This window comes from Siphateles boraxobius, unplaced genomic scaffold, assembly GCF_051911475.1.
Source record: "Siphateles boraxobius isolate OS27281-9 unplaced genomic scaffold, OSU_SipBor_1 57, whole genome shotgun sequence".
In the NCBI taxonomy this organism is placed as follows: Eukaryota; Metazoa; Chordata; class Actinopteri; order Cypriniformes; family Leuciscidae; genus Siphateles; species Siphateles boraxobius.
In genome coordinates, this window is record NW_027509183.1 from 807,915 (window position 1) to 951,506 (window position 143,592).

The window sequence follows — 143,592 nt, forward strand, 5'->3', positions numbered from 1 at the left end:
ATTCATAGCCTATTTTTTTTCTCGCAATTGTGAGTTTCTGACTTATCTTTTCAAAACTGGGGGGAGAAAAGTCTGAATTGTAAAACATCACAATTGCCTTTTTTGGCTATTTATTTTTCCTTACGTGTCCGAAATTATCCTATAATTTTAAAGTCCCCTGGTAGTCAATAATTTGATCCCTTAAAACTCATCTTAGAACACTAAAATTAAATTTTTAAAAGTTTTTTTCCAGTGTAAACAAATTCTTCATGCCTTAAGATATCTTGAATGTAACTCTACACCCTTGCCCCCCATTTAGTATGCCTGAACCATGAATATGCTAATTAGCTCCACCAGCAAGTTGATCTGATTGGTTACAAGGTAGTTTGTGACGTCAGAAACACCAGCGATTTCAAACCTTGTTTTTGGTTCACTGTAGTTTTAAGGAGAAAATACTCAGCAATGCTGTCGTCTTATGAATTTGCACATGGTTTGTCTTAACGCATATTAAAAACACATAGACATATAAACAACATTAAAAGCCAGATTTTCACCACAGGGGACTTTAACTGTTTTTTGAGCATCTAAAGGCATTAGTACAATATCCTACATTGAGTTGCATTATGTTAATGACACATGTCCTCTGTTGTACCCGCAGGATCATGTGCGCTTCGGCCGTTCAGGACGAGTACTGGTGTTCAGATGGCTCCAGAAGACAATGTTTGGTGTGTGATCTGCTGTAAGCTGACCGTCAGGAGAAAGAACTGACCCGCCGAGGAAGACACAGCCCTGTAAAACATCCTCAGATGGGACTAAATGTGTTACATAACTCACTTTTTCATCAATTTCAAATGCATATTCATGGAAATTGAATTTGTTTAGTGTGGAGTGAGTAGCCGACACATTTCTTTAGTAAGCCTTTTATTCTGCAAGGATGCATTAAATTGATCAAAAATGAGAATACTGAATCCTGAAAACTAAAATATAAAGCAGCACAACTGTTTTCAGCATTGATAATAATCATAAATGTTTCTTGAGCTGCAAATCATCATATTATACTGATTTCTGAAGGATCATGTGACACTGAAGACTGGAGTAATGATGCTGAAAATTCAGATTTAATCACAGGATATAAATTTAGTTTGACTATTTATTCAGATAGAAGACTATTATTTTAAATTGTGATAATATTTCACAATATTTCAGTGTTTTTGATCAAATAAACTCAGCCTTGGTGAGCACAAGAGACTTCTTTTTAAAAATATTTAACCCCAAACTTTTAAATGGTAATGTAAATCAACTCGTTACACAATATTTAATAACCAAAAGGACTTTTTTTTTTACCTTTTAGAGAGACCTTCTGTTAATCAGACTCTGCTAATTAGTGAAAATATGGAAGATTAATATATCGCATCCATAATGACATGACAACAAAACAGAATGGGTGAAAGAGTTTCTTAAAATTTATTGATTAAAATCACATTTGAGATTCACAAAAATAGTGCGCTACATATAGAACTACAAGTGAATTTCATTGAAATTACAGACATTTATTAAGTTATAGGTCTATTTTATTTTATTAATATAGCATTAAAACGTTAGCTTATTTGCAAGAGATATGAAGGGCTTGTGCATTTTGTGCTCTCTAACCTGCTTAACAGTTACAGAACATGTAAAGATCTCAGCGTTTGGTGCTGAACGGATGAACGTCATTCTGCTTGGAAGATCCAAAGTTGAACCTGCATATTATTTAGTGCTTGTGATCGTGCTTTACCAGGCCAGCATGCTGAAGCGCTATCATTTATGTGAGTGTATTCTCATTAGAATAAACGAGAACGGTTTAAAAGCTTAAAAAAACAATAAAAAAAATAACCCATGTGCTTCGAATTCAGGTTTCGACAAGCACTCAGTTCATACGAGCAGCACCGAAAGAGTCGATCAGTTGATCAAGTGCACTAGAGAAACACAAAACACACTTAGTCTTCAATAAAAGCATCTGTCTTACTGCAAAACTCCGGCACAATTTGTCTCGAGGGATTTTTAGTGAAGGAAAATAACCAGCCAGCTGGTCCTGTACTGGGAAAATGAGTCCGTGAGCTCAGTTTAATGATTTCAAGAGCAGATGAAACTCACTTTAATAGTGACAGTAAAGACAAACTACTGTACATGAACCAGCAGTGACGGATGATTATGATATTGTGAATATCAAACAGCCACTGACTGCATTGAGAGTGATACTAAACATTAATATCAGAACACATTGAGACTTCCAGTAAACATGCTCTTACTGAAGTTGTACACTGCAAAAACTGACTTTCTTACTCAGTATTTGTGCATTTTTTCCAGCACAAATATCTTAACATTCTTAAATCAAGATGCATTTACTGGAGAAGCTTAAAATATTAAGTCTTGTTTACTGAGAAATGTGTCAAAATGAAGTGAGTTTGTGCTTAAAACAAGAACAAATATGTGCCAGTCGGGTCAGAGAAATAAACTTAATTCAAAGTGATAAGATAATATTTCAGATTTTTTTTCTCATTGTAAGCATAAACTAATTTCATTTTGATACATATTTCATTAATCAAGACTTATTATTCTAAGTTATTTAGCTTTTCCAGTAAATGTATCTTGATTTAAGAATGTTTAGATATTTGTGCTGGAAAACAAGACAAAAAAAAAACCTGAGTATAAAAGTCATTTCTTGCAGTGTATTTAGAAATATTATGTATTTTGTAATTAGTTGTAATCAGTTTGGGGGTATTTGGGCGTACAAGCGAATGTCATGAAGTCTTTCACGAAACGTCATATTTCATCCCAGAATCTGAAAAAAAGACTATAATTAGTACCATTAAGACTTTATTCTTTATGATTAAGCAGATTACCTCAAATATCTTGTAATGCAATATATATATATCAAATGTATTAGTACATCAAGGTAGAATTTGTTGTACTGCCTATGCATTCAACCTAACTGAAAATATATATTGCAATACAATGAAAAACAGTTAAAAAAATTACAAAAATGCTCAATTATCATTGAGATTACCATCCAAAAATATCTTAATGATCCTAAAATAGTAATTTTCTTTGTGGAAAATACAATTTCTTGTCCTTTTGATTTTGAGGTACTACGTGACCTGGACATGTTTTCATGAGATTGTCCTGTAAAGTGCATTAAACTGGTTTTTATAACACTAGAATCTGTAGGGAGGGAGTTTTGTGCTGCACAGCAACACAGAAAGACAAGAGACGAGACGAGACGAGACGAGACGAGACATCCAGTGGGTCAGAGAGCATCTCTGTTCCTTTCATAGCATTCAGACCCGCTGATACTCCAGGAAAAGCCCACGTCACGCATCACAGGCCTTAAAGAGCCCGTTCATGTCAAAACTTAGTGTTCGGTGCAAATTATAAACGTGTCATCAGACTCTCAAACATAAACGCACACTTACAGATGTGTAAACTCAAGACAAAGACACAGACCAGACAAATCACATGTAAAAGCAGCTGTAAGTACACAACACACATGCAGTCGGTGAAAAACCTTGTAATGTGTCCAGTGCAGTGGTTTGGATCTGGCATCTGCAGTGGTTTGGCACTTTTTATTTTTTAAGAAAATGAAAATGCAGGAGGTGATTTGAATAGATCAAGAGAGTTTGTGTGATTTTTCCAGTGCCAAAACAGGACACACACTGGGAATAAATCTAATGGCTTTCAATGACGACTGGCTCATACACACCGGCAGAGACCCTGCGAACACAATACAGAGTTTGATCAGTATGTTTTGTGTTTTTGCTGCAGCAGAACGAACCCAGTTCCGGTGTGTTTGTGTTGAATCACCTGTTTGCCAGCTGGATCCCGCTCAGCGCTGTGGTTCCGTCTCGGCTCACAAACAGCCTCAGGTTACTGTCTGAACACAGAACAGAGGAGTGAGTGTGTGACGACAACACACTGCTGTTCACACCTGGAGCTAACACACGTCTCACACGCATCTGCTGCCAGCGCTTGTAAATGGATTTTGTCGACATTTTATTACATTAAAAATAAATAACATGCGCATAAATGCAATAAAAATGTACATACAATAATGGAACTAATTTTTTCAAATCTACAAAAAACTATTTTATATATTGATTGCAGATTTGCATTGAGTTTTATTTGCATTTTATTTACAGTTTTGATGCAGGTAAATGAATAATAAATTCTAATATGTTAATATATAATTAAGATTATAATTTATTTAACACACACACACACACACACACCCTCACTCACTAATTAACGTGCACACACACTTACACACTCACTCACAAATATATATATATATATATATATATATATATATATATATATATATATATATATAAATACAGTATATACAGATTTGTATATTATATACCTGCATCAAAACTGAAGAATACAAGTCAAGAATACAAGAAAAACTCAATGCAAATCAACAATAAATCATTTTATATATTTATTACATATTTGTATTGACTTCTGTTTTTTATGGTCAAGTTTTGATGTAGATAAATAAATAAATAATAGATTAATGAATAAATTCTAATAATATGTTAATATATAATTATGACTTGTATATTATTATCAGACTTGTATATTATGATTTATTTACCTCCATCAAAAGTGAAGGATCAGTTTTTAAATAAAGAATAATATAAGATGGAAACAAAGAAATGAAAACCGATCCAAATATGCAATGGTAATCATTTTATTAAATCACATTTATTTATAAAAAATTGAACAGGTAGTTTCCTTTTAAAGTCGGACTTAGCTGGCAAAATGCAACGCCTTTGTTTTTATTGGTGCTGAGCAGCCATGAGTGTTTCTACTACAATTGTAAAATACATCCCTGATCAGCCGAGACGAAGGCATCTGAAACTCTCACCTTCATTGTTACTGCTGTCAGAGAAGTTCTGGCTCTGGACGATCTTCTCCACGATGTCGTCTGCGTCTATGCGCGTGTCGTTGACCCAGGTCGGGTGATCCTCCACCGAATCTTGTTTCCTCCTGGAATAAACAGATGGAAATACTAGTTACATTTACTGCCGGACTTTCAAGTGGAGTACATACATCAGTGTGTCGCTGCAGGTTTATATATGCAGGTAAATAATTATTAAATAATATTAAATATTTTCAATATTTGATTATACATAACAATATCATATTATTTAATAATAATAAAAAAATTTTTATTTTAAATTTTCCACTATATATATTATTTTATATATAATTATTATATTTATTATTTATAATTATTTATATATATATATAGATATATATAGAAATATATGAATGCCAGACATTTATGTTTACATTTAAAAATACATTTAATCATTTAGCAGACGCTTGTATCCAAAGCGACTTACAAAAGACGAGAACAATAGAAGCAATTAAACTAGAAATAGGATAACTATATGCAAGTGCTGTGACCCTTCCCAGTTTAGTTTAACACAGTGTAAGAATGCATATCCCACTTCAGGCCCAGCTGGCGTGGGCGTACCGTGGAGGTCTGTTGGAGGGTAAGATGGGCCGCGGGGGTCGTGGAGGCCGGTCGGGACGGGTGTCGCTCTCAGAAGGGACGTCTGTGCTCACGCTGCTGCCGGTAGATGCGTTTCTGCGATGGGTCAAATCAGACAGACTGGAGGAGCAGGAGTGTTCGGTGCTGTAGCCTGCGCACACACACACACACACACACATTTACATTTAGCCGACGCGTTTATCCAAAGCGACCTACAAATGAGGAGAGCAGTTAGAAGTAATCAAACTAACAATAGGACAACACAAACACACACACACACACACACACATCATGCACCACTTCAACCTCCATATGAAAAGTTAAAAAAGTTACTGTGAATAGTAAACCATGAAAACATGCATTTGAGCTTCTAACAGAATAAAGTTCGGCCAATGGCTTTTTTGTGGATTCAAAGTCGTAGTCGAGTGCAAGTTTGTTTGATGATGCTTTAGGAGAGTCAGGAAATGTTTAACTTCACCTTGTTTTAAATGATAAATGTTGACAATTACAAGTTACAGAGAAAGAATATCAATCAGATGACAGCAAATAAACAATGAGAAAGTGATAACACAATAACAATGTACAATACAATAAGGTTTCATTTGTTAACAAGAAATAATTCTAAAGTATTTATTAATTTTAGTTCATGTTACTTTCAACATTTACTAATATGTTATTAAATCCAAAAGAGTATCTATTAATGTTATTAATGAACCTGAGCTGGCATGAAACAACTGTAACAAAACAAATGTATTGCTCATTATTAGTTCATGTTAGTTGATGCATTAATCTTATTGTAAAGCATTACAGAGAAAGTACTAAAAACAAATCCGTGAAACAATATGATAAAATATGCATGAAAAGAAATTATCTCTTTGACAATGTTGTTTCTGGAAGGACATCATCATCCTCATCACTCAAAATCATGTCTGAAAATAAACTTAAATGCAAAGCTGGTCCTGTTGTAGCAAACACAGACATTGCAGCAATAATTATCTTCAGGAGAACACAAACACACTGACGCTGATGAGATTCATGAGTGTGTTTTTGCACTCCTGAAGAGTCGGTGGGAGTATGTTAGAAAAACATTCCCACACAATAGCAGCGTGTGGGAAGAGCAGGGACCTAAAGCATGGAAAAAAAGACAGGATGCTGTAGGCACACTTCCTGAATCAGCAACAGAAAAAGAAAACGTGCAGAGTTCACTGACACACACACACACACACCTGATAGTTTGCTTTGCTGACTGGCATAACTTGAGTTGCGCGAATGACCTGTGTGAAACGATTCATCAGGACTCTGACTCCGATCCACCTCATCAGGAAGAGCTGAAGAAAACAAAAAAGACAAGGCAAAATTAAGTCAAGTCACATTTATTTCTATAGCGCTTTATACAATACTGATTGTTTTAAAGGAGCTTCACAGTAATTAACAAGAAAATAACGATGTTAATGTTGCAAAAAAGCGTCATTAGTTCAACAATAATAACAGTGTGAATGTTGATTAGTTATGAAAAGAACTCAGTTCAACAGAAGATAATAATGTCATCGAGACGTCAGTCAGTGTTGATTCAGATTAGTTCAATAGTGCAGATTTCATCAAATGAAATGAAAAAAAGCTTAATTAGGCATAATAGGACCCCATTAATCATCTTTTAAACCCACAATAAACTACTGAAAATTAACAATAATACCACAAACAAAAGAGTATAAACATGAGAACATGATGATAAATCATCTTAGAGTACCAAATAAATATGTAATTTCACTTTTAACTGAACTGCTTATTTATTAATCATATTGCTCCTGACAAATAAATCACTCTCATATCATTTCTGTTGTGAAATACACCTTTAATAACGTGACTTTTACCAGATCCGAGGATAGAGGGCCTGTGTTTACTGAGCAGAACGTCAGTGGTTCCTTCTCCTTTACAGTCCAGCTGCAGGGAAGAGTCTCGACCCGACACAGATATACATTTGGCTGAGCTCGGTGCTCTGATTATACAAAAACAAATTTCAGACACTCACTAAATCAGTCGAACTCATTATTACTTGTTGTATGGTCATCTATAAGCCTGAAGGGGGCGACAGAGCCCACATTACAGTGAAAAGTGACACTCACGTTTTAAAACACGGATCTCCAGATAAGAGGGTCATTCCAATGGTCACCTTCATTTGGACAGGAAATAACATATTTGATTTTTACAGATCAATTTAACATTAAGGAATATGCTTGCTCAGGTAGGTAACTTTTGTAAACAAATATTTGTTAAAACTGTCATTATGTCCTGACAGTAGAATATGAGACAGATAATCTGAAAATATCAAGCTCCTCTGGCTCCTCCCTGTGGTTCTATTGCCATTTGCAGAAATACACCGCTCCGGGTCAGAAACAACCAATCAGAGCCAGGAGGAATGTCTTAGCAGTGTCAATCACACTCGTGTACGCATTGATCACCCCTCTCTTGCACAGCGCGAGCGCATACCGTCGTTCGTGACTCTCCTGTTCGAACTCGTTCATCCAAATGAATGTATTTTTTTTGAGTCATTTTGTTCATTCAACAAACGAAATGACTCGAAAAAAGATTTGTTCATTTTGCATTACAGAACAGAGCAAGGCGAGCATTTGTGCTTATGAAACTTAAAGTTTTTTATTTATTTTTGAAATGACCGATCGTTTCGCTAGACAAGACCCTTATTCATCGTCTGGTACCGTTTAAAGCCCTTTGAAGCTGCACTGAAACTATTTGGTCCTTGAAACGTTTGTGTCCCATTGAAGTCCATTATATGGAGAGAAAAGAAAGAAAGACATGGACATCTTGGATGACATGGGGGAGGAGCTGTGGAGGGAGGAGCTGTGGAGGGAGGAGCTGTGGAGGGAGGAGCTGTGGGGGAGGAGCTGTGGGGGAGGAGCTGTGGAGGGAGGAGCTGTGGGGGAGGAGCTGTGGAGGGAGGAGCTGTGGGGGAGGAGCTGTGGAGGGAGGAGCTGTGGGGGAGGAGCTGTGGAGGGAGGAGCTGTGGGGGAGGAGCTGTGGGGGAGGAGCTGTGGAGGGAGGAGCTGTGGGGGAGGAGCTGTGGAGGGAGGAGCTGTGGGGCAGGAGCTGTGGAGGGAGGAGCTGTGGAGGGAGGAGCTGTGGGGGAGGAGCTGTGGGGGAGGAGCTGTGGAGGGAGGAGCTGTGGAGGGAGGAGCTGTGGGGGAGGAGCTGTGGGGGAGGAGCTGTGGAGGGAGGAGCTGTGGAGGGAGGAGCTGTGGGGGAGGAGCTGTGGAGGGAGGAGCTGTGGGGGAGGAGCTGTGGAGGGAGAAGCTGTGGGGGAGGAGCTGTGGAGGGAGGAGCTGTGGAGGGAGGAGCTGTGGGGGAGGAGCTGTGGGGGAGGAGCTGTGGAGGGAGGAGCTGTGGGGGAGGAGCTGTGGAGGGAGGAGCTGTGGAGGGAGGAGCTGTGGGGGAGGAGCTGTGGGGGAGGAGCTGTGGGGGAGGAGCTGTGGAGGGAGGAGATGTGGGGGAGGAGCTGTGGGGGAGGAGCTGTGGAGGGAGGAGCTGTGGGGGAAGGAGCTATGGAGGGAGGAGCTGTGGGGGAGGAGCTGTTGAGGGAGGAGCTGTGGGGGAGGAGCTGTGGAGGGAGGAGCTGTGGGGGAGGAGCTGTGGAGGGAGGGCTGAAGCGCAGCAGAGAGCAAGGGGGTTGGACCTGCAAGTTGTGCTTGTTCAAATTTTCAGGCTAAGTCAACATTTTCTCAAAACTCCCTACTGCAGCTTTAACTTGCAACTTTGGCTTCAATTCAATATTTGTGGAGCAAGATGGAGTTCGGTTTCAGGAATATTGCATAACCACGAGTCACGGCTAATAAATCTTATAGGAGAGAGCAGAAATGTGCAAGCAATCACAAAACATGTTTACAAACACAGTGTTATCGATTTCTCTTCTGTGCTTAATTTTAAAAGTGTTTAGTTAGCCTTCTCTCTTATTTATTTATTTTACTTCAATTTCTTACATTTCTGTCTACTGTCCCTTGTATTTGCACCCCTGTTGGCTTGATTTAAAAATGTTGTTTTTTGATTTAAAGGTCCCATATTGTCAAAACTGAAATTTCCTGGCTGTGTTAGTGATAACAGAGGTCTCGGCTCTATGAAACTACCATATAAGTTTCAAAACAGTCGATCCCCAGACAAATACACACAGCCTGCATAAAGTAGCTTTGCCTTTTCACAAGCTGTTGTGACTTCCGTATATTTGTGATGTCAGAACCACTCAGTCACCAATGGTGGGTCACTCAGAAAACAACAGGCCAATCAGAAGAGAGGCTCTTGAATATTAAGTAGACAGGCCAAAATCGACCTGTTCTCGGCAGAGCTCCTGAGAAAGGAGCAGTAAAAATATATATATATATGGTTTTTGGTACTTATACCGCAAAAATATATTCCTAAGGACATCAAAACATAAATTAAAACTTCAGAAAGTTGTACAATATGGGACCTTTAATTAAATAATTAATTTATGTATTTGTTATCCTTGTTGCAATTATTGACACTTGTAATTTGATCTCTTTGTGTATACCTGTTAGAAAATATTGTTTCTAATAAGGAAGAATTAAAAAAAAAGAATGATGCAGTCCGCCGGCCCCAGTTTGACCTCTGACCTTCAGGATGGAGTTGTCCTGGCGTGTGTTCTTGGTGTCATATCCCTCCAGAAGACAGCAGCGGGCGGTGGAGCCTGAACCAGCAAACTCTGCCATGTTCAGATCAGCAAAGCCCAGCTGTGAAGATCACACACACACACACACACACACACACACAGACACGGTTGACATTCGCTTTTGTTTATAAGCACAGGATTCCCATCATGTCACGGCACATGATTATAGTTTGGCAGTGGTATAGAGCATATGGTGCACTTCAGCCTTGTTCTGCTGTGAACTCCCTCCTGCTCTTTCTCAGCCAAACAGTTTGTTGAACATTTGCCTTTTCATAACTAATATGATTATAAGATTGAACTGTGAAACAGGAGAATACCGAATCCGTCCATACTGGAATATCACAGTGATGACTAAATGAATCATGTGTTTTCCAGATAATGTGACAGAAAACACAAAATATTCTACTTCCTCTGTAAGATTTTTTTGTTTTTGAAAGATGTCTCTTCTGCTCACCAAGGCTGCATTTATTTGATCAAAAATACAGTAAAAATAGAAATAATGTGAAATATTATTTCAATTTAAAACAGCTGTTTTCTATGTGAATACATAGTAAAATGTCATTTATTCCTGTGATCAAAGCTGAACTTTCAACATCATTACTGATCATGTGACAGTCTTCAGTGTCACATGATCCTTCAGAAATGAATCTAATATGCTGATTTGCTGCTTAAGAAACATTTATTGATTATTATCAATGTTGAAAACAGTTAATATGTTTGTGGAAACCTTGAACCATTTATTTCAGGATTCTTCAACGAATAGAACCACAATCATTTGTGACATTATAAATGTCTTTACTGTGACTTCTTTATCAAATTAATGCATCCTTGCTTGATAAAGGTATTAACTTTTTTCCTTTTTTTTTTAATCTGTAGGATTGTTTCCATTTTCTGTATTATTGTGCAACTGTTAAAAGTCTCATGCGAGTCTAAACTTATAAATGCCTGGTTCAATTAACATACACTTTCTCAACTAGAGCAACTTACAGCACATTCATTAAGTTGATACTTTGACACCAATGAAATGGCACTGAGCTTTAAGTGAATGTTTAGAAGAGGGCTGATGATTAAACATCCTGTTGACTTATTGTCAGGTCTCTGGATCCCCCAGGGTTCATTTCCCTGAACACCTACTGCTACCAGATGCATGTATTTAAAGAGCCCTTCACGAGTATTTTTAGATCAGGGAAATCCAAACTTAGCCCTTCTGCAGGGAAAACACAAGGAAAGGTCGATTAACTGCTGAAGAATGAAACGTTCCCCACCTCTGTGTGCTATCTAGAGCACGTTTATGAGTAACGCAGGTCCGGCCACGACTTTGAATGGTCTTTTATGTGAGCAGTAATTAGCAATGCTCATGTAAGATAAGCGTCACATGCCTGAAGACTGCGGTCAAATGATCATGGCATCATAATGAGCGTGTAAATCTTGTGACAAACCAGACAAATGTGTTTACAGCATGGTGAGGTTAGTGACTCCTGTACACAATAATGCTGTAAAATGCTGTGATATGATGATGTAAGACTCCAACTACACCTTGTAAAGGTCCTTTCATATTGGACAGCATGAAAAATATCAACTAGATTTATTTGAGATTTGAATGGGGATAATGAGGACAAAACTGAGCATATTTCAACTCAAGGGTCCAATGACCAATGAAAATAGAAGAAAGGCATTTCCAGTATTTCGTCAATTTGATTTGACATTTTACTGCTTGATTTCAAATTGACACAGCACTTTATAGACCCTTTATTAAAATAATTTTTATTATTTTTTATTTCATTCATTTTTGGAGCATTTTAATGAGTACGAGTACACAAGTGCATAATGAGGCCTGATACCGACACTGGTATTAGTGCATCCCAAATATAAACTACTGTGTTGGTATGATTTTTTAATGTTTTAAGGAAGTTTCTTCTGCTTACCAAGGCTACACTGATTTGATTAAAAGTACAGGAAAAACAGTAAAATTGTGAAATATTATTACAATTTAAAGAAAGGTTTTCAACGTTCATATATGTTAAAATTTTAATTTATTCCTGTGATGAAAGCTGAATTTTCAGCATCATTACTCCAGTCTTCAGTGTCACATGATCCTTCAGAAATCATTCTAATATGATGATTTGCTGCTCAAGAAACATTTCTGATTATTATCAATGTTGAAAACAGTTGTGCTGTTTCATGATTTTGTGGAAATTTTATAACATTATAAATGTCTTTACTGTCACTTTTGATCCATTTAATGCATCCTTGCTGAATAAAAGTATTCATTTCTTTCTTTCAAAAAAGTAGTGTACCCACAGCAAAGTCTTTATCTCATGTGAGTGAACGTCATTTTAAAGAGATTTCACAAAAGTACTATTCATTCTTCAAGAACAAATTGTTTTTGTGAACCTTTGAATGTTAAATCGCACAGTCTTAGTTCTATATATAAATGTAGAGAAAGGAAAGATGTGGATGCTTTCACTCACTCACCTTTGAATATGCTTTTCCTCCTTTGAGTTCCTGTAATGAAAACAGGAAGAGTGTGAAGTTCAGTGACGGGACAGTCAGACGCACTGAACGCCATCGATGTTTATCCCGACATACCTAAACACAACCTCACCCAAACACACTCTTCATAAGCAACACTTCAAGCTGACAACATGTGATCGCCTTTAATTTTAGTTCCAACTCAAACTCTGCATGCTTTCCGGCCAAAAGTCATGCGGGAGTTAAGACCTCAGATTTAACGAGACCGATCCTTGACCAATTCATCCTACCTTCCTCACAGAGACGCGACACACACAGGGGTCCAGAACGCCCGTATTGGGGTTGGCGCTCATTTTGCATACAAAGGAGAACCTCTTCCTCCACCGAACGGCGTTCTCGTGGACTTCTTCCCTGTGGGCGAGAGAACAAAGATTCAGGACTGTTATTTCAGACACACACTCAAGTCGGATCCAGACCGAACGGTGATGATATGTTGATGTTGGTTGTGACATCGACTCTCTGCTAATGTTTCAAGCTGTGGGTCTGTTTGTAATGGCTGGTCTTGTGGTAAAGGGTTCGAGGCCGCTCGCAACTGAAAACGATCCAGAGCTTCAAAGGCAAGGAATTGGGATCAATCAAACCTCACAGTCCTAAACTACACCGAAGGGAATAGTTTCGATATAAAAGCGGCAAGCCTTTCTGAATTGTTTAGCTATAATGTGAAGGATATTCACATGATATTATATTACATGTGGTCAATGATTGACACAACGCTGCCAGTTTCATTCATCGAAATAATTCTTTACTGAAACTATTTTAGTTTTCATTTAGCCAAAAAATTAAACCGTTTACTTAATAACACATTTATCAAATTGATTTAATAATTAACATTCAAATAAAAGCCGAGTTACATGTAGACATTTACAATGTACATAACGCAGTTTTTAAATCAACTATTTAAGTAAATATGATTCTACTCCAATTCGTTGTTGAAATATAAACATTTAAACGGTGGCTGTAATAAAAACTTGTTTTACATTATCCATTAAATACATATACATAAAATAATGAAGGCATCAATAACATATGCATTTATTTATTAAGTAAATTTTTTAGCTAGCTTTTTAACGAGTTTATGGTCTAATAAATGTCTTTTCTGAGGTAAATGTAACGTTAGGTGACATGTTGCTTGTTTTACTGGATTGGTTAAAGACTCTCAGACTTGAATAAGGTGGACTCGAACCCAACATACCCAACAATATACACACAAACTCATGATTGTCTTTGTTGAGAATGTAAAGAGAACCATGAACAAACAGTACCGAATATTCATGAGCTTCTGACCATCTGCTATGCAAATATATGTCTAAAAATATGATTCAGAAAACCGCAAAGGCAGGCTATCAGATGGCTTTGAATTAGAAATGTTACATTAATGTTAACAGTATGCAAATGCCCAGCAACTGCATAGCAACGTGTTCACACTAGAAACAATGCCATCTAAATCCAAGTTTGAGTGGATTTGCTAGCAGCTGGACAAAATAAACCTGCTGAATGATATTAAAACTGTATGTCATCATGGATTCGGTGAATATAATAATCACACATCTGAGTTTCAGGACAGAACCAGAGCAGACATCTCCCTCTACGAAACGTTCAATGTGGCTTACCGCCAACGCCAGCATCTGTTCCTAATCCTTCTTCACACTCACACACACACACACACACACACACACACACACACACACACACACACACACACACACACACACACACACACACACACACACACACACACACACACACACACACACACACACACACACACACACACACACACTTCATACCGCACTAAGGAGTGGCATTAGTGTGTAACTAATGTTCATGTTTCATGGTCTGGGACTAAAACAAACTGCATACATGTTTGCTTACACTCACATACGTTTGTCTAATCAGGCACACCACAAACTTTAAAGCAAATTAAATAGACTAACCCAAACCATAACCCAGTGTTTGTGTCTCAGAGAGCCTTTGGCATTTAATACCTCAAACATACTTAAAAGCATTTTTAAAACGTGTTTGTGCTGAAGAAACTTTACGTGTGTGTGTGTGTGTGTGTGTGTGTGTGTGTGTGTGTGTGTGTGTGTGTGTGTGTGTGTGTGTGTGTGTGTGCGTGTGCGTGTGCGTGTGCGTGTGTGTGCGTGTGCGTGTGTGTGTGTGAGTGTGTAAAAAAAGGTAATATTTGTAAATTTTTTGTAGTATTATTTTTCATACTAGTGTTCAAAAGTTTTGCAAATCTATAAGATTTTTTTTAGGGCTGCACGATATGGGGAAAATGTCATATTGCGATTATTGAGGTCTATATTGCGTTTGCGATATAATAAACAAATGGTTTCAGAGTCAACTTGTTTGGTTCTCAAGGAAAATGCACACACAGATTAGTGATAATGCTGAAATGTGTATTTCTCAACTCAAACTAGCAACAACAACATCTACTTATTATTTATGAAGCACTATTGAAACAGGCAATAAACGCGTTCAGGGTCATCAGAGGGTTTAGTATTGTCCGGTTCTTCTGTTATCAGAGCCGGTGGGGTTTATTCTCCCCCTCCTAACCCAACACATTCTTCCACAGCATTCCTGGGACCGTGGCACTTTGTTCAATCACTCTAGTAACTACAATTACATCGTCTCAACATTAGCAGTGACGGAACAGAGGAGGAAGGAGAAGAGTTTATAAGAGAAAGTAAGCAACCACCCACAACATATTGAGCAACAAGTTTTGCATGCACAATCACCACTTCTTAACGAATTACTGCTCTAAATTCTGATCATCAATGCAACCAAAAGCTGCACATCACATCTTCAAAGCAACAATCTTATAATAAATAGTCTCACAAACAACAACACAACAGGCTTTGTGCGTCCTTGCGTTTTCTCCTTTCACGCCCTCGGCTCGACTCTCTCCCACGCCGGCCAAAGGCAAACCCAATCAAGCGCTCCTGAATGGACCAATTGTTGGGAGACTCGGGACAATTTAGAGCGTACAAAAGATCCATGAGCGAGATTCATGTGGAATAAATATGCATTAGATGCTCGCCAGGAAGACTGGCAGGAGAGAAGAATTACAGCCAGGTGTAAGATTCACAAAGACACATTTACTGAATCAGTAAATTATCAATGGCAAATAAAGACAAGATTAAAAAAAAGAATACAAATATTTTAAACATAAAGCCACAACATTTGTACAATGTTTGTCATTTTTGCAATGTATTTTTTTATATTTTTTTTATTGATCCTTATATATATATATATATATATATATATATATATATATATATATATATATATTTCTGAATACACACAAGCTTTTTTTATGTATATTTTTTCATCATAAATATTTTTTTTTTACAAATATCATCAATGCATGAAATCATAAATATCATGAAGTTTGGGGTCGATAAGACTTTTAATGTTCTTTATAGAAGTCTGTTCTGCTTATCAAGGCTGCATTTATTTGATCAAAAATACAGTAAAATAACTGTTAACTAAGTGAATATATGTTAAAATGTAATTTATTCCTGTGATCAAATCTGAATTTTCAGTCTTCAGTGTCACATGATCCTTCAGAAATCACTATAATATGCTGATTTGCTGCTCAAGAAACATTTATGATTATTATCAATGTTGAAAACAGTTCATATGTTTGTAGAAACTGATACATTTTATTTTTCAGGATTCTTTGATGAATGGAAAGTTCAAAAGAACAGCATTTATTTGAAATAGAGTATTTTGTAACATTATAAATATTTTTACAGTCACTTTTAACCAATTTAATGCATCTTTGCTGAAAAGTATTAATTTCAACAAAAAAAACCCCCAAACTTTTGAATAGTGTATATAAAAGTGTGATCATCAAGGTGCATTCAAATATGAAAAGTATTTTTTGTATTAAAGCATAGATCATAAAACAAAAGTGTTAGATCACTAAATCATGAAGCCTCAGGGCAGGTAACACAGCAAAAGCACTGAATATTCATCTATGCAAGACACAGTAACCCTGATTGTGCGTGGTTTCTTTTCAGATGTAGCGTGCTGCACACTCTGGGGGGGGGATCAGAATAGAAAACAAAAGAGAGAGGCTTCATTAAAGAGAGGAAACCCTGAGAGAAGACAGATCCTCCCCCTGACCCAAAGCACACGGCCTCTCAGCCGCACCAACACAATGCTCACAATGACCTACTCGAGTCCACTAACCCAAACCCACTGTACACTCACTGTACGACTGACATCATCCACCTCATCCAGACCACAGCTTAACATGCGCTTTAAACAGAAACCAACACTGATGACTGCTTTAATACTGAGATTCACATAAACAGCTCTTGAGTGTGTTGAATAGCACACTAACATACTAATAATATGCATACCACTCTTATAAAGATATGGCAGAAATATGGCCAGTCTGGATTAAAAATGCAAAGCAAAAAAAACCAATACTCGACAGTTTGAGGTCAGCAAGATTTTTTGTTTTCGAAAGAAAACAGTACAAAATGTGAAATATTATTACAATTTCAAACAACTGTTTTCTTCTTTTTCTTTTTTTTACTATTTTTATTGATGATTTTTCAAGGATTCAACAAGGAAGAAGAGAGAAAGAAAAGAAAAAAGAAGCAAACAATAGAACAGAGGGTATACATTCTGTTCTGGAGCAAGTATAGTTTTACATATAATCACTGATTGTTTACATTACAGTACACAATCTATTTCTTCCAGTATTTTAGAAATAAGTCCTTTTTAAGTCTCAAAATAAGTCAATTCTTCCATATTATATACAAACAACTGTTTTCTATTTGAATGGGCTATATTGTGAAGTGCAATTTATTCCCTTGATGCAAAGCCGATTTTCAGCATCATTATTCCAGTCTTCAGTCACATGATCCTTCAGAAATCATTCTAATATGTTTTATATTTTTGTGCAAACATTATAGATTTTTTTTCAGGATTCTTTGATGAATATAAAGTTCAACGTTATTTGAAATAGAAGTTGCTTTTTTTTTTTTTACTTTGATAAATGTAATGCATCCTTGAAGTATAAAACTATTTATTTTTAAAAAAATCATAGTGACCCCAAACTTTTCTGACAGTGAGCAATAAAGATTTCAGATAATACAGTATATATACAGCAGTACACTTGTATTGTGAACGCAGGCCATGTTATCAGATTCCATACTTAGCAAAAAAAGAGAGAAATATATGTTAAACATTACCAACAGCACTGAACCTCTCTGGATATTGATAATTGGTTATTGCAACCTAAAGCTAAAACCACAGCCGTTTTATGAATATTCATTGATTCAGTGTGCTTGTTTTGCTAAACTTGTGACGTTACACAAACATAGAGAAGCCTATTGAACAGCAATTTCAAAAGAAAATTAACCAAATCAGACTTTAAATCTAACAAAAATCAGAATTGCGTATCAAAACCTCCAGTTTAAATGTGGCCTTCGAGAAGCAATTGTTGCCCCCAACAATCTGGAAGAGTTAAAAGGCCATTTCCATCTGATCTGAAAAGCATTATTCTACAGTGAGGAAGTGCATTATCAGACTGAATGCTCCGCCGTCCTGAAAGCCTCTTCACAGTCCGTGTACCCCTGTTTTTACAGATGATTCAGTCGAGCAGAAATGTGCTGCGCTGAAACCGGATTCTTATCTCCCATCCTGTAGCTCGGGCCGTGTGAGACCCTGACAGCGCTTGCACAAACATCCCAGAGCGGATCGCTCCAGTCCTACGGCCTGACGTCAGCGCAGACCTTCCTATGCAATCTCCTGGCGGACACAGAGACGCTCGATGACAGGATAAGAGGAGGTGAAACGTACGGAGGGTTCGGCTCACGCAGCAGAGAAGCTGTTGTTTAATACTTCGGGGAAGGGGTTTGATCAAAAAATAAATTCAAAATCAAAACAATAAAGCATCCAGCAGTAACTACCAAGGAAAAAAGTAGGATTAAAATCAATGTATCAATGTCCTTTTATTGTTTATTATCCTTATATTGTAATCATTATGAGCACAAGTTGTAATTGCTGCCTATCATGTTCGATGCGTCTGCGTAACTGAACACCTGGCATTAACTAAGCATATAACATTATATATTACAGCTGTATATCACTGCTTTATGGATATTACTTTGACACACTCATCTGATACAGAATACTTGCTAAATTGTAACACTGAAACAAGCATTTTCTGTAAAGCTGCTTTGAGACGATATGTATTGTTTAAAGTGCTATACAAATATAAAACATTAAGCGCATGGGTTTACATCAAGTTCAGACTTTTTTTATTATTATTTAATGCTTTTTATGTGTAAGAAGGAATGTAATTAGACAATACTACTCACTACATAACCAAACCAGAACAGACTGGATTTACAGTGCTTATATGATTATAAATAAATAAATAAATAGATTAAAAAAACATTAAATAATAATATTAGTATTAAATATAAAAAGTTTTATATAGCCTAAATAATAAAATATATGAGTATCATAATGAATAATTGTAAAAAATAACAATAATTTAACAGATAAATCTATATGCAGCAATCACAAATTCACTCACCGCTGGACAATAGACACACACATTTACATGTGCAAGAATAAAATATCCCCAGCTTGTGAAGAGCTTTGTGATGATTCTGATTACAAATTTATCTAATTTCATTTTCAAGAAGGCAGGAAGCGATAGCCGATCAAAACAGGAAGTGATAGCCGGCGTGTCCAATAAATAAAGCGATCTTTCTCGCTCTGCCAGCCTGAACCCTCTCGCCTCCGGATCGGATGAGGAGGACCAGCTGTGTTCACACATCCGACCGGACCCAGACACAGTCACAGGGCCAAATCACATTCTGGAGAGGAAGTTAGTTTAATAAACTTCACATCAATCCCATCAGGATCCAAACACTGTTTACACCTGGTGTTAAGATGCGGTTTGGTCGATCGGATCACGAGTAGACGAGGAAGACACATACACGTTTACACCTGGTGTTTTAATCCGTCTCTTCTGTCCACTTTCAGTCACTTCTGTCCTGATTTCTTCGAGGGGAGGGTCTATGAGCGGGGAAATGTATGGGCTTTTTCAGATCTTTCAATCTAATGGAGGAATTATTCTCACGCAATTTATATATTAACATTTTCAAGCTCTATTTTGTGTATGGTTTCACTAATGATGAACATACATTTGCATAACGCATCCATATTTGTCCATGTCCATGTTGATTAGAGAATTAAAAAGTATTATTTAATACGGATTTAGAACAGATAAAAATGCGCGAATAAGTTGCAATTAATCACGAGTTAACTTAATCGTGATTTTAATCGATTGACAGCCCTACAATTTAATAATGATAAATAAAAAAATAGTCTGTTCTGGGTGGTTTTTTGAGGAGAGATTAAAATTGTAAAAAAGTATTTTCTCTGAACAAATTATTATATTTTATTTTTGCAAATAAAAATCATTATACAACAAAAATAAGAAATTCTAAACATTTTCTACTATTTTTCTTCATGTACTTTAACTAAACCCATTTCTGCAATGTGGAATTTGAGCCACAAGTCCTGCAGGAAAAAAAGTTAAATTCAATTTCAAGTCACATATTATGTAGACTAGAGACTTTTAATTTTTGCATAAAATTTGGTCCCCATTTAGTCAGGTTTATGGCTATAAATATAAAAAATATCTGATCAAAATATCTACTAGATGATCCATAAATGCAGATTGTTAGAAAATACAATTTATTAATCCAGCTTATTCTGCTTATGAACTGCCCAATTAAAAATGAAGACACAATCTAACAAAAATGTAAACATTTTCAGATGTTTAGGGGTGGGTAAATCAAATTTAAATTTGTAAAACACAAAAACAGAATATATAGTTCTGTTGAGCACATCTTGATTGATTTCCACTAAGCAAGTCAAACAAAACAAATATCTTTTAAAGATTAAATTTCATGAACCAGTCAAACTTACAGTGACTATCTCTTCCTCGGAAGAGTCATTTTTTAGCTTGGTTAACATGAGTTTTCCAGCGGACTGACATGACCCTGCACAACACTTTTGATTTCAGAAAAACGCTTGCTATTTTTGTGTACAATACACATCAAACTATCCATGCGCAATCGCTGAGGTTAACGTTATCCATAAACGTTTCACTCTGAATTAAATCAATATATTGAATTAAATCAATCATCCTCACACATGACTAACTGACTGTTCTGAACTCTCTCTGTGTCAGTCAATGAAGATCACATGAGACTTTTAACAAGCTGAGGTCAAAAGGTCACAGCACAACTATGAACAGGCGGCTGACCTTGCATGATTTACAAACCCAGTTGCATAACCGCAAAACTGGACAGAGAGAAAGTCCAAGGCTGTATGTCACTGTTTCCAAAGAGCCCTTGTTCTGAGCAATCAGGATTTATATCTATCGGACATCGGGGAGTGAAACCTCCAAAACGCGAACGATAAATCCAAATGGGTGATTACATAACGCAAGCCACACAAAGACGCTTACAGTTCAGAGCTACAAGAACCAGTCGTAAAGAGCAACGACTGACCCTTTGAACCGGCCAGCTGCTTACAGCATAAAAGACACGTCTCTAATTACAAGAGCAAGCAAATATCCGCTTAAAAGTCCATTTCTTGCTTGTTTGGCTGGTTTATGGCCTTCAAACATCATGCTTATGTGCAGGACGCAAAGCAGATCATGTTTGTGAGGTTCAATGTTCAATTTTAATTGCAACAAGGGATATCTCTTGCTCCGAAGGGACTGAACCCTATCTGAAGCCTCTTATCCCTGTTGTTTTGTGATGTTGGCCACTTCTCTGATGTTGCTGGTAAACAGCAGAGATAATCGGATAAGACGGACATGTCCTCTCTGTGTAGATGCTGTAATGAGGACAGGCAAAGAAGCAAGAGAGAAGACCGATCTGAGAGCAGGACATATGTGCATGTTTCATGCATACATTACATCAAGCTACATTTTTAGTCCGGACTTATGTGCATTAGGGATGCTGCGATTGATCAGACGCTGATCATGATCGGCCGATATTGGCTAAAAATAGATTGATCGGCGAACCCCAAAAGCGCCGATCAAAAAACGCAGATCACGTGCCGTAAATTACTCGCGTGACTTTTTCCCACATGCATGCGTGGCGCACGGGCACACAACAGCAGAGTGGAGCTTGGCAGTGGCAACATGAGTTCTCCTTCACCGGAACGGATAGGGTCCGAGTGAAGACCGTGCACCGCGCGAGCCACAACAGAACGCGGTATCTGCGCCACTGATCGCTGCGGCAACGAGCACTTTGATCACTTGATAAAAAAAAACATTTCAGCGCTAGATCGCCTCTTATTTAACAAATTAACTAAATGAATGCTCTGAGTTAACTGGAGATGTTTTTATTTATTTGTATTGGTACATTCGTGCCGCGAGATGTTTCAAAAGTGGTGGTGGTATTTTTTTTTTTTTATATCTGACGTAGTTGGTTCCTCAACTACATCAGATTCAGATTATTTTATTTAATGCCATCTCAGCATTCAAAGCTATTTTCATGGCAAAAATTCAATTATAAAAATACAAATATCATACAATAAAACAAAACAAATATAAACAAGGAGTCATTTTATACAATATATATTTTTAAATGAACATATGATAAAAAATCCCAAACCTTTTCAGGCATAATCTCATTAAATATGTCCTTTAATGAAGTAACTTCATAAAAGAGCATTCTGCTCAACTACATCAGACGTTCATAATAATAACAGAAAAAAACTTGCCATAGTTTTGTCCTTTTATCAGTAGCCAGTTTTGGTGTAACAAGTTGTACATTTTGTTGCCAATTGACCCTTTGCTAAGCCACGCCCGAAAACCGCAACTGGCCAATCGTGTCTTAGCAACCGTAACTAGGCGCGGGAGGTCTGGCAAGCTTTCGAGCGAGTGAAACATGCCGAAGCGTTGTGCGTATGGATTGTGCTAATCTGATACCCGGTATCCTAAAAGTTTGGACAGGGGAGTGGAATTTTTTTCCTTCCCGAAAATCTAAAAGCCAAGAGGAGAAATGATGTGCGTGGATCAGCAGTGTGGGAGACCACATTCCCAACTACATGTCTACAGGATTAACAAAAACACATATTGCTCGGAAGTTGGAAATAATGACTGTTCTTTGTTCATAATGCATATATTTTAACGTAAAATAAGACGATTAAAGACAAGACGGAGGCTCACTGACATACTTTAAAATATATTTCAGCATTTCGTTAATCGACGGCCTACTAACGTTACCCCTGACTGAGTAACTTTAACCCAATCTGATCGCGGCTCTCCCGGTGTTAGTGTTATTCCACAAAATGTATGGATAAACTGTTTGATATATAATTATTAGATTATTTTCACATTTCACTTACCCTGCTGTGCACGAAAATAGCTGTGTGTTTCCCATTTGAATGGTCAGCGTATGAGGCGTTGCTGCTTGCGCTGGGACTATAGGCTTTAGCTTCAATTTGAATGAAATTATTCGCTAATCGGTTGCATATTATTTCGTGGATATATCCCTCGAATGCATGCTGCAGTCCCCTTTGTCTTGCTCTCTCAGATATTTCACATGTTCGCCAAAAGTTACTAATTATCTCATTGGGAATGTCTGACACCGGTGCATACACACTGTTATAGACGTGCCAGACACGAAAGCTTGACAGGCGTAGCAACAGTAACTAGGGAGGGCGGGGCTTAGCGAAGGGTCAATTAGTAAATGTAGTGGGTGTATTAAGAGGCTACAATTTCCAAAAATGCCTAAGTGTAACTTGATCCCCTCCCATTAGGCTGATCTGATGTGTGTTGGTCTGCCTGACCCCTCTTTGTTTGGAATAATTTAATGTTACTCTGCCTTATTTGGGAAAGCTGGCCTACAGTAGCCTTAAGACATCTCATTTTCTAAATACAATTAAATAAACACATATCTACAAATGGTGCAAACTCTGCTAGATTATAGATAAAAGATTCCCATTCCCCTGCCATTCTGTGATCGGCAGTGATCGGCAATCGGCAGATCATGATTTTGGTGATTGGTAATCGGTGATCGGCCCCAAAAATGCTGATCGGGGCATCTCTAATGTGCATGATTGGAATATTACATAAAACATTGTTTCCATTCCGTGTTTAAGAGAACAGAATTGTAACTTCCTGAGAAATTGACAAAATATCTGTAGTAAAAATGAAAATTGTGGCTGTTTTCCTCCATTATAAATGAGTTTCGTCTCAGAGCGTCAGACGAAATGTTATAAACGCTGTCATGTTCTTGCGTTCGGATGCTGGTGTTCGGGAACACAATCGTGTGAGACGCTTCTAGAAGGAATTAAACCAAATCATTCTGATGACAGACTTTTGCTCAGGCGTTTCAGAAACACACTTTTGAGATGCTGTGATGTCTGCTGGTTAGTCCAGTTATTCATATCAGTTAAAAAAATATTATCCCTCTCAATTAAGTGTAGTTTGTCATGCGCATTTTTAGAATTTATGCAGAACTTGTTCAGGGCTGTGAAATGATTAATGGCGATTAATCGCATCCAAAATAAAAGTTTGTGTTTACAAAATATATGTGCGTATACTGTGTATAATTATTTTGTAATGTATATATAAATACACACACATTCGTTTATATAATACAAATTATATATATATATATATATATATACAGTATATATAAGCAAATATTTCTTAAATATATACATGCATGTGTGTGTATATATGTATACAAAATAATTATACACAGTATAATATGTAAACATATAATATGTAAACACAAATTTTTATTTTGGATGCAATTAATCGTTTCACAGCCCTAACCGTGTTTCCATGCAGCATTTTTATGCGTTAACTGAAAAAGAAATAGGTGGATGGCAACATAGAGAGCGTGGAAATGACGTATGCTCCAGTATTGTCTCGGTCAGGAAGATACAGCTGTTAACAGTCAACAGTTTCCAAATCTGCCAACACCGATCCAAAAAAAACACAATCTGCTGTAATTTTATTTTTTATTTTTCTCCTTATCTGTTGGATGAGCTAAAAACAAGCATCTGTGAAATTAATTTGCTCACAAATAACTAAGAATTCTGGATTATTTTGAATCCACATAAAAAAATCAATGTTAGATTCACAATACTGTTGCTTAAACTAGACGAAGAGAGTCTGATTAAAGAAAGTAGCTGTTTCAAGTTAAGTTTTTGGGATGTACTGCATCATCATGTTGTTTCGTCTGGACACAGAAGAACTGAGCCTTTTTTCTCCATTTCTGTCACCGATGGAGTTTGGTTTTCTTGCAACTGTTGCCTTTTGGCTTTCTTTAGTTTGGACACTATTGGATGAGAACTGATGACATCACAGTTTTCTACAGAGCTGCTTTATAGCTTAATTGAACTCAATTCATAATTGAATAACTTTACGCAGTTATTGAACCAGACTGAATCAACACCGAACTGATATCAACTGAACAATGTCTGTTTACTATTGTCTTTTTAGAGATGCTTTAAAGCTGAATTTTTGTTTGTCTCTGTAAAGCTGCTTTGAAACAATCAGCATTGTATAAAGCGCTATAGAAATAAAGGTGACTTGACATGACTTGATCTGTAAAAAAGCACAGAATTAACATTTTGGGGTGAACCATTTCTTTAACTCATTTAAAATAATACGTACAATTAAAGGTAATTTAAAATAATATGTATAATTAAATGATGGCATTTCTGAACAAGATGTCTGTAGTTGCATTGAACAAATTTTTGCATTTGAGCATTTAAATTGCTGACAACAGTTATTGTTTGTTAAGAGAACTTAAAATCTTTGACTTTTCTAAAGTATTCTAAAGCTATAACATCACAGCATGCATAATTTAATTTAAAGAGGAATTATTCATCAATGCATGTGGCTGAATCGTACAGATTAATCAGAACTACAGCCTGTCAGGTCCTACAAACTGAAAGCATGTTGGTTGAAACACGCAGGTTTCAGAAATGAGAGGGAAACTGCACATGTGGCAAAAGGCTGGCTGTGGGGCCGGTCTCATACACCCAGTGGTTTGCGTTATTTATGGTCAACATTTCAAGAAGGGCGGTACAGCGGACCTGCCTTAAAACTACAGGGCTGCGTTTCCCAGAAAAACTGGATCGCAGAACATTTGCCACCAATAGTCTCTACCATCAACTTAACTCAAGATGCTTTTGAGAAACGCAGCCCAGGTCGTTGTGCCGCATTTTAGGAAAGACATCCATACAACTCTGAAAAGTTCGAGACAAGTCATGTTTGCTTTCCTTAATCATCTAAAAGCACTAAAACAAAAATTTCACAAACGTTTCCGCCTACAGAAATGATTAGTAAAACTTTCAGAAGGATATAGTAAGAAATTCTTGAAGTCGCACAGACCACTTTTAAGTTGTTTTTTATCTCTGGATGCTTGAAAAGAGACGCCTAGATGATATTCGTTAAACTACACGATTATGTGTTCCAGAAAGTCATTCAGGTTTGGAACAACATGATAATTATGAACTACAGTAAATACAAACTGAGGCAAGCAGGTGACATAAATCAGAGAGGAATCTGCTATAAATATCAATGAAATATGAAATTAGTAACCCTTCTAAAGCCATACTGTCCCAGTGCTCATGCAGGCGTATGAGGAATGAGATTGTGATGCTTTTAATTTAACTGCAGGACAAACCCTCCTAATTATGAGGCTGGGACAGGCGATGATGCGGCCCACCCAACATTCCTACACTATTTCTATCTATAACAATCTGCATTTATGTGTCTGGTAGGTATTTTGACAAAAGTTATAGACATTTAAAAATAGGTCATACACTATTTAAAAGCGTCACATCATGGAAAACAGCCTTTGCCTTGTTCTTTTGAAACTCATTTGATACTGATGTGGACAGAAAATAACTTTAACAAAAAGCAATGCAGCAGAACTATACAATAAAATATAACTCGTGAGTATAAGAGCAAAAAGACAAAGATGTTTTATTAGTGGCTCTCGAAATGGTCTTAAGTTTGTTTATTTGTTTGTCTTTATCGCCATACCAGCGTTTATAAATGTTTTCAAGGCAACAAAATGGTGTTAAGAGTTCAATACATTTTCATGAATCAGATCAAACTGTCATTTCAATAAACTGATTCAAAACGCAATGATCTTCAGAAGTGTATGCGTGGCATTTTTTCATGTATTAAAATGTTTTTTTTAGTAGCAATATATGGAGGTAAAGAATGCTGTTTATGGCTATGAATTGTTATATTGGCGCTAGGCTTGGGCGGTATCCAAATTTTGATACCGTCAAACCTCCTCCCTATTTTACCGGGGTATACGGTATTACCGTGACTAATTAAAAATTATGACATAAGGCTCAGACAGCGTCACCAAACTGTTGGCTTGTGCCTACACCGTTCAGAAACTGAATACCAGATCGGGCAAAAAAAAAAAAAAAAAAAATCAAGGCCAACCCGTGCACGTTGTGTCTGATCCCGGCTGACGGCATTAAATGTAATATGAGCCGTAGCCCTATTTAGACTCGACTGTTTTTAATATGTGGGCCGTTATAATATGGTGGCGCCAAATAATTTTTTAACCCAGGTGCTGAGGGGGTGGTAGATATAAATACTATTTATAAATGAGCAAAAATGGGACACTTAATAATATTTAATTATTTTAATTATGACAATTGTATTCATTTTATTAATTAATTTAAATTAAATTAACAAGCAACAAGCGCTTTTGTAAATCCGGTGACACGCGTCCATTTTTTTTTTATTAATACAACTTTTCTGTCAGTGCTGCAAAGAATAAGTTGACGAATCGCCATCACCTAGTGAACGCGCATATATAGAGAGAAATGCAAATCATGGATTACATAATCAGAAGGTATAGGCTAGCCTTTTTCTTTTCGTTTTGAATTGTTTCGTTTAAAGAAATTGACGATTGATATCTCCGTAGTGAACGCGCGTATAGAGAGAAATGCACATCATGGATTAATCAGAGAGTATGCTGCCTATATTTCTTTTCCTTTTGAATTGTTTCGTTTAAAGAAACTGACGAATCGCCATCTCCATAGTGAACGATAGAGAGAAATGCACATCATGGATTACATAATCAGAGAGTAGGCTAGCCGATTTCTTTTCGTTTTGAATTGTTTCGTTTAAAGAAATTGACGATTGATATCTCCGTAGTGAACGCGCCTATAGAGAGAAATGCACATCATGGATTAATCAGAGAGTATACTGCCTATATTTATTTTGCTTTTGAATTGTTTCGTTTAAAGAAACTGACGAATCGCCATCTCCATAGTGAACGATAGAGAGAAATGCACATCATGGATTACATAATCAGAGAGTAGGCTAGCCTATTTCTTTTCGTTTTGAATAGTTTTGTTTAATTTGATGATCGCCATTTCCGTATGAACGCGCATAGAGAGAAATGCACATAATGGTTTAAATAATCAGCGAGTGGCCTATTTCTTTTCGTTTTGAATTGTTTCGTTTAATGAAATTTCAAGCTTTATTTAGATATAGGCATATCTGTCATGTCTGTGAGACATAAACTGAGTTTCGGTTAATTTATGATGAGATTTCAATGCAAGTGACCGCGGCGCGCCAGCGCACGATCATGTCAGGATTATGTTGTCTGCTATATTTGATTCTTATTTATTAAATCCAGGCAATTGGTTGATAAAAAAATATTAAAATTAAGATACAATTTATACAAAACGAAATTCACTTTAAAGAAAGGCCTTTTACAAAATGAAACTTAATTAAGTGGTCAATGTCTGACTCCCGATGCATCCCATCTTACTCGTGCTGTTCAGTTTTCATTATCAACGTAAAAAAAATAACATTATAATATTTTAACAAATATAAACTAATGCGCTTATTTAATGAACTCGGGGCAAAATGCATCCTCGCAGCAGTGAGTGGGTGGTTGTTTCGGAGATGCGACATTAGGTTAGAGGTGTTTCCATCTCTCGCGGTCACCTTTTTTATTGCATTTACAAATTGCCTCGTCAGTATTTACCGCCTCTCCCTTCTCTCTTTCTCCTCCACACTGTCACTTGATGACAACTACATAAGCATTTTTAGGCATTGAATAAATTATATTTATATATTATATATAAGTGCCGATAATGACGGTATTGAAACTGATACCGTTGCTATTTTAAGACCCCGTTGTATACGATATTACCGAAATACCGCCCAACCCTAATTGGCGCAAATAAATGAAAATGATTAACTGCAATTCTTTTGTTGTGCTCACTTTGTGGAAAAAAAGTGTAGAAAAGCATGTCTGGATTTATTTTTATCTTTACTTAGTCAACATGTAGTCAAAGATAAATATAAATAAATAAAAATTAAAGAATAAAAATAGTTAAATATAAGAGAGAAATAATGCAAGATCTTAAAATATTTATTATAATATAAATTACGTGGATATATCGCCTAGCAATAGAATTGGTAAATGCTTACTTATTATATAACTTATTGTCCTGCTGCAGAGAACAGCTGATGGCCTCATTCTTCCTGCTTCCCGTCTAACTTTCCTGTTGTCTGTCTGAAACCGAGTGAATCCAAACACGCAATTTAGCAACAAACTTCCTGCAAAACATCAAGCAACTTTCCCTGTCTGATGTTTCTGTTCGAATATCAACAGCATCCTACAATCCTCAAACTCAAGACATGCTAAACCGAACCGGACAGATTACAGTCTTATCTGAACTTCCTCTCACTCATTTTCACGGCGTCTCTGTCTGTCTACCGTCTCCACGCGCTGACATTTGACTTCCTCCTGCTGTTTATGTGCTGCGAGAGGTGTGTGTGTGTGTGTGTGTTGCGAGACAGGAGAATGTGTGTGACTTGAATGAGAATGTTAAAAGGACAAGTAATAAACGAGAACCAGTGCCAGACCACAACCAAATTCAGTCAAGTCAGCATGAAATCAAAAATACTTTATTGCATGTTCCTGGTCTTAATGCAAATGATTTATTGCTAAGTGCAAAATGTTTGTCTTAGTAACCTTTCATCAAAATGTAACTTTTGAAATGAAATCAGTGCGTTTTCTTGCTGAATATCCCATGCAATATTGTATTGCTCAGATGTTTCTCATTTATACCTCAATTGACTTCATTGAGATTCTAGTTGTTTTTCATTTAAAGCTGCAGTCCGTAGTTTTTCCTCTTTGTCGCCATCTCTGTTCGAAATCTGCAATTGCAGTTATTCGCGGCGTTATCAACTTTACGTGGGTTGTGCCTCGGCTCGGCACAACGCGGATGAATCCAATGTTTTGATGATATTGTGCGGCTGTCAGTCGCCGCCGGTGTGGATACTGGCATTCGCAATCACACATTATACTATTTGGAAGTATGACCAACATAAGAATTTTCACCGTAAGTAAGTAACATCCACTTTTGTTCTTACCAACTACGGGGAAAAAAAGCATTGCGGTAAATCGCGCTGATTAAATCTATAACGATCACTTATCATTAGGGCTGCAACTAACGATTATTTTGATAATCGATTAATCGGACGATTATTTTTTCGATTAATCGATTAATCGGATAGAAATTAAATTAGTTTTTTTTATTATAACTAAATAAAACCGTAAATCAGGGTATTTATGTGTAAAAGTGTACTTTAAAAAGTGCAAAAGCCACACATTGAGTTTTACTAATATCAATATTTGCATTGTTTTTAATGATAATTGCTGATGGCAAGTTGACAAACATGATTATTGTTAAAAAAATGATATCCAACATATTATGTTTTAACACAATTTTTGTTAAAACAAATTTACACAGACATGTTGTTCAGATGTGAATATCTGAACTAAAAACAAACTAAAAACATCTAAAATATATAATTCATTTAATTTTTATTTAAAATTAATTATATATAAGGAATATAAGGATAAAGAATATAATATATATTATATATATAATATATAAAATAATATAATATAAGGATAAATTGATTAAATAAATATAGAAAGACTGAAAACAATTGTGTGAATGTAGAGCCGCAGTAGATCGCGTTTGAAAAACAATTAAAACTTAGTAGACAAATGCTATAAAAAGAGAACGGAATGGAGGTAACGTTACCCAGCAAGCTAACAGGCTTGAGTAAAGGACAGGAGAAATTATGCATTAGTGCACAAGCATTCGCTGAAAACCACTGAGTACAGTGACTAAAAAACAACATTTTACTGCTGCTGTTATTAACTGCCTTTGTATTTAATGCTTCACTTTGTAAACACCGTTTTAATTTAACCTATTTCTGCGGTAGCGCTATTTTAATCCATCACTTACGTTGGGAGCGAACTGATTGCACAACCTGATGCTCGAGACAAAATACAGACATCCCGGAAGTCCCGGGAGTCTCCCGCATATTGATTGCGGCTCCCTGATGCCCGCGAATTAGTTCAAACTCCCGAAATCTAGAGCGCGCAAGCAAGAGCGCGCATGCGAGACAGAAGAGACTGCTCCAAACCGTGTAGCGCGCGCGCTCGGCAGAGCGCCTGAGGGAGAGAGACCTTGCGTGTGTGTGCGTACCAGTAAACGCTCCCCGTGACGTAAGCAGACCAACTAATCGATAATGACATTCGTTGACAACGATTTTCATAATCGATTATAATCGATTTTATCGATTAGTTGTTGCAGCCCTACTTATCATATCACGTCAAACCATGCAAATTATACTTTGTTCACAAATTGTTAATGTTAACAACATCATCATTGCGTGATTACATTTAATGCCCTTCTGATATTTATCCTTGTTTTCGCATGAGCCCGGTTGCAGTCTCTTTTTTTTTCTGTAGCCATTTCGAAGTCTGGAGTCTTTTGCAGACTTTAGTCTTTTGCAGACTTTAGTTTAGTTATAATTATATCAACTGCTGTAAGAAAAGGCTCTTAATCCCCCCATCCAACATCCTCACACTCATAGCCTTCTAGCGGAGACTCCTTCTTTATGTGTACAGATGTGACGTAATGACGCAAAGACATGCTCGAATTTCCCGCGGAAATCCACCAGTACCACTGCAATTAAAAACATTATTCCAAGCTTACTGTTTTGAATCGAGCTACGGCAAGCAGACAGTTTTGAACACTGGCTGGTTATGTATTTATTTTAGATAATTTTTAACCCAAAAAAGTAACGGACTGGAGCTTTAAGTATCAACTTTATCTGCAATGTCACGGACGGAGAAACAATGCAGGTAAAGTTTATGCTTCATTTAAACAACAAAACTGAGATCTACATTTAAAATTTTAAGTCACCATGAAATCTGCATCAAATCAAACAGTCACAAACCCCCAGGCATGACAAACTGCTGCAATGAGATGCTGCAAACACTGGACAGTGATATTGGATTGTAGAGATGGAAAAAAACTGCTGTATGAAACAACTGAGGTGCTGGATAGTGAACAGAGGCCATTGCAGCCCATTGCAATTCGGAGGCATGTTTAAACAGTCAGCCCTCACCAGCTAAAAAAGACGGCAATGTGACAGCAATTACTTTATCTCTGTTATATTTATATTCTCATATTATTTTGCTCTTTTTAGTCTATTTATAAACACATTCTATCTCTTTTACCAGAACTAGGCTATTGTTACAATCACTACCGAAAACAAAAACAGCATTCAATCTTCGTCCATCAGCTAAGATGAAATGATACCAAAACCGCCAGTAGGTGGCGACAAATCATTGTCTTAACGAGTTAATCATTGAATCATTCAATCAAATGATTCGTTTAAAACGGATGATTCATTCAGGGACAAAGCAGAAGTGAGTTGTCGAGTCTTTCATTAAAATTATTCATTAAAAAACGTGGATTCATTCACTAACGAAACGGAGACGCGCAATGGCTCTACTGTTTGGAACCATTTTTGTTGGCAAAATAGAGGAAAAACTGAGAATATTGTGTCTAAAAATTTAAGTCACCTAGCCTATTATCTTATTGTTTATTGAATTGTTGTATAAGATCAATATCACATTTGCAAACGTGCTGATATTTGGGAATACAGCATTTTTGCTTGTGTGATTTGCTTATAGATATTAAAAATAAGACTTTTTTTTGCACATTTTTATTTAACTTTCAAGTGAAACAGCAAAGTACAGTGATACTGATACTGAGTCTTTCCTTTTATTCTGAAAGCGATGAGCAAAAAGGAGAAAAGACAGCCTGAAAAACAGCAGAGCTTTCTGACCGCCTGTGAATCACGCTCAAATAAATATTTCATTATGCATAGATTAAGACTGATTTTACAACCATTCTTTACGAGTCCATTTATAGGACACCTAAACTCAGTGTTTCTGTAATGTGAGAGACTGTGTGTGAATGGCTACAGTGTTTGAGTTGAACGAAGGTAGTAAACCAGTAAAACGAAGGACAGCAATAAAATTCAATATCAAGATTACACATGCAAATCCATTACCGAGCTCGTAATGACACTAAAAAATAAACGAAGAGGAAAATATGGACAAGAGTACCAGACTACACAAAAAAAGTACAACAATTCAACAGACGTGTCTGTCTTCACTTCCCTCTGATCACATGCCATGATCGACATCCTCATGCAACCGTCTCAAACAAGCAGATAAGAAGAGTGGAAACTGAGCTGATGAACTGAGAAACAGATCAATAGTGCTGGTTAAAAAGATAAGCATCACTATTATGTTTATATCAAGGGTTAGTGATCAAAACAACCCCCTAAATCATTAATATCAATCATATTCAGACATAAATGATCCTCAAATAATGCAGAAAGCATCCAAATAGCTGTCATTAGCAACCTTCATGAATACCAACAACCACACAGCAACATCCACACAAAACAAATATCTTAGCAACGCCCTGGCAACCACCCACAACACTTTAAGAGTGTTACTTTAGAACCAATGTTTAGAAGAATTTAAAATCTAACAAAAAATGTTTTAATCTCCTAGAATCATACAGCCAAAAATCTGCTTATTGACAATGAAAATGTAGGGTTATAGTAAACTAAAATCAAACCATAAAAAATATATATTTTCATTAGTTGAAATAAAATAAATATTAACTGAAATAAAATAAAATATATGAAAACTAGTGCTGTGACTCAAGTCAAATCATTTAATCGCATCTAACATAAAGTTTTGTGTTTTTTATATACACACACACAAACCACATACACATATATGTGGTTTATGTATATATTAAATGTGTATAATATGTAATATATATATATATGCATATAAATATATATATATATTATATATATATATACACACATTTAATACACAAACTTTTGTTAGATGTGATTAATTGCGATTAATCGTTTTGACAGTACTAATGAAAACCTACACTTTTATTTTTATTTAAGCTAGCATTTTCAATTATTTTAACTTGATTTACCAAAATAACAAAAACTCAAATAAAATGTAATGAAAAAAACACATTTCTTTAGAAAAATGGTAAAATGTAATAAAAATTACCAGAATGCAACAAAATGACAACCTTTAAATAAACTTAAAATGCAAACAGAAAATATATAAATAAAAAAAATTCAAAATAAAAAAAACTATAAACATAAATAATATCTAAATAACACTGCAAGAGGGTCCTGCTGAACATGTACTATGGTGGCAATACAATACCACAGTACTGTGATAGGCTACATCATGGTACTAAACTAATGAAACATGAAAGTAATGCACCAGGGTATTTACGTTACATTAAAAAAATAAACGGTAACGCTACTTTTCAGGACTTTCTGCAGGTGTAGCACCATTGTATTCTTTTAAAAGCACAATGTAATCACTCCGACCATAACTGTACTTTACCATCAGTAGGTAACGGTACAATAAAACCATCCAGAACTACATGAATAAACAAATGGTGAAGATGATGAAGTGTTTTACCTGGATGAAGCAGAGGTGAAGTCTCCTCCATCTAACAGTCTGATCTTACAGAACAAAACCCCGTTGACAAACGGCACGGATGTCAGCTCCTCCAGAGTGACATGAGTTTGAAACTTAAACTTCTTTTTCTTCACAAGAAACGCCATGAACTCTGAGCTCTGAATGATTTAACTCCCTGAAGAAACCCAATGTTGTACTGGACTGAACTCGGTGTGACGGTTTTAATCTGGCAGTGGAAACTCTCTCTCTGGGATCATGATGATCATCTGTGGGGGGGGGGGGGGGGGGGACAAATCACAACTAACATGAGAACAGATGAACACTAACATATCAACAAATATATAAACTAATATTCTATAGTATAATTTATAGTATTTATAGTATTATATAAGTTAGTATAGTTCACACACCCGCGAACAAACAATCGTTTTTTCTCGTGCGCGCGCGAATAAACGGTCAACCTTTCAAACATTAGAAACATTAACGCCGATCGCGTGACGTGAACTCACGTTTTTAGTGTTTCTGTCTGTCCTGCGTGTGTGTGTCGGTGTCTCCTGTGTGTGTGTCTTCTGTGTTTGAATATGAATCTGTCCCTGCCTGGATCACTGCGTGTTTAGTTTTTCTACAGGAATAATGAAGCACCGCCCCCCCACTCTCTCTCTCTCTCTCTCTCTCTCTCACACACACACACACACACACACACACACACACACACAGATCTCTGTGGCCAGGCCAATAACAATAATTAATATTGTCAATATACATTTAAATATAGCTTAAATAATTAAAAAATGTCTAATAATGGTTGTATTGGTCTCCAAATGTAATTTTGTGTTCTTTATAAAATATTAATATATTAATTGTAATATAGTATATTTGCATGTACATAGTATATCCCTGTCCATTAGACGGACTCTGATATGGCGCATTGTGTCTCCCTCTAGTGGCGGTAAAGTAAACTACATGAAAGATGCATCACAAAAACAGTAATCAGAAAAACACTTTTCCAAACCGCAGTGTGAAAAATAACAGGAAATCATATTATATTGTTAAATTAGGGTAGTGATCGATTAAAAGTGAAATTAACAACATATAATTAAAATAAAAACATAACTGTAGATACATAGATCTACTACTGCAAGGTAAAAAAAAATTATAAGTTAGCTTTAAAAGTAAATGGTTTAAGAGTTTCTGTAATGTAAGAGACTGTGTGTTTCACTTCACCAGTAAAACAAAGGAGAACAATAAAACGCAATATCAAGATTACAAAAATCCATTACTGAGCTCGTAATGACACTTAAAAAGAAGTAAAAGTGTAAAATATACAAAATAGTATGACAACACAAAAAAGTTACAATTCAACAGACACATCTGTCTTCACTTCGCTCTGATCACATGCCATTAAAAATATAAAAAACAGCATAAGAATTAAAGACATATTTGAAAATGTCTTCCAATAGAATATATATAATTGAATACCTCCAAATTATGTATTTTTTTTCAAGCAATGTCGCATCTGACTGTAAATGGATATACTGAAAGTAAGTCCTGTCAGACATCTGGACTTGTGATCACAGGTAAATAAGGAGGATTTAGCATCAATAAAACACAAATGAAGACACACACGTATGTATGGAGAGTTTCTTTATTTAACATACATAAATAAAAATGTTATTGTCAAAAGCTAAAGAAACAAAATCCTCTACAAAGTCTTCCAAGGCCTCACCTGTAAACGGAGCCATTCCATTTTCTACATAAATAGAAGAAACTGTGTTTTCTGTACATTTTGGCGTTTGAATTCAATGCTTTCGTTCAATTTAGGGTCAGTTAAAGAAATATAATGTTGACAAAAAAATATAATCAAGTTTGTTGCAATCTATTTGCTTTTTAAGCAACCATATGTAAAAATAAAACCCACAAGTTGAAGATAAACTGAAAAAAAGTTTCACTTCAAGCACAAAAATGCTCTTTTTAAAGTAAAACGTATATGACATTTTTGTGGAAGCTTGTTTCCACCACAGAATAAAACATTTTAACAGATACCTGTGACTTTTCCTCAGAATTGCATGTTTACATCTCTCAACTCTGACCTTATTTATTATTATTATTATTATTATTATTATGACTTTTGAACACCAATTGCAACTTTATATCTCACAAATCTGACTTTATATCTACCAATTCTGACTTTATATCTACCAATTCTGACTTTATATCTACCAATTCTGACTTTATATCTCCCAATTCTGACTTTATATCTCCCAATTCTGACTTTATATCAATTCTGACTTTATATCTACCAATTCTGACTTTATATCTCCCAATTCTGACTTTATATCAATTCTGACTTTATATCTACCAATTCTGACTTTATATCTACCAATTCTGACTTTATATCTACCAATTCTGACTTTATATCTACCAATTCTGACTTTATATCTACCAATTGCGTGTTATAAAGTCAGAATTGCTAGATATAAACATGCAATTCTGAGAAAAAGTCGGAATTGCGAGTTTATTTCTCGCAATTGCGAATTTAATCTCACAATTCTGACTTTATAACACGCAGTTGCGACTTTATATCACGCAATTCTGATGTAAACTCACAATTGTGAGAAAAAAAAGACAGAATTGTGAGATAAAAATTCGCAATCACCTTTATTATTCTGTGGCGGAAAACAAGCTTCCATACATTTTAGATTTTTGGCAACTTCTTTAAAATGCACGTTAGAGTCCTCATTTCACTTCATTATATCCCTGAAACGTCCACACACACACACACACACACATATATGCACAAACTCTTTGAGGCACAGTGCTGTACAATAATTTACAGTCTATTCCAGAGCCGGACCTGTCACTCATTCCTCATCTCTACTGTCCGTCTTCAGGCTTGGACGGCGGCACGTTCCCCACTCCTTCTCCTCCAGTCTCTGCAGTGTTTGAGCTGCTGGTGTTCTGTAGAAACTTCCTCAGGTCCTTCAGAGCGGGTCTGAACACCTGAATGAGGGCCAGCAGAGCGGCCTGCGTGCCCTCCAGAGCCTGGGCTTGTCTCTCTTGAGCGCAGGCCTGGGCCTCCTGCGAGCGCCGGATCATCTGGAGCAGGTCGTTCTGGTTCTCCAGGTGCTGGGCGATCTCTCGCACGTGCAGGTTTGTGACGCGGTGCTCCTGGAGAAGCCTGGCCGAGTTGAGAGCGATGCGGCTCTTCAGTTCCTGAGGTTTGGCGGAGCATTCGGCCTGCGCCGCCAGCATCTCCACCGGCGCCTCAGCGCTGACCGTCACCGGCGTCTCGGTGGTGCAATACTCCACCATGCCTTCCTCCAGCGTGTGGTACGTGGTCTCGTCTGCAGGGACGGAATCACACACATCTCAGTCTATAGAGAGCCTAAGCCCCTCCCCTCCGCTTCCGGCTCATGGGACTTATTTCGGAAAAAATATGTATGGTAGTCAATGGCGAAGGACAACTTATCATTTTGTTCCGTCTGTAATTTTAAAAATAATTAGGAAAGTCAAGAAAGTCACAGTTATAATGTGCCAGTTATAATATGTCATAAAACAGAAGTGTAACATTTCGTTTTATGTGAAAATCGCTCAATGAACTACATCTCTCGTCTCGCACTATGTACGTCACCAAGCTCGTGTGTGTGTGTGTGTGCAGTCTGGTACAAAACACACAGGCATGACGGCGTAACGTTACGATTATAGCGTTAGACTATAGAAAATATGACAGACGTTAGCTTCAGTAAAGTTAGCTTCATTCATTGAGAGAACAGGTATGACGTCACATGCGCGCCTTTTGGTTTTGTAGTCTTTGTAATTACGTATTTTCACAGTCTTATACCTCAACAGTTTTACATCAAACTGCGACTCTCTTGACTTTACAATGTATCTTTTAATTTGACAAACATCATATGTGTAATTCAGGCCACAGTTCAAACGGGATCCAAATATTTGTTGTCTCTCGCCATTGACTAACATACAATATTTATCCGAAATAAGGTCCCATGGTCCACCGGAAGGGGAGGGGCTTAGGCTCTCTATATGAAATCAAAACGGACACTATGTAACAATATATCGTATCACAAAATTAGCAATACAAAAATGCAACAATATGTATCGTGGTGGGTGTTGACAATCTGTATTGTGTATTGTGTCGGCCTTTCGAATGAGTTTTTACTTCTAGAACCCGACTTTTGAACTCTGTGGCAAACCACCACCATCCAAACATCCAATCAATTCCCCACAGACAAAATTAAGCCCCGCCCTACATTTGTTCTTGTTCAGTAATCGTTTCACTTGTGTATACGTCACAATAGGGAAGAAAAGACTAACACAACTTCCGTTTCATGTCAACCTTAATATTAAAAACAGAAAATTGTCTTAGATGAAGATGATGTGTAAAACTAAAACCATACCTTCAAGAGTTTTTATCTCACACGCTCCTGCGGCCGCTGGTTGAATGCCTGTGAAAAGACAATCACATTTATACAGCATCCAAATGCATTTGTAAATGTGTAAACTCAAAATGTGAATATATATTCATCATATAAACACATTTCAATGTATATACATATAAATTAGCAGTTTAATTTGCATAAATTATTCTTGAACTGACCAAAGTATTTAAAGGGAGAGGATTACATTAAAAACATATTTTATCACTAGATGTTTAATTCACTATTGTTTTAGAATTGTTCTATAGTCTATACAGTATTTAATGCAATTACATCAAAAGTAACTGTAATTAAATTACAGAAAATTTAGGAGTAAGTATTTAAAGGGACAGGGTGACATTTACAAAAATTAATTTGAACAATATAAGTTGAACTTAGATTTTCAATCCACTACTGTTTTATATAGAACTGTTGTTCTATAGTCTATAATGCCTGTAAACATAGTCTAAATAGTCTATAAACATCAGAAGAAAATGTATTACACTAATTAGGCTACCTAGTGATAAGTAACACCCAAGACTGCAAATGAGTACATATTTAGTTAGATAGATCTTAATTAGATCAACATTTCAAGAAACAAAAATATGAATGCAAAACAATTGTCTACGTGTACTCTGAATGATTGATCAAGTGGGGAAGTTTCTATAGCTCAAATCTGATGTTTACCTGTAGTTCATGGCTTAAAGTCTATTTACCAGGGTGAAAATAACGGTAGTAAAGTAAGTAAGTGGCTGTTTGCGATTCTACCCACTGAAAGTTACGCAGCGGTAACGCTAGTGTCTTACTCTGCGTGAGCGTTACGGTGGCCGAGGAGCTGATGGGCACCGCGATCTCCGCGCCCGCCTCGGCCGCCGGGAGGCTAATGATGGTCGCTTCTCCCAGTAGATTACAGATTCGCTGCTGCATGGAGGTCAGGATCACGGGTACGGAGGTGCAGTCGCCCGTACCCTCCATGGCCGCTCGTGCTTGGGCCACTTTTCTCCGCACCTCCGTCTTGAGATCGGACCATTTCTTCTTGACCTCGGCGAGCTCGCGCTGGCAGGTACTGACGGCGTTCACGCGTTTCAGAATCTCCATCCACGCGTTGTTCTTAGCGATGTGCGTGACGCCCGCGTTAAAGTGATTCACCAAAATGTGTTTTTGCTTTTCCATCTCCTCCACGATGATCTCCACCTCCCTTTCCGAGAAATTAGTTTTTCTCTTTTTGGCCTGAGATGCCATAATTGTTTTAAATTGGACGCAGAGGGGGGGTTATAAAATTACGTAGAATACGCAAAAATAGTAAGTTTTTCTCCCGACACAATTGCGCAGCGTAATGGCTTCTTGAATCGACTTCTCTTCCAACAACAACGTTTGCGGCCGCAAATGGCTGAAGTCCCGCCCCTTCGTCGCTTCTAACAATTCCCATTGGTTTAGATTCGCTAGTGACGATGACGATCTTTCTCTTCATTTGTGGAAACTGTGATCAGTCAGACCTTACGTTTGCGTGGCTAGACTTATTGTCAGCCAGAAGAGGGAGCTATTTAATAACATACATGTGTGTGTTTATATATATATATATATATATATATATATTTATTATTTTGTTTTTTATTTATTTATTTTATTTACAGAATTTAAATATATAAATATATTATTTAGGCTACAGAATAAAATGTAGAATATGTGACTCAGTTTAGGAGTGTTAGAAGAAAACAGTGTTCTGATTTTTATCAGCATAACATTAATTGTAAAACAGGGTATATAAGGGCATGGCTAAAAAAAATTAAGTTTCGGACTTATTATTTTACTCTGCTTCTTTAATGCTGAATAATCAAACAAGCAGTTTCACATAATTGGGTAATTCCTGGGATTAATGGACTTTTGTGTGCCCAATATGATCTTACTTTGTTTGCTTTGTGTACTTTGTGTGCCCAATATGATCTTACTTACCTTTAAATGTTAAACAATATAAATTTTAGTCATAAATAACACAATCTAAATTCAACTTGATTAAAAAAAAAGTTTTCTAAACATTTCACAGCATTTTGAACCCACACATATCACCATTGTCCCCACGCCTGTGTAGCCCATTTTCAAATAAAACAAAACTTACTATACATGATTTTTTTCTTTTTTTTCCCATTGATGTGTATATCAGTAGTGATTATCTCTAATGTACTTTTTTATTATTATTATTACATTTATTTTAACAATTATAATCAATGTTTTTGGCTTGTCCCTTAATTCATTGTTCACCCTGTTATTTTTGACTACTTTCCCTTTAAATTAAAATTGGCCAAATTAAATGACATATCATAAAGCAATCATCACTTCTTTAGAGGGAAAACAACTTGGGCAAGTGAGAGATATTTTAACTGTTACCAATTTTGATGTGGTTATACCCTGTTAAGGGAAATATGAAAAAAGTTAGTAGAAAAATTCCAGTTTTAAAGACCATGCAATTCTTTATTATATAAAACGTCCAGCTTCCTGTAGACGGTGCATTTGCTGATTTTAGATCAGAATGTCCACCCTGTTAAATTATTTTATGTTTAAAGTTGAAGATGTGCATTTAAAGTTCACTGGCAGTGTTTTAAATATTGTTTCCCATCTAAATCCAGTTCCAGTTGTACGTGCGCGATAGGAAACCATCCGTCCATCCAATCTTTACCACTTTTCCACCCTGTAGTTTGTCCACAGTTTTAAGGAGGGTTGTTTTTTCACAATAATTTTATAAAATCAGCAAAAGAAACATATACGAATATTTCAGTGACAATGAAAAATTATCGAGTATCAACAATGTAGTGCTTTAAAATGCCATTTTGATCTTCCATTTAATTTATTTTGTTTAATTTGTTTGATCGTTTTTCAACATGCTTTTTTAGTGCAAAAATAACAGTCCATCCATTACATCCAGATCTCAGGTGAATTATGAGGCATTGTTTTCAGATACTGTGCTTTCATTCCACCAATGAACAGAAGTTTCTGGACTGTACTGGTATTGGTCGGTCGGCAAGGAAACCAAACGTGTCCCATAATAAACAGCCGCCCTTACATCCGTCTGAGACTGCTGGCAAAACAAAACAGTCTAAAAATAGTTTTAAGAACACTGAGAGGATTTTCCAGCATTGTCAAGCTAGTGTGAATATCCACATCATGTCTATAAAGATTTGACCTGTGGCGTTTCTAAGCAGTTATTGTGGAAGTGTGCAAACTTATAAAGCAATTTTTACAGAACACACTGTAAAAAAAATAATCCTGTAAAAAAACCCGGTAAACTACTGGGAGCTGTGGTTGCCAGCATCATACCGTAAAAATACGGTGTGTAACTGTTTTTAAAATTAACAGCTAAATACCGTTTTGTCAACTACAGTATATAACTGTAATTTAACAGCATATAACTGTTTAGCTGTTCATTTTAAAAACACCAGCACACCATATTTTTACGGTATGATGCTGGCAACCACAGCTCCCAGTAGTTTACCGGTTTTTTTTTACAGGTTTGTTGTAAAAAACAGGATTATTTTTTACAGTGCAGGGCTTTTGAAGTTCATGTAAATAATGAATCTAATAAAAACGGGCTATATCTTTGACATTGGCTTCCTAGAAATAATGGAATGAAATAGATCAAGCAGGACCGTTCTGAGAATTAAAATTTATATTATAGCTTGATAAAACTGAATTCTTAGAATAAAGTCACCTATTGAAATGAGATGAGAGGCGCTGCCTCATAACAGCAAACACACAAGCCCTTCATAATGATCACACTGTATAATGTAATGGATCACTGTGATATTTTGCTGTTCTGCTGTTAAAGATGTGTTGACAACATCCAAGTACATTGTCAGGATTCTTTCTGAAGTGTGAAATATCTAATTATCCACTCATTTGAATTCAGATACATTGTAAATCATTCTATATTGTTTACTATCAAAACTAAACTGTTTTGGAATTCTAAATAGTTTCAAACTGACACATTGTATCGTATCCTCGAGCAGACGTTGCCTTCGCTAAGTTAAACCTTATTTAATGTTTAATGTTCTCATTTACCGATTTCTAAGAATTTGTACTGAAAGATCATTGTGTGTTACACTGATGAAAGAACGCAGGATGTCTCTCAGCACATGTCGTTCTTGAACATCTTCAGGAACCGCGACCTTTACAGTGTTCTTGAGCCGTAGTATTGGCCAACAGCACAGAAACGTTGAACACATGAGAGACGACTTTGTGTTTTGGTCTTACGGTCAAGCTAAACTCTGAATGCAAAACTCAATCTTTATGCTTATCATTGTTTCTGATGTAAAATCTGAATTTTATGTGTTTTTTTAATGGCAATACATCAACATGACAATGTCAACATTGTCAAAACAACAATGTTGAGGTTTCTCTTGCATGTATGTTGCTACCTGCTACTTCTAAATGTAAAACACAACACTGTTTAAAGGCTTGGCGACTGTTTTCAACATCGACAATAATCAGAAATGTTTCTTGAGCAGCAAATCATCATATTATACTGATTTCTGAAGGATCATGTGACTGGAGTAATGATGCTGAAAATTCAGTTTTCATCACATAAATTACATTTTATTGTATATTGACAGTTCTTGTAATGATATTTCACTGTATTTTCGATCAAATAAATGCAGCGTTGGTGAGCAGAAGAGACTTTTTTCAAAAACAGTAAAAATTCTTGACCTTTGAATGGTAAAATTGTGAAAAATTTGCTGTTGTATGGTCTTTTATAGAAAATCCTTTATTCTCCTCAGTAAATCAGATCTGTGATATCAGGACCTCAACAACAGCATTTCTTTCAAACAAACTTCACTTTTCTCCTGTTTCTGTTGATAAGAGCGTTTGAAACTCTCAGCAGAATCGCTGTTGATCCCGTTATTGAGACACAAACAGTGACAGTGAAGCAGGTAACGCACGTAACACAAGAGATAGCACATCGTGTTTTTCAGCTGTCAATCTGACCTCCAGGTAAAGTTTATCAGAAGCACTTCAGGGATCAGGAATCAGACGTAATCCAGAACGAGATCAAAACAAACACAGGACTTTCAGTGATGCAGCGACCTCGGACCTGACCTCTAATGTGGTTAATAAACACCTTTAATTGCTCTTTGAGTTTGAATGTATGGAGCTCTTTATGAATGAGCCGTTTATCTTCATGTAAAGGATGTATTTGTATGTGACATAAATAGATAAACGGTTAGAACTGGCCTTATCACGATTGGCCAGTCATTTGATCAGAAAGTTTACCTGAAAAACAAACTTTGTTACGTAACTTGTGTTCAGAACAGCATTTTGATCCAAGACGTGTAAAGTATACCTGAACAATTGTATTTCATTATTATACTTTTCTTTGGGTCATTTGTACTTAGAAACAGATTATTTGCGCATTTATAAATGACATAAAAGCACATGTTTCACTGACGATCATTCTTACTGAGCTGACGTCAAATTACAATCAAATGAAGCTTATTTAACACTGCAAATGAATAGTGAACTTATGTAATATGTAACTGGTCTCTATATGGTAATTTATGCTTGTGAAAACCATGCATTGATCATGTTACTTTTAAATATTTCATAATAAATAAATATTGACAATTTTTACTTTCACTCAAGTACATTTTCAGTTAGATTATTGGAGAACGCTTTATAAGAAAATACAATTTCCGACGGTCTACTTCATAATTATATGTTTGATTGTGCTCCTTGCCTTTTTTTTGTAAACGTTTGTGAGAATTCATAGTAATTTTTGAGTGAAAACTGTTTCGAAGTAAATCCTACACCAATTATTGTCAGTGCAGTTAAGAAGAGAAAAAACTCCACAGAAACCCCGTAAACCTGAATTAAATAAGTTTATTTCACTCAAATATTACTGAAAGTTTAAAGTAAAAAAAAAGGTTAAGTTAACTCAATTAAAAGATTATTTTAAGCTGAACATAAGTGCAGCACATTTATAGTTCCCAGCATGCTCTGCGTCAGACATTGGAGGATACATTTTGAAATTAAGTGTTATTTTCTGTGTTTTTGCACAATAGGGAGAGATGTGTTAATGTTTAATCTTCTGCTGTGTTGGGATTTATAAGGTTTCACTGTAACCATTGTACTGCTGGATTGAGGATGGACTGAAAAATCATAAATGAATCATTTTTATACCAGTGAAATCTGCACATGCAAGATAAGTGTATCATTGCTAGCTAGTAGATAGGGATTTGAGTTAATGTAATCTTCTATGCAATCAAATTGTATGAGTTATCTTAGTCAACATTCCAATTAAATTCATTGTAGAGTTAATAGATTTTGTTAACATAAAAAATTTGAGTTGACTGATTGACTCAAATTTTTGAGTTCTGCCAACTTATGGTTTGCAGTGAACCTGAAACAGAAAATGTGACGAACTTTATTAGCTGCGTCACTCTCCGGATCTATAAAGGTCTTGAATTAATCAAACATCATTCACACAGGAGCAGTTGTCTTTCTCTCAACCCTGCTTGACGAAATAAGAGCTCTGTACTGACTCCCAAAGCCCGCGTCTATCCCCCTGCATGTGTTTAGTGATCCCGCTGCGTGTGACTTATGGCTAAAATTAGTTTTTAGAGAGCACAGGAGTCAAATTCAATCATAAGGCCAGCCTGATACCGTACATAAGTGCCTTCCTCAAGCTCCACTAGATTGTGTTACAAAGATACTCAACTCTTCTGGTGCATGTTAAGATATTACCTGTTTTGGTTGGACAAAAAAACATGCGCAAATCAATGCAAGCTCACTAATTACTTCATATGCAGTGTTGGACGTGCCATTACAAGTAACACAAGTTATGTAATCAGATTACTTTTTTCAGGTAACTATGCAATACTTTTACATTTACGACAAAATATCTGATACCTTTTCAAATAAGTAATGCAACTTCGTTTTATTGGCACTTAAATTGACTGACAGCTCCTCTATTCCCATGTTGAGAGAAATTGTGGGTAAATTCAGAGGTGTTGTGATGTGTGAATATGATGGTTATTGTAGTTGTAGACTAATGTAAGCATACGTTTACTCCTCTCACTTGCACAAAAACAGATTCAGTGTTCCTCAAAATGAATAAAAACATTGATATGAAAACTAGGTAATTTTACGCAAACCTGCAACAAATAAATGTTAAATACAACTATAGGCTACTTTATGTATTTAATCTCACTTTATTTCCCAATGTCTTTGCTGCAGACCTTCGATGATCCAATTCAATCATACGAATAAGCAAAAAAGTCTTTAGATAAACATAACATTTGTGTTTCATTTATTTTAATTTGTTGAATTTTCTTCTCCTGCGTCCTGCGAGTTTGTTTGAGCAGCGCGCTCTCTATACAGACGTTTATTTACATTTAGTCCGAGGCTTATTCATTTCAAGCCCAGCCCAGGTGAGAAAAAGTAACGCAAAAGTAACCTAACACATTACTTTCCCTAAAAAATAACACAATTAGTTACTTTTTTAGAGAGTGACGCAATATTGTAACACTACTTTTAAAAGTAACTTTCCCCGACACTAATCATTGTACTTCTATGGAAGCTTACTTCCGCCACTATACACTGAAAAAAATGTTATGTTGATTTTACTTAATTGTATTATGTCAAGGGGTTGCACGAAATAAAATTATCTAAATCCAGATATATTTTTTAAGTTAAGTGTACTTATATTTTGTAAATTGGTTTTACTTATATTTTATAAGTAATTTCATATTAATTATATTCATACATTTAGCTAAATTATTATGAGTTGAATTTACTAAATTTTTTCAAGAATCAGCCTGTGAATCTCCATAATGGTGACAATTATAAAGCATGCTGCAGTTAAAATAAAATTCAGTGATTCAAGTTAAATTATTGTGAATTAATGGTTGTTAAATAACAACCAATGGCATCAGATTACCTTTTCTATTTGTTCATCTGGCTGTTATGACTCAGTCAGGTACAGCAGTCAATCAAAAATCTAAAGCTGAATAGTTAAGGGTCAAGCGCCACACTAAAACAAACACTAATCTCCATAATGGTGACACAAATCCTTCAGTGATTCTGCTTGTTAACATCAGGTATCTTCAATGATGGCAATAAAAATAAAGACTTATTACTTCTTCTTTGACGTCTGTCTGTTATTTTTGTTTAAAATGCATAGGGATTTTGTATTGAACATAGCTCTGGATCACAGTGTCAAGGGGGCGGGGTCATTTTATTCAGACGACCAATCAGTCTCTCTGTTTACTCATTTAAAAATGGTTAACTTTTAAGGAATTATTTTGATTAATTATTACTCAATTCTAATGTGTTAAATTTAAATAATAATATTGCTTGTAATCTTTTGCCATAATTTTAAATTAAACATATTTTTTTCTAATTACTTTTAATTTAATAAAATTAACTTGTTTTAAACAAGGGCCGTGAATTTGGAAATTACCAATAAAAAATAAGTAGGATTAAATAACACATTAAAATCAGTGAAATTAACCAGATAAAAACATGTAACATTTACAAGGGGTCAGAATCATTTTTTTCAGTGTACATGTTTGTTTGTTTTTTACTTTTTATCTACCAATTTTGTGTTTTTTTCTTGCAATGCCGTGTTTATTTAGGATTGTGAGATATACATTCGCAATTCTGAGATATGAACTTGCAGATGCGAGAAAAAAGTTTTTTATTCCGTGGCAGAAACAAGCTTCTATACTTGTGGCATAATAGTGCAAATACAGACATACATCACATAACTGGCCTATTCAGATTGCCAAATGAGAGAAGAATTAAAAGTATAATTCTAGTTAAAAGATTTATAGTTAAAGACCTGGCATTTGAAGACGTCTAACAACCAGTCTTTTTATACACCAGGCTTTTCCCCTGTAACACCCCTCATGCAGGTTACAGATGGTTTAGGTTGGTGTCTCCCTCACAGATACCTTATACATCTCTGTGGAGTAAGTTTTGGCACGGACACTTATATCCTCCACCAGACTCTGACGTAATTCTGCAACCGGAGACAGCTTTGCTGCAGGATTATGCCTTACAGAGTCGCCGTTTATATTTGGGCCTATTAACGATAATTAGTGCTACTAACCAAGAAAATATCCTGTACTGAACTGCTAACTCTAATTAGTTATGTTTGGCTTCAGTTATTTTTTCTATATGCACAGGGCTAATTCTATAATCACAAACAAATGCAAATGCACATTACAGTGAGTTAGAAGGGAAAGAGACCTCATGAAAGTGAGTGCAGTAATTTTTTGTTATTTAATGAAACAGGTCAATGCAAATACTAACAGTTAAATTATGCAAACACACACTTTATGGTCACATTTATGAAAATGAATAAAGAAATTATAGCTGAACCAAAATAGCCAACCTTAAAGCCTTTTTTCAGACTTTCAAGATTTCAGCCACAGCAAAAATAAGCAAAATCTCACAAAATAAGTTCGATCTCAGGAGTTTTTCAGAAATTAAAACTCTTGAATTATGTTTTATTCATTTTTATTTATTTCATTTTTATATTTTAATAGGCTATTTGTTATTTTTATATTTGTGTATATATATATATATATATATATATATATATATATATATATATATATATATATATATTATATATTATATATATAGTTCAAGTAAAAACAAATTTTTTTAATGGTCTAAGTTTTAGTTCACTATAAGACCCCTGACTTGAGGCATGTTAAGGGGGTCAATACAGTTTATTTTTATTATTAACTTTTAATTACTTTTTTGTCTAACAATATACAACATGTTACAGGTCTATGTCGGTTTCTCTGTGCTCTGTGAGAAAACGCGAAATTTTATGAGTCACTTCCAGTGAAATTTCACAGCGTGTCACATGTCTCTTCTGGCAGCTCATGCCGGTGTTCAGTAGTGAAAGAGGAGGGCCTGATTTACATACGACCCCAATGGCTTCCAGCCGTGATTGGCCTTTGATACTCTGACGTCAATGACGGCGTTCAAATGTTTAAATGCGTAGACCCCGGTGACCAATCAGAGTCCGCCTCCTTCACTCAGTGGGCGTGTCTAAGGACTTTTCTAGATACGATCCTCAGCAGCGTTACCGGCATTTCAGAGTTTCACCGCCGAGCAGGCGAAAGTGTTCTTGTGTTATTTATTTATTTATTGTCTAAGACTTTAATATTTTGAAGATGTTGTGCCTGTGCCTTTATGTGCCTGTCCATAATTCAGATCATGTCGAGGTGGACTATTTTGAATCGAATGGATTACCGTCCGAGCTGAAGTCGCTCAAGTCTCTCAGCGTCCTTCTGCCGTCGCAGGAATTCTCTACATACCGAAAATGGAAGAAGGTAAAAATGATAAAATCATATGTACATTCTTTCTAATCTTTCTTTATATATTACTCAATGTAAGTGGACCTTTGAGTAAAGTAAAAAGTAGTTGACTCTTTTTTTTTACCCTTTTTTAAAGAAACTACACATTTTTTAAGCATGACGTTTCCGGTGCTCGTTCCCTTTTCCTGCGCGCGCGTTTCCGTGAAAATGACCATATTTGGAGTTTCCCCAGAGCGCTTAAAGGGATAGTTCACCCCCCAAAAAATACAAATAATTCGCAAACCCTAATTTGCTTACCCTGAAGTTGTTCCAAAACTGTATGAATTTCTTTCATTTGCTGAACACAAAAGAAGATATTTTAAAGAATGTTGGTAACCAAACACTTTATGGTCCCCATTGACTTCCATAGTACGAACAAAATTCTATTAGCAAAAAATAATTTCAGCAGATGAAAGAAATTCATACAGGTTTGGAACAACTTGAGGGCGAGTAAATGATGATAGATTTTTCATTTTTGGGTGAACTATCCCTTTAAAACTATTGACTAAATAAAGTGCATCAATGATGTGTTCAATGTTATAGCCTCATCAACACCATGGTACTGTAACTTAATAGTTTATTCTACTTCATTATTCATACTTTAATGTAGTTGTTTTTTTTAATTGAAGGCTGTATGGTGCCCCTAGTAGTGTAGTTTCAATGAGACAATCAGAATTGATAGGCTCATAAGTTTATTGATTATGATTGTCTGAGCTGCTGCAATAATCTGGATGAATGTACAAAGATATTTATAATCTCCCGAACAGATTTCTTTAATTAGAGTACGCATTCAGTAATTACAGGAGTCTGAGAGTCTTGATCTGATTATGAGTTTAAGTTCCCTTGTGAGTTAGGCCTAGTGTTAATATTATTTAAACGTATTATTTATTTATTTTTGGTAGCATTAGTGAAAAGCACCGACTTTTACCTGGGTTTTACAGATCTTGTATTGTGTCATGTGTCTTTTAAGCCTGTGGTTCATTTGATCTGCATAGTTTCCCGTCGAATAACTAGACACATTACATCTGTGCTAGTTTTCCAGCTGTCGGTATTCACACACTAACCTTACTGATTGTGCAATGATTTGCTGCTGGAATGCATTGTACATTTGCAGTCGCACACACTAATTGGATTTGATTGCATTAAAAATTGTCATCTTTTCCCCCCACAGAAAACATTAAAAACTGAAGAGAAAGAGCATGATGGGCAGCTGGACTTTGAAGAGTTTGTTCACTACCTCCAAGACCACGAGAAAGACCTGAAGCTTGTCTTCAAAAGCCTGGATAGAAAGAAAGCTGGTATTATACCTTGATGCAATGCAATACTTGATTTGCAAACTCACAACTAAGTGATTTTAAAATGACTGACACTTCTTTAATTTGTTCCTTGTCAGGTCAAGTGAACGCCAGTGACATTGTGAACTCCTTGCGAGATCTTGGTGTCCATATTTCCCTGCAGCAAGCGGAGAAAGTCCTTAACAGGTGAAATATTGCTTGAATAAAGTCAACATGGCAATATTGCCAATTTTTTAAAGTCATGCACCTGGTTTAATTTACCTTCCTATGTTTAGCTCTCATTATATTTTTTGTATTTTAGGCGCTTGCAGTTAGTTAATAACTATATAAATGCATTGACCTCGCAAGAGCTTGTTTCCATGTTGTAAATGGTCTTCCTTCTGTCTTTGTCTTTTTCCTCTTGTAGCATGGACAAAAATGGCACAATGACTATTGACTGGAATGAGTGGAAAAAATATCCCACGCTGCAACCTGCCGAAAACATTCCCGAAATCATCCTGTACTGGAAACACTCAACCGTAAGAGTTTCTCCCTCACTCAAACTGATGCTAGTCCAAATCCTCAAATGCTTCAGAATTAAACAGCCTGTTTAGTTAAAAAGCTGCTTTATTCCTGATGACTGCAAAGCGATTAATACGGGGATCTGATTAATATGTCTGCAGGGAATTATTCACGTTTCTTAAAAGGTGTGTAAATTAGGCTGGCTTGAGTTTTAGGATTGCTTTAGGACGTAGGCCTTATGATATACGGTTGATGACAGTCGTAAATTGACGGTGCCTAAAATATCGACAGGAACACTGTGATCTAGGACAGGCTCCAAGTTTAATAGGTGTAACGTTGCAGCTACTAAATCTTAACTAGTCTGTGTCCTGACTGCTAGAGTTCATCCTAGTTACATTTTGCAAATCAAATATCAGAGTGCTCAAATTAAACCGAGACTAACTGTCCCTTCCTTATGCAACAAGTCTTATTGTTTATATAAATTTAATTCAATTTATTTATAAAGCACAAATAAACACAACTTCCGTTGACCAAAGTGCTGAGACATGCACAATTAGCTGTTCAATTTTAACTTGATCTAGTCGTTTGATTGTTAAATTTCAGGATCAGTGACCTATTTAATGGCAGTTTTAACTGGACTGCAGCCTTTGTCCTCACAAGTTCAGCGCGCAATAAAATGGACTCTGATGCAATGTGCGCAAGTTTACGAGGGTTTCTAAAGTCCACAATGGATTTTTCGATCAAATGGCACCAAAAACGCTTTGACTGCGTCACTGGTCGGGTCAGAACACAGTTGACTCGCACGCTGTTGCTGCCAAGGTCATTGCACTTTAGTTCTCTTGAAGTAGCATTAATGCAAAATACTAGTTGTCATTCACTGATTTAATTTCATATTGTTCAATGTAAGCCGTTTCTAACAGCATCGTTGATCCGTTTCTTTGTTGCTTCGTTTTATTAATGCAAAATGCTAGTCGTCATTCACTGATTTACACACATTGGTTAACAGTATCTGTGATCTGTTTCTTTGCAGATCTTTGATGTGGGAGAGAACCTGATGGTACCAGATGAGTTTACGTCGGAGGAGCACATGACCGGGATGTGGTGGAGACATCTGGTTGCTGGTGGAGGAGCTGGAGCCGTGTCACGAACCTTCACTGCGCCTCTCGACCGACTCAAAGTCCTCATGCAGGTGCGATGATCACATTACCTGCGTCATTCTGAGTTCAAGAGAACTAGATCTGTGTTACATCTTGTAGATTTGAATCCTATATTAAAATCTGTTAAGTTACTCACTCAAGCGCGTAGTCTTGAATAAATCCCAACCTCAGCTTTCTCTGTAGACTGAAGGAGGTTTATTTACACAACCATTTACCTTCAGACCTCAAGCCCTTAATCAACCAGTATTTATTAGAAGAATGTCAAAATAACTAATTATTTGAAATAAATCCCTCTTAAATCCAGACATGTCCAAGTTTTAGAGTGTATATACAAGGTGTTGTATAGGCTATACAGACTGAAGAACCACCAAACTGTCTAAAATATGGTTTTTATCAGGGATAATGCAAACTTATTTTATAAGATTGGCCCACAAAAACTGGTTTCATAACCATATTGCCAGAACAATTGCCCAAGAGTCATAAGTGTAGTTAATCAGTATCATAAATGTATGTTCCGGGGAACAGAATAATTATACAGATTATTCAAGCGTCCAATCAGAATCCGTGTGGTCAAGCACACCCTATGTTTTGCGCTCTGATTGGTCCGATACGAGTGGACATTGTCATGACTGTGTGATAGTGAAGATATGTGTCAGCGAGTCATGTTTACGTCAGCCGTTACACAATTGGACTTTAATCGTTCAGTTTAAAACCTTTTACCTACTTTTTTCGACATGCTCAACTTTGCTCCCCTACTTGTGAGGGTCTAAAATCTTTTGTTTTAATAGAACGTGTTAATTCTGATCACTGAAACTATAAAAGTGTGATATTATTTAGACATAACAGGTTGTAATAAACCTCTTATTTTCTTGTCTCAGGTACATGGTACTCACGGCAACAACATGTGTCTCATGAGTGGTCTTGCCCAGATGATCAAGGAAGGAGGGATGCGTTCGTTATGGAGGGGCAACGGCATCAACATCATCAAAATCGCTCCTGAATCAGCCCTCAAATTCATGGCTTATGAGCAGGTAATAGATGAGAGCTGATCCGGATGTAAATATCCAACCTGAGAAGTATGAAAAAATTGGTGCATGCTTGCAATCAAGGAAACGGGGTTATTCTCAGCGACTAAAATTTGTGTAAAACCTACTTTGTGTATCATTAAATGAATGACTTTTCCTTTGTTGACAGATTAAACGGCTGATGGGAAGCAGTCAGGAAACTCTGGGGATCAGTGAACGTTTTGTTGCAGGTTCCCTGGCAGGAGTCATCGCACAGAGCTCCATTTACCCCATGGAGGTGAGTCTCCGAAGTCTACCTCACTAAACTGCTCATATATATGTGTATATATATATATATATATATATATCTCAGTTGTCAACATTTGAAGTGGATCAAAACCTTTCATCAAAGTTATACAAGAATTTTGAACAATACTCGTCTTAGGACAACTTTGATTAACTTTTTGATCCACTTCAAATGTTGAGTACTTCATTTCATTATATTTAGATTTTTATGAGAGAGAGAGAATATATTTAGCTCAAAGTCTGTTTTTGTAGCATTAAGATTTTTTTTGCTCTACTTAAATGTCATGGTTGTGCTTCATATGCACGCTTTAATTGCATCTGGATTCATGGAATCTTTAGGAAAATTTTATTTTTGTTTGTTTTCAATTTGTAGTAATCAAACTAGCCTGAGAAGCTGGCATGGCTTTCCAAAAAATCAGACCATGCTATAATGAAAAAATCTGTAATGCTCTTCTGTTCAGGTTCTCAAAACTCGTCTGGCGTTAAGAAGGACAGGCCAGTACAAGGGCATCTCGGACTGTGCAAAACAGATCCTGAAGGTGGAGGGAATGTCTGCGTTTTACAAAGGCTACGTACCGAACATGCTGGGCATCATCCCATACGCTGGCATCGACCTGGCAGTTTATGAGGTGAGCAGAGGAGCGAACACGTGTCAATATTCCTCATTTAATTAATTCATACGCAGAATAAAGGGGCGGGGCCCTTTAAGCATGAAAACCTGTTCTAGTAAAGCAAAATCAAGACTTTGTAAAGGGCATAATAGGTAGCAATAACTGGAGATGTAAGTTATGAACATAAAATGCTAATTTTTCTTTCCTAATTTTGCTCTTATTAGACTTTAAAGAACACTTGGCTTCAGCGCAATGGCACGGATAATGCGAATCCGGGTGTGTTTGTGCTTCTGGCATGTGGTACGGTCTCCAGCACGTGTGGCCAGCTCGCCAGTTACCCACTGGCTCTCGTACGAACGCGTATGCAGGCGCAAGGTGAGCTCCAGGGTTTATAATGTGCTCTTCTGCATGCGTTTACTGAATGTTGTTTCTCATGGTCACGTTCCCTTTATTTATATAGTGCTTTTTATAATACAGATTGTTTCAAAGCAGCCTTACAGAGATAACAGGAAAATAATGCAATAAAGTTTGTTTCTAGAAGAAAATGGCATCATAGTCCAGTTGGATTTGTAAGCAAGTTACCAGCTTAAATAAGCTGATGTATAGCTATATATATAGAGCTGCAGCTGCTCTGGAGAAAATCGTGATGTCATCACCCAGCTCAGTTCAGTCTAATATAATGCAGGCAGATCAATAATATTGTTGAATATTAAACGTGTTTTTATTTCTGCAGCTGCAGTCGAGGGCTCTTCCCAGGTCTCGATGTCGGGACTCTTCAAGCAGATCATGAAGACCGAGGGCCCGACGGGTCTCTATCGGGGTCTGACCCCAAACTTCCTGAAGGTCATCCCAGCGGTCAGCATCAGCTACGTGGTGTACGAGCACATTAAGTCGTCGCTAGGAGTGCAGTCGAGATGAGGCTTGTAAAGGCTCGAGGAAAGAACTAAATCTCTGGGTTTTGAACCTTGAGGTGTGGAGGATCTCATTCTGTGAATGTGAGGGTGGAGGAGGATGACACTGTTAACTAACACCTCGTTATTTATTCAGTTCGAAATCTGTAGAAAAAGCTGAAATCAGGGACCAACGTATTCGATTTCATGTGACCAGTATGTGTGTGTTGCGATATACATGTGTAAAATGCATATATATTTGATTTTGTGTGTGTGTGTGTGTTTCGATATATGTAAAAATGCATATGTAAGTGCCACTGAGAAAGAATCAAGTGCTGTTATGATCCAGTTGGGCAATGCAATTGAATCAACACTACAAACACAGCATTATTTCATGCTGATTGAAGTTGCACTGCCCACTTTCTTACTAATGCTGCTTTATATTGACTAAAGTATAGTATTTATACATCTTTAACCAGATATTTATTTATATTGTGGCATCTGAGAGTTTAATGAATGTGTTCGTTCCACATTGAGTCTGTTAAAGCCAGTGTTTTACAGTATTTAAACTGTTGTCTAATTTTATCTTAATTCTGGTTATTTTAAATCGGCTCCGTGATGTTCGCTTTGCCTTAATATAAGAGAATGTCTGGTTGATTTGAAAACAAATGCACTTTAATTGCTATAGTCAATTGTGAATGTAACACTGTAACGACTAATCTTGCAACATTGTCAAAAGGTGTGAAGGTTTTGTAATGGGGACCAAATGTTGAAGTAATAAATGCACATGATCTGCTTACTTGCAGTATTGAAGGTTTTGAGTTCACTAATTTCAACATAAATGCACAGGTTTGCATCTGAGACTGTTTGAGGTGTTTGGAAACCTCTTATCGAGAGCACTGGAACGTTTTTTTCGGAATTGATTTGAGTTGTTCAGTGTTTCATTGTAATAGTATTTGTTTCAGGCAAAGTGGCTCTTATTTTAGTTTGTTTTAGAGATTTGTTTTCCATTAAATGTAATTTATTTTTTCAATAAAAACGTAATATTCATATGTTGTCTGTGGTGTTTATCTTGATATTCAGCAATGTTTAACATTTTACAAGGTTTGTTTAACTACATTCGTTTTTTACATTGCATTTATTCATTCTAGTTCATGTTAATTATGACATTAAGTAAGGCATTTTTAAAATCATTAGTTATTTAATGGACCAGAGCTGGCATGAAATAACGAAGTTGTGTTTTATGAATTGGCCTTGATTAATAAATACTGTAACGTGTTCAGTTAATGTAAGTTAATGCATTGCAAAGTGTTTCCAATTTTATATAACTCTATATGTTGCCTAACTTTAAATGCTTTAATTTAATACATTAAATTTAAATAGTGATAAGTCATTTACTAAATAAATGTTTAAAAACATGCTAATTGTCTATTTAAAACAGTAACTGTTCTGATCATTTACTCTGGAATCAGCAATTTAAACCACAACAGTTAATAGTTGTATATGAATTTTATTACATGCCAGGCTTTAAAAAAAACTATACAATTCTGAGGTTACACTTTATTTTAAGGTGTCATTGTTAGTGTAATTATTTAATCCAAGTACTGAGTAATATTAAGCAACTACGTACTTACTATAGCATTAGGGTAGGATTAGGATTTGGTTGAGGGTTAGTTGCATGTAATTATGCATCATTTACTGTTATTACTATGGGAATTACATGTAACATAATGTAACAAGAACACTGTAAAATAAACTATTACCAATTCTAATGAAATCATGGTTGCTAAAGAATCTGTCGATGCCCTTCTTACATAATGTGTAAAGCCAAAATCATAGTTCAACATCTGACTCCTATTTACACAAGATTACAGGTTCAGTCCTAGTTATATTTGACCTGGTCTCTGAACTGTTAGACAGATCATATCCCTGCTTTATCACGCAACTACAGTATTTAAAGGGTTAGTTCACCCAAAAATGAAAATGATGTCATTAATGACTGACCCTCATGTCGCTCCAAGCCCGTAAGACCTCCGTTCATCTTCAGAACACAGTTTAAGATATTTTAGATTTAGTCCGAGAGTTTTCTGTCCCTCCATTGAAAATGTATGAACGGTATACTGTCCTTGTCCAGAAAGGCAATAAAGACATCATCAAAGTAGTCCATGTGACATCAGTGGGTTAGTTAGAATGTTTTGAAGCATCGGAAATACATTTTGGTCCAAAAATAACAAAAACTACGACTTTATTCAGCATTGTATTGTCTTCCGGTTCTGTTTGGGATCGGCGTTCACGAGTCCGCAGACGTAAGACGAGCTGACGTGTGTCTGGTGCGCCCGAGCTTCGTTTACAGTCTGAGGGAGACGCACGCTGGAAACAAAACAAACTTCACAAACATGTCTAAGGATTTACACACAGAGGAAGACTTGCATTTTTTTGCCCAGCCATATTTATTTGAACCCGAATACACGGACGCACCAGATACACGTCAGCAGCGTCTTACGTCATCAGCGTCACTGCGGACTCGTGAACGCGGATCCCCAACAGAACCGGAAGACAATACAATGCTGAATAAAGTCGTAGTTTTTGTTATTTTTGGACCAAAATGTATTTCCGATGCTTCAAAACATTCTAACTAACCCACTGATGTCACATGGACTACTTTGATGATGTCTTTATTGCCTTTCTGGACAAGGACAGTATACCGTTCATACATTTTCAATGGAGGGACAGAAAGCTCTCGGACTAAATCTAAAATATCTTAAACTGTGTTCTGAAGATGAACGGAGGTCTTACGGGCTTGGAGCGACATGAGGGTGAGTCATTTATGACATCATTTTCATTTTTGGGTGAACTAACCCCTTAATTAAACTGCAGTGGTCATTTCATGTAGGCCACATGAAGTGTTTGAACACTGACATCTGCAGTTCAAATCTTTAGTAGCTCTGGAAACTTGCTGGATTGGTATAATTTTCTCCTTAATATCATACAGTCTATTTCCGTCTCCAATACATTGGCATTTTAATTGATTTTGATAATCTACAAATTGTTTTATTTATCATTTTAACCCACGTGGTTCTAGAATAATACATATTTAATGGAATTAGCAGAGAATCTTATTTAAAATCTAGATTTCGGGAAATTACTTTTATTTTGAAATCTAGGCTGCGGAAACGGACTTTTATTTTGAAATGTAACCAAACGCGGAAATGTCAGAACAACAAAATCAGAGAAATAAAAACACACGACCAGCGATTAGATTTATGGAATTACTTTAGAATCTAGGCCCTATCTGAAATGGGTTTCTTTATGTTGGTGTATTTTATTACAAGAGTACAAACAGAATAGTACTTAGTAGTTTATTGAACTTAGCGATGGTATGGGTGATTTTAATATTCTCGTGAGGCAGGATGTTTAAGAACATGTTTAAATCCGGCTGTTTCGTGCGAACTGCTCATGTCATTCTGACCTGGCTCATAACCTTAATTATGTTTCTGCACAACACAGGTACATTTGCATTACTGTGATTTCATTGTGTGTGTGTGTGTGTGTGTGTGTGTGTGTGTGTGTGTGTGTGTGTGTGTGTGTGAGAGAGAGAGAGAGTATGTCTGTCTGCCTGCCTGTCTGTGTGTGTGTGTGTGTGTGTGTGTGTGTGTGTGTGTGTGTGTGTGTGTGTGTGTGTGTGAGAGAGAGAGAGAGTATGATGTGTCGTGTGTGTGTGACAGAGAGAGAGAGTGTGTGTGTGAGAGAGAGATCGTGTGTGTGTGTGTGTGTGTGTGTGTGTGTGTGTGTGTGTGTGTGTGTGTGTGTGTGTGTGTGTGTGTGTGTGTGAGATCGAGTGTGTGTGTGCGTGCGTGTGAGAGAGAGAGAGATCGTGTGTGTGTGTGTGTGTGTGTGTGTGAGAGAGAGAGAGAGATCGAGTGTGTGTGTGTGCGTATGTGCGTGAGAGAAAGAGAGATCGTGTGTGTGTGTGTGTGTGTGTGTGTGTGTGTGTGTGTGTGTGTGTGTGTGTGTGTGTGTGTGTGTGTGTGTGTGTGTGAGAGAGAGAGAGATCGAGTGTGTGTGTGAGAGAGAGAGAGATCGTGTGTGTGTGTGTGTGCGTATGTGCGTGTGTGAGAGAAAGATCGTGTGTGTGTGTGTGTGTGTGTGTGTGTGTGTGCGAGAGTGTGTGTGTGTGTGTGTGAGAGAGAGAGAGAGAGAGAGTGCGAATGTACGTGTGTGTGAGAGAGAGAGATTGTGATGTGTGTGTGTGAGAGAGAGATCGAGTGTGTGTGTGTGTGTGTGTGTGTGTGAAAGATAGTAAAAGAATACTATGGTAAATACCGTGTGTGTGTGTGTGTGTGTGTGTGTGTGTGTGTGTGTGTGTGTGTGTGTATGGTAACACTTAACAATAACGTTTAATTTGTTACATGAACTAATAATGAAAATACTTCTACAGCATTTACTAATCTTAGTTAATGTTAATATCAATATTTATTGAAACATTTTTAAGGTCAAAAGCTGTATCATTTAACATTAGCTAATGCGCTGTGAACTAACATGAACATGACACTTTTATTAATATATATCTATATGTGTGTGTATTTATGTCTATTTATGTTCTTGATCTGTTAGAGATGGTGTAAATTGTGATGTTCTGCAGATCTCAGGAGATGTCAGGAGCGAGGAGACCTGTTACACCCTGTGATGTTCAGCGCTTTAGTTCTGCTCTCGGTTCTGCTGTACTTCACCGTGTCTCTGATGGATCCGGGTTTTGTTCTGTCCGACAACGACACAAAGGTAAACAGGAACGTGAAGTCTGTTTTAGAAAACATCTTGCTGAAATAATAACTAGACCGATATGTGGACTCTTTCAGGGAGCGTCAGTGGTCTGTGATGAAGAACTGGAGAAGATGATTCCTCAAGAGCAAAGCTCCTTAAAGCAGCGGCGCTGTGGATTCTGCTTCTTACTGGTGCTGATACACACTGACAGATCTAGGGAATCACAGTAACATTAGGCCACGCCCACACCGGGGGGGGGGGGGGGGTGCAAAAAGAGTCATTTCTTATCCCACCGTCTCCATTGACTTTGCATTGCGTGAAGAGCCTCACAAAAAACAAAACAATGTCACAGCAAACAAGCTATAAAAAAAAATAGAAATACGTTTTTATAAGCAGTCAAGCCCAAAAAACGAGCGTTTTAGGAGACGAAAGTGGATACGGGCAATAAGACGTGAAAAAATGGGTAAATTGTGGGATCCTGACACTCAGTATGCACTAAAAATACACCACGTGTGCAGTAAACATGTTGTCACTGGTAAGTCAAATATCCAAATGTCAGTTTTATATGTTATATTTCTGTTAGCTAAGCTATCCCTGTCGCCGATTACGTTCTAGTGAGCGTAAGCTAGTTCTCAGAGTAATATTACTCCACTTTTGTACCCCTTAAATGCTCAATTTTGGGCTCGACAGCTTATAAAATTTTAGTTCTAGGTTTTTTAGCTTGTTTTCTGTACACATCTCTTTGGCTTAGCATACACATAACACATTATACAGAAAAACGCGGAGTTTTTTTGTGATTGTTGCGGGAAAAAATCCTTGATTATGCGACCCGTTTTCTTAAAAATGCGATGGAATATGCGGGATATTTATGCAATTTTATGTGATGAAATTGCGGGAACTTGCAAAAACTGCGGTTTGATGAAAAAGAGAAAAAAAAAGTGATTCCCCAACACCCTGTTCTCACTAGGCTACTACCTTAAAGGGACACCAGGCAGGAATCCCGTTTTTGTCAAACAGCGACCCCTAGAGTCGCTGTGGAGTACTTGTATTTAACGTTACGTTGCATTTAGACGGCCACCATTCAACCCGAAAGAAGTCATATAACCATTTCAATAACTCTGAAGCTGTTCAGTTAGGCTAAAAAAAACTGCATAGAATCCCTTTAATGTAAAGAGTCATTTCTTATTACTTCCTATGATAAGCAAGCATTCTACGTCACAGAAAGTGCTGGAATATTTCAGTTCTCATCTTGTTTTATTTCAGACTTAAATAAAAACATCAAACTTACAAAACATTGATGAGTCAAACAAGTTCTGTAGCTTTACAAAAGGAATATGCTACAACTTCTGTAAAAATGAATAAATAAAATATAAAAAAATAAAGGGTGCTCCTGTTTTACAGCCTTTCGATGATGTCCACATCGCGTAATTACATCACTTCATAACGTTCCCATGGAAACAGGGGGAAATGGCTGCTCTTGTGTGAAGCAAACGCAACATTTTTCAACTTTCTGCTAAGATATATGTGACTTTTTTGCAACGAAAATGCGAGGATTATGAAATCATGCAAGCCTCGCATATTTTGAGTGGAAATCGGCAATTTATTCGGCGAAAGTGCGGCGTATTTGGAAAAATGCGGACTTTGGCTGATTATGCACTAAATCATGCGATCGCATAATCGCGTTTTTCTGGAGGGACTGTATTATAGACTTTGTTAGGCTGCATAGATAGGCTGGAACCGGGAACACTTCCCATAAATCCTGATGTACTTCGTACATCATAAGAAGGATGGCGTCTACGCTAATATTAGTCTCTCTGTTTATCCCGAGGTTTACCGCAGTCCGCCGGATCCAGGCCGTATCCAGATCTGATGAAGGACCTGCGCCTGGACACGACGACAACGCATCCCTGAAGTGTCACTAGTCTCTCCCTTCTGAAGGCCTCCCTCCCTTTATCTCTACTGATAAAACGTTGTCGGGATAATTGCGATCCACGTGGCTAAAAAATTCTCAGAGCCACCAGGCACTGTTTTATGCAAATGAGCAGCCGGATCGCATTAAACGTTTTCTGTTAGAACGGTGTCGTGTTAGCTACCCGTAAGTTAATAACCAATGATCGTTGCGACGGAAGTGAATCAATCACTGGACGATAACTTTATTCTAGAGCTGCTGTAAAGCTAAAACAATCTCTGTTACTTTAATTTCCTATTATCATTGTAAAGCTGCTTTGAAACAGTCCATATTGTCAAAGCAGCTTTTAGACATAGTTTTGTCTTTTGTTATAAGTCAGAAATGACAAGTCAATGGAGACGGTTGGATTGTCCCCCCCCCCCCCCCCCCCGGTGTGGGCGTTGTTTTCAGATTTTGACGCGTGTCGCTCTGTCTCTACAATGTGTGATTGAGAGAGTTTGCATTCAGATGTTTCTCTTTTTATGTGAACCAGCAACCAATGAGGGCCAGGCACTGCAGAACGTGCAAGCGCTGTGTGAGGCGTTTCGACCATCATTGCCCCTGGATCGACAACTGTGTCGGTGAGAGAAATCACAGGTGGTTCCTGCTGTACCTGTGTGTTCAGTTTGCCGCTGTGTGTTGGGCTCTACAGGCTGCATGGTGAGTGTGTGTGAGCAGAACATGCATTTGCTGTATTTTTAACTGGATTGAACCTCCAGAGCATTTAGTATGTTTAGATATTGTAAGTGTAAAGATGTTTTAACTCAAAATTACCGTGACATATTATAAACATTTATTTCCAAAGTAGACCCACTTTGTTAATTAAACATTGTAATGAGGTAACATTATTCAAACATTGTAATGAATAATGCACAGATTCTAGTGCATTTTTAGGAATAAGTTGCATTATTAGAAAAATATACAGAAAAAAAAGTATAAATAAATAAATAATAAAAATGAGAATAAACTAGATTACATTTGATTACAATTAAAACAATTCAAGTAAATTAATTAATTTAAGTAAATAAATGTGTTTAAAATAACTTAATTTTAAATAAATAAATCCAATTTGATTTAAAAGAAAGATTTAAATAAATCATGCAATTTTTAAAGAATAGTATGCATTATAAGAAAAGTGTTCAAATAATAACATTTTTATTAAACTAACTAAATACAGTTGATTAAAAAATGATTAAAGTAAATAAATAATCTTTTAAGTAAACTAATAAATACGTTAAAATTATTTATATAAGTATTAATTAAATGAATCAATTTGATTTAAATAAATGTAATATGATTTTAATAAATAATGCCATACTTAAAGAATAGTGTTAGAAAATAGCCTAAAACTGTAATAAGTAAAAATAAATAAATAATAAGAATAAGATTTAAACTAACTAAACACATTTGATTAAAATTAACAAAATCCAATGTGACTTAAAAAATAATTAAATATATGTGATTAAAATAAATTTAAAATAATAATTAAAACAATTTGCATTATTAGAAAAATATACAGAAAAGTACAAATAAATAAATTATAAAAAATAATATTAAACTTAACTAAATATATTTGATTAAAGTAAACAAATTGATTTAAATAATTAAACAATTAAAATACAATAGATCTAACAGTACAGTACTATAGTAAGTAAAAAATACATAATAATGCAACATAATTGGAAAAACTAAATATTTTCCAAATAACTTTTTTTAACATATTTATAATATTTTTTTCACAGTATTAGTGGGTTCTTTACACATGAAAATATATTTCAGGATGGGGGTCCTTCACATGATAATGATCATATTTGGTGGTCTGTGGCATTTAAAGGTGATGCAGTATATACTGTACAGCATACAGTAAACATTGATCCCAGTGGATAATGACTCAAACTTCCCCTCATTACACACTCTACTCCATTGATCAGATTAAAGCCTGATTCAGATTACATGATTTTTTTGTTTGTTACGATAGTCAATGTGTCAGATTACACGATTTTGACTCCATGCCTGGTTCAGATTACACGATTTTTTTTGTCTTTTACGATAGTCACTGTGTCAGATTACGCGATTTTGACTCCTAAAATCTTGTCGTGTCGTGGACAAGAAACATGTCAACACTTTGCTTCCTGACCAGTCATCGCGTGCCGTCTTTAACGATGCGCGTGATGTCATTGAGAAGGCGAAACTATAGCGAGTGACTTCCGGAAACGAACGTAAACAAACAATGGATGTGGCGGTGAGTGTTGTATTTGCTGTCCTGTGTTCAGAAAACTTAAAAAAAGAAAGAAAACCCGACAATGGACACGTTCCTGGATTGCTCGAAGAGGACAGTATTGGCTGTCAATCCTCCACAGAGAACTTGAGGTAAAATATTGTTTTCTTACGAACCTTTCCTCCATGTCATAACTCCACCTAGTAGCACCATCGTCTCTCTTTCGTTTCGCCATTTTTGAAAGTTGTGTACGTAAAAGCTTCTGTGCTCCTATTGGTCAACCTCATACATGTGACGGAACCCGTCGTGGACGACCGTTTAAAAAATTAAACATGCTAGTCTTTTTGTCGTGATGTCGTGAAGCATCGCAGACGCGAGGTATGTTGTCGCCCACTATGACACACTATACGAGATGATGCGATCAAATCTTGCGTCCCGACGCCCGTTGTCGTTTACGAATCCCCACGAGACCCAACGTCAAACGGATCGTGCCAAAATCGGGCTAAAATCGTGTAATCTGAACCAGGAATCTTGTGTCGTGGACATGAAACATGTCGGACTACATGTTGCTTCCTGACCAGTCATCGACGCACACACTCACTCACGCACACACACACACACACACACTTATACACACTCACTCTCGCTCACTCACACACAAAAGCACGCACTTACTCACACACGCACTCAAACACATAGCCTACATACACACACACACACACAGAACCCGTCGTGGAGGACTGAAAAAAAAATTAAACATGCTAGTTTTTTTTATGGTGATGTTGTGAAGCATCGCAGACGCAGTGTCAGTTGTCGTCCACTATGACACACTATACGAGATGAAACGTACCGATGCCCGTTGTCGTTTACGAATCCCACAGCACCCTACGCTAAACGGATCGTGCCAACATCGTGTTATCTGAACCAGGCATAAGATGTTTTATCAGTCAACACCAAGATGCTGTGAAACACTAATTATTCACAGTCCAAAAGTGTTATAATGCATCAATGCAACTATGATTGACCTGAAATGTGTGTCTCCAGGTCTGGCGTGGTGTTCACCGCCTCCTGGCAGGAATGGTTCAGTCGGAACGGTTTCTTGCTCGGGGCGATCGGTGTGACGGGGGTGTTTTCTGTGGTCGTGTTGCTCCTGCTGTGCATTCACCTGTACCTGGCCTCCGCTAACACCACAACATGGGAGTTCATGTCACGCCACCGTATCGTCTACCTCAAACACCGCGACTCTGAGGAGAACCCGTTCGACAGAGGAGTCGTCTGTAACCTGTGGGACTTCTTCTGCGTCTGTGGGACAGTAGCGTGGGAGAGGATCTACAGCAGACACGCCAACGGGACTGTATGACTGATGTTCATGAGGGAGAACTGTAGCGGTTTTTAGCTCTTCAACATTGATTGTGTTTTGTTAATACTAATGTGATGATGTGATTGGGATTTACTTTATGTGGTAAACCTGCAGGGAACATGTACTGTATCTACTTGATGAATGAAGAATCATTATGTGCCACAATTACTGGTTGTTCATTCATGCTAGCAACGTGCTAATTCGTGCTAGCAACATATTAACAATAGCTGCGTCCGAATTTTTATGATTTATGAATGGCAGTGAAGCGACGCAACTAACGCTGGTAGGTCACATGATAATGACAACATGGCGGATGTAGTACGTCCGGATTATATCAACACTACACACACACACATACTATATAGAACACTTTTTAATGCTTGTGAAATAAAAATTGTAGTACCTACTTAGAGAGTATGTGATTTCTGATGAGAGATTTTCAAAATGTTAAATCATGTTTGAAACTTCTTAAAAACATTTGAGCAACATGCTAATTAATGTTAGCACCATGTTAAATTATGCTGGCAACGCAACGTGTTATAAACATGTTAGCAACGTACTCATTCATGTTAACGTCTAAACATTTGCAATGTGTTAAAACATGCTAGCAAAGTGATAAAACATGAACATGTTAATGTTAACAGTGTGTTAAAACATACTTGCAAACGTGTTAATTCAGGTTAGCAACATGTTAAAACATGTTAGTAACATGCTAATTTATGTTAACATGTTGAAAAATGTTAGCAACATGTTAAACCATGCTAGCAATGTATTAAAACACGTTAGCAACGTACTCGTGCTAGCAACATGTTAAGCAAAGTGAAAACATTAAAATGTTAATTCATAGCAATGTGTTAAATCATACTAGTAACATGTTAATTCATGCTAACAACATGTTAGAATATATTAGCAAAGTGTTAAAACATGTTAATTTGTGTTAGCAACATGTTAGGAATGTGATAAGACATGTTAATTCATGTTAGCAACATGTTAAAATGCCTGTAACATGTTAATTCATCCTCGAACTGTACTCAAACACATGCAAAATAATGCTTTTACACACACTAAGACATGCTAACCAACAATATGATAAAACATGCTAGGAAGCTTATAAAGCCTTCAAACTTTGAGACAAGGCTTTGTCAAGTCAACATAAAAGTTTGTTCCGACGAACTTTACTTTCTAGGTTTCATTGTTTTTATTAAGAAGAAGTCAGTTTTTTGTAATAGAAAAACTATTTTCTACTCATTTGTTGCACGTTGTACATCTGTGACATGATTACGTTGGGACATATTGTATAGTTCTCAAGAGTTTTAATTGGTTTTTGAGGTTAATTTTATATGTGACAAAATAAACTTTTGCACACAACGTCTATCGACTCACAAATTAATGATTTTTCTAAGCCAGAAAAATGCTTCAGAACACAAATGTCTGAGTTCATTCATCCCCTCATTATTAGGTAGAAAGTGTGAGTAAAGATATTTTTTACAATTCTCATCCAGTAAAGCACAAACGACTGGCAAAGTCATTCAAATTCATTGGGGCTAGAGGGCTTTGAAAATTGGAGGGCCTTGAGGTCAAAGGTTAAAAAACTGTTTTGTGGCTTCGTAGTCCATTTCTATCTACACTAGTGTAAAAAACTACACTCCCTGAAATATCACACCATAAAAACCTATAAACTTCTGAAATAAACTCGCTGTATTAATCAGAAAGGTCATGATATTTTTATTAACATTTTGCTTTTATTTGACATGACAGTTGAGAAGTGATAGAGAGAGAAGTTACAGGACTGAAATATGACTGTGAGCACCTAATTATGTGTAATTATATGCACTATATCCTGTGAACTACACTGGCAGACACTTTTAAGTAAAACCTTCATATAAATCGAACCCATGACCTTGGCGTTCCTTGTGTCACTCTACTGTTAAAGCTAAAGGAATTAGGGGCCATTTACATATTTTTAAACAACATTATTTAAACACAGTCATTTGCGCTTATTTGCAGTGTTGTGCTGTCAGAACCATTTTAAATACATTCGGATGACATGTTATGAGAGCTTCGTTAAAATCCCGCCCTTTTTGTGGCGGTTCCACGCAAAGCCCCGCCCCCAACTGCCCCGTCCAATCAGAAGGCAGATCCGGGGACCCACGTCGAGCTCGGCGGGTTGTTCTGGAAGGGGCGGAGTTCATTTTTCGAGCTCGTGAGGGGCGCGTTCTGTCCGAAAGAGAGCGCGTGAGAATTTGCGTTCGTTCCCTCGCCGTAAGTTTGTGTGTGGAGCAGCGCGGGCTCACTCAGTTCTGTTCCTGTCCATAGTCTCCAGAAACCGACTTCAAGGAGGAATATCTTCTACCTCAACGAGTATAAAAATCGCTTGATTCTCACTGAAAACTGCTCTCGTCGTGATCAGTGCAATCATGTCTGCTTCAGCGGCTAAAGTCAGTAAAAAGGAACTGAACTCGAACCACGACGGAGGCGACGAGACCTCGGGTAAGAAAGAACGATCGGCGGCCATTTTCACTTTCTCTTCTCTCGCCTAAGGGGTTTTATTCGCTATTTTCGCTAGTTTATGAGCAGCGGCTCGCGTATGACTCGTTTATGTAGACAGTGCGGGGTGCAGTGCTTGTGATTGGCCGTGGGTCTGGTTGTATGTTCTCGGAGGAACGGCAGCAGCCGGTAGCGGAGGCCATGTTTGATTTCTGGCCGTGCGCGAGCTAAGCGCGCCACAAAGCCCCATTTGAACTCAAACAAAAACCGTTATTTTAAAAATCAAATTCTTAGCGCGGGAGCTTGTTTGTGTAACTCGCGAATGGAATTTTCGAAGAAACGTGTGCAGTTGAGCAGCGTGAAACATGCGGAACGGAAGCGTCCGCGCGCTGCTTTATTGTTGTTGTGCTTTAGCTTAGCCTAGCCACGTCTCCGCCATGATGTAGCACAGACTAATGGTTGTTTGTGGACTTTAAATGGTGAATGATAATGGAAATGAACGCTGAAGGGACTTTACACGCTAATCGAGCGCTCGTATGATTTTGGACTCGCGACGGAAGCAGGTGCAGCGCGAGCGATTCTGTGCACATTTAAACCACGCGGCTTCTGCGCGACTCCCTCTGAGTTCAATGCATCGGATTGTTTTCGCATCACTGAAAATGTACCGTTAATAATACTTGTGTTTTTAAGAAATTATGCAGATATTTTTTTATTACACATATTTTTTATTAATCTTTACCTAATTCTATTTTTTTTCTTTCACTTTATTTAGAAAAAGAACAACAAGAAGCCATCGAGCACATTGATGAAGTACAGAATGAAATTGACAGGTATGTTGAGCTTCATTGAATGCATTATCTACGCTTTAACAAATACCGCGGTACAACTCATTATTCAGTGCGGCAACCTTGAGAATGGATATAACTTTTTTTTTTTCTGATCTTGTCCAGACTTAATGAGCAGGCAAGTGAGGAGATTCTCAAAGTTGAACAGAAATACAACAAACTTCGCCAGCCGTTCTTCCAGAAGAGGTCAGAACTCATCGCCAAAATCCCCAACTTTTGGGTCACAACATTTGTCAACCACCCACAAGGTAAGATCCTGTGCAAACTCTTGTACTTGGTTTACACTGTATCCAAGCTGTTGTAAATTTAATAACGCTCGCTTTTTTTTGTAGTCTCAGCTCTTCTTGGGGAGGAGGACGAGGAGGCGCTTCACTATCTGACCAGAGTAGAGGTGACAGAGTTTGAAGACATCAAATCCGGCTACAGAATAGATTTTGTAAGTGGTAAAAAAACAAAAGATTTTTTTTTTTGGTGGCTTAGCACTTTTGTTTTCATAACTCACCATTTCTTTGTTTCGTTTTAGTATTTCGATGAAAACATGTATTTCGAGAACAAAGTCCTCTCCAAAGAAATTCACCTGAACGAAAGTGGAGACCCAACCTCAAAGTCAACAGAGATCAAATGGAAACCAGGAAAAGTATGGATTATTGTTTTTAACTGGATTCTCTGTCAAATAATTTTACAATTCTGAGTTTAAATGTGAAACTCTTCTTCTTTCGCAGGACCTCACAAGTCGGGCCAGTCAGACACAGAGTAAAGCGGGCAAGAAGAGGCAACATGAAGAGCCCGAGAGTTTCTTCACCTGGTTCACCGATCACGCTGATTCAGGAGCCGACGAGTTGGGCGAAGTCATTAAAGACGACATCTGGCCGAATCCCCTACAGTACTATTTGGTGAGTCTGGAACAGCCACACACTGATAGAAAAATGGTTATATTTGCCTAAAACTTTCTATTCCAGCTGATTAAATTATACGACTGGACAGTTATTTTTATGCAGATGAATGGAAAGTATGAATAAATGATTTGCATTTCAAATGTTAACTAATCTGATCAACTTTACGCAGGTCCCAGACATGGAGGATGAGGAGGGAGAGGATGAGGAGGAAGATGAGGAAGGCCTGGATGATATTGATGAAGAGGGGGAAGATGACGGAGAGGAAGATGATGATGACGGAGAGGTATGTAACCAAAGTTTTAAAAAAAGTGTTTAAGTTTGTTGTTCTGTTGAAAATGTATGTAGTGGTGCCAGAAATGTTTATATAAAACAAGTTTATAACTGTCTTCAAGTATTGTTCAACAAACTACACTCAATCTCATATACACACACGCACAATTTATGTAAATTAAAAGTGCCTCTAATTCATTAATTGTCTTTTGTTTAGGATGATGATGGTGAGGATGACTGAAGCTGAATTAGAGGAATATTATCCACATTTCCCAGTCCTGTTTCCAAATTGCTTCATTGGCTTTTTTGTTATTTTTGGGGAGCAAGATGCTTCTTTTTCCTCTTCAGATTGTTTTTTTGGTTTTGAGCTCCATCTTTCCTCTATCTTGAACTTGCCATGTTGAAGTCCCAGACTCACAATAAAATGACTGCAAAATCTTGCCGACATGGCATCTACCATCTCAATTTCCAAATGCATTTCGAGGTAAAAAGCAAAACACTGTAGTTATTGGCTGCACGCCGTCTGGAGTAGACTTGCGAATAGTGTTTTCTGTTTGTTTTTTATAAATATATATGTACAAATATGTATTATTTTTCTTCCTGTTAAAGTTTTGTGTGGTTAATTGAACAGAAGCCATGGTGCGCAGTGATCTGCTAGCTCTAGCGTTCTCCACCGTTTATTCTTGGTGTTTAAACCCTTCACGTTTAGACATCTGTAGTTCATCCTCTTGTAACCATGTCAGTTCAGGAGGGCTGAGGAAAGAGGGTATGTGGACACCATCATTGAGTCTTTGATTTTTATCTTGTCTTGTTTTACAGACATTCACCAGATTTGAAATGGATTACATTTTTGATAAAGAAAATAAAATCTTCCAAAAAAAAAAAAAAAAGAAATCATGCTTGTAACTTTTTCCCCTTCTGACTCAATGAAATTTGTGTAGTGGTTGTATTACCGTAAGACACACTTTTAACTGTTCAGTTGGTTTTGCTCAATAAAACTGTTTGAGATTCATCCAGTTGCAAAGAAAATGCAATAAAGGTTATTGTTTTTTTTTGTTTGTTTTAAAAGTCACTAGGTATTTTAATTTCACACGGGTCAAAAACAAAACCAGGCTTTCTAGTCATAATTCCCATAAAAATATCTTTATTAAAACACATAACTTGTGATTTGGCTAATCGTCAACTTCTGAAAGATTTTGGTGTCATCATTAGTGTAGATGCAAAGTGTTCCTGCAGAAGTCTGTCCACTATGAGCGCCACAAATGTCTGGTCCGAAGCTTCGAACTCTTCTCGGCTCACCGTCCTGGGCCAGTCGCTGGGCTGAAACGCCCAACCTTGATCGAAGAGGAGAAATCGTGTTATTATACCACTTCCACTGAGATTTCAGGTCAAATGTATGAGGGAAGTTGTTTAACTCTTGTTTTAAAGTTACATTTAGTAAAAGAAAAATAATAATAGTATGTTACCTAAAATGTGTAATGAAATGGATTACGTTACATGTCATTCGGAATCAATAACCCATTACAAATTTTAAGTAATTTAACCAGCACTTTATATATAAACATGCCTATATATGCATAAAAAGATTCTGGGTAGTAACTGATTACTAGTTACTTTTCAATAGATTACATTACACGGTTAGATGTCATTCTCACAATGGCAGTAAATAATGAATTGATTCTACTTTATCTTTTAAATTTTCGTTTCTGAAAATGTGGCTTATATCTTTGTGTTCAGAAGCTCTTCCAGGTTTGTGGAATTGCACACACAGACCATGTGACTAGTCAGGAGATTATCACTGAAAACAGACCCACATTGCATTTGATCACTGGATTTTAAGTTAAAAAGTTAGGTCAATAATAAAATTAAATTCAGTTTTCTGATGTTAGTTAATGGTCACATGACATGCAGGTAAACAATTTTTTAAACTAAATTTTATTTTGATTGTATGACATTTAATGGTCACATGACATGCAGGTAAACAATTTTTTAAACTAAATTTTATTTTGATTGTATGACATTTTTATGATTTAATTAAAACCTTTTTATTAAACTCACAAACCCTGCAGTTCTATCATGAACCGCAGTCTGAGAAACCCTGCCTTAATGTAATATTTAATGCACTTCATGTTATTGATAAAGAATGGAATATATTTTAGGTTACACTTTATTTTAAGGTGCCCTTGTTACAGAGTAATTATACATGTAAATACTGAGTAACATTGAGTAACTACATGTATTTAATAGGGTTAGGATTAGGGTGTGTTTTAGTGTTAGTTGCGTGAAATTATGCATAATTTATAGTTATTACTATAGTAACCGTACCATAAGGATACAGTCAAATAAATTTACCGTCATTTCTTTCTTTTTGTATTTTTATATCAATTCATTGATATACAATATTATCCTATTCGAATCAATGTGCTAATAAACAAGTTAGGTCACAAGTCATCTAAAAGAAATCAGACAACACTAGCCTAAAACGAGTAATCTAGATTACATTACAATTTTTGGCATGTAATCTGGAATCAGTTACTTACTACAATTTGTAATCTACTCGACAAACCACAATCTCACAAAACAAAAAAACGTATGTTTCATTTATACGGAATTATTTATAAAGATGTATCCTATATACACGGCATAATTTGCAAGTAATCAACTCAACAACAACAAAAGCACTATCTCACAGAACAAAACAACTCATATTTCATTTATACGGAATGACTTATAAAGATGTTTAAACATGGTATACATTTTTTTTAAAATAGGGACACGCACCTAGGTGTGTTTTGCACCGCGGGCAGGAGGCGACGGTCCACGAGTGACCGGGAAACCAGGAGAAGTGACTGTCCGCCGGCCAGTGTTTCAGAACATCTGCTCTCTTAAAAGTCAAGACCTCAAACTGGAAACCTTGCGGATTCTCGAAGAGCTGAACCGAGACGCGCTTCCCTGCGATCACCGTGTCGTTCCGGTGGGACAGAGCCAGGCGACTGGGCTCGAACCTCAGATCCGTGTCTTCCGCCACCTCGTGCCCGCAGGACCGGCACAGCATCAGCCCCGAACACCCGAGACCGAACCGAACCCACACACACAACAACAGCGACACAACAACAACATCATCAACAACACACCGCGCGGCGGGAAACTTTACGAAAAGAAACATCATAGACAACTTCAGCGTCACGAGCGAAATCACAAGTGTTTCTCGTTTAAAAGCGTTTATTTATAAAAAAATATATAAATAAAAAAAATGTTTTAAAAGCGATTTAGCAAACTACATTGCTATGTGCCTACAGCTGAAATAGACACGCAAACTATTGGAGCGTCACTGGGAAATCACTGCGTGAAGGACAGCGCCCTCTAAAGGCGGGATGTATTAGTTAATTATTAACTCAATATTGCATTTCTGTTATTCGGCACGTTTTAATCGCCCACATCATGTGTATTGATAAAATACAAACACATAGACACATATCTAATGTTTTTTATTTATTAATTGTAATATTGTTAAATAAACAATTTTATAAAAAATATAAAAGGTAATTGTGACTTTTTCCTTAGAAAATGTGCAATTCTGACTTTATAACTCACAAGTGAGATTGCATTTCACTATTCTGAGAAAAAAAGAATTGAATGAGATGAGATATAAACAATTTTGAGGATAAAAAAAAATCAGAATTGTGAGATTTAAAAGAAATGCAGTTACTTTTTTTTATTCCCTTGCGGTAAACAATCTTCCATATTGAGCTGACGTAATTAATAGAAATGGATCTGATGAACTCTGTGATGTTTTGTGGTAATAATTGGTATGAACCCTTTAATAATAATTGGTATAAACCCTGAACCCTTTAAAAAAAAGACTTTCTTAAAAATACAAGCTTTTTTTTGGTCACTCAAAAGTTTCTGAAAAACAAAAAAGACCAGGTTTGTACTGGATTCCGATCATCTTTAGCGTTCAGTACTACTATAAAAACAAACAAAAAACGCCACTTTCTGATGAATTAGATTTGAAAACACACTTGAAAAGAATCATAATACACTTGGTGTACTTGTTTAATCCTAATGCCATATAAATTCATAAATATCCGCATCAATATACACAGTACATTTCATCCTAGATTACACGCCATCATAGTCCGAAAATAAGTCGTATGCTTTGGGGAAACTGATTACAGTTAACAATCATTAGTCTAAAACAGATAATAAACTTGGGTTGGGGGATTATTTTCATGAATTTGAGACTGACTGGATATATTAAGACACACACATGTATTTAAACATCATATTACATGCTCAGATAAATGAAAACAAACTTGAACTTTAGATGGCATGATGCTCTATTAAATGAATCCTCAACTCTTACATGAACACATGTGTCCATTGCTTATACTTCGCTTCAGTGTTAGGGTTAGAATAGTTTGGGTTAAAATATTTCGACACACTTCCATCCCTCAGGACCTGAAGAAGGCAGAGCCCAGCTCGCTCTTGGGAGCGGAAATCTGCTTGGTTCGTAAAGACGTCTGGGTAAGAGACAGAACAGAAGCAGTGAGTATTCAGTGTGCAATAGTTATTAAAGATCCAGAAAATGACGCTCACCTCTAGAAACTGTTTGAGTCTGGTTACCGAGCCCATCTGACCCGTGCTGGTGACCGCTTCAATTCTGAGGGAATAAAAAGGTTTAGTTTAATCAATAAGTTAGCAATTTACACCTGGTATTAATATAGGTGAAATTTTGAAAAATTAGAATATCGTGCAAAAGTTATAATTTTGATGATTATCTTTCACCTTTCACCTGTATTTGTTTTTGATGATTTAATCACTGAGACACATTTCTGTTTACACCTTATCAGGGCCTAAAATTAAGATTCGCCAAGCGCCAAATGAGAGTAAAAATCGGCGTTGGTGAGATTTTATAAATTTTTGGTGAGATTTTATGAATTCTAGCAATGCATGAACGCATAGGCGCCGATACCGTGGGTGCTCCGGGGCTCGAGCACACACGGAAAATATCGAGCACCCACGTGTGTCAGACTACCAGTAAGCTACATTCATTTAAAATTAAACATTGCAGTTGGTGCTATGTGAAGCGTCTGTCACACTGTGATTGGTTATGTCGCTGTCAGTCGCCTGCTCCAAATCCTATCCACCAATCACAGCGTTTCTCGGATGAAAACGCCTCTGATCGCGGTTAAACTTTTGATCTCCAATCCTGTCTGTATTTCTGAGAAGTGGCGCTGTCCTGAGCTATGGTCCTGAGTTGAAAGATAGCCTACTTTACTGCTTTATTATCAAGTAAATAGGTGTGGGCGTGTCGGCGGCTGTCCATTTCCTAAAAGGGGTCGCACACCGGACGAGAAGCGCAGCGCCGCGTCGCGCAGTGCCATGTCTTTTAAAATTCGAACACATTATTCTCTATGAGTGTAACTTACACACACCGGCGGCGCCCAGCTACGGCTTTATAGGACCTTGTTCAAAATCCTGCCGTGCCACAGAGCGCGATTTACATAGTTTTATATTAAATTACATGTATTTGTCTCAAATCGTCGTTAATGTATATACTGGCTACAACCTGTGCTGCAATAGGCTATACATTTAGTTTTACATTAGTTTACAGAAATCAGTTGCTTGAATGAAAATTGCTGATGTTATCGGATTTTCAGGTGATATTATCAATTCATTCAGTTGGACGCTCTGAGGTAAAAGTGTTCAGCCTGCAGACTTTGCAACGGTTGTATTTAATTGTACAGTACAATAATAACATAGTACAGACATTATCGTAATTCCAAAATGTCCTTAAACATAACATTACAATATTGCTGGCCATAAACTGACAAAGTGCGCGTCCGGTGTGCGAAAGGCTACCTCGAGTTGTCATAGACGCGGCGCTGCGCTTCTCGTTCGGTTCTGAAATGCAAACATTTTTTGACTTTTTTTTTCTATCTTTTTTTTTTAAAGGGCGTGCGCCCATGAGCACCCACGGACGAAAACATAAATCGGCGCCTATGCATGGACGTGAACAAATGTGAATGACGCCCGGGATAGTTAACGGGGCAGTGCTGAATCGTCACCAATGTTTAAGCCTTGACAATTTAAATATTCGAGCGCAAGAAGACACAAGAGTGAACTGAACTCGTTTCATTACTCGCACGCTGTGTGGAAAGTTTTGTGTGCGCAAACATCCGACGCAATCGCCCAGAAAGCCACATCTTAAGTGGCGTGCGAATACTGAACTGAGCTGTCTTTCACGTCTTCATGCACACAAGCGGACAAATTCATACAAAATTATGTCAAAATAGCGAGTATCCTAGTATAAATAGTCGGTTATGTCTTAAGTGAACGTAAACAGTTGAGAAAGTAAACGTGTGTCAGTATCAGTATATTAGATCAGTGCATTCGCTCTTAAAGTGACAGTAGCCTAATCCTGCTTCTGTCTGTGTTTTTAATGTTAATCAAACAACAAATACTCACTTTTCTTGACTAAATAACCTTTGTTACTTTAATAAGGATGTTTAATTTATACAGTGAAGTGTCATTTTACATTTGATTACTTTATTCAATTTCTGTACCTGAATACTACTGTCAGACCTACCGGAAAATCCTTAAAAGCACTGCTTATTTCATTTGTATCTTTGTTATATTGTATTTATTTGCTTGTCATTTTACGGTTTACATGTCTTTAATAATGTTTTAAATTTACACTAGTTAGGTTAGTAGTTTTAGCTGTGGTCTTGAAATTGGAATAGAGAATTGTGAATCTTCAATGGTATCTAAAATTTTACAGTTTCATGGCTGGTAAAACATATTTATGGCCAGTACATTTTCTTAAGTCACCGGCTAATGGCAGGAAAAGTTATTTTTAGGCCCTGCACCTGATAGGTTGTTTAGGTTCATTAGGTTCATTTTTGGATGAATGATACTGTATATAAAGGATAAGGGTGTATTATGCATTTAGAAGAACACATTCAAGGTATAATATGGAAAAGTCTAAAAAGACAGGTATAAATACCTTGGGAAGTATTCCTCGATAATAAGTAGTATAAGTTTCCAGAACTGGCCGCGATATTGTTTCATTAGGGCATTTCCACATACCTAAAGAGATGCACATGCCAAAAAATATTGAGTGTGAACAATAATAAAAAACAATTTGTCTGCAATAAGAAGACAAATGTACCTCCAGGAAGTCGAAGAGGATAGTTGCCGTGATGTCAGCGATCGGCTCCATGTTGAGGATTTGGGCCAGCCAGCGCCAGCCGTGACTCAAGCCATGAGGATGAGGCTGTCAGCAGAGACATGATTATATTACATATTCAGATTCATACATATGTCAGTCGCATCCAGTATAATTCTCTATGTTAACCCTATAAAGCATAGTCATATGTCTAAAGCCTCAAAATGATCAACATGATCAGAACTTTACTGATAAATCAGTCGTCTGATTGATAGATTAGACTTTTTTTAAGCAAATAAAAGTATTTTTGTTATAATTGTACAAACGCTTACTGGACTTAAGCAACTTAGGTTTAATTTATTACCCATACACGATTTATTAGAAAAATCATGAGTATCAAATATGATCATCAGGCTTTTGAGGAAAGTTTATTGGTTCATCTCTCAATCATCATTGTATTGCATTGCATTATAAGTTTTAAACCTACAGAGCTTTGATCATTAAACTAAACATTTAAATATATTCTTAATAAGACATTATTGGCAGATATATTTATATGCATTTTACATAAGTATCTGCTATACTGTTATAAAGATATCATTGATTTACATCAAAAGCATCGTATTTCATCTTACATTTGGCCATATAATTATTATTATAAGTCCCAAATTTTATATTTTTGCTCAGTTTGGGCCTCTGAATAACACTGAGCTGATTTTTCCTCTTTGAGTGTGAGCTTAATATTCTCACTATATCGTAATATACGAGCCATAAAAGCCTGATGTATTAAATATGATACTCAACAAAAAATACATATGCAGACTTTTTAAAAAATATTTGTAGAAAGGATCAACAAACTGTTCCATTTAAAAAAATAAAATTCGGACTATTATTTCATAATTCAAGCTTTAGAGGGTAAATGCCTGTAAATGAATATCACTAACCCCTTGTTTGCCAGTGTAAGGCCATCTCATCTGGATTATTGCCGCATAGAGACGAATCATTCCTGACATTCTCTTCAGGAAACTGTCCTGTCCTTCCACTTTGGAGTCATCCACACGGTATCCCAGAATCCTGATGGGCAAGGTACATTCATAATGCTTTACACCTCAAAAAATATTAAGATTTAGATATTATATATACAATTTCCATCCATTTGGACACAGTTTTAACATAAACAAACTGTAAACCTTAATATGATGCATATTTGTCAGTCATACAAAAATGAAACCGGTCAGATTTCTGTAATAGTTTCAATTGATTTAATCTAACACATTTTAAATAATTGAATATTGCTTGTTCCACAGCTAGCAAGTTGAATTTTTTTTAAGTGAATAAATTTAATTGTTTTCCACAATGAACTGATTCATGCTGATTCTGAGCAATACAAATAAATGCGTTTTGAAAACATGATTATTTAAATAAAATCAAATGCAAAGAGTTAATAATACACTATGCCATGACATTTGTGAGTGCAGAAAAATATACATCAGTAGTTTATGTTGAAACTGTGTGATCCAAATGGATGGAAAAATCAACAAAGACATTTGTTTTCCTCTTCTAACCCCCTCTTTTTTACCAAAAGGGCCATTTGTGATTCCTGAAAGCTCAGAGGTGCCGATAGTGATCAAGATCTGCTAATTATCACACCTTCTGAAGAGTGGGGGAGCTGTAATCTGCTGATTGGTCAGTTTGAATGTCGTTAAAACACCAGGTGTAAACGGGTATGTGTCTCCCTCATCTACTTGTGAATCGAGACAAAATCACATCTTAATACCAGGTGTAAACGGCCTAGACATTGCTCTCAAAAGATGTTCACTAACAGTATACCGCTGGTCAAGCATTTCAAATTTCTTTTTACTCATAAGCAAAGAACGAAATAGACCTGCGCCGTGATTACATCGGGGTCTGCAGTCATTTGGCAGCCTGAACCACTGTAGTGAAACAACCATTACAATATGCAACTCAAATACAGAAATCAAAGTTTAAGGTTTGGCTGTCTTCATACAGGGACAGTTCTTGTATTTTAAAAGGCACACTATGCTGGAGTCGCTGTAGAGTACTTGTATTTAACGTTACTGTCGTAAATACCACTCACGCAGAGCGTCTCTGCACTTTATAATAATAAAGTAGCCTACCGCGTTTGATGGCTTATAACGTTTTTACATGATTGCAGCTAAATTGCATGTAAATAACCTATAGCCTAGGCCCACTGTATAATTTAATTTGTGTTTTTGAGTGTAATGTAAACATTACAAAATGCCAGAAGACACCAATATAGTACGTCACATTATTTCGTAACAATGTCCGTTATGATGCCGTTAGACATGATTATTGCAACTAATCATAATAGTTTGCAAATTACGCTCATTTACCATTTACAACGTGTAGGCTCATTTATGTCCTGATAATTATGTGAGATATTGACAACTGTTCTCATGATAATCGCAGGAATCAACTTTAACAGTGAAAGCCTGAGCGAGTGGGACTCTTGTCCGGTTCCTCGCGCTGTCAGATTCTCGTTACCTTTTTCTAGACTCTTCCGAAAGCACTTTCTTCGTTTTTTTCTCTATTCTGAAAACGCAGGTCCGATGTTTACTCATGTCTGACTCCTCGCTCGGTCAGTCTGCCGTTTCCTCTTTCTCTGTTCCTCCGACAATGCTTTCCTATCTTTCTGCTTCTTATATGCCGGCTTAGCCATGACGATTGTTCTTATAGCTAGTGTTTGTGTGCAGTGCCGTGAAGCAATTTGTTACAATTTGGGGGTGGTGATGGCGCAGTGGATAAGACACATGCCTTCGGTGTGAGAGACCCGGGTTCGAATCCACTGTGAGACACCATTGTGTCCCTGAGCAAGACACTTAACCCCTAGTTGCTCCAGAGGCGTCCGACCTCTGAAATATAGCAATTGTAAGCCGCTTTGGATAAAAGCGTCAGCTAAATGAATAAATGTAAATGTAAATGTTACACCACGAGAGCTGATATCACGCTGGCGGCCCGCCGGCCCAAAGTTGCAAGTGTGGTTTTTCCACTCACAGGCACCAGGGGGGGGCGAGATGGCCACCATTAAACCCAGAAAAAGTAATATAACCATTCCAGTAACTCCGAGGCTGTTCAGTTAAGCTAAAAAAACTGCATCATTCCCCTTTAAAGGAAAAAAAAGGAGAGCATGATGCATGGACAAACAACTAAACACCAGTGCAGATGCAAAAACACATTCTGTGTCGAACGGCCCCTTAATCTTATTGTAAAACGTTTTTAGCCACAAGTTTCTCTCGTTCAGTAGATCCAGGTGGTTCAGCAATATTCTTACCTCTGGTAATCCTCCACAGATGTGCCACGTTCCATCGGTGGGTAGTGTGGCACAGCATACGGGCACTTCTTGTGGAGGTGGGCGAGTATAAGGTCTCCAATTTTAGGATGCATTTCCATTATTCCTGACGCCACAGCGGCGATGGGGAACGCTGCCGAATGATTAGACGCCACCTCCTCTTCTCCTTGTTTCTGCAAATGCATTATTAAAATCAACTTTATTTGCCTTCAAAAATCTACTCGTTTTGTGTAAAAACCTGCCTTACCACAAACTTTTCTGCCAGCCTATAACTGACAAACTCCAGACCCTGCGGATGCTGCGACGTCGACACACTCTTTCCAGCCGACGTCACTGGACGTCCTGACAACAGCTTATCGATCTTCTCAAAGGCCTCCTTCAGCGGGGAACCTACGTACATGCAAACCACGTTTAAAGAAAAAAAAAGGTGTAGTTTATAAAATATTCAGTGGAAAACAACAAACAAAAGATTTTGGTTTTCCTTGAAAATAATTGCACACGTTAGAACATTCAACAACCAATTATATTCAAGCATTCAAAGGCCCAGTAGAATAATTAGCCCTTAACTTTCTCCATTGGCACATTTTGACATGAATAAGCTACAATAGGTAAACATGTCAGCTGTGTGGATGCTAGAGCTGCGATCTCTCGATTTAATCGATTTTAGGTAGATGAAACAATATCAATTCTTTACTATTTCCACGGCATTGACCGAGTTTAATCCTGCTTTCACCCTTATACGGTAGGGCAAAAAAGCAGCAGAAACCAGCGATAAAAGCATTGCTTATGCACTTTGTAGCCTTTGGAAAAAAAACTAAATTATTGGTTCAAAATGTTGCTTTTTTCATGAAACTTAACCACATTCAAGTGTTGATTAAAAAAAAGAATGCATGAAGCTAGAATAAGATGGGTGTGTTTAAAAGCAGAGCCTTATTTCTTCTGATATATTGCATGTTCAGATATTCACACAACAAAATATTCTGGGGGACATGACATTTCTTGTGAAAATGATCAAAAACACTGGCGGCGGCTGGGAACTTTTTTTTTTTTAAAGCTGGCGGTGAAAGAGTTAAATCTCAATATCGATCTTAAGTATATAATGTTTTCAGTTGATGCATGAACAAAACTTCACTAAACTTAATTTGTATTGCACCTTCCATCCAATAGAAACATAATATATAATTAAAAAGAGAAAAACTGCCTTATGTGTAATTTAAATGTTTGTATACTAATACTCAATGTTGATTATTAATCAATTTGATTAATAAATTATTTTCAGCTAAATGAAAACTGAAAATCCACTTTGGTGTTTCAGTAAAAAATGATTAATTTGTGTGTCATTGCTCACCTGAGCTGTTTGCGATCTGGCTCACAGGTGTGGTTGCAGCCTTTTGGAGCTCCATTTTTAATTTCTTCATCTGCACACATTCATAATATAAAACACAGAAGGGGAACAGAGATATTCAGTGCAACGGCACACAGTATCCAATGAAATGCTCCTGCGAGCTGCTGGGTGTCTGACCTGCGTGTCTTTGGCTTTGCTGAGGTCTTCAGAAGCCTGAGCACACTGGTTGGCCGAATCCTGCAACGCGTTGTACCATTTTAAAGTGCTTTTATCTGCTCCGGTCTGCAAACCTGCAGAGGAGATGAAAAACAAGTCCAATTTATTTGTATAGTACTTTCCACAATACACAGTCTCAAAATAGATTTACAGAAAGTCATACTGTTATGTCTATAAAATCATAATAAATCATATAGAGAGGAACTTCTGGATATAAATCTAGCCATATTGTATTTATTATTTTGTCTAGTATATATATATATATATATATATATATATATATATATATATATCGTCAAATAGCTATAGCATCAGAAACGTCAATAGCATCATTCCTTCTAAAGTGTTACACGTCCAAACATCATGTCAAACCTGTGTTGTGGTTCCAATCTTTTTGGGAAATCACTTCTCAGTGATCTTTGATGCCAGGAATATTAAACTTTATTTTGCAACAAAGCCGAGCATCTGCGTGCGTGCGTGTGTGTGTGTGTATTAGCTGCAGTGATGTATGTGTGTATTGGCTGCGGTGATGTATGTGTGACAACTAAATAAGACTTCTGGTATTAACATTAGAGTTATAGGATGTGTAATGATAGGGCACTGGTGCAATAGTATGTATGTTTGTATGTATGTATGTGTATATATGTGAGGATGTGTATGTATATGGACATATGTATATGTATGCTATGTTATAGTTGATATGGTAGTATGCAATTAGGTATTGTGCAATACAGAAGCTATTGACTACAGTATGAGTTAACGGGAAATGTGCAGTTGTCGGGATGGGGTGTGATTGGGGTAGGGGGGTGTTATGTGTGTGTTCTTCTGTTTTTCTGTGAATGTGAGGAGTAGTGGGGGGTATTGAGTGTGGTTGTGGGATGTTAATTGAAGTACTGAATGGGATAATTTATGAGTATGTTTTGTGTAGGTTAATTGTGTGTAAAATGTTTGTGTGTAAAATCTTCTACACCTGCGGCCACTGCATTCAAAAGGAGCAGCATGAACATTCTTTAAAACATCGCTAACACTTTTAATTCAAGTTAGTTAACTTAAAACATGAACTATGAGACCTTATTGTAAAGTTTGACCAAAACATCTACCGTGCTCCACAGAAGAAAGAAAACCATTCTGGTTTGGAATGACGTGAGCATGAACTTTCATTTTTGGCTGAACTTTTACATGCATGTTCACTCGCTCCCTCACCTTCTCTTTTGGTTTTCTCTATAGTGGACAGTACTGCATTTTTCTTTTGCTCCTCTTGCTGGGCTTTCCGCTCAGCCTGCCTCTTCTTCTCCTCCTCCTCTTCCTCCTGTTCTCTCTTCTTCCTCTCAGCAGCCTGTGTCACCTCTTCCTGCAGGCCTCGGACCAATGACCTCATTTCCTGTAGCGCTCGCTCCGCCACAGTCAAATCCTCCACGCTCAGAAACTGACCCTGAGAACAATTTACATGTTACATTGACACATTTAGCAGACACTTTTATATTAAGAAACTAGAATTGCATGCAAGACATGCATATTAGTGGCAGTGTTAACTCATTACAAGTAACTTGAATTATGTAATCAGATTACTTTTTCAAGTAACTGGTAGTGCATTACTTTTTCAATTTACAACAAAATATTAAAGTAAAAAGTAATTTTTCTTCAAATAAGTAACGCTAGTTACTTTTTCACATTTATTGACTGACAGCTCTCCTGTCCCCATGTTGAGAGAAATAAAGGAGGTGTTGTGTGCGCTGTGTGAACATGATGTTTATTTTAATTCTATACTAAATGTGAACATGTATTTACTTATCTCACTGCCACGAAAACATTCAGCATTATTCCAAAATAAATAAAAACAGTAAAATGCAATCTCAGAATTTAATGCAAAACTTTTATAATTAACTATATTAAATTACACAAATATACTTTATGTATTTAATTTCACTTTATTAACCAATGTCTTTGCAGCTTACCTTCAATGATCTAATTCAACCATACTAATAAGCAAAAATGACTTTAGATTTAGAAATAAGAGTGGCTTCTCCTGTATACTATTGTTCTATAATCCAAAATGGCTGAAAGGTTTGTTTGAGCGGCGCCCTCTACTGTACAGGCGTAAATATGCATTTCCTTCAGCATGAGGCTTATTCATTTCACTTTTGGTGTGAAAGGGCCTTAAAATTTGCAAAAAATATAACTTTTTTCGTTGTAATTAAAAAACAAACAAGCAAAACCCGGCCGAGGTGAGAAAAACTAACTTTAAAGTAATGTAACGCATTACTTTTCATAAAAAATAACTGAGGGTAACCAAATAAAAAGTAACCTCATCCAGGCGGTCTCGGGTTTGATACCCCAGTGCGCCCCGGCTCCGCATGACAGCGTTCACATTAGCGATTTTTCATGTGAACCGTGCCCCGTTCTGACTAATCTGCCAGTGTGAAAGCCCACTAAGTAACGCAATTAGTTACTTTTTTGGGAGTAACGCAATATTGTAACACATTACTTTTAAAAAGTAACTTTCCCCAAAACTGATTAGCGGTGTATGTCGACTCACGTCTGCGGAGGCTGGCACCACGTCTGACACCTGCGAGCAGAGCTGGTTGCCACGGGTGATGTAGGGGGCGTGGTCAAGGGCGGAGTCTGTGTGTGTGGATGGGCGTGGCTGTAAGAGCTGGTTGAGTTGTAGCACTTCCTCCTGTATTGCATTAATGGCTCTGTGACGCTCTCTGCCCTCCACCTGCCGCTGGCGCTCAAGCTCCGCCTCACGCAGACGCTGCTGCTCCATCTCACGCAGCCGCAGGTTCAGGATCTGCAACACAAAAAACAAGGTTTTTACCCCACATAGGTCTAATATTTCAGGTATTGCTATTTACTAGGGGTGTAACAATACATCGTGTCACAATATATCGCAAAACAAAAATGCAACAATATGTATCGTGTATAATGACAATATGCATGTATAGTTCACCCAAAATAAAATTACTGTGTGTGAAAACATTCTAGTTTTCAGAGTTTTAGTGTCAGTACTACAATTAACTGCTATATAAAATGTATAATAGTGCGATGGGGGGCTCTGATAATGCCAAATGTCTGATGTTACCAGTAAAAAGTGGCATACATTATATATCTAGTGAGTGACAGAGTGCAAGCATATTCGTCTAAAATAATTCTGTATTTTCAGCTTCAATCATGAATATTTTTAATTCTGGTGTCACTATTGTCCTTTGCTTTGAGTTTCCAGCACCAAGTCCAAGCCTATTAATTTACACACCCAATGTGAAACCAAATTTAGCATTTTAATCAACTACATTTTTTGTTAACCTTTTACCTCATGTCTTGGAGTATCGCAATAATATCTTATCGTGAGTTCAGTATCGTGATATGTATCAAATTTTATAGGCCTGGTTTCACAGATAAAGATTAAGCCAGGATCAGGCTTTAGTTCAATTAGGACATTTAAGTAGCTTTTATAAACATGTATTAGAAAAAACATTACTGGTGTGCATTGAGACAAAACAATGGCACTGATATATTTAAGATAAGTCAGTGCAAGTTGCTTTCAGTTAAAACAGCTCAATAATGCATTTTAGTCTGGGACTAGGCTTAAACCTTGTCTGTGAAACCGGGGGTTAATGTTTCTAAGTTGAAATGTATGAAATAATTTTGTTAAAGTTTAAGTATATGTTGCTATCACTTATTGATCATATCATTTTAAACTACTAGTTGCACATTTCTGCTTTTTAACTGGTTTAATCATGCTTTTTGTTTTTTAGTCGAAATTATTTTCTGTGGTAATGGACTTTGTCACAGATGCTGTTGATAGAGCTTAGCTAACTGAATCGGGAAGATTTCTGTAATATCAAATCCTAATAATCTTACTTTCATTCTGTGTCTGTGTTCCTCTCGCAGCTTCTCTTGCCGGCCGATACTCTCCTGCGTCCTTCGAACACAAAACACCAATTAAAACCAATTCTGTACATGATTCAAACACATTGACTGAATAAGTATGAATGCATCAGTGTGAGTGACAGATCAGGGGTCACATACTCTTTTTCCATCATATCTCTCATACTCTGGTAATCCTGTCTCTGTTTGAGCTCCATGAACTCCTCGAAGCGTTTGAGCTGCTCAGACTCCCGGTTGGCGACTGTGGCCACCAACCGCTCCTGTTGCTCCTGTCTGAGGCTCAGCTCCATCTGTGAGAGAAAACACACACACACACACCACCATCAGAGACTGTGTCCCAAATCACAACCTCATTCACTATTCCCTACATTTTCAAGAAATCCAATCAGTGACTGTATAAGACATAAAGACATAAAAAAGACATAAAAAGATGGTATGTCCAGGTTTTATAGAGCTGTGATAGAAAGCGTCCTGCCTGACTTTCTCAATAGTAACTAAGTCTGCACATTTCTTGAACAGCACTTATTGTAGGATGGTTCATGCTCTTAACTCTACTGGTATTTATGCATCAGTATTTCATTCTTTGTAACGCTCGGGTTATATTACATTTACATTACATTTATTCATTTAGCTGACGCTTTTATCCAAAGCGACTTACAATTGCTATGTATGTCAGAGGTCGCACACCTCTGGAGCAACTAGGGGTAAAGTGTCTTTCTCAGGGACACATTGGTGTCTCATAGTGGATTCGAACCCGGGTCTCTCACACCAAAGGCATGTGTCTCATCCACTGCGCCATCACCACCCCATAACCCCATTATATACAGTATATGTATCTATGTTTTTTTTCTCAGTGTTATAATTGTGGATGAGCTTACCAAGAAAAATCCCAGACAACCTGTTTGTTATGGCAATAAATAAATAAATAAAAATTACTCCACTCATTTAGTCCACTTGAAGGAGTGGATGAAAACGAGTGAGTGAATTTTTGCATAGTTTGTGCTTGCTGTTTCATAATCATTTGAAACTTTGCAAACTGGCAGATCCAGTAGAAATTAAAAGATTTACCTTGAATTCTGTCATGGAAACTATGTATACATCTCAATTAATTAAAACATTCAATAATCAATTTAAAAGGAATTTATAGCAGTTTGGAAAATGGATGGATGGATGGATGGCGGCGCCATCTTCTGGCGAGTCACGGGAAATCATTCGGTGTGACCCTCACAGTGCATTATGGGTATTCTCTAACACAGTGGTTCTCAACTCCAGTCCTCGGGACCCACTGCTCTGCACATTTTTTATGTCTCCTTATTAAACACACCTGATTCAGATCACCAGCTCATTAGGAGAGACTCCTTGATCTGAACTGGGTGTGTCAGATAAGAGAGACATACAAAATGTGCAGAGCAGTGGGTCGAGGACTGGAGTTTAGAACATCGTACATCGGTTGTACACTCATTTTTGTGGTGCATTGTGGGATTGAATGAGTTCACCCGATAACATCCACTATGGTTTCGGACACCACTACAAATGGCTGTTCCCTAAAATAGTGCCTATTTAAGGGTATAGTTCACTTTAAAATTAAAATTCTGTCATCATTTGCTCACTCTCAAGTGGTTTCGAACCTGTATCAATTTCTTTCTTCTGCTGAACACAAAGGAAGATATTTTGAAGAATGTCGGTAACCATAAACACTATGGAAGTCGATGGGGTCCATCAACTGTTTGGTTACCGACATTCTTCAAAATATCTTCTTTTGTGTTCAGCAGAAGAACGAAACTCATACAGGTTTGAAACAACTTGAGGGTGAGTAAATGATGACAACATTTTCATTTTTAAGTGAACTATTCTTTTAAGAGTATGGGGGGCGATTTCGGACGCAACCAGTGTCTGGTAAGTTATTCCTACATATACACTTGCTGTTCAAAAGTTTGGGGTCGGTAATATTTTTTAATGTTTTGAATGAAAGAAGTGTCTTATGCTAACCAAGGCTGCATTTATTTGATCAAAAATACAGTAATATTGTGATTTTGTGAAATAGTGCAGAGAGTGTGTGTTGTACCTTTGCTCTGGCCTTGTGTTTCTGCTCACACATGCGGATGCAGCCGGCCATCTGTGTGGCTCTGGGAGACAGAACGGAGATCGACAGGCTTGAGCTGACACTTGCTTCAGGACTGACAACAGGAGCGCCCTTTATTTCCTCCCCTTTCTGACATGGAAAATAAACAGAAGCAGGAACAATCAGCATTGCAGTGCTACAATATGAGTCTCAATATGACAACAGCAGCAACAGCACAAAATATTACTTCACTCAAGCATGAAACAGAACAACATATATTTATAAGAACTATGTTACGCATTTAACTATTAATGTGCAACGGATTATCAAAAAAGAAAAAATTTGGGATGCACGATATCGGTATCGGCTGATATATGCGTACATGGGTTGTAGACTCGTTACTGCGGTGCATTGTGGGATTGAATGAGTGCACTCGATAACGTCCACTATGGTTTCGGACACCATTACAAATGGCTGTCCCCTAAAATAGTGCCCTATTTAAGGTTATTGGGGGTGATTTCAGACACAACGGACAGAGGGTGAAAACAGGTGCTACAGGAATGCAAATTATAAGAAAATAAAGAGTTTTTTGAACAATAAATGTTGTAAACATATTCTAGTAGACCCCATAAACAAAATTATGGATTATTATTCCACTGTTGTTTCATAGTGTCAACTTTTTTCCCAACTGAAAGAAATATCACCACAGGTCTTATAATCTGCATTTAGCTAGTGTATTGTTATAATTTGCAACAAAATGCATTTTGACCTTGTGACAACAGATTCATTTAGCTGTTTTCCCTTGTAAAGCAGTGACAAAGAGCACAGGTCACTCAAAATAAGTCTGCAGCAGTCACAAACATATGACTTTGTTCCACATAATTCCATATTAGTGAGTTAATGTGAGAAATATTAACGCGTAGAATTCTGGAGAACAAAACAAAACCTTTAGGAATCCTAGATAAAGTTCAAATGGCTAAACTAAACGATTGGCCTGATTGAATCCTCGCTTGCATTAGCAAGGGTCGGACTATCATGTGGTTTTACACCGGCACTGGTTTAGCATCTGTCAATATTACATTTCAACTTAAACCACAAATTATGTTGCAGTTCCTAATTAAACTAGTATTAGTTGCATTTAGTGCTCAATCAAATTTGGACCCTGGTTCTAGCTAATACTTTCCGGAGCGATTTGGGAAGTTTGTATTGCAAAGACATGTTACTGTCTCTTTAAAGGTGCTCAAAGCGATGTCACGCGTTTTTTTAGGCCAAAACATTTTTTGTCACATACAATAAACATCTCCTCACTATCCGCTAGCTGCCTGTCCCCTGAACACACTGTAAAAAACACGGTCTCTGCAGACACCTCAGGCTCCACACACGACAACAAAAACAAACTGGGCTAACCCGCACCACGAAACATAACAAACTGTTCAAGCCAATAACCGACAAGAAGGGTTTGGGGGCGGGGTTTGGGGGGTTAGTGCGCGGTTGAGGAGGAGCGAGGGTCTAGCTAGCCTTCGTTTTGTTTGACAATACTTTAAACGTCAACAAGAAGTGATGTCACCCGACATCGCTTAGAGCACCTTTAAGATAAATCCCTTATGTGAACCTGATAAATAAATGTAAAAGCAAGTCGTGGCTTAAAGGGATAGTTCACCCAAAAATGAAAATTCTGTCAGTATTTACTCTCCCTCATGTTGTTCAACCCCGTAAGACCTTTGTTCATCTTAGGAACACGAATTAAGATATTTTTGATTAAATCTGAGAGCTGGATCACTCCTCCATAGGCTTCTAAGGGATTGAAACTTGCCAGCCCCGAAAAGTTATTAAAGAAATCGTTAAAATAGTCCAAGTGACTACAGTGGCTCAATCTTAAGTTTATCAAGCGACGAGAATACTTTTTGTGTGCAAAAACAAACAAAAATAACGACTTTATTTCAGCTATTGATTTCCTTCTCTGTGGGCCTCGAGTGAGTTAGCGTAGTGTGATAGCGTAGAGCTACGTCACACGCAGGCTCACTATTGGCCGACGCTGATCATGTGTGTGATGTGTGTGACGTACAACACAGAAGCGCTGCGCTGTTACACTAGTGAACTCACTCAAGGCCTACAGAGAAGGAAGTGAATAGTTAAAATAAAGTCCTTATTTTTGTTTGTTTTTGCGCACAAAAACAAACAAACAAACACGGGGTTGGAACAACATGAGGGTGAGTAAATACTGACAGAATTTTCATTTTTGGGTGAACTATCCCTTTAATAAGCAAAGACGTCACCTTCTCCTCATCCTCCTCAGTGAAGATGGAGACCGGAGGTGGAGGGCTGGGGGATGAAACCCGTCTGGGGCTGATGGGAAGCGAACCGTAGCCCGCAGCATCTTCAGAAAGACCAGGACTCGTATCACGAACACATGAGGTCAGAGAGCAGGTCTTGAGCAGCGGTTGAGGACTCATTCTCTTCAGAATCTGTCCTGACAGAGGAGACAGACTGGACACCTCAATACAACCAGCCAGAACATCCTGCAAAACAACAGACGGGACAGAAATAAAGATCACAGGACCAAACGGAAATATAAGAGTTGCCCAATGAGACTTTAGTGATTGTTTGTATACATTTATTTAACATTTAATTACTTTATTAAATATTTCAAAACAACAACTTGTTTCCACCGTGGATTTTAAAATAAAGAAGCCGTTTTCGCACAAGTCCGACTTTTATTCTCAGAATGTGATTTTAATATATCTTGTGATATTTTATTTTGCTAAAAGTAAAAAATCTGAATTGTGAGATAAAAATGTGCTATTAACTTTTTATTTATTATTCCTGTGGCGGAAATAAGTTTCCATAAGTAAACGCTAAAATGTCAAACAAATGGGTAACACTTTGAAATAAGGGTTCATTAGTTAACAAGAACTACGAATGAACAATAGTTCTACAGCATTTATTAATCTTTAGTTTTAATTTAAACATTTAATAATACATTATTAAAATCAAAAGTTGTATTTGTTAACATTAGTTAATGCACTGTGAACTAGAACAAACAATGAACGGCTGGATTTATATTAACTAACATTAACATATATTAATAAACATAGTAATAAATGTATTGCTCATTGTTAGTTAATACATTAATGTTAACAAATAAGACCTTATTTTAAAGCGTTACCAACAAATACGTATATCTTAAAATGTTATAATAGTGAATAAAGACGTACATTTCTTCACAATCACATTTTCTTTCTTTTTAAAATAAGGGTTTTTCATTCTAGTAAAGTACTTTAAAAAGCTACGACATATATGAAAAGAGCTTGATACATTTTGTTTATTATTATTATTATGAAATCCGACATGTATTTATTGGCTCTAGCAGACTAAGAACTATAATTTAGATCCTTTACCTCAAGTTATTGTGACTGTACCATGGTACAGTGATAGTATCATATAATAATAACATGGTTCAGTGATAGTATTATATAATAATAATAACATGGTTCAGTGATAGTATCATATAACAATATCATGGTTCACTGATAGTATCATATAACAATATCATGGTACAGTGATAGTATCATATAAAAATATGGTACAGTGATAGAATCATATAACAATATCATGGTACAGTGATAGTATCATATAAAAATATGGTACAGTGATAGAATCATATAACAATATCATGGTACAGTGATAGTATCATATAACAATATCATGGTACAGTGATAGTATCATATAAAAATATGGTACAGTGATAGAATCATATAACAATATCATGGTACAGTGATAGTATCATATAACAATATCATGGTACAGTGATAGTATCATATAAAAATATGGTACAGTGATAGAATCATATAACAATATCATGGTACAGTGATAGTATCATATAACAATATCATGGTACAGTGATAGTATCACAGTAAGAGTATCATATAACAATATCATGGTACAGTGATAGAATCATATAATACTACTAATAATATGGTATTCTGATACATATGATTACCGTATTTATGCCATGGTATCATAAAGGTACTTCACAGAGTAACGTTACCAAGGCATACAAAACATGGAAGCACTATTGTTCATTTTTGTTAGTATTAAATGTGATTAAACCATCATAATGCTAAGATATGAGCTAAATAACACAATTCTGAAATTGTCAGCATGTTTAACTTACCTCCCCTTTTTCCAGCCAGTCTGGGCTGTATTTGAGCTTCCCCTTCGGAGAGTTTTTCAGGGCCACTAAAGTTTCAAAGCGTAGATTTTCAGAAGGCATTTTGAGACATTAGGGAGTTTACCCCTCACTGATTCATTTTACGTAAAGCTATAACTAAAAACACCGATGAAGCCTGAACAAACCGCCGGTGACACTACCACTTCCGCTTCCGCCTGCTGATGACTACAAAATAAAAGTATGGATGACTAATTAAATACATGTATCGACAATTATCATACAATGCACATATAATACAGACGCGTAATCAGAATAAGAATGCAAGATTTTTTTATTTAATAATATATTTATTTATACGGCCAATATCAGTTTATATCACATTGTCAATAGATGGCAGTAGAGTAAACTTAAACGCTGACAAAAGTCACCAGAGAAGAGCGCGCGCAGTATGGCAGGGTCACAGTGGAGGGTCAGTCTAATATCAGTTTATCTCTATATTTTCTATGGAAATGTTGAGTAACTCGCTTTCCGTTTGTTATGTACATATAGTAAATATCGTATACTATCAGTGTATTTGCATATTGAAGTGTTCTACTTAACCCAGTAAAGTCATTAATGGATAACGTTACCAAATACAATGGTACTGCTATGCTTTTGGTGTGAATTACCATGTTATTCTTAATAAATATTGTACCTTTACTGTGGCAGTGCCACTAAATAGTTCGTTTTGTGAGTGTAATCACTCTAAATCTAAATCGTACTAAATCGTACCATTATTGTTATCACCGTTTTGTAGTTCTGCCAGTTATACTGCATGGCTTTTGTTTTGGCCCTAAAATATTTGTATGCACCTGTTTTTTTTTTAATGAGTGTATTTTTAATTCTTGGCCACAGCCACCACGTTCCTGTGACATCTACTGGAGTGAATTCAAGCACTGCAAGAGTTTATTCAACAGATTCCATGAATACTACACTTACGGAAAAGCACCAGACTGCCAGCAGTGGAAACAAGACTATTACACCTGCAAAGAGTGGGAGAAAACCCAAAGCACACACGCCAAGGTGAGTCTAGTAAAGTATGGAAATAGTATGGAAATAAGTCTCTTCTGCTCACCAAGGCTGCGTAAATGTGATCAGAAATATAGTAAAAATTTGAAACATTTATATAATGTAAAATGGCTGTTTTCTATTTGAATATATTGTAAAATGTAATTTATTCCTGCGATCACATCTGCATTTTCAGCATCAGTACAGTCTTTAGTGTCACATGATCCTTCAGAAATCATTCTAATATGATGATTTGATGCTCAAGAAACATGTCTGAGTATTTTCATTGTTGAAAACAGTTGTCTTGCTTCATATTTTTGTGAAAACCGTGATACACTATCATTCAAAAGTTGGGGTAAGATAAAAAAAAAAGAAATGAATGCTTTCATGCAGCAAATATGCATTAAATTGGTCAAAATAAGATTTTTATTTAAAATAAACGCTTTTATTTTGAACTTTGAAGGTTTCCACAAAAAATATTAAGCAGTAAAAACATTTCATTATCGTCAATAATAATTGATAATAACTGTGCAGCAAATTAGAATATTAGAAATGATCCTTCACAAATCAGTGACATTAAAGAATGTAAAATTTGTTTCTGCCACTGAATAAAACAAATGTAAAAGGTAAATGCGACTTTTTATTTCACAATTTTGACATGGATGATAATAAAGTTAAAATTACGAGATAAAAAGTCTTAATTACCTTTTTTTTATTATTCTGTGGAAACAAGCTACCATACTAAATACTGGAGTAATGATGCTGAAAATTCAACTTTGATCACTGGAATAAATTACATTTAAACATGTATTCACTTCACAGTTATTTTAAATTATAATAATATTTCACAATATTACTGTTTTTACTGTAATTTTTTATTCGGCCAAATAAACCTCTTTCAAAAACATGAAAAAAAATCCAAACTTTTGGCCAGTTGTAACCAGCTGTCACATTGCTGTTTTATCCTGGTCAATGAGTTACCGATATGCTACTCTTCTCTGAACTGTGTGTTCATCATCTCATACACATCATCAGGAATCCCTCCAGGAGAGTGAGAGGAGACGGGTCGCCGAGCAGAGAAAGTTCACTCCAGTCTGGGAGCTTCGGCAAACCCCTCCGGATGACTGGCATCTCCCGCTCAACCAGGACAAACCACAGGACTCTTAAACACACACACACACACACACACACACGCAGATCATACAGGACTATTGATGATGCAAGAACCCAGTGCTTGAGTCGCATGAACTTCCTGCTTGGAATCTCCTCACACTACCTCTCCTGGACCCACGCGTTTCTGATCTGATTCTGCGAAATGCAAAGCAGTTTAAAAAGTCTTGATCAAATTAATGCAACACTTAAATATGTAACTTAATCAAATGAACATTCAAGCATTTCATGAAAGAGTAAATATATCTGTAATTAAAGAATAGGCTTTATATCCATGAAGCCCAATTTTGTCTTCAACTCTTTCAGTCCAAAAGCCATCATTTTGCAGTTTAAAGTATTTTAATTCTATATATGCGTTTATAAATTAAGACATGAAATGTTTTAACAAGAGTTTGGCATTTATTGTTTTACTCGAGACTTTATTTATTGTGCTACAGAAATCAGAAATGAATATGTAAATGGGTAATTATATATATCTGTATTCTGACACTGACCAAGTCACTGCCATAAATCTAAATATCACAATAAAGGTATTAATAATTTAACAAACCCTAGTGTTATGTTGCGGGTCAATTTGACCCATTTTGATTTTTGAGTTGCCGGAAATACTGGTTAAATACTGGTTTTTTTTACATTTTGTGACTTTCTCTCATTTAGGGTCATGAACATGAATGCCAAGTTTCAAGATGCTGGTGTGTTTTGACACATACACAATTTCTAGTACATTTGTGATAGTCGTGGGTCATTTTGACCCACATATTTGAATGTTTTAAGGCAACCGTACTGACCCAAAATAAAAACATTTCTTACTTATGTACTGTTATTTTAGTTATCTACTTGCTTATGGAGCTAAAAAGGAGCCTTTCCCCCACAGATCTGATTTTCCCGGTGATCACTGGGGAATTAAAACTCTTTTAAAAGCAGTTTAAAAAGTCTTGATCAAGTTAGTGCAACACTTAAATATGTAACTAATAAAATGAACATTCAAGCATTTCATGAAAGAGTCAATATGGCACAAAAATATAAGATAATGTCCTGTTTTGATTATTTTCCATTTAAACTCTTATATGTGGTGAAAAATCAAGTTTTTAAAGTTGTTTATATGTCTATGTGGTGTTTTTAATATGCTTTAAGACAAAACATGTGTAAATTCATAAGTCGACAGCATTGCTGAGTATTTTTCCTTAAAACTGCAGTGAACCAAAGACAGTCTCAAAAACACGGTTTGAAATCGCGGGTGTTTCTGACGTCACAAACTACCTTGTAACCAATCATAGATATGGTAACCAATCAAATCAACGTGTGATCGTCAAGGAGTTGATCTCTGAGTGAGTGGAGGCGGGGCTCATTTGCATATTCATAGAACTGCCTATGCTAAATGAGGAAAGGGTGTCGAATTACATTCAAAATATTTTAAGGCATAAAGAATTTTTTTTCAACGAAAAAAACGTTTAAATGTTATTTAGGTGATCAAACATGAGTTTTAAGAGATAAAATGATTGACTATTCAATTCAATTCAAATTTATTTGTATAGCGCTTTTCACAATACACATTGTCTCAAAGCAGCTTTACAGAAAGTGCATTTCGGAAATGTACATAGAAAAATACAGTTAGTTAATCAAGTATTAATTTATGGCATAACATATCGCCGGCTTTGAGTAGTCTCTTCACAGGCGTCGAGTCGTCTCTTCACAGGCGTTGGGGCATCTGAAGTCTCCGTGAGAGGCTGGATACAAACTGGAGCTGACGAACGCTATTTACCTCGGGACTAGCGTCCCGAGATAACAGCAGAAAGGCAGATGGGAAATAATTAGCATAGCTGATGTTCATAATGTTAATGCATTCGAACTGATTCAGCAGTAGTATTAAAGGTTAAGCATTAAGTGAATGCTTGGTTAAAGAGATGCGTCTTTAATCTAGTTTTAAACTGGGACAGCGAGTCTGAGTCTCGAACAATATCAGGAAGGCTATTCCAGAGTTTAGGAGCTAAATGCGAGAACGCCCTCCCTCCTTTAGTGGACTTAGATATCCTAGGAATGACCAGAAGCCTCGAATTTAGTGATCTTAAAGAACGCGATGGATTGTAAGGCGATAGAAGGTCTGTTAAATACACAGGAGCTAAACCATTTAGGGCTTTATAGGTCAGTAGGAATACTTTGTAATTGATACGTAACTTAATAGGTAACCAATGTAGAGATGATAAAATAGGTGTTATATGATCATATTTTCTTGATCTAGTAAGAACTCTAGCAGCTGCATTTTGGACTAACTGTAGCTTGTTTATTGAAGATGCAGGACAACCAGCTAATAAAGCATTACAGTAATCTAGTCTCGAGGTCATGAATGCATGAACTAACTTTTCTGCATCAGAAACAGATAGCATGACTACACAAGGACTTTAACTCTTTCAATCCAAAAGTCCTAATTTTGCAGTTTAAAGCATTTTAATTCTATATATGTGTTTATGACAAGAGTTTGCATTTATTGTTTCACTGGAGATCTTATTTATTGCACTACAGAAATCAGAAATGAATATGTAAATGGGTAATTATATATATGTATTCTGTGACTGACCACCTAAAAGTCACTGACATACAGCTAAATATCCCAATAAAGGCATGAAAGAAATGATTTAAAGACCACATCAAGGATTGACAAAAACTTTATTCTTTGTCCTCGTGTTCCAGGTGTGTTAACGGCTGATTTAATGGAGCAGACGAAGAACAACACATTATAATCCAGATCATTTGGCTCTTCATTCTCACAGTCTGTTTCTCTGATGTTTTTCACATCAGTCATGAGCCCAGAAAACAACACTTGTATCCCTTCTCGGAGCCGTAACTCGGCCTCACTGCGTGTACACTCGCGTAATGTCGTTATATTTGCCTTCTGGAGCCTCGTAGTTTGTAACCGGCGGCGTGTAACAGGGACCGTCGTGCTGGAAAGGGAAGATGTCTGTATCGGGACTAACGGCTGCTTTATAAAGCTCTTCTGACTCCAGTTTCAGCTCCTCCAGCGCTTGTCTCTGGGCCTCCAGCGCCTCCTGGATCTCGTGCATCTCCGTCTGGTGCTGCGAACGCTTGTATCGGGACCATTCCTTCAGCAGAAGAGCTCTGCGCTCGCTCTCCTCAAAGCACAGTTCTGGAGCCTCACGGATCCTGCAGAAAACAGGAACCAGATTCATTAAAAACATCTAATCACAGTGTATATAACGCTTATTCTACGGTCTGTTTTCCCTCCCTTTTTAATGCCATGTATGTAAAGCATTTTATTAAAAAGTCAGTCATTAAAAAGTTCGTAATATAAGAAGTTTGTTTGACGTGTTTGGTGTCTACAGTACAATACTACTGGTCAAAAGTTTGGATAATTACGATTGTTTTAATGTTTTTGGTTTGTGTTCATCAAGGTTGCATTCATTGTAAATATTGTAAAACAGTAATAATGTGAAATATCACTAAAATTTCAATGTGAATATATTGTGAAATGTAATTCCTGCGATAAAAGTGGAATTTTCAGCATCATTACTCCAGTCTTCAGTGTCACATGATATAATAGTAATAATTATGATTATATTATTTATATGATTATTATATTATTTATTATATAATTGTACATATTACTATTCATTATATTATTATTATTATATTAATTATTAATGTTGAAAATAGTTTTTGCTGCTTAATTTTTTTGAGGAAACCATGATACTTTTTTCCAGGATTCTTTGAATCAGAAAAATTCATTTTCAAATATATTAAAAAAGAAAACAGTTATTTTAACCCCTTAACTGACAATATCAAAGACGCTCGGTGCTCTTTTTTAATTGCCTTTTTTCCTATCACATATTTTATTAATCATCATAAATTAGGTATCATTCAAATGCTTACACCCTCAGTATTTATTCATCCAGTGAAAACCATTTTAAAATCGGACACCATTTATCATGGAAATGGTGTCCGAATTAATTTCCTTAAGCGGGCGCTGTTGTGTTTAATATTACAAAATGTACAGCACAATTCTTTATCTAATCTTAATAAAACACATATGGTTGGAAAGGTCTTGAGACTCAAGGTTTCATATTTGGTGACTGTGATAAAAAAAATTATATTATGAGAGAAATGTATTAAAGGAGAACGTAATGTGGGCGTCACTCGTTGCTATTTTTATTGTAGCGCCAAAACACAATCTCACAGGAACTTCGATTTTTGTGATATCAACTTCAAATTTGGAACACAACTTGGATAGACATATGGCTTTGATTTTATAGCATTTTTAAAGTCCAAATTACTTTCTAAAAAATATATTTGTATAAAATAAGAATGTTTAGTACATTTGCTTTAAAGTAAATTTAAACTTATATTACTTTTTTGCACATTCATTTTTATTAGTGTTTGAAGAATATAAAGCGAGCAGGGCTCTTAGATCTATGAACACAGGTCAGCTAGTAGAGCCCAGAGTCCACACTAAACATGGAGAAGCTGCGTTTAGCAATGCTGTACACAACTGGAATAAACTACCAGAAGATCTTAGATGTGCCCCAAACGTATCGATTTTTAAATCCCGGTTAAAAACATTTCTTTTTTTCACGTGCCTATGATTGAGCACTTAAACCTAACCACACTGTTTAACCTTATAGCTTTATGTTTTTATCCTATTTTTAATCTTTATATGTATTCTTTTGTATTATTATGATGTTTTCATTTGTTTTGATGTTTTTAAATGTTATTTTTTTTCCTTGTAAAGCACATTGAATTGCTTCGATGTATGAATTGTGCTATATAAATAAAATTGCTTGCTTGCTAGTGTCCTCTTTAAAAAGAGACCAACCTTTGGTCTGTATTAAGTTTGTATTTTGCATTTATGCGCAATAAGGGGGGGGGGTGACAGTGAATATTTCACAATATTACTGTTTTTATTGTATTTTTGATCAAATAAATAAACTCCTACCAGTAGTAAACTAAACACAATTTGTGTCATTTCATAGACTTTACTAGTCCTCTAAACATTTAGAAAACAGGAAAATAAAGGATAAAGTATGTGCGTCCAGTTATTTTACCTGGTTTCGTCGAAGCTCTTGGCTGATGTAATAAAGTCTTCGATGGGAATCAGTTCTGGAGGAACTTTCTCCAGCTTTTTAAGCTTCTTCTTTAGTCGTTCTTTCATCATTATCTCTCGGCGCGGGTCCACCTTCTTCTTCTTCTTGGGCTCTGCTCTGTTGGATAAGACAGAAATCACAACATTTACTATAGTGAAACACCCTTAAAAAACTTTACCATGGTACGTCCACAGTTTTCAGGCCAAAGCGCTGTATTTTCTACAGTTAAAATCACAATAAATTGATATGGAAACTCCATGAGATAAATGTCTGTTTTATAATAACAGTGGTGGTTACACTGTTTTAACACTACCAAAAAGCAGGTAAATGTCGTATGGTTTTATTTTAAGTAACTTGTAGTAACATGAAAATCATGTTTACATGGTACATGAAATATGGCAGTCCTATGCTATTTCCATATATGCAAGGGAACTGCAGTAAATATATTTAGGAAGAAACTATGGTGATTTACATAAGGGAATAGTGTTTAATACTTGTATCTGCACTGACCTTAATGGCACTGAGGTTTTCAGGGAAAGCATTGATGTGAACCAGTGACTGTGTCTGACAGCAACCACAGAACTGCTACTGTAAAAGAGTGATTTATCATTATTATCATCATCATCATCATGACCTCTACAAAATAAATACTCATATTATCAGATACACGTGGATTTCTACAGTCAAATACATACCATGATGCTTGATTCGATATAATCCGGCTTGCAGTACGACACACAATCCCCGCCATAATTCACAGGAATATCGATTTTACAAACATTAATGATGAGAAATTAAAACTGTTTTACACCTTCCGGTGGCCAATGCGAATCTGTAGGTCATGGTAAAAAAACACGTCCGTTTTACATACGCACTTTCCGCATTACTATATCATCATCTTCGACCCATATCGGCAAAATTAAATATCATACTTGTTACATAGATAATTTAATGTAAGTTTACGTGTAAAATGTGCATTATTTAGCGTAGTGTAATATTTGACAGGTTTGTCGAATGTTGTGAAGTGAATGTTGAGGGTAAGTGGGTGAAAGGTCGGCGCGGTGTGTGTGTGTGTGGGTCGCTCAAACGGTCAATAACACCATCTCAACTACAATCACTATCATGTCTCTCCTGAGAGGTAAGTAAACTTTATACATTTTACTTTGAATTAAGTTCATTATATTGAAACTACGCGAATGATTGGTTTGTTTCGCACCAACACAAACTGCACTTGAACTTCAATGTCACTTATTGTTATACTTTCCTTCTGTTTCCTATTTGAATTTACTTTCTCGTTTTATTTTCCCAAACAATTAACCAGCTCTGGAATATTCATGGGTGTGCAGTTAATTTACTGTTTATTTAAAGGGATTGTGGCTTCAGCTAATTATTGAGAGATTCAAAGCTTCATTTTGAATCATCACTATCATTATCATAATCAAAACTGAAATAAATATAAGTAAAAAATAAGAGTGACCTGTTCTATAGAAAAATCAAGCATCAGGTCAAACTACATATAACAGTCATTACTGACAGAATTAGGTTAAAGGTTAGGTCAGTGACACACATTAAAAGTCTTGTTTGCTTTTGTAATGTTTACTCTTTTTAATGATGTATGTTAGTGTATAAAATGTGTATCATGGTTACAGCATTTCTACATTTTTGCATATTGTTAAGTGTTGATTTTCTTGATATTAACTGCAAGAAACTACTGACCAGGGCTAGGTTTCCCAAAAGCATTGTAAGCCTTGTAATTGCCACCAGTGGTCTCTACGATCACCTCAGGCTTGCGATGCTTTTGGGAAACGCAGGCCAGATCTAAGCAGATCTCTTGTCTGTTTTTGTCTAGGTGTGTTCATAGTCTCGGCCAAGAGAACGCCGTTCGGCACGTATGGAGGCGTTCTGAAGGACCACAGCGCCACAGATCTGGCTGAACACGCGGCTAAAGCTGCTCTCGCTGCTGGGAATGTGGCGCCGGAGCTGGTCAACAGTATCATCATAGGAAATGTCATGCAGGTGGGATATGATATGCAGTATATTTCAAATTTAAGACAATACATGCACTGGTCAGTTTTGTTTTGAGGTCAGTTTTGGGTTATTTTGCTGACATACATTGTTCATTTTCAGGCTAGTGGAAAGAAAACATCATAGTTACTTATTTAAAGGGTTAGTTCAGCCAAAAATTTAAATTATCCCGTAATTTACTTGCCCTCAAACCATCCTAGGTGTATGACTTTCTTCTTTCAGCCGAACACAATCCCAGTTATATAAAAAAATATCCTGGCTCTTCCAAGCTTTGTAATGGGAGTTAATGGTCTCTCTCTCTCTCTGTCCTCTCTCTCTCTTTTAAGGCCAAAAAAGTGCATCCATCCATCATAAAAGTAATTCATTAGCCTTAGTGGGTTAATAAAGGCCTTCTGAAGCGAAGCCATGCATTTGTGTAAGAAAAATATCCATATTTATAACTTTATAAACCATAATCACTGGCTTCTGGAAACGTCTGTACGTGAGTCTAGTTCCAGTGGAAGAGTGACCTCTGACCTGACGCATGACGAGTGACCTCCGACCCGTTTTACATTAAAGGTTTACTTTATCTGTTTGCATCTGCAGATTTCAACTCAACAAAATATATCTTTTAAAGCTGAGAGTCAGAAATCTCCACTTCAGCAGCTTTACACACACCAAACTTTACAATTTCTTATCTATATTCAGAAGGCTTTTACAGAGGTTTATGTGACATTTTACTCCTATAAATATGGTCAACTTTTTTTTTCTGACTGTTGACATTTTCAAAATATTTTTTGACTGTTGACATAAAAAGAGAAATCCAAAACTTTAACTCTAATGTCAACAAAATGAAACCAGAATTTTGAACCTGACTTAATCCAATGTTCAGTCATTTATCTAATATATATATAGTTACTTGCATGTAGTTACTTGCATACTATATCTATATATGTATGTATGTATATATATATATGTGTGTGTGTGTAAGACAAATCATGCAAGTACTGTATCCACATGCAAGTAAAATCGAGCATCAAATATTATAACTGATTGAATGAATGACTGTTTGATTCTTTTGTAACATGCCAAGGAAAAGCAGTATTTCAATTCAGATTTATGATTAATCCAGACTAATTTAAAAGTTATTTGCACATATCAAACTGATAACGCAGGGGAGAAGGTCTGCCAATCTATCTCTCATTCAGACAAGATATGAATATTTCTGACTTTAGTTTTGTCCACTGGCTGACTCTCGTAGTTTGTGTCTGTTACATATTTTGCTGCTGTTGTGATTGAGCTAGAGTTTTCTCCCAAAATATGATTTAATTTTTCTGAATTTGGTAATGCCATAAAATTTGGTTCAAGTTGTTGGAATTTAGTGACTCTCTCTCTCTCTCTCTCTCTCTCTCATTCACTTCAAAATAGGCTTTATTGGCATGACAATTGTTTCAAAGTATTGCCAAAGCATTTCCAATCATCATATATGTACATATACATACATTATTAGTAGAATTTAGAATTCACTGTGTGTGAGTGTGTGTGAGAGAGCGCATCACTGATTAGTCGACTCCTCCCTCTTTTTGTGACAGGCATCAATCTATCTTGCTGCTATAAGGATATAATCTCTTTTTTCACCTAATAAATGTTGAACTTGTGTTTTATTGTTTATTTTCTCTCTCTGTCATTCAGAGCTCTGCTGACGCGCCCTACATCTCGCGTCACGTGGGTCTGCGGTGTGGCGTTCCCATCCCAGTGCCGGCGCTGACTGTCAACCGCCTCTGCGGGTCTGGATTCCAGTCTATAATCAATGGAGCACAGGTATCAACCCAAATGAAACCCAAACGGCACAGTAATTTCCTCACAGTAGATGCTGATCAGTGTGTGTTGTGCTGTAGGAGATCTACCTGAAAGAGTCAGAGGTGGTTCTGTGTGGCGGCTCCGAGAGCATGAGTCAAGCTCCCTACGCTGTCAGGAACATCCGCTTCGGGACAAAGTTTGGAGTTGATTTGAAGGTAAAGATCATCATGGTGATCAATGATTCTGAATTTAAAGGGACCATGACATGTTTTTTTTATTTATTTTTATTATTATTCAAAATTATATATATATATATATATATATATATATATATATATATATATATATATACAATGAATAAAAAACAACATTAACAAGCAGAGGAAAGCAGACTAAACCTTTTAAGCATTAAAAATCTCTCATACTGCTGCAGTAATCAGTCACATTTTTTGAATTATTACTAGTTAAAGAGATTTGAGAAGTGAGTCTGCTTCAATCAAAAACTGTGCGATTGTAAAGCCTGTTTTATGCTTCTGCGTCGAATCGACGGCGTACCCCCGCAGACCCCTCTGCGTCGCCGCGAACCCCTCCGCCGTTGCTCGACGTGCACCTCCAAAAAATTGTAACTAAGCGTCGAGGCGACGCAGACCACAACGGCTGTGATTGGTCAGATGCACCGTGATGCAATAAACCTGACGCAGAACCATGAAACGGCCACGACGCCGTAGGAGTGGCGGCGTAGCTACACCGTGGAGTTGACGCAGAAGCATAATGAGGCCTTAAGAAGTGATGATAAATTTACCAAACAAAAAAAAGAAATAGAAACATTTTCCTGATATTCCAAAGACAATGTGGGTAGTGTCAGTATAATAATAAAAACATATCTTTTAAATGAAAGGATTGGACAACTATAGCTAAACGAGAGCATAAATTAGACCAAAACTCCTGAATATTTTCAAAATTAAAAATAACCTTATCCTAATGCCCAATAAATCCTAGTAACCAGTGCTAAGAACACCTGCATATTTATTTAGACATTATTTTATAGTCATTATTTTATAGTAGTCATTAGACTACTATTTTAGACTAAATTTACAGGGTATATTTAGTGTAAGATTTTGGAGTACAGTGTTTATAAAGCTCTGAATTGTGTGTGTGTGTGTGTGTGTGTGTGTGTGTGTGTGTGTGTGTGTGTGTGTGTGTGTGTGTGTGTGTGTGTGTGTGTGTGTGTGTGTGTGTGTGTGTGTGTGTGTGTGTGTGTGTGTGTGTGTGTGTGTGTGTGTGTGTGTCAGCTGGAAGACACACTGTGGGCAGGACTGACAGATCTGCACATAAAGCTCCCCATGGGCATCACCGCAGAAAACCTGGCAGAGAAATACCAGATCACACGCGACGACTGTGACCAGTACTCCTATGGGACGCAGCAGAGGTGGAAAGCAGGTGAGCGAATCCATCGACCTCCCAGAAGCCCAGCACTGGATCGCTTTATACACTCACACACACACACACACACATCTCTCTCTCTCTCTCTGCTGCAGCTCATGAGGCTGGGTATTACAACGCTGAGATCGCACCCATCGATGTGAAAGCCAAGAAAGGGAAGGTGTCCATGACGGCTGACGAACACCCCCGTCCGCAGACCACACTGGAGCAGATGGCGAAGCTGCCCACCGTCTTCAAGAAAGGAGGAACCGTCACTGCTGCCAACGCTTCGGTGTGCAGAACAGAACCAAACACCTGTCAGAGAGACATATTAATCTTTTTTAATATGCTGATTTGCTGCTCAAGAAACGTTTCTTAATGTTGAAAACAGTTTTTTTTTCAGGATTCTTTGATGAATAGAAAGTTCAAAAGTTATTTTATTTGAATAGAAATCTTTTGTAGTATTATAAATGTGTTTACTGTCACTTGTGATCAGTGTTTACTGATCGATTTAATTTAATTTTTTTTCTTTATTTTTAAAGATGGATCACTGTTTTCACAAAATGAAGCAGCACATCTGTTTTCAACATTGATAATAATCAGAAATGTTTCTTGAGCATCAAATCATCATATTATACTGATTTCTGAAGGATCATGTGACACTGAAGACTGGAGTAATGATGCTGAAAATTCAGCTTTCATCACAGGAATAAATTTAATTTTAACATTCACATAGATAATAATTATTTTAAATTGTAATAATATTTCACAATATTACTATTTTTACTGTATTTATGATCAAATAAATGCAGCCTGTGTGAGCAGAAGAGACTTTAAAAAAAAAAAATCTTATCAATCATATATTCTGTGTATATATATAAAAAATGTAAATGTGAGTCAGCAGTGCCACTAGTCATTTTGTGTTTTGCAGTGTATTTGCATGTCTTTATGATGTCACTGGCTCCACCCACAGGGCGTGTCTGATGGAGCTGCTGCTGTGGTCATAGCCAGTGAGGACGCTCTGAAGGCTCACAAACTCACACCATTGGCTAGAATTGTGGCCTATCACACGTCAGGCTGTGATCCCAGCATCATGGGAATTGGTGAGTCCAATATCCACCAACGTATTCTTCTATACTTAGCAGGGGGAAAATAAATAATTAACTATATAATATTTGTAAATACAACAGGGCCTGTACCTGCCATCACAGAAGCCCTGAAGAAGGCTGGTCTTTCACTCAAAGACATGGACCTGGTGGAGGTAGAATAATATTTACATACTCTAGGTTTCTAATTAGGCTCATTACACTATGCATGAGTTGACGTCTTTTTTTAACTTCAGAGAATGCCCACTTAAATGTTAACTAGAGTGATGAAGAGTGGATTTCCTAGAGTGATGTTTTTCAAAGATGGTCAAGCAGGGTTTCATATACAGTCAAACCAAAATTTATTCAGACTCCTTCAACATTTCTCACATTATCAGTTTATTCGCTATAGTTTAAAAAATGGCAATGAAATATGACAAGAACTCAGTTATCAAATCAGGTGATATTTCACTGGTTTTGTCCATCCTTCTGTTAGACTGTCTCACACATGAATTAAGTTTGAATATCTGTCGGCTGTTTAATTTAACTACACAATTACATAATACCGATTTAGCTCAAACAATTACCAAGCGATACTTCTTTTTGTTCAGTCTGTGGTGGGCATCTCAAAGGTGGGCATCTCTAGGTGGGAGGTGTAAAAAGGTGCTTAGCAATTAAAGAAAAAACACTTCAGCAAAACATGGTCAGGTCAAAGTGTCTGAATAATTTTGGGACCCAAAATTTTATAAATTTTACTGTATGAAGAATTTTTGGGTATAATATGTCACAGTTTACTTTATTTTGCTCTCCTCACTTACATAAATTAACTATAGTGTCCTGCACCCACTAGTAAAAAAAATGATATCTGGTGTCTGAATAATTTTTGGTTTGACTGTCTGTATCTGTTTTATGTATCTGTCAGGTCAATGAAGCGTTTGCTGCTCAGTTTCTGGCAGTGGGTAAAGCTTTGGGCCTGGACCCTGAGAAGACCAATGTTAACGGAGGAGCCATCGCCATTGGACACCCGCTCGGAGCCTCTGGGACCAGAATCACTGCGCACCTCGTTCACGAGCTCAGGTAAAGACAATCTTTCCATCCAAAGTGGTGAATTTAACTTGGAATATTGCATAAAACACTTGCAAATAGGCAACGTATCCATCCCATGTGTTCAAGAGCACAAAATCGTCACTTCCTGGGAAACTGACACAAAATATCTGTAATAAAAATGGAAGTTGTGGCTCTTTTTTCCTCCATTATAAATGACTTTCGTCTCAGAGCGTCAGACGAAATGTTATAAACGCTGTCATGTTCTTGCGTTCGGATGCTGGTGTTCGGGAACACAATCGTGTGAGACGCTTCTGGAGGGAATTAAACCAAATCATTCTGATGACAGACTTTTGCTCAGGCGTTTCAGAAACACACTTTTGAGATGCTATGATGCGATTGGGCCGCTGCTTAGTTTAGTTATCCAATCACAACTTTGATTGAGGGAGGTTTTTGTTGCACATTGAGGATGTATTCAGTAAATATGTTTCTATTGTAGTTTATTTATGCATGTTTTCTTATCGGATAAAAAAATAATCCGCCTCAATTGAGTGCATATGTTTTTATGCTCATTTTTAAAAGTTATGTGCATCTTGCCGTTTCCATCCTGCCTTTTTTATGCAATATCTCAAAATTTGCATCAAAATAGGCGGATGAAAACGCATCTACTGTGATGTATTCACATGGATCCTGTTCAAAGTCAACATGAAATGACTTTCTGAATGCACATTTCTGATCTAACTACATCATTCATTGATGCATATTATCATGAAGAATTTTTTTTTTTTTACATGTAATTCTACTTGCCTATGAAATTACTTTTTTGTCTCCATGAGTCAAATAGATATTTAGCCATTGTTTATGGAATGCTGCTTGCAAGTTGTTAACATAGTAATTTAATGCTGGTTAACAATAATGATTATTGCAGTTATAGAAAATAATGACACATTTGAAAAATAAGCATCATCATGGAACGTCAATTTTTTTTGCTTAATCAAGAATAAAGAGCCCTAATTAAAACAACACTTGTTGAATGATTGTGCTATACATCATCTTCAACAAACATTAATAAAAGCATACATCAAAGACATAAAAAACATACAGTAAAGACATCAGCCCATTCATTAATAATCAGAAAAGAACAATAACACAACAATGGTGTTTATAGATTATAAGCAAAATCAAAAATGAAGGTTTTCATTTTAAATCTGAATATCCTGTTTCACTCAGAAATAGTCACATTATGGCAGTAAAATGGGTTTCGAGTGCCATTTTTAGGTTGTGTAATCCGATCATGCATTGCTATATTTATATTGCATGAAGTCATGTGATGTGTTGTATTCTCTGTTCACAGGAGACGCGGTGGAAAGTATGCGGTCGGCTCTGCCTGCATCGGTGGCGGTCAGGGAATCGCAATTGTCCTGGAAAACACAAACTGAGAACATCACACACACCCACATGTTGCTGCAAACAAATCAAGTCAAATTCAAAACCTAATTCACACCGTCCCAAAGTCTGTAAAAAAAAAACATAGTCTGTGTACCAACGTGGAATAAAAAGTTTATTTTGCACATGATTATAGTTCTTGTAAAACGACTCCAGGATCATGTGATTGACTGATGGAGCCGCTCGTTTGGTTACGGTTCAGTGATGCTGGAAGTAATGTGCCTTGCTGTACTTTTGTCTCTGTGCCTAATTCAACATCAGCCTGGATTAACCATGCTTTCCAGAAATGTAATATAGCCATTTTGTTTTGATTCAAGTCCATATAACAAAAACTCTTGATTATGGACTTTACTAAATGATTTTGCATAGAATGTTGACTAAACATGTTCACCGACCAGAGCCCTGACTGTGCTTATCAATAAAGAATGAGCTGTATAATACGACACTGTGTAATGTTCAGCAGCCTTCACTTTTTCCCTCTTTGTATGCAGATTTATTAATATAGATGAAGTTATACAGATTACTAATAATAAAGGTGGATCTGCTGTAGTACATGCATTCACATGGATGACCTCTGGATGCACTTCCAGTCTTTAAATAAATAACTGAGGAGACTAAAGGATGTTCTTATTCTAAATCAGTTATATATATACTTAAAAAAATATGGCATATATATGCATACATATTGTATATGGGATTTAAAATGTGAAAAAGTATATACAGTATACTATATGTATAGACACACGAATAAAATATACTTTTTTATACATATATATATTTATATATATAAACTTACCTATATAGAATGTAATATATATACACACTTTTTTACATTTTAAATCTCATGTACAATATGTATGCATATACATTCTTTATATTACATATATTTTATATTACATTCTATATATAGGGTAAGGTTATTACATGCATTCTTTACCTGTACAACAATTTACAAAACTCAAACAATTTACAAAACTCGATTTACAAATTCTCGGAACAGCAGCAAAATAAACATTAACTTGTTTATGCACGTCCGTTTCTAAAGCTATATCCAATTTGCACTTCCGTTTCTAAAGCTGCTTTATTACTTTAGTTCACTTCTACAACATACAAATGTACAATTTGCGACAGTTCACAAAAGACAAAAACATTTAAAAGGTTTTCATGTACCTTCCTCACCCGATGAGCGGCACTCGCGCGCCCGTCATGTGGCCAAAAGGAGCGCGTGTGCCTTTAAGAGCGGAAGCAAAACCCCGAGCGTATCACGTCACGACTATATATGCGTCAAATGCCCGGATGTCGGTCTTTTTTTCTAGCTGAAGGTAATTGTGGCTTTCGTGTCTGTTTTGTCCAAGTACAATCTGCAATAATCTGATTCATCGACGTGTAATATTTCACTCTGGATCGTATATGAATGTTTTAATACACATATAGCTGTAGTAGATGTGAATATTAGTGGATGTGATTTATGTTTTAACGTACGTTATGAATGTTCGGCGAGCGATGAGGCCTGACACCGATTTGTGTGTTTATATTTATATTAAAACCCATAAAGCCACATGTGACGACATGTCATGTGAACAGAGCGTTAAATAGACTTTATACTGACTTTTGTTAGTCTATATATGCGTTTATGTATGTGCTTTAGCCTGTTAGCAATGCTACAACTGGTCACGTTGAGTAACTACAGTAACACCATGCTTAAACACACACACCTATATGTGTGTATGTATGTATATATATATATATATGGGTGTGTGTGTGTGTAAATATATATGTTGAAGCTGAGGTTTCTTTATTATTGTGGTGTATCCATTAATTTAATAAGTTGCGTGATCAACAGTCAATATCCAGTAGTTCAGATATGCTTCGTGTTAATTACGGTCTAATTTAGTATTCTACTCTATTGTAACTAGAACTAGTAAAATAGCTATGCTGATGTTGAGATGTTAAGTGCTAAGTACTACATAAAAAAATTAACTAAATTGACTTTCAGAGCAGCTTTACTATTGGTTGATGCATGTCTAAAATCTTTGTATGCATGCATATTTTAATAAGCGTCTTATTTTCTCAGATGGCTGAGGGCGATAAGAAGAAGGTTGCCCGTAGACATGCCAGCCGTAACCCGGTGCTGGTCCGGGGCATCGGCCGCTACTCCCGCTCTGCCATGTCCGCTCGCAGAGCCATGTACAAGAGGAAGACTAAAGCTCCCGTGACGAAGGTGAGGGTTCACAGACACTCTCTGATCAAGGATCAGTCTCTCCCTGTCATCGGCTCTTTTCTGAAGCTCTGTCTTCATGTTTCAGGTTGAAAAGAAAATCAGGGAGAAGAAAGTCAAGGAAAAGAAGAATTCTACAACAGTCACCAAATCTGTCGGCGGAGACAAAAATGGAGGCACCCGTGCTGTAAAACGCCGCAAGATGGTGAGAAAGACATTTACCACCAGATCCCTGAGATTTGGGCTCAGAATTGTTCTTTTTTCTGTTTATGAGCCCAACCATTTTAACATGGGTTTTACATACAGGTCAATTTTCCCCCTGATCTTTGAGTTATAATTGTCTTAAAGTATTTCTGTAACCGTGTTTAGCCTTATTTAGTCGTATGGAAGCAGGATTCCTCCACAAAATAAAAAATTAAAAGGTAATTGTGTCTTTTTATCTCACAATTCAGAATTGAGGGGGAAAAGTCTTTTTCTGAGGGGAAAAGTCAATTACAGGGTGAAAACATTTTTATTCTGTGGTGGAAACGGGCTTCCATTAGTCTTTCCCACAGCTCACACAAACTTTTAGGCCTGAATATTGTTGCATAATTGTCATGCTGCAATAGTTCATCGATAGATGTGAATATTCAAGGAATTTGAGTAATATTTGTTGAAATTGAATATGTATGTTTCGTAAATTTGGTTTTAATCTCAAAGTTAGGTAATGCGCTCAAAGCAATTTATTGATTAGAAAGTTTTAGTAATTTCTAGATTTTATGCTCTTATAAACTTAAATAAAGCAGCCGAATAGACCTTAATCAGGGTAGCGCCATATTTAATTTGGGAATGAAAATTAGCCTGTGAGTAATAGAATACAATGCGTTCTATATGTAACAATATACATGGATCAGCTGATCAACCGTCTTTCCGGTAAAAAACAAACAAAACGTACAAAAGTCAAACTCTCGCAGCCTCGTTTTCATCTGTGTTAAAATCAATATTGTCTAACCTGAAGGTCTATTGTATTCAACATTGTGTCATTTACCACATTCATATCCACATCTCTCTCCCGTTTCTGTGTCCAGCCCCGTTATTACCCCACAGAAGACGTGCGCCGTAAGCTGCGGAGTCACGGCATCAAGCCCTTCTGTCAGCACCGGAGGAAACTGCGCAAGTCCATCACCCCTGGAACAGTCCTGATCCTGCTGACCGGACGCCACCGTGGGAAGGTACATGTGCAGTGTTGAGCTCAAATGTACCAAGTGCATTATTTAAACTAGTCACTTGCTTCCCACTCAGAGCAGGGAAATCTCTCTCGAATTTTAGGGGTATAACAATATATCGTGTCACAATATATTGCAATACAAAAATGCAACGATATGCATCTTGGATGGTGACAATATATGTTGTGAATAATTCACCCAAAATAAATTTGTGTGAGGGGGGAATCAAGTTTGTCAGTACCACAAAAAAACGACTATAATGTTGAATATAGTTTATAATAATGCAATATGGGTCTAATAATGCAAAATAATATTTGTAGGTCCTGATAATGCCAAATGTCTTGTTACTAGGCATTGACAGTGCAAGCATTTAAATCTAAAATAATCATGAATATATATTCTTCAGAATCATGAATATTTTAATGCTGGTGTCTCTATTGTCCTGTGCTTTGGGTTTCCAGCTCCAAGTCTATTTGTTTACATCCACAATGTAATACCAAATTTTTTTTAACTTATTACCTCATGTCTTGGAGTAGTGCAATATTATCGCATCGTTATATGTGTCGAATCATGACATGAGGGTGTCGTTACACCCCTATCGATTATAATCAGACTTTGGTTTTAAATCTCGGAAGTTAATATCCAAACATAGCTATTGTTCTTCACATGCATGCATAGCAAATCAACGGGTGAAACGCCTACGTGCTAAACAGCGACCTGCGCAGATACTCCCTCCCACACAACACTTGTTAACTTTATTCTGCTGAACTGGGGTGACAAGTTGCACTTGATATTTGCAATGCAAAAGAGGTTCAGATGAGGATTGCAGCAAAACGTCACAGGCTGTTAACAGTGAATGTGTTTCTTCTCCAGCGTGTGGTCTTCCTCAAGCAGCTGGACAGCGGCCTCCTCCTCGTCACCGGTGAGTGACAGAACGTCTGTTTGTTCAGTGGATGGAGATTTTCTCTAGGGCTGCTCCATATATCGAAACAAAATCGATATCCTGATATGTTTCTCAATTTGTGCAGGCTGTGATTTGAGTAATTATGTAAGCGGTTTTAGTCAAGCGTGACATTTATACATGTTTAGTTCATGATTCGAAGTTCAATCACTGTGATTTGAAGCCGCTCTGAAACGCTGTGAGCTGCACGCGTGGAAATGAACATGCACGCATCTTCACCTCTGAAACAGCAGCTGTTATTCATTTGCCAGCAACCTGTCAAAATTAAAGCTTGAATGATGCTATACCTTTTGAAAATGAACACATGCTAGTATATCAATATTAGTATTGTAATTAGTAAAAGTAGTCCCCCTGTAGTTAATAATTTAATCATTTAACTCATCTTAAATCACCAAAATGACATTGAAATGATTTTCTACATTTCAAACTTCTACATGCCTTAAAATAGCTTGAATGTAACTCGACACCCTTGACTCATTTATATTTGTGGTTCTATGAATATGCAAATGAGCCCCGCCTCCACTCACTCAGCTCAGAGATCCACTCGTTGACAATCACACGTTAATCTGATTGGTTACAAGGTAGTTTGTGACGTCAGAAACACCAATGATTTTAAACCGTGTTTTTGAGACTGTCTTTGGTTCACTGCAGTTTTATAGAGAAAATACTTGTGAATTTACACATGGTTTGTCTTAAAGCATATTAAAAACACCACATAGACGTATATAAACATTAAAAACTGGGTTTTCATCACGGGGGACTTTAAATATTTAAATTTTACTGTTTTACAATATATTTATTTTAATATATCTAATCACAAAATCATTATTTTAGTCATTGAATTGGTCAAAAACAGTGAATGTGGCTTATTAAAAACTTGTGAGGAGTAAAACGAAGTATGAACACTCAAAAGTTTTTCCCAAATCGTTCAAGTCTAAAAGGATTTCGGTCTTTAAGTCTTTGGACTGAAAAGAGCATTTAAATTTTCTGTGTTGATGAACTCGACAAAATCACCCCAATCATTCTAGAATGATGTATAGTGAGTCATCTGTTTTTTTTTTAATCATATTGTAGAAAATCAACCTTGCAATTTTTTTCCCATTAGTGTGCAGCTTTTATTGTGGAGTTTGTTGCTGTTTGAGGGAGTGAATAATTGATGCCTGTCCCTGGTCTCTCTCAGGTCCTCTGGCTCTGAACCGAGTGCCTCTGCGTAGAGCTCACCAGAAGTTCTGCATCGCCACCAACACCAAATTGGACATCTCTGGCATCAAGATCCCCAGTACACTGGTCGATTCCTACTTCAAGAAGAAGAAGATGAGGAAACCCAGGCACCAGGAGGGAGAAATCTTTGACACAGAGAAGGAGGTAAAACACGATCAGTTCCAGTGAACCGAATGCTTTTGCAGGAATCTGGATGGAGACTCTTGTCTGTGACGACTGCAATTGAGTTTTCTGATGTTTTTGTTCTGTTTCTGCAGAAGTACCAGTTGACGGAGCAGCGCAAGGCGGACCAGAAAGCAGTGGATTCTCTTCTGCTTCCTCTGATCAAGAAGGTTCCTGAGCTCAAGGGATACCTGCGCTCCACATTCTCCCTGTCTAATGGAGTCTATCCACACAAACTGGTTTTCTAAAATGCAAATAAAGTCTCGACCCATATCAATTTCTCTGCCTTTTTTTTTTCTCCCTTTCATTATTTTTTTGTTGTATACCAAATCATTCTGCATGTCAGTCAGATTGTGTTAAAGCAACTTTGCTATTGGGCCATGTTTGAAATTTGTCTATACAAGGTAGTATTTTAAAAATAGCTTTGCAAATGTTCCATTGCAGTCAGCTTAAAATATTAAATTGTTATGAGCAGTGGCACTTTAAATTTCTAAATCAGTCTGAGCATTCATCTCTAGTGGCTATTTTTAGGTTTAATGATCTGGTGCATGCACACTATTGTTAGAAATGTTTTTATATAAATGTTGACCATCTATTTGGTCTAATATGAGTTATGTCTAGTTTGTATTCTCATTCCATAAGATGCACATCTTGAATCAAATGTGACTTTGAAGTTAAAGCACGCGAGTCCATCCTGACTGGATTTGAGCATGATCACAGTAGCTGCGGGATTACTCAAAATGATTCAAATTGTTTAAAAATAAAATCAATATTAAATTGAAATGCTCAATTAAACCGTTCAATGTGCAACCCTGTTCATATTTGATTTCAACCAATGTTGTTCCAATTCATACTTTCATGCAGCATTGTTTCATCAATAGGTGAACAAAACTCAGGCCTAAAAGTTTGTGAGATTTAGGAAAGACTGTGGACTCTTGTTTCCACCACAGAATAAAAATGTAATAGATTTGTAAAAGAAAAAAATGTAAAAGACAGATCACAAATCTGACTTTCTCTCTCCCTCACAATTGACTTTTCCTCAGAATTGCAGGTTTTTTACCATAAAAACCTATTTAAAATTCGAGAAAGTCACAATTAAAAATTAAGAACTTGTATTTCATTCTCGTTTCCCCTCTTAATATCTATTGTTCCTATTACCATCGTAAGATTTTGCACCATAAACCTTCAGACACAAAACTCCAGGCAAACGGCCAAACCATTTTGCTTTAATTAAAAAAAAAACGCAGGTGACATAAAACGCTGTATAGAAAACAAAAATAAATACAGTTTCTTTATGGCATTTCCCTCCCAAATGGCCGTTTTCTAAACAATAATCATAATGAAAGGAGAAGAGAAGCAGCCGAGAGAAGGCAGGTCCCAGTACAGGAATGGTTCGCCTCGTCAGTACAGTCAGTTCATAACGGTCTGTTGAATATGTTGCGGTCGCTCAGCCCGATTTGAAGAGCAGGATGGCCACCTGACCCAGGTAGAAGTAGATGAAGTGTTTGGTCTCGTGAGTCACGTAGCTGCCGAAGTTCCTTCCCACGATGCAATGCCAGGTGGGGTTGTACTTTTTGTCAAACTCCTGCATGGAAAGAATACGTTTAAATCCAATCAATATGAAATGCTGTTTTCAACCCATTCACTCAAAGTCGAAAGGCCTGACTTCAATAAATTCATCTTTAGAAAGGAGAAGTTGAAAAAGAAAAATGCAAAGATGCATTTCAACTTGGAATAACCAATGAATCATGCACAATGAGACCAGAAACATTCAGTAAATGTTGATTTTGGGTTGACATCACCAATTAAGTATTCATGAGCACATCTTCACTGCTAAATATAAACCTAATAAAGAAAATGGACGCCCATTAAGTGTCCAGTCCAAAATATCACAAATATCGATATTTAGATACGCATCGATACTGAAATGGTTCCGATACTCATTTTCTGCAGTATCGATACACTTATTCCAGCTGCGGTTTCTCTCCGACTGTGAACTGACACACACCTTCTCCTCTCACTCGCTCCGCTTGAATAGCCTAGTGCTTGTATTGGGCATAATTTCAATAATTCCCGCAGGTTTCACGGTCACACCACTGATACTTTATAAACGGAGCACACAAAGCCGCCTCTCAAACAGCTCTTGAGTACCAAATTGAGCTCTTTTTCACTGCTTATTGCCCTTAAACTGTCAAATACACACTTTTCGGTGCGTTTTGGCACGTATTCAGTTAAACAGTTTTGGAATGTGAATAGTTGAGAAAGTAAAAGCGTGTTGTGTATCAGTATATTGGATCCGTGCATACGTTTTTAAAGCGACAGCAGCCTAATAAACCTGCAGCTGTCTGTCATTAATGTTAGTCAATGAACAAAAATAATCATTTGCTGCTCTTGACTGAATAACTTTTGTAACTTTAATTGTAAGCATTGATCTGTATTTAATATTTACAATGAAGGCCATCTGGGGTTATTTTATACCGGATTACTTTAATATTAAGTCTGCATAAACCGGAAACTTCAGTGTAGCAACATATTTTCAAGTGAAAGGGAATATTGAATATAGGGCAGGGTTTTATTTTAGCGCACCTCCTCTCAAAACTTGAATTTCTTAATTTGTAATTACACTAAATCACTTAATTAGCATTTCTTACATGAAAACTGTAGTTAGACCCACCTGACCAACTTAAAGCTGTGTTTGTTTCATTTGTCACTATTGTATTTATTTGTGCTACTATTTGCAATTTGTTCTTATTTTATTACTGATTGTTTACTTGTCTTGTTTCTGTAAATGTAGTTCAAAGATTCAAATAAATCCTCCCTGTGCTGTCAGAAAGCTATTTCAACAAAATGACCGATATGGTAATTACCTAAAAGTCTATGGCAGTTTTCCCCATGATATCGAAAATGGTATCGAATATCGCTATTTTCTAAGGTATGGTATCGAAGTTGGATAAAAATATCTATATGGCAGTTTTCCCTATGATATCGAAAATGGTATCGAATATCGATATTTTTCAAGGTATCGTATAGAAGTTGGAGAATCCAACAAACCGGCGTTTACCTTCTTGATATAGGCAGCGATGTCCTTCTCGATGTTGTACTTCTCCAGCGCCTGTGTGGCGCACTCCACAGCGTCCTGCTGCATCTCCTCGGACATATCCGCATTCTTGATCACGGCCTTTCTGTCAGACATGGTTGTTCTGTAAGAAACAGAGACACTTCATGAGGAATGAGTGAATTTAATCTGAGAACGCCCAAACAACACCCTGTGACGCACCCATACTGCTTTCTGCCCTGCCCCAAATCAATCCCACAATCCTCAAGCATCTGCTGGTGAAACTGGTGAATGATGGACGTTACATAAAATCAGATGCTCCACAGCCATTATTCCATCTTTATTACATAACATCACGTGGCATATTTCGCCAGGTTACTGTTGCCATGGACACCTGAACTAAATCCTGTACTCAGCAACACAGATTTTCCCAAACTTATACTTATTTTCAAATAATGTTCATATAACTTCAGACTGAACAAACCAACCAAATAATCTTAACTTATCAAATCAAATGTCTTTTGAGGTGCGTATTTTTTTGTGGAATATAAATGAATGGCGGCATGGTTATTTTTAGAAATGAGAAATACTTCGCGCGTTTTATGTCAAATTAAAGACTTTTGCACCTTTTTATTTATATTCTGATCAATCTTTTTTATTATTATTTCATTTATGTTTAAGTCCGTAGCTTAAATTAATTAATAAATGATAGATGTGCAGTAAACTAGGTACAGTATCGCTTGCTCTGTACGAAAACAAACACTAAATATTTAGTTGTACAGACTAATATTCCGTAGAAAAGGATAAATGTAAAAGTTCTCACCTAATTTATGTTGAAATTTCCGGACACGAAGAGAAAAGTACCTTACTCTCAGCGTCTGTGATGCTCCCGCTGTGTGCTTGACCAAACTAATGTAGGTGTGTAACTGCCCATTGGCTCCTCCCACTCTTGAATCCTATTGGTTGTAGCTACCAAGCCATGATCTGTGATTGGTCAGCTCTGCATGAGTATCGCTGCAATGTTTCCCTGCATTTTATTTCAGACCATCATGCCTAGCGTTCAAGTTGCTTCGCGGGACTCCATAGCAACCATAGCAGCCATAGAACAAAAAGAGGGAATTCTCCGGAAGAAGGAAGGGAGACATGTTGAAATGTGATCGTGGAGATATTTATTTTTAACCAAGGTTTGAAATAAATATATTTGTTTAAACAAAATAAACTGAGCTGAAAAGTTAATCGCAGCAGACAAATGAAAGTGCAAAATTTTTTTATAGACATCAAGTCTAAGAAACTAATACTAACACGATTTCCAGCGGTCAAAGTTTGGAAACATTAGGCCTACTATTTTTTATGTTTTTGAAAGAAGTCTCTTATGCTCATCAAGCCTGCATTTATTTGATTAAAAAATACTGAAAAAACAGCAATATTGTGAATATTATTGCATTTAAAATAACGGTTTTCTATTTTAATATGCTTTAAAATGTTATTTATTCCTGTGATCAAAGCTGAATGTCAGGGTCATTATTCCAGTCTTCAGTGTCACATGATCCTTCAGAAATCATTTTATGATGATGATACTTAATATTTTTTGGAACATTTGATACTTTTTTCAGGATTCACTTATGAATAAAAAAAGATAAACATAACAGCATTTATTCAAAATAGAAATATTTTCTAACAATATAAATCTTTACTATCACTTTTTATCAATTTAACACATCCTTTCCTGAATAAAAGTACTGACCCTAACATTTGAATAGTGGTGTATATTGTTACAAATGATTTCTATTTGAAACAAATCCTGTTCTTTTTAAACTTTTTACTTATCAAAGAATCCGGGGGAAAGTATGATAGGTTATAAAAAATTAAAAAAGTTAAACAGCACAAATGTTTCCCCTTTCCAGCAGTGACTGTATGATTTTGAGATCCATTTTTTCACACTGAGGATGATTGAGGGACTCGGACTCAAACACAACTATTAAAAAACAACACATTGAACACATTTTTCATGGCTTAATGCACTTAAAAGGTCAAATATACACGAAATGATGTCAAAATGCCCATCTTGGCACGTATTCATGCAGGTGAAATCAGTTTTGGCATGTAAACAGTAGAGAAAGCAAACGCATGTTGTGTAACAGTATATTTTTGCATTTGCTCTTAAAGTGACAGCAGCCTAATAAACCTGCTGCTGTCTGTCATTCATTTTAATCAAAGAACAAAAGACAAAAGCCCATTTCGGACGGGATTAGTTTAGCGTACTTTGTGATTTTAATCCCGCCGAAATCTGCCATGTGTGTGTTTTTCTCTCACAACCTCAGTAAAAATTCCTGTTTTTCTGCAAAATCAACCGTCCTCTGAGTAATCTAATCCTGTCTGAATGCAAATGTCTGTGATTGGAGATATCATATTATACTAATGCTTCTCCTCATGTGTCTTTTGACCTAGAAGGGCTTTAAATAAATATAGAGCAAATCATGGAAACTGTGAAGACTGCCCATTTTAATATAATTGTGAGGCAAGATTGTATAGATGTCTCTGCTCACTTATGTGAGTTTATTATAAACAGCCACATTACCAATAACATGACATTTTTCAAACCTGCTCACTGACAAGCTAATTATTCATGAACTGTTACTCACTGTACTAGAGAAGCCACCAGAGATACAAAACGATCACATAGGAACACTTGATTATTCAGATTACTCAGATTGGATTCATTTTGGGGGGGGAAACAAAATCACAAAACAGACCTGAACTGATGTGTGTGAATTTTAATGCAAAACCCAAATTTCCTCACAATCTTTCGTGTCATAATATACTATAGTAGGGCCTATAATCCTGATAAGAAATATTCCGATCACAATGGATCGTTTTCGGACTTTAAGTAACACAACCACAGACAATCATCATTCATATATTTTCAGCTTGCTTCTTTCAGCGTAAATCATGTTGAAATAAAGACATGTTTTTTGAGAGGATGACAATCTAATAGCTATTGTTACAGCATTAATGTCATTTCTCAGTTCTTTAAAAAAAAAGATCTGACCTGGATTTAAAACAATATACATTAAAAAAAAGCACCATCGACTACTGTGAAATAGCAGATTTGTGACCTTCAATGATCAATCTTTAAACACACACACACCTTTCCCTAAATGACTCTTCTACTATTAAAATTAAAAAACACACACAGTTTTTGAGTTTGCAGTTTTGACTCTCTAACAGCTTCACTCGCTTCGTTCCTTTGGTTCCTTGTATTTCCATTGGATGTACACCTGTGTGAAACAGAGGTCATGTGACGTGTGACGCCAGCTACAGTCACTCTCACTGTCTGTTTACTCACCATCTAATTCATACTGCACTCAAACTCAGGCACCAGAAACTTGTGTTGACAAGCTACCAGGGTTTATATGAACACTTTTAAGGAAGAACTAGCCACTGATAGACAATAATTCAGCAGCAAGTGTTATGGATGGACAGAAACTCAAAAAAACTGTTGTTCAGCTGAAGTCAGATGAGTGTTGATTTAGTTCTGATGTAAAAATCATCAATTATTAAATTAGTTCATTTCATCTATAAAGCAGTTATGCAAAAAATAATAATACTTGTCACATTGCAGCTTAGGTCAGTTCTCATACAGTGCTTAGCATAAGTGAACACACCCATGCCAATCAATTTTGGAAATTGATCTTAATGCCTTAATTCAAAAAATGAGGAAAAATCCAACCTTTAAGGACACCAATTTTCTTTGTAAATGAATAATGTATCGTAAATAAATAAATGTTCCTCGTTAAAATACAGGGTGCTTAAGTCAGGACACCCCTATGTTAAATTCCCATAATTTTATTTTTAAAGGCCAGATATTGCATGGATCCGGGATACTATGCATCCTGATAAAGTTCCCTTGGCCTTTGGAATTAAAATATCCCACATCATCACATTCTCTTCACCATATCTAGAGATTGGCATGGTGTTATTTCAGTTAGGCTAATAGCTGGTATGATTTGCATTGAGAGATGATCTTATGGAAAGTGCCCCATGCCAATCTAGCCAATCCCTTAAGGTGAAGGGAATGTGATGATGACGGATATTTTGATTCCACAGGCCAAGGGAACTTTATCAGGATGCATAAATCAACTACAATCAACTCTCACATTCAAGTGATCAAGGGCTTAGGACCTTCCAGTTCAGCCCATTGCAGTTTCCGCCAGTAGTGGGCACTCGAGCAACGTAAGCAATGACGCACATCCGAGTGAATGAGACGGAGGGAAGTTAGCGAGTGAAGGTCATGTCAATTTTGGACTGGAACGCAGCCTAGATCTGAACTTTGCATTGGAACAGTACTTGGGCAGCGACTGATGATGTTTCACAAGTCCACAAGAACACAACTACAGACAAGAACGCATATTGAGAAATGGCCAAGGTCCCATGGTGGTCCGCCGGAAGGGGAGGGACTTAGGGCCTGTCCCAATACCTCCCCTTACCCTAGATTTCTGCCCTAACCCTTGTTTTTGCGCGTTCTCGTGTAGGGGTAGGGTGTCCCAATACTCTAAAGAGCAAGAGGGAGTGCTATTCTCCCCTTAAAATCAACCCTCAAACCATAGTGCGGTCCGATGCAGGCTTAAAACGAAGTGGAAGATGAAATTACCCAGGATACCTTGCGGACTCAGCAAGCTAAATGTTTTTAAACAAGATGGCGGACACCGCTGGAAAGGAAGAATTGAAGTATATTTTCAAAAATAAGCATGTTAAAATTTCTAAATATGTTGGAATATGTTAAATATTGGAATATGTAAAATATTTCACAAAGCTATCTATCCGACGATGTTCATGATATCTGCCGAGTGCTTCGAGAGAGTCTGCCCATCAAATATACATCTGATCTGGTTCATCTAATTTTGAATTCACAGCTGGTTCAGCGTGCTGGTTCACAGCACGCTGAGAAATGACAGCGCGCTGTGAAGAAAAAAGATGAAGCTCTCCCTAACGTTAAACCCAAACTGCACTGAGCACAATCAGTGATTGTTGTAAAATTGCTAATTCTAAATTGCGGGAGGTGTTTGACTGTAAAAAGTGCTATTATAAGCACAATGATCTGCGAACGTTGACCCTGTTCCCATGGCGGCGAGCGCTCGGAAACGGACTGCAACTAGACAAGCGAACTATATTTTGGGTTTCATGTGCGCGTCTAAACGATTAAATACAGACAAAAATATGGCGAATGCGTCTTCTATGTTCCACATGTCTCTGTTGATTCATCAGACGTAGATAAACGAACACAGGCCACACAACAGCTAGAACCGGCATTTTCTGAATGAAAATAGTATTAGACACGTTGACGCTGCGCGTGACGTAGTGAGGTTTGCTGCGCGTGACGTAGTGAGGTTTACCGCGCTAATTTGCATATAGTGGTGTCCCATTTCATAGGGAATGATCTTCAACTCCACTTCCCTTGTTGAGGGGACTTTAATTTCGAGGGCACTCAAAACCAAGTGGAAGTTTTAAGGGGGGAGAAATGGGACAGGGCCTTAGGCTCTCTATTACTCAAGCAGGTAATCCATCAGCCGGAAACTGAAGCCTCGCGGGCGCCGCCATTGTAGCAGAACTTCACCTGCTGTTAGCATTCCATTGACTCCCATTCATTTTGGCGTCACTTTGACAGCGAATAACTTTACATCTGAGGCGTCCAAAGACTTCATTTGTCCATTATTTATTTCTACAGAAACACGACAATGTATAAAAGGCTCCATTACTTTGTATCTTACGTTATGGCCCCGTAGAACCCGTTTTTGTAAAATTAGGCTAACGATTGCGTCATAACCACGCGACTCTGTTTCGTATTTTAGAGAAATGACCGTATAGACAGGAGGAGAAGCTCGCAGGCAATCTTTTACTGTCTATGAGGCAATCGGGGGGACATAGAGGCATAAAGTCAAGGGAGAAGCGCATAGATAGAGAGTCCATAAAAGTAACAGGACAAAATATTTCAACAACGTGTTTGAAGAATTAGGTGATTCAGATTTGTCTTGCCACCACTACTAGAAGATTTACAACGCTCAAACTGTCGTCACGCTCAGTTTGAGCCTGTGCAGTCACTCAGCCATCAGGCAGGAAGTGCAATAATCGGGCTTCAGTCTTCTCCATTGAAATCAATGGGGTCGCTGTGTCCATTTATTTTACTGTCTATGGGGTATACACGTGCATTTGTTGACGAGCCGATACTGTCTTGAGCTCTTGCTGGCAGACTGCCAGCGTTGCGTGTGAAATGTCTTCATCCCAGGTACATTGGCATATATTTCAGCATGTCATATGAATATAATTTCATGGGGGTTTTTTTTCTTTTCAAACATCAAAACATCGCGTAGCTCACGTTTACAAACCAGCGTTATTATAGTAGCCTATTGGCTACGGTTTTACATAATGGATATGCTAATTCAATTCAATGTTTGTGTGGTAGGTAATAGCCATATATCGTCAATATATGTAAATATATTATGAAGGTTGAAAAACTACATAGTGCTGCTTTAACCCTGCATGTAAGCAGTCAAGTCTTCTACTTAAAGCAGCTGAGGGCTGCTGGACGGTGCACGCTCGGGTTGTTATTCACTGCAATGTCAACACACAAGTTAATATGCTTACATTGTAGATTCATTTTACTGTGACTGGTCTTCATTTATAGTAAGCAAGAGTCTAACAAACAGTCAATAAATCCACAGTTCCAAGTTATTCGTACAGATTTCCTACTGCACAGCGTGGCATAGCCAGTGTTGGGGAGTAACGGAATACATGTATGCCTACCGGCGTTACGTATTCAGAATACAAATTATGAGTAGCTGTATTCCGTTACAGTTACAATTTAAATAGTTGGTATTTAGAATACAGTTAAATTGTTGAAATCAATGGATTACATGACGATACCTCTCTGTTTCCTGAGTTTATTCACTCTCTAAATAAATGAAGGCAGCTCCATGCATTTCCCAGAAGCTCCAATATGAAAACGAAAAAATGCGCGGTTTGCGTGATCAGTCACAATGGAGTCGGAAGAGGAGCAGCGGGAGCTAGAGGTAAAGATTGAGCCAGAACAACAGAGCCAGGGCAAGAATGCGTTTCTATCTTGGAAATTCAAACAGCATTTCACATTAAAGAAAGAGAAGGGAAAACAAATATAACTGCAACCTCTGCTTGCAAGCAACCATCCTCCTTTCAGCGTCCAAAGACTCCACCTCCAACCTGAAAGCATCTTATTATTTTTTATTAGCCTTGGGTAGTCGTCTGCTGTAGTTTTACTGGTCACCTTGCTATTTTATAGTTGTATCAGGTAGGCTACTAACTACAGGGCTCTAAGGATATGCAATATGAAACCGATATCGCGACACTCAGAACCACGAACATGTGTCGCCTGTGAGAAGGCAGAATCGCGACACTCACCTTCCAACTCCCAGAGTTATCCTTCCCATCCAGATCCAATGCTACCACATCTTTAAATTACTGTTAGTGTTATTTGAAGTTAACATTATAAAATACGTAGACCTACACCATAAAACTAGTTGAGGAATAATTATTTAAAATTGAGCAATTCCAGCGTTATGGACGTGACATTTGCAGTAAAAACTTGAAATATAAATTCTCAGAAAATGCATTTAATACCAATATATTGAAACGTCTGTTTATCCATACTCCCTTAATAAAGGAGTCCAGACATTAGAAAAATATCTGTTTACACATGCGTTTTATATTTAATATGAGGGAAGTAAACATGCGTGACACAAAATATTTAACTTTTAGGCCAAACATTTTTTTAGTACTTCTGTGAATTAGGCTACACTGCGAAAACCAAAAGTAATACCCACCGGATGAAGAGGGGTTGGCTCTCCACAGAACATAAAATATTCATTTTATTTTATTTTTCCTGTCCGCATTTATGAGGAAAAAAATATGTTACGGACGTGACCACTCTAAAAGCGGGACTAAAAGGCTGCTTTAAAACTTTCACAGAGACATCAAACATATGCACAAAGCCTTTCTTTAAAGTGAATTTCGATTTGTATTAATTGTATCTTAATTTTAACCAATTGCCTGGATTTAATAAATAAGAAGTAAAGCAGGTAGAACACGGCACGGAGGCGCCAGTGCGTGAACTGGGGCTCGTCTCATAAATGAACCGAAACTTAGCGTACAAGGTAGCCTACTTGCCTCACAGACATGTCTACTTTTAAAAAGAACAATTAAAAATGAAAGAAAACAAACTGCTCTATGTTTATGTAGGCTAATCCGTATGAAATGTGCATTTCTCGCCGGCACGTTCACTAGGCTGCTGCGAAAATCGCGAGTCAGCATTGTCAACTTCAGCTTTGCAGCCGACACTAACATATTCAATCATTACTTTTGCCGGTTCTTTGTGACAGCTTTTAGGTGCTTTATTGGCAGCGCTACCCTTACATGTTACATGAACACGTCACCGCCGCATCACCGCACCGGTGATCGCAACATACACTTATAGTCTTGTTCTTCTATAGCAAATTATAATATAGCATATTGCACTTTAGGGAGACATGGGCCTATAACACATTCAGCCAGTTGGAACAGAAAAACACACCAGAATAGGCCTGTTTAGTAAGCAGGATTTGATGGCTGCATTCCTACACTTATAAAATGCAATTCAATGTGGAAGTAATCCAAGTATTCAGAATACGTTACTCAGATTGAGTAACGTAACGGAATACGTTACAAATTACATTTTTGGGCATGTATTCTGTATTCTGTAACGAAATACGTTTTGAAAGTATCCTTCGGCATAGCATAACTTAGCATAGCGTAGCGCAGCGGTCAAAAAACTGTGTGAACCTTCCCTTCAGCAACACCTGTCACCTGAAGGAAGGTTCCTACCTATATTCAGTAACCAATTACCCAAAGAGAGACCCCTAATGGATACACACGTACATAACAAGGTTTAAATAAAGACAAAATTGCTCTTACACTGTAAAGCCTGAAATATGAAATAATATTCAGAACTGTTTAAATACAACAGTTTATCAAACCTTTAGACAAAGTATAAAAATGTAAAAAAAAAAGTTTGTAGCCTATGTGTTTTTTGTTGCGTAACATATTTTATACATTTCTATGCAAATTATTTTATGGCTCAATTAGCATTAGAGAATATTAAGATCATACTCGAAGAGTTTAAAAAAACAGCTCAATTTTATTCAGAGGCACAAACAGCAAAAATATGCAATTTGGTGCAGATGCTGATATTTATATGGCCTAAAGGTAAGATGAAATTCTGATGTTTGTAATGTAAATCACTGAGATCTTTATAGCAATATAGCAGCTACTGTCATAAAATGCATATAAATATCTATATCTGCCGATAATGTCTTAGTAAGATGATATTTAAATGCTTAGTTTTATGATCAATCTCTAGTTTTAAAACATATAATGTAATGCAATACAATGACGATTGAGAGATGAACTATGAACCTTCCTCAGACTGATGATCATACTTGCTCACATTTGAACATGATTTTTCAACAAAATAATATTAATAATAATAATTCACTAACATTTCACTAATCTTATATTAAATATACTTTGCTGTTTGTATGGTAATGTAAATGTTAAACATTGAAACTCATTGAATGATAGTGTCAACCAAAGTAAAATTGTTAGCATTAAGTAGATCGGGTTATCAAACAGCTTTGAATGGATTTGAACTGTCATCTGTATAGTCTTCAACAGCCAGTAAACCGACCTCAACAGCTTCCCTACGCATCTGTTCATTCATGCCGATTGAAGACAAGATTTTATAGTGCTTCGAATTGGCTGGATGCGACATGGGTGGCTCTGACATTTTTGATCTGTAGCCGTAAACACAGATTTTGTTTAATGAGCAAGTGTGAAAGTAATTAAACAGGACAGAATCTTGGGATTAATATATTTATTTAATTGTCCAACTCTTCAGCAAGAAGGCCTGCTACCGTTTATGAGCAGGAATTGTTGGCCCATGACACTATTATAAGATGCAATCAAACTTTAATACCACAAGCTGTAAGGTTGGAGTAGTATTAACAAAAGTTTGGGGTCGGTACGTGTGTAAGGGCCACCTGTTGGCCCAACGACAGAATCCAACGGTGTGGGCGAATGTATGCGTGTATGTCTTTTCAGCGCTTCGGTGAAGTTCACCTTATTTATTACAATTTAGTTTCACTATTACTTTAGCTCTGGTAATCTGACTCCAATTTCAAATGATAATCAAATTTAGATTGTGTTTCTTATTAGAAAATAATCATAAATATTGATTATGATTTAATTTAGATCTCTGATTATTCTGGGCAACCCATATTTTCAAATATTTATTCATTAAAGGGATAGTTCACCCAAAAATGAAAATTCTGTCAGTATTTACTCTCCCTCATGTTGTTCAACCCCGTAAGACCTTCGTTCATCTTCAGAACACGAATTAAGATATTTTTGATTAAATCTGAGAGCTGGATCACTCCTCCATAGGCTTCTAAGGGATTGAAACTTGTTCCCCGAAAGGTTCATTTATGAGAGGTTTCGGTTCATTTATGAGATGAGCCTTGAATATTTTTTTGCGTATACCATTTTTGTCTTTCTGGCGCACACTTTTAGGAAGGATCCTACGCACAGTTTTATAAATGAGGCCCCTAAACAAAAGGCTTGTACAAATATTTTTTAGAGTTGTTTTGGGTCTATTCATGGGGGGTAACACCTGGTTTCGGAGGAGAGGGGAGAGATATCTTGACGAGACAACACCCAAAGAGAATCTTTCTCATAATGCCAATGTATGGAATGCTAAAAATCCAGCGTATCGGGCAGTGGGTGGCCTTGAGTTAGTGGACTTTTCCACTCTCAATAATTCTTTCGAGCTTAAATGGATAAAGTATTTTCTAAACAATCCCACACGTCTTTGTGGAATATCATCCCAAATCATATTTTCGGTTCAGTCGGAGGTTTACATTTGTTTTTGGCACTGCAACTATGACATCTCCAAAATACCCTTAACTCTTTCTAGTTTTAATAAACAAACCTTAATATGCTGGTCCCTAATATATAATTATATTTTTTCTCTACTTAGCTGTTTTATTTGGAACAACCAAAACATTAGATATAAAAACAAATCTTTTTTTTAAAATAATTGGTTTGATAAAAATATACTTTAAATTACCCATTTATAAAAATATCATTAGATTAAATGCATAGCTTATTTGATGGTATTATAAGTAATTTAACAAAACGTGGCCCATTTTAGCTGACTTCACCCTATATATAGGGCTAACTAAAAAGGAAAATTCTTACCTTTGGTTACCCATGGTGATTATATGATGATGCACTCTCTTTGAATTGTCTGTTTGTAAATTACTGTAAATGTGTAACTGTACCTGTACTTATACATCACAATCCAACCATCTTGCTTGACAACATTTCCAACATTAAAAACTGAATTCTAAAAATAATGACAGAGTTCTTAAGAAGTGGCCCACTAAGCGTGAAAAGAGTATGGGTGTGCATAAGAAAAACTGGGTATGCCACATTTATTGTCAGATTAATAGGTAATATCTGTCAAACATTGTTAAAGACAAAGAACATCTCATTTCTGTGTAAAAGTGTGTGTTATGTCATCAGCTGTCAACCACAGTAAGTTCATGAGCAGAGGTATGTGCAGTTAATCGGTTCATTTCTGTGTTTACTGAAGTCAGAGATCAGTTGAAGCAATAGTTTATGAACTATTAACTGATGTAAGTAAGTGCTGTGATAATCAGATGTCCCATATCGTGTCCAAAATGAAATATGGTGCCAAAAATGAAGAATGATGCTTGTTTTGTTGTATTTTAGCTGGAGGTATAGAAAGCTCTCTCAGTTACGATCACGCAAATTATTGCAAAATAATCAGTGGCCAATACCCACCCCAGCTCTCTTAGCACTGGCCTCATCGAGATTGTTCTTTAAATAGTTAAAATACCTATTTTTTATGAGCACCCATTGTTTATTTTGCAATTTGTGTATGTTGTTAAATTATTACACACTGAATTTTTCAGAATTACTTGGCTTGACATCAGGATAGCAGTCACACGTTGTTTCCTTATTCTCTTTTATACTTTATTTTTATGTATTAATGTCTTAATATATTGGAAACATTTTACAATAAGGTTGCATTAGTTAACATGAACTAATAATGAACTGCATGTGTACAGTATTTATTATTTTTTGTTAATTGCAACATTTGATACTACTTTATTAAAACCTTGTTAATATTATTAATGCACTGTGAACTAACATGAACAGCTGTTTTTTTATTAACTAACATTAACAAAGATTAACAAACACAGCAACACATGTATTGCTCATGTTAAGTTAATACATTAACTAATGTTAATGAACCTTATTGTAAAGTGCTGCAGTATATATTCAACATGCATTCTCTTGTTTTGTGGTGTATTGTCATCTCAAGGTTTTTAGTGTCACAGGACAATGTTGTGAAGCATTCATTTTACTTTGCCTAGTAAAACAGGCAAATCTTCATAAATTAAATAATAAAAGCTAAAGACATCAAAGAGTAAAAAACTTTATTAGCTAGATGAGGTTATTCGCTCAATGTTTGCTCTATCTGAATGCATGTAATCAATCAGGTAAAACAGCTCAGACGATTTGATTACACAAACTATTCATTGTATTGTTGCAGTTAATGCTTAATGTTAAAACTTCATTACCTTTTTAAAATAACCCTGCATGAATTATGATATCCTCAGTCAGGATTTTTTCCCTGTGTTTTTATTGGTCTTAGGGCATGAAAAATAGAAAAGACACTGCTCCTAACTGGTCTGGCTTCCATCAAGAGGGAAGGGGACCTGCACGCATTTTCGGTCATATTCGGGCCGCCAATTCTCAAGTTGTCAAGAGACGAAGGGGAACGTCTCGGTTACGCAGAACCAAAGCCGTCTAAGCATATTCTCTGGGAGAACTGTCACTCTCAGTAAACTTCCGGCTTCTGAACTGGTTGCAGTTCCACTCTGGTTCCATATGAGGGCGCTCACAGGATTAGTGCCCCTCAAAATCCACTTTTCTCAGGATATAATTTTTTGTCTAGTAATTTGAATGTTGTATTCGAAAGGTGATGCAAAGAAATTACTCATTGCTGGGTGTTAGATTTTTTAGAGTCACTTATTTGCTTTAAAAAGTATTTTAAAATTTCAATGACGTCATACACATCATACGGCCAGAGATACTGCTTTACGGCAATCCTTCAGTCACTTTGGTGCTTTCGCGCTCAGCACTTTCTATTCTCTCGAGGCATCGACAACACAGCTGATACAGGTAAACCAAGCATGCCGCACAAGCCCTGAAAAGTGAAGCCAAAACATCTCGATCGCCCCCCGGTGGCCGGTCCTAGTATAGCTCATAAACCCCGCCTCCCCACGTTATTCAATGGGACGTGAGACCAACTAAACAATTCAATTACTTTTTTTCCAAAGATAGTTTCTGTCATTTACTGTAGATTTCATCACGTCGATGTAATTTGAAGTGTTTGTTTTTAAAATAAGTTTGTTTTTAGTTAGTTATTTGATGCTATAAAAACGGTGCAGTGGCGTACATGATTGACAGCTGTGATTGACAGGTTCTCTGAGCAAAGTAGTCACTGAAGCAACAACGGACTTTTTTTCGGGATCTTTGGAGGACTGAGGAGATTGGAGCTTTAAATTTAATATCTAAATTTCTATAATTAATTATTTCACACCGACATAATGGGTTGTTCTGTAGCAGAGGCGCGTGCTTACGATTGATTCAGTGTTAGTGAGGGCGGGACCAGAGCGGGACGTTGATTTCGCGGCTTTACTTCCTGCTCACTACTGCGCATGTCTGGTCCCGAAATCGCAACTGCGCAGACTCAAGTCTATGCTCAGCGCCATATGAGCGCTCCTGAGCTTAAGGTCTGTGTGGAGGACGTGAGCCGAGTCTTCAAAAAACAGAAGACTAGGAAAGCCTCAGGCCCAGACGGCATCTCATCTGCTTGTTTAAAAGCCTGCGCTGACCAACTGGCCCCGGTCTTCACGAAGATCTTCAACAGATCATTGGAGCAGTGTGAAGTTCCCTGCTGCTTCAAACGCTCCACTATCATTCCTGTCCCCAAAAAACCCAAAATCACTGGACTTAATGACTACAGACCTGTCGCTCTCACGTCTGTGGTCATGAAGTCGTTTGAAAGACTGGTGCTGGCACACCTGAAGGACCTCACTGGACCCTTGCTGGATCCCTTTCAGTTTGCTTACAGAGCAAATAGGTCTGTGGATGATGCAGTCAACATGGGACTGCATTATATCCTGCAACATCTCGACAGACCAGGGACTTATGCAAGGATCCTCTTTGTAGACTTCAGTTCGGCCTTCAATACCATCATGCCTGGTCTTCTCACAGCCAAACTGACCCAGCTCTCCATACCATCCTCGATCTGTCAGTGGATCACCAGCTTCCTGACGGACCGGCAGCAGCGAGTGAGACTGGGGAAACACACATCCAAGACACTCACAATCAGCACCGGAGCCCCCCAAGGGTGCGTTCTCTCCCCACTGCTCTTCTCCCTGTACACTAATGACTGCACTTCTAAAGACCCCACTGTCAAGCTCCTGAAATTTGCAGACGACACCACTGTCATCGGTCTCATCCAAAACGGTGACGAGTCTGCTTACAGACTGGAGGTTGAACAGCTGGCTGCCTGGTGCAGTTATAACAACCTTGAGCTGAACACGCTCAAAACAGTGGAGATGATCGTGGACTTCAGGAGGAACAGGCCAGCACTCCCCCCACTCACCATCATGAACAGCACTGTGGAAGCGGTGGAGTCATTCAGGTTCCTGGGCACTATCATCTCTCAGGACCTGAAGTGGGACAATCACATTGACTCCACTGTGAAAAAGGCCCAGCAGAGACTGTACTTCCTTCGCCAGCTGAGGAAGTTCAACCTGCCACAGGATCTGCTGATTCAGTTCTACTCAGCCGTCATTGAGTCTGTCTTGTGCGCTTCCATCACTGTCTGGTTTGGTTCAGCTACCAAATCAGACATCAGGAGACTACAACGGACAGTCCGGACTGCGGAGAGGATCATTGGTGCCCCCCTGCCAAACCTCCAGGACCTGTACTCTTCCAGAGTGAGGAAGAGAGCAGGTAAAATCATCACAGACTCCACTCACCCTGGACACCACCTGTTCGAACTGTTACCGTCAAGACGGCGACTCAGATCACTGGCCACAAGAACATCTCGGCACAGGAACAGTTTCTTCCCACAGGCCATTTCCCTCCTGAACAGTTAACACTCCTCCCAAGGCATATGCCTGTAAGTGCAATACTCCAACTGTTTAGTGCAATATCCTACAACTCAGGTGATACTTATATGTAGATTTATTTATTTATAATATTCAAAACACTGTAAATAGGTTCATAATCTGTAAATCTGAAAATGTCTATTCTGACTAAACCCAACTGTGATAGTTTTATTCTCATATATTTATATTTTTATTTTTTTTATTCGTATAATTTGTAGTATTATGTTTCATGTTGTATTTGTATTTGTATATGTCCACTGGAAGCCTCAGTACCAAAACAAATTCCTTGTGTGTGCAAGCACACTTGGCAATAAAGCTCTTTCTGATTCTGATTCTGATTCTGATATCGGGACAATGGCGGCTTCACTTCTCGCCAATGGAAGAGGACGAAGGGACGTCATCCATCTTTTTTTACAGTCTATGAGGTAAACACACGTGCTAGAAGAGTTTTTGTTTTGTTATTTTAAAAGACCAAGGCGAAAATACACACACACATATTCTGGTCCCGCTTCGGATGCCACGATGCCATCAGGCGGTATCTCTGGACGTAATCAGTCCTTCACTGACCAATCAGTAGTGATGGCAAAATGAGGCTTCCTGAACCACTGAGACCTCGCAGACCATTGCTTCACCCAAAGGTTCATTAAGGCTGATTTATACTTCTGTGTCGGACATACGCCGGAGCCTCTACGCTGTAGACCAGTGGTTCCCAAACTGTGGTCCGCGGACCACTAGTGGTCCGTGAGGGTACTGCAGGTGGTCCGTGGAAAGGCAAAATAAAATGTAAAATAATATTTTTTACCTTCATTTTACCAGGAATCCCCATTAAAAATTTTTTTTTTTTAAAAGAATATGTAGGCCTATTTTGATATAAAATTTAAATTAAATTGTCAGGTTATTGTGGGATTACTAAAATAGGCTAGTGGTGCTCGGCCGTGACGTTCAAGTTCAGTGCCGTTAGAACCACAACATGGATCGGTGGATAGCAACAGGTTCTCTGAAGAGGAAAGCGGCAGAGGCAAATATTTTGTTATATTATTAGCTGTTGTACTGATGTGATGACCAGTTATAGTTTTAATGTTAGTAAGCCTATTTAGAGGTGCGGATTAATTCAGGAAGGACTGTGTGTAGATATATTTTATTATGTGTATTATGAGGTGGTCCGTGAAAATTCTTGATTACAAATAGTGGTCCACACACACAAAAAGTTTGAAAACCCCTTCTGTAGACTACGCATTGGTTTTAATTTATACTTCTGCGTCATTGTCCGCGTTGACGCACGCAGAGGGAGCATGTGAAACCCGAGGAAGTGGTTTGAGCAGACCAATCACAGCGCTTGCGTCCGCGTAGAATTGACGCGTTGTTACATTTTTGGAGAGGTGCACGTCAGGGTACGCCGGAGGGTACGCGTGGTACGCACAGCCTACGGCGTAGCTACGGCGTAAGTTCGACGCAGAAGTATAAATTGGGCTTTAGTTCGACGCAGAAGTATAAATTGGGCTTTAGTTCGACGCAGAAGTATAAATTGGGCTTTAGTTCGACGCAGAAGTATAAATTGGGCTTTAGTTCGACACAGAAGTATAAATTGGGCTTTAGTTCGACACAGAAGTATAAATTGGGCTTTAGTTCGACGCAGAAGTATAAATTGGGCTTTAGTTCGACGCAGAAGTATAAATTGGGCTTTAGTTCGACACAGAAGTATAAATTGGGCTCAAGTTCGACGCAGAAGTATAAATTGGGCTCAAGTTCGACGCAGAAGTATAAATTGGGCTTTAGTTCGACACAGAAGTATAAATTGGGCTTTAGTTCGACGCAGAAGTATAAATTGGGCTCAAGTTCGACGCAGAAGTATAAATTGGGCTCATGTTCGACACAGAAGTATAAATTGGGCTTTAGTTCGACGCAGAAGTATAAATTGGGCTTTAGTTCGACGCAGAAGTATAAATTGGGCTTTAGTTCGACACAGAAGTATAAATTGGGCTCAAGTTCGACGCAGAAGTATAAATTGGGCTCAAGTTCGACGCAGAAGTATAAATTGGGCTTTAGTTCGACACAGAAGTATAAATTGGGCTTTAGTTCGACGCAGAAGTATAAATTGGGCTCAAGTTCGACGCAGAAGTATAAATTGGGCTTTAGTTCGACGCAGAAGTATAAATTGGGCTTTAGTTCGACACAGAAGTATAAATTGGGCTCGAGTTCGACGCAGAAGTATAAATTGGGCTCAAGTTCGACGCAGAAGTATAAATTGGGCTTTAGTTCGACGCAGAAGTATAAATTGGGCTCAAGTTCGACGCAGAAGTATAAATTGGGCTCAAGTTCGACGCAGAAGTATAAATTGGGCTTTAGTTCGACGCAGAAGTATAAATTGGGCTCATGTTCGACGCAGAAGTATAAATTGGGCTCATGTTCGACGCAGAAGTATAAATTGGGCTTTAGTTCGACGCAGAAGTATAAATTGGGCTCAAGTTCGACGCAGAAGTATAAATTGGGCTCATGTTCGACGCAGAAGTATAAATTGGGCTCAAGTTCGACGCAGAAGTATAAATTGGGCTTTAGTTCGACGCAGAAGTATAAATTGGGCTTTAGTTCGACGCAGAAGTATAAATTGGGCTCAAGTTCGACGCAGAAGTATAAATTGGGCTTTAGTTCGACGCAGAAGTATAAATTGGGCTTTAGTTCGACGCAGAAGTATAAATTGGGCTTTAGTTCGACACAGAAGTATAAATTGGGCTTTAGTTCGACGCAGAAGTATAAATTGGGCTTTAGTTCGACGCAGAAGTATAAATTGGGCTCAAGTTCGACGCAGAAGTATAAATTGGGCTTTAGTTCGACGCAGAAGTATAAATTGGGCTTTAGTTCGACGCAGAAGTATAAATTGGGCTTTAGTTCGACGCAGAAGTATAAATTGGGCTCAAGTTCGACGCAGAAGTATAAATTGGGCTTTAGTTCGACGCAGAAGTATAAATTGGGCTCAAGTTCGACGCAGAAGTATAAATTGGGCTCATGTTCGACGCAGAAGTATAAATTGGGCTCAAGTTCGACGCAGAAGTATAAATTGGGCTTTAGTTCGACGCAGAAGTATAAATTGGGCTTTAGTTCGACGCAGAAGTATAAATTGGGCTCAAGTTCGACGCAGAAGTATAAATTGGGCTTTAGTTCGACGCAGAAGTATAAATTGGGCTTTAGTTCGACGCAGAAGTATAAATTGGGCTTTAGTTCGACGCAGAAGTATAAATTGGGCTTTAGTTCGACGCAGAAGTATAAATTGGGCTCAAGTTCGACGCAGAAGTATAAATTTGGCTCAAGTTCGACGCAGGAGTATAAATTGGGCTCAAGTTCGACGCAGAAGTATAAATTGGGCTCAAGTTCGACGCAGAAGTATAAATTTGGCTCAAGTTCGACGCAGGAGTATAAATTGGGCTCAAGTTCGACGCAGAAGTATAAATTGGGCTCAAGTTCGACGCAGAAGTATAAATTGGGCTCAAGTTCGACGCAGAAGTATAAATTGGGCTTTACTCGAAGCTTCATTCAGCATTGCTCACTAGTGACACCTTGCTACTGTGCAAAGAAGTAGCAGACAAATTAATGAATTCTGAACCAATGACCTGAGCGGACTTATGATGTCCGTATACCCCCCCCCCCCTTTTGTTTTATTTATAGATTTTCTTCTCACTGTTAATGCCTGTAACATTTCATTTGCAATAATAAAAAGACCTGAGCAAACATTTGTCCATTGCCTGGGTATAAAATAAAATATTATCTTTCTCTGTCTGAATTTACTTGTGCAGAGACAACTGTCACACACACCATTAATTAATTATTCATAAATTGTTTGGATAGTGTATGAAAATCAAAAGTGACACGGTGTTGAGTGCAGTGCTTATGATGGAGGTAGTGTAATAAAGTAAACTGCAACAGAATAGTCTGGGGTGGAAAAAAGTTAAGAATTGTTTCTGGGAGGTTTTGTGCAGTGAACTGTTACTAGATTTAGTGCAGTGTTGTGCTTATGGGACTGGGGATATAGAGGAGCAAACTGCAACACTGCAGTTCGGGGTGGGTGAAGGAAGGATTACAATAGACTTTTATTGAGAAACATAATTTTTTCAAGTGTGTTGGGGTTTAGACGATTCCTCTTCTTGGACAAAACCTCTCCGGCCTTGGAAAAGATCCTCTCACAAGGAACAGAGGATACAGGGAAACATAAATATGCCATTTTCAGCTTGTATAAATGAGGATACTGATGCTTCTGTTGTGGCCCGACGGGGGAGGATCTCCTCTTTCTTGATTACCAGGAAAAAGGAAGAGTCGCAAAAAGCAAACAAATCCAAAAGGGCAATCCAAAACAAAAAGCAGTCCCGTCCAGATCCAAAAATCCAAACCAATCCAATAATCTTATCTAATTAATATAACAAGACTATAATATAGCTACTATAATTAATAATAACAATATAGTATTCTAACCTGATATAATGTAATAATATAGCCTACAGCTCTAACACATATATGATGTGTTAGGGCTATAATGACACACAATAATGACAATGACAATGAGTTCTCTTTTTTTCTACATTTAAATATCAAAATAAATAATTTCAAACCTTGGTTAAGAATAAACATCTCCTCAATCACATTTCAACATTTCTCCCGCCCTTCTTCTGGAGAATTGACTACACCAGAATCCACCCATTTCAAAAGTAAAAACGCTCTTCTTAAGAAGTGTTTCTAAACAAATCATGTGTCAAGATAATACATCTCCCAGATTGATATTTTTCTTGGGCAATCATGGCATTTCAACCATTCGTGGAACATTCTTAGACTTGTTCATCCTAATTCATCCTTGAGGCCCTCCTGTCACATACCAACACTCTTTACAATTCCAATACCATAAGGTTTGTTTGTGCTCTTTTACTGTCATATGATGGTCACACACATCTTATAGATAAAATGTCTTCCACAAAGTCATTAGTTTTGCAATTGAGTTTAAAGGGATAGTTCACCCAAAAATGAAAATTCTGTCAGTAATTTCTCTCCCTCATGTTGTTCAACCGCGTAAGACCTTCGTTCATCTTCAAAACACGAATTAAGATATTTGTGATTAAATCTGAGAGCTGGATCACTCCTCCATAGGCTTCTAAGGGATTGAAACTTGTTCCCCGAAAAGTTATTAAAGACATCGTTAAAATAGTCCAAGTGACTACAGTGACTCAATCTTAAGTTTATCAAACGACAAGAATACTTTTTGTGTGCAAAAATACCGACTTTATTTCAACTATTCATTTCCTTCTCTGTGGGCCTCGAGTGAGTTCACTAGTGTAACAGCGCAGCGCTTCTGTGTTGTACGTCACACGCATCACCCACATGATCAGCGTCGGCCAATAGTGAGCCTACATGTGACGTAGCTTTACGCTATCACACTACATTTATCAACGCAAAGCGGGACGGGTGGTCACCCTACTCTGGACAGGACCTTTGACCCTAGTATTTGACAGTTTGTGTCTTTAAGTATAGAAACTTTAACAGCCATGGGTCCCTTATCTATATGGCTCAAGGTATAAAGGTATAAAGGCTGCCCATCTCTTCCTGTCACTCACTTCGCAGGGAAACTGCTGTGTTTGCGACTGAGCCTGTTCTTGCATGAATAAATACTTCTCTTTTATAAATTGGATTCTGAGTGTCTGTTATGCAGTGATGATGTTTAACATAATTTTTTGCCACAACAATCATCATACAAGAACACTTGATTATTCAGATGTATTCATTTTTGGAAAGAAATCAGAAAACAGACCTGAACTGATGAGTGGGAATTTTAATGCAAAACCCAAATTTCCTCACAATCTTTCGTTTCATAATATGGTATACTATTATCCTGATAAAAAATATCCCGATAACATCACAATGGATCGTTTTCGGACTTTAAATAACACAACCAGACAATCATCATTCATATATTTTCAGCTTTCTTTCATACCAGTGTAAAGCATGCTAACATAAGACATGTTTTTGAGAGGATGACCATCTAATAGCTATTGTTACAGCATTAATGTCATTTCTCAGTTCACTCAAACAAATTTCTGACCTGGATTTAAAACAACATTAAAAAAAAGCACCATCGACTACTGTGAAATAGCAGATTTGTGACCTTCAAACTTTAAACACACACACACACCTTTCCCTAAATCTCTCTTCTACTATTAAAATACACTAGTAGAATAGTTCAACATCACACACACAGTTTTAGAGTTTGCAGTTTTGTCTCTCTCATGGTTTCACTCGCTTCGTTCCTTTGGTTCCTTGTATTTCCATTGGATGTAGTCAAAGATGTCCTTCTCACTGTCCACCAGCAGAGGCTCTCCAGCAACACCTGTGTGAAACAGAGGTCATGTGACTTCAGGTACTACAGATATAATCTCCATCATAGGAAAGCACGAGTCACCAGATGAGCAAAGTAAAGCAGCAGCAAGTAAACTACACTTTTGGATGGACAGAAACTCAAAAGATGCGTCCCAAATCGTGTACTTGTGCACTATTCTACGCCATTTTGCAGTATAAATAGTGCATTCACACTAAAATTTCCAAAAAGAAAAAGTGAACTTTAAGTGCCCGGATGATGCACTTATTCAACCAAAAAAAAACAAAGTGTGTAACGTTGGACATGCACTCAACTGTCACAGCTTTAATAATGTAGCGGAAGGGGAGGGGCTATCAGACTCCGATGTTGAAAGACTAAAACTTCATGCACTACACGATTAAGTGCATAGTGTATAGTGCATAATTTAGGACACAGCTATGGGCTGCTCTATTGAGTAGGTACTTATTTTGAATTAGAGTAATTCAGGGCTACTAAAAAAGTATGTTCTATAAAGTATCATATGCACACCAGAATCTCGCTGGAAGTAGAAGGTCATCAAGGTACTTTTTTCGCCTACTCTTTTATCAGTCTCGTGAATTTGGATATACTATTTTTCCTCTACTATATAGTAGGGAAGTATTCGATTTCGGAGACAGCTAAGGCCCTGTCCCAATATCCACACTTCCGCACTTGTGCCCCTCAATGCGCGTTCTCACTAAAGGCTGCAAGACTGTAGGGTGTCCCGATCCTCTAATGGTGTTCTCCAGGGGTTAATATCAGTGCATTTAATGCGCACTATCACAAGTGCGCATCAGACCTCACTTTGCTATGGGCTATTACCCAGAATCCTTGTAGTGTTGTGACGTTTCGAATAGCTAATTAATGGGGGAGCAAAGCGGTTGCTATGGTGCTGGTCGGCAGCGGGAAAACTCTGAAGAAAAAGGAAGCCGGCAAGACGACAAAAAAGTATAGTAGAAATGTCTTTTTAAGTGTAAGTGAAAATAGTTTTTTATCAGAATATGAGCGATAAATAACATAATACATGAGGATACAATGATTTCACTTTCTTTTGTCAGGGTCCGACGAGCTGACTTTCAATTTTATAAAGTTCAGGGCAGAGAATGAGCGGCTATTCACGGGGCACAGAAATGCCTCTATCCAGGGATAAGTTAAAGGGTTAGTTCACCCAAAAATGAAAATGATGTCATGAATGACTCACCCTCATGTCGCTCCAAGCCTGTAAGACCTCCGTTCATCTTCAGAACACAGTTTAAGATATTTTAGATTTAGTCCGAGAGCTTTCTGTCCCTCCATTGAAAATCTATGTACGGTATACTGTCCTTGTCCAGAAAGGCAATAAAGACATCATCAAAGTAGTCCATGTGACATCAGTGGGTTAGTTAGAATTTTTTGAAGCATCGAAAATACATTTTGTTCCAAAAATAACAAAAACGATGACTTTATTCAGCATTGTATTGTCTTCCGGTTCTGTTGGGGATCCGCGTTCACGAGTCCGCAGTGACGCTGATGACGTAAGACGCTGCTGACGAGTATCTGGTGCGTCCGTGTATTCGGGTTCAAATAAATATGTCTGGTTAAAAAAAATGCAAGTCTTCCTCTGTGTGTAAATCCTTAGACATGTTTGTGAAGATTGTTTTGTTTCCAGCGTGCGTCTCCCTCAGACTGTAAACGAAGCTCGGGCGCACCATACACACGTCAGCTCGTCTTACGTCTGCGGACTCATGAACGCGGATTGACTACAGAACCGGAAGAGAATACAATGCTGAATAAAGTCGTCGTTTTTGTTGTTTTTGGAACAAAATGTATTTTCGATGCTTCAAAACATTCCAACTAACCCCCTGATGTCAAGTGGACTACATTGATGATGTCTTTATTTCCTTTCTGGACAAGGACAGTATACCGTACATAGATTTTCAATGGAAAATCTTTCTTAAACTGTGTTCCGAAGATGAACGGAGGTCTTACGGGCTTGGAACGACATGAGGGTGAGTCATTAATGACATCATTTTCATTTTTGGGTGAACTAACCCTTTAACATGGCCATAATATGAGCAGACAAGTTTGTTATTTGAAAGTGTTTGCTCTTCTGATCACTACAGAAGTGACGTAGATAGTGACGTGTGCAAAACTGACCCAATTCTGCTCTTCACAGCTTCGGGCCCTTGCGCACTTACTCCGCTAAGTGCACTTTCAACAAGTGTCCACTTCGAGGAAGACCTTAGGGCGTAGTGTGAGTATTGGGACAGGGCCTAAAGTCTCACAAGCTTCCAGCAAATCCTTCTCTGCTGTGATGTTTAAGTGTGTGTTTCTCTCACCAGTGACGCCCAGTGGACGGATGGTGTACTCGTTGAGCGTGAAGCCCTTCTCCAGCGCGTGAGTCCTCATGTTCTTGTTGAATATGTCACTTCCGGTGAAGTACAGCACACCGCAGAAATACTGATCCTTAGGAATGAGCCTGCAGAACCAGACAGAGAAAGACATGAGGAATATACTGGAAAAACTCAAATAAGACATTTGTGTAATGTCATTCTATGATAAAACTGGATGTTTTTTCTCTACAGATGCCAGGAAAGATTGTGCATTTTAGATTATAGTTTTGTAAATATGAGACATTAGAATTTATATTACTAATTTCTTTACTGTTTCGTTCCATTTTAAAATGTTGTCTATTTGAAATTAGTACTAATGTTTACTTTTAACAGCAAAATAATCTAGTTTTTTTTTTTAATGACAATTTAAGAGCCGTTAATAAATGCTGAATTACGCAAATTACGCAAAAACGCAAACGCGGGAAGCGAGCCGGCACGCTGGTTAAACTCCGCGAGCGCGGCCTGCGCACTGCACTCCCCAGTATTCATCTCGCGAATCTCCGATCCCTTCCTAACAAAACGGATGAACTTCGTCTCCTCACCCACACTAACAAGGATTTTTTAAACTCTGCTGCTTTGTGCTTCACTGAAACCTGGCTGAGTGAAGCCATACCGGACAACGCAATACATCTGCCGGGCTTCCAGCTGTTCCGAGCGGATCGCATCGCGGAGCTAACGGGGAAAACGAGAGGTGGTGGATTGTGTTTCTACATTAACGAAAGTTGGTGTTCAGATGTAACAACACTGAAGAAGATGTGCTCTCCTAATTTAGAGGCACATTTCATAAACTGTAAACCCTTCTACTCGCCTCGGGAATTTTCGTCTTTCATTCTCGTGAATGTTTACATCCCTCCAGACGCGTGCGTGAGCGCGGCGCTACAACAGCTGGCTGAACAAATATCTGAAACGGAACAAAGGTACCCAGATTCTCTTTTAATCATTCTTGGGGATTTTAACAAAGCAAATCTTTCCCGTGAACTACCAAAATACAGACAGCACGTTACATGTCCCACCAGAGACAGTAATATACTGGACCACTGTTACACCACAATAAGAAATGCGTATCACTCCGTCCCACGGGCAGCTTTGGGGCTCTCTGATCACTGTTTGGTTCATCTCATACCGACCTACAGGCAGAAACTGAAATCAGCTAAACCTGGAATACGGACTGTAAAAAGATGGACTAATGAAGCAGAGCAGAATCTACAGGCCTGCTTTGATTGCACTGATTGGACTGTTTTTGAAGCTGCTACCAATGATCTGGATGAGCTCACAGATACTGTAACATCATATATAAGTTTCTGTGAGGATACATGCATTCCTACCAGGACATTCTTATCATTCACTAATGATAAACCATGGTTTACTGGGAAACTCAAACACCTTCGTCATGCCAAAGAGGATGCTTACAGAAGTGGGGATAAAATCTTGTATAACCAGGCCAGAAACAGATTGACAAAGGAGATCAGAGTTGCTAAAAGGAACTACTCTGATAAACTGAAAAACCAGTTTTCATCCAACGATCCATCATCAGTCTGGAATGGCCTGAGGAACATCACCAACTACAAGTCACCATCCCCTCGATCTGTGGACAATCAACACCTGGCTGACGATTTAAATTCATTTTACTGCCGGTTTGAAAAGCCCTCATTAACACCACACACCCGGTCTGATCTGCACTTCACACTTTCACCATCACCTCCTGCACTCCAATTATCACTCCCCCCTCCTGCCATCCAACCTGAGCTTAAGGTCTGTGTGGAGGACGTGAGCCGAGTCTTCAAAAAACAGAAGACTAGGAAAGCCTCAGGCCCAGACGGCATCTCATCTGCTTGTTTAAAAGCCTGCGCTGACCAACTGGCCCCGGTCTTCACGCAGATCTTCAACAGATCATTGGAGCAGTGTGAAGTTCCCTGCTGCTTCAAACGCTCCACTATCATTCCTGTCCCCAAAAAACCCAAAATCACTGGACTTAATGACTACCGACCTGTCGCTCTCACGTCTGTGGTCATGAAGTCGTTTGAAAGACTGGTGCTGGCCCACCTGAAGGACCTCACTGGACCCTTGCTGGATCCCTTTCAGTTTGCTTACAGAGCAAATAGGTCTGTGGATGATGCAGTCAACATGGGACTGCATTATATCCTGCAACACCTCGACAGACCAGGGACTTATGCAAGGATCCTCTTTGTGGACTTCAGTTCGGCCTTCAATACCATCATGCCTGGTCTTCTCACAGCCAAACTGACCCAGCTCTCCATACCATCCTCGATCTGTCAGTGGATCACCAGCTTCCTGACGGACCGGCAGCAGCGAGTGAGACTGGGGAAACACACATCCAAGACACTCACAATCAGCACCGGAGCCCCCCAAGGGTGCGTTCTCTCCC

The 143,592-nt window shown here is 37.3% G+C and overlaps 13 protein-coding genes across 18 annotated transcripts in view; 6 read left to right on the forward strand and 7 right to left on the reverse strand.

Annotated features, from left to right (window-relative positions):
• Window positions 1–1,420: 1,420 nt before the first annotated feature.
• Window positions 1,421–35,309, reverse strand: eeig1a (estrogen-induced osteoclastogenesis regulator 1a). Of its 4 annotated transcripts, none has more exons than XR_013195697.1 (13): window positions 35,176–35,292; window positions 34,667–34,932; window positions 12,971–13,091; window positions 12,684–12,713; window positions 10,153–10,269; window positions 7,642–7,688; window positions 7,390–7,514; window positions 6,745–6,846; window positions 5,501–5,669; window positions 4,886–5,007; window positions 3,820–3,889; window positions 3,524–3,729; window positions 1,421–2,800 (listed from the first exon to the last, which is right to left on the reverse strand). XR_013195697.1 is itself a non-coding variant. In XM_077206890.1 (12 exons), exons 2-12 carry the CDS (start codon window positions 34,810–34,812, stop codon window positions 3,684–3,686), a joined length of 1,095 nt encoding a protein of 364 aa, XP_077063005.1. In that variant the 5' UTR covers window positions 34,813–34,932; window positions 35,176–35,309; the 3' UTR covers window positions 1,421–3,683. The 4 variants fall into 4 exon arrangements, 2 of the variants coding, with proteins under 2 accessions (XP_077063005.1, XP_077063006.1); XR_013195698.1 differs by having other exon boundaries at window positions 35,077–35,261; XM_077206890.1 differs by having other exon boundaries at window positions 1,421–3,729; window positions 35,176–35,309.
• Window positions 35,310–36,295: 986 nt separating this feature from the next.
• Window positions 36,296–40,493, reverse strand: naif1 (nuclear apoptosis inducing factor 1). Its single transcript, XM_077206892.1, has 3 exons — window positions 39,906–40,493; window positions 39,082–39,129; window positions 36,296–38,010 (listed from the first exon to the last, which is right to left on the reverse strand). The coding sequence occupies exons 1-3, from the start codon at window positions 40,339–40,341 to the stop codon at window positions 37,541–37,543; spliced, it is 954 nt and encodes a 317-aa protein (XP_077063007.1). The 5' UTR covers window positions 40,342–40,493; the 3' UTR covers window positions 36,296–37,540.
• Window positions 40,494–49,165: 8,672 nt separating this feature from the next.
• slc25a25a (solute carrier family 25 member 25a) lies at window positions 49,166–56,277 on the forward strand. The gene is made up of 10 exons (XM_077206898.1): window positions 49,166–49,439; window positions 50,635–50,761; window positions 50,857–50,944; window positions 51,165–51,276; window positions 52,290–52,448; window positions 53,295–53,447; window positions 53,611–53,718; window positions 54,188–54,355; window positions 54,562–54,712; window positions 55,071–56,277. Exons 1-10 carry the CDS (start codon window positions 49,281–49,283, stop codon window positions 55,253–55,255), a joined length of 1,410 nt encoding a protein of 469 aa, XP_077063013.1. The 5' UTR covers window positions 49,166–49,280; the 3' UTR covers window positions 55,256–56,277.
• A 2,133-nt stretch (window positions 56,278–58,410) lies between these two features.
• Window positions 58,411–66,886, forward strand: zdhhc12a (zDHHC palmitoyltransferase 12a). Its single transcript, XM_077206900.1, has 5 exons — window positions 58,411–58,734; window positions 59,870–60,006; window positions 60,084–60,179; window positions 62,430–62,596; window positions 65,199–66,886. The coding sequence occupies exons 1-5, from the start codon at window positions 58,638–58,640 to the stop codon at window positions 65,512–65,514; spliced, it is 813 nt and encodes a 270-aa protein (XP_077063015.1). The 5' UTR covers window positions 58,411–58,637; the 3' UTR covers window positions 65,515–66,886.
• A 753-nt stretch (window positions 66,887–67,639) lies between these two features.
• seta (SET nuclear proto-oncogene a) lies at window positions 67,640–71,041 on the forward strand. The gene is made up of 8 exons (XM_077206899.1): window positions 67,640–68,004; window positions 68,774–68,831; window positions 68,952–69,094; window positions 69,179–69,282; window positions 69,370–69,483; window positions 69,569–69,739; window positions 69,912–70,025; window positions 70,230–71,041. The coding sequence occupies exons 1-8, from the start codon at window positions 67,932–67,934 to the stop codon at window positions 70,251–70,253; spliced, it is 801 nt and encodes a 266-aa protein (XP_077063014.1). The 5' UTR covers window positions 67,640–67,931; the 3' UTR covers window positions 70,254–71,041.
• Window positions 71,042–71,145: 104 nt separating this feature from the next.
• Window positions 71,146–73,334, reverse strand: LOC143715244 (uncharacterized). The gene is made up of 2 exons (XM_077206901.1): window positions 72,794–73,334; window positions 71,146–71,346 (listed from the first exon to the last, which is right to left on the reverse strand). Exons 1-2 carry the CDS (start codon window positions 73,179–73,181, stop codon window positions 71,192–71,194), a joined length of 543 nt encoding a protein of 180 aa, XP_077063016.1. The 5' UTR covers window positions 73,182–73,334; the 3' UTR covers window positions 71,146–71,191.
• Window positions 73,335–74,050: 716 nt separating this feature from the next.
• Window positions 74,051–92,425, reverse strand: gle1 (GLE1 RNA export mediator). 2 transcript variants are annotated; one of them, XM_077206896.1, is made up of 16 exons: window positions 92,200–92,425; window positions 90,302–90,544; window positions 88,029–88,175; window positions 86,105–86,253; window positions 85,937–85,997; window positions 84,612–84,866; window positions 83,279–83,507; window positions 82,037–82,149; window positions 81,863–81,932; window positions 80,762–80,904; window positions 80,497–80,687; window positions 78,128–78,257; window positions 77,187–77,291; window positions 77,022–77,104; window positions 74,612–74,675; window positions 74,051–74,535 (listed from the first exon to the last, which is right to left on the reverse strand). In XM_077206896.1, the coding sequence occupies exons 1-16, from the start codon at window positions 92,296–92,298 to the stop codon at window positions 74,467–74,469; spliced, it is 2,151 nt and encodes a 716-aa protein (XP_077063011.1). In that variant the 5' UTR covers window positions 92,299–92,425; the 3' UTR covers window positions 74,051–74,466. The 2 variants fall into 2 exon arrangements, with proteins under 2 accessions (XP_077063011.1, XP_077063012.1); XM_077206897.1 differs by having other exon boundaries at window positions 81,863–81,926; window positions 92,200–92,423.
• cunh22orf39 (chromosome unknown C22orf39 homolog) lies at window positions 92,424–94,962 on the forward strand. The gene is made up of 3 exons (XM_077206903.1): window positions 92,424–92,665; window positions 93,091–93,258; window positions 94,279–94,962. The coding sequence occupies exons 1-3, from the start codon at window positions 92,645–92,647 to the stop codon at window positions 94,408–94,410; spliced, it is 321 nt and encodes a 106-aa protein (XP_077063018.1). The 5' UTR covers window positions 92,424–92,644; the 3' UTR covers window positions 94,411–94,962.
• A 2,096-nt stretch (window positions 94,963–97,058) lies between these two features.
• On the reverse strand, window positions 97,059–100,366 carry mrpl40 (mitochondrial ribosomal protein L40). Of its 2 annotated transcripts, none has more exons than XM_077206928.1 (4): window positions 100,202–100,366; window positions 100,017–100,094; window positions 99,468–99,623; window positions 97,059–97,572 (listed from the first exon to the last, which is right to left on the reverse strand). In XM_077206928.1, exons 1-4 carry the CDS (start codon window positions 100,255–100,257, stop codon window positions 97,263–97,265), a joined length of 600 nt encoding a protein of 199 aa, XP_077063043.1. In that variant the 5' UTR covers window positions 100,258–100,366; the 3' UTR covers window positions 97,059–97,262. The 2 variants fall into 2 exon arrangements, with proteins under 2 accessions (XP_077063043.1, XP_077063044.1); XM_077206929.1 differs by having other exon boundaries at window positions 100,017–100,091; window positions 100,202–100,352.
• Window positions 100,367–100,516: 150 nt separating this feature from the next.
• On the forward strand, window positions 100,517–108,750 carry acaa2 (acetyl-CoA acyltransferase 2). Its single transcript, XM_077206922.1, has 10 exons — window positions 100,517–100,644; window positions 101,356–101,522; window positions 103,203–103,331; window positions 103,409–103,525; window positions 104,603–104,750; window positions 104,849–105,024; window positions 105,706–105,835; window positions 105,923–105,993; window positions 106,740–106,894; window positions 108,216–108,750. The coding sequence occupies exons 1-10, from the start codon at window positions 100,629–100,631 to the stop codon at window positions 108,298–108,300; spliced, it is 1,194 nt and encodes a 397-aa protein (XP_077063037.1). The 5' UTR covers window positions 100,517–100,628; the 3' UTR covers window positions 108,301–108,750.
• Window positions 108,751–110,228: 1,478 nt separating this feature from the next.
• Window positions 110,229–114,347, forward strand: rpl6 (ribosomal protein L6). The gene is made up of 6 exons (XM_077206926.1): window positions 110,229–110,528; window positions 110,614–110,730; window positions 111,593–111,736; window positions 112,604–112,652; window positions 113,872–114,056; window positions 114,170–114,347. Exons 1-6 carry the CDS (start codon window positions 110,328–110,330, stop codon window positions 114,320–114,322), a joined length of 849 nt encoding a protein of 282 aa, XP_077063041.1. The 5' UTR covers window positions 110,229–110,327; the 3' UTR covers window positions 114,323–114,347.
• A 925-nt stretch (window positions 114,348–115,272) lies between these two features.
• dynll1 (dynein, light chain, LC8-type 1) lies at window positions 115,273–118,088 on the reverse strand. Its single transcript, XM_077206930.1, has 3 exons — window positions 117,953–118,088; window positions 117,136–117,274; window positions 115,273–115,659 (listed from the first exon to the last, which is right to left on the reverse strand). Exons 2-3 carry the CDS (start codon window positions 117,265–117,267, stop codon window positions 115,522–115,524), a joined length of 270 nt encoding a protein of 89 aa, XP_077063045.1. The 5' UTR covers window positions 117,268–117,274; window positions 117,953–118,088; the 3' UTR covers window positions 115,273–115,521.
• A 20,170-nt stretch (window positions 118,089–138,258) lies between these two features.
• polb (polymerase (DNA directed), beta) overlaps window positions 138,259–143,592 on the reverse strand; it is a 10,136-nt gene continuing 4,802 nt past the window's right edge. The window contains exons 13-14 of the mRNA XM_077206904.1: window positions 141,153–141,292; window positions 138,259–138,828 (exon numbers count right to left, since the gene is read on the reverse strand). Of these exons, the coding sequence (XP_077063019.1) occupies window positions 138,734–138,828; window positions 141,153–141,292 (235 nt within the window). The 3' untranslated portion in view covers window positions 138,259–138,733. The remainder of the gene's footprint in view (window positions 138,829–141,152; window positions 141,293–143,592) is intronic.

Coding starts and splice junctions, on each gene's coding strand:
- eeig1a (XM_077206890.1), bottom strand. CDS start 34,812: ATGGCGTTTCTTGTGAAGAAAAAGAAGTTTAAGTTTCAAACTCATGTC. Junction 13,092..34,666: donor TTCACCTCTGCTTCATCCAG/GTAAAACACTTC, acceptor TCTCGCCCACAG/GGAAGAAGTCCACGAGAACG. Junction 7,515..7,641: donor GGAGATCCGTGTTTTAAAAC/GTGAGTGTCACT, acceptor TTGTATAATCAG/AGCACCGAGCTCAGCCAAAT.
- naif1 (XM_077206892.1), bottom strand. CDS start 40,341: ATGGCATCTCAGGCCAAAAAGAGAAAAACTAATTTCTCGGAAAGGGAG. Junction 39,130..39,905: donor CACCGTAACGCTCACGCAGA/GTAAGACACTAG, acceptor GTCTTTTCACAG/GCATTCAACCAGCGGCCGCA. Junction 38,011..39,081: donor TGAGATAAAAACTCTTGAAG/GTATGGTTTTAG, acceptor CCGTCCCTGCAG/ACGAGACCACGTACCACACG.
- slc25a25a (XM_077206898.1), top strand. CDS start 49,281: ATGTTGTGCCTGTGCCTTTATGTGCCTGTCCATAATTCAGATCATGTC. Junction 50,762..50,856: donor CCTGGATAGAAAGAAAGCTG/GTATTATACCTT, acceptor GTTCCTTGTCAG/GTCAAGTGAACGCCAGTGAC. Junction 51,277..52,289: donor TGTACTGGAAACACTCAACC/GTAAGAGTTTCT, acceptor GTTTCTTTGCAG/ATCTTTGATGTGGGAGAGAA.
- zdhhc12a (XM_077206900.1), top strand. CDS start 58,638: ATGTTTAAGAACATGTTTAAATCCGGCTGTTTCGTGCGAACTGCTCAT. Junction 58,735..59,869: donor TATGTTTCTGCACAACACAG/GTACATTTGCAT, acceptor GATGTTCTGCAG/ATCTCAGGAGATGTCAGGAG. Junction 60,180..62,429: donor GTGGATTCTGCTTCTTACTG/GTGCTGATACAC, acceptor TATGTGAACCAG/CAACCAATGAGGGCCAGGCA.
- seta (XM_077206899.1), top strand. CDS start 67,932: ATGTCTGCTTCAGCGGCTAAAGTCAGTAAAAAGGAACTGAACTCGAAC. Junction 69,095..69,178: donor ATTTGTCAACCACCCACAAG/GTAAGATCCTGT, acceptor TTTTTTTTGTAG/TCTCAGCTCTTCTTGGGGAG. Junction 69,484..69,568: donor TCAAATGGAAACCAGGAAAA/GTATGGATTATT, acceptor CTTCTTTCGCAG/GACCTCACAAGTCGGGCCAG.
- LOC143715244 (XM_077206901.1), bottom strand. CDS start 73,181: ATGATGTTTCTTTTCGTAAAGTTTCCCGCCGCGCGGTGTGTTGTTGAT. Junction 71,347..72,793: donor GCGGTGCAAAACACACCTAG/GTGCGTGTCCCT, acceptor TCTTCGATCAAG/GTTGGGCGTTTCAGCCCAGC.
- gle1 (XM_077206896.1), bottom strand. CDS start 92,298: ATGCCTTCTGAAAATCTACGCTTTGAAACTTTAGTGGCCCTGAAAAAC. Junction 77,292..78,127: donor CTTACACTGGCAAACAAGGG/GTTAGTGATATT, acceptor CTCTGCTGACAG/CCTCATCCTCATGGCTTGAG. Junction 74,536..74,611: donor GACTCAAACAGTTTCTAGAG/GTGAGCGTCATT, acceptor TCTCTTACCCAG/ACGTCTTTACGAACCAAGCA.
- cunh22orf39 (XM_077206903.1), top strand. CDS start 92,645: ATGGCAGGGTCACAGTGGAGG. Junction 92,666..93,090: donor TGGCAGGGTCACAGTGGAGG/GTCAGTCTAATA, acceptor TCTTGGCCACAG/CCACCACGTTCCTGTGACAT. Junction 93,259..94,278: donor CCCAAAGCACACACGCCAAG/GTGAGTCTAGTA, acceptor ACACATCATCAG/GAATCCCTCCAGGAGAGTGA.
- mrpl40 (XM_077206928.1), bottom strand. CDS start 100,257: ATGGCGGGGATTGTGTGTCGTACTGCAAGCCGGATTATATCGAATCAA. Junction 100,095..100,201: donor ATATCGAATCAAGCATCATG/GTATGTATTTGA, acceptor ACTCTTTTACAG/TAGCAGTTCTGTGGTTGCTG. Junction 99,624..100,016: donor AAAACCTCAGTGCCATTAAG/GTCAGTGCAGAT, acceptor CTTATCCAACAG/AGCAGAGCCCAAGAAGAAGA.
- acaa2 (XM_077206922.1), top strand. Junction 104,751..104,848: donor GCAGCAGAGGTGGAAAGCAG/GTGAGCGAATCC, acceptor TCTCTGCTGCAG/CTCATGAGGCTGGGTATTAC. Junction 106,895..108,215: donor CACCTCGTTCACGAGCTCAG/GTAAAGACAATC, acceptor CTCTGTTCACAG/GAGACGCGGTGGAAAGTATG.
- rpl6 (XM_077206926.1), top strand. CDS start 110,328: ATGTCTAAAATCTTTGTATGCATGCATATTTTAATAAGCGTCTTATTT. Junction 110,529..110,613: donor CTAAAGCTCCCGTGACGAAG/GTGAGGGTTCAC, acceptor TTCATGTTTCAG/GTTGAAAAGAAAATCAGGGA. Junction 114,057..114,169: donor TCTTTGACACAGAGAAGGAG/GTAAAACACGAT, acceptor CTGTTTCTGCAG/AAGTACCAGTTGACGGAGCA.
- dynll1 (XM_077206930.1), bottom strand. CDS start 117,267: ATGTCTGACAGAAAGGCCGTGATCAAGAATGCGGATATGTCCGAGGAG. Junction 115,660..117,135: donor TCGCTGCCTATATCAAGAAG/GTAAACGCCGGT, acceptor CTTTCCATGCAG/GAGTTTGACAAAAAGTACAA.